The 107,874-nt window shown below is 49.8% G+C and overlaps 25 protein-coding genes across 25 annotated transcripts; 13 read left to right on the top strand and 12 right to left on the bottom strand.

Annotated features, from left to right (window-relative positions):
* Positions 1 to 12,931: 12,931 nt before the first annotated feature.
* LY79DRAFT_671281 (uncharacterized protein) lies at positions 12,932 to 13,416 on the top strand (the record flags this gene model as incomplete). Its single annotated transcript, XM_060563893.1, has 3 exons — positions 12,932 to 12,967; positions 13,077 to 13,217; positions 13,279 to 13,416. The coding sequence occupies 3 exons, from the start codon at positions 12,932 to 12,934 to the stop codon at positions 13,414 to 13,416; spliced, it is 315 nt and encodes a 104-aa protein (XP_060412235.1).
* A 1,336-nt stretch (positions 13,417 to 14,752) lies between these two features.
* Positions 14,753 to 16,018, bottom strand: LY79DRAFT_519318 (uncharacterized protein; the record flags this gene model as incomplete). Its single annotated transcript, XM_060555124.1, has 1 exon — positions 14,753 to 16,018. One exon carries the CDS (start codon positions 16,016 to 16,018, stop codon positions 14,753 to 14,755), a length of 1,266 nt encoding a protein of 421 aa, XP_060412234.1.
* Positions 16,019 to 17,586: 1,568 nt separating this feature from the next.
* On the bottom strand, positions 17,587 to 19,555 carry LY79DRAFT_519391 (major facilitator superfamily transporter; the record flags this gene model as incomplete). The annotated part of the gene is made up of 3 exons (XM_060555134.1): positions 17,587 to 18,370; positions 18,423 to 18,836; positions 18,894 to 19,555. The coding sequence occupies 3 exons, from the start codon at positions 19,553 to 19,555 to the stop codon at positions 17,587 to 17,589; spliced, it is 1,860 nt and encodes a 619-aa protein (XP_060412233.1).
* A 3,053-nt stretch (positions 19,556 to 22,608) lies between these two features.
* Positions 22,609 to 25,404, top strand: LY79DRAFT_277025 (uncharacterized protein). The gene is made up of 2 exons (XM_060552080.1): positions 22,609 to 23,019; positions 23,068 to 25,404. Exons 1-2 carry the CDS (start codon positions 22,729 to 22,731, stop codon positions 25,291 to 25,293), a joined length of 2,517 nt encoding a protein of 838 aa, XP_060412232.1. The 5' UTR covers positions 22,609 to 22,728; the 3' UTR covers positions 25,294 to 25,404.
* Positions 25,405 to 26,810, top strand: LY79DRAFT_277026 (uncharacterized protein). Its single transcript, XM_060552081.1, has 5 exons — positions 25,405 to 25,917; positions 25,973 to 26,147; positions 26,206 to 26,331; positions 26,389 to 26,475; positions 26,533 to 26,810. Exons 1-5 carry the CDS (start codon positions 25,516 to 25,518, stop codon positions 26,670 to 26,672), a joined length of 930 nt encoding a protein of 309 aa, XP_060412231.1. The 5' UTR covers positions 25,405 to 25,515; the 3' UTR covers positions 26,673 to 26,810.
* A 204-nt stretch (positions 26,811 to 27,014) lies between these two features.
* On the top strand, positions 27,015 to 28,428 carry LY79DRAFT_591707 (uncharacterized protein; the record flags this gene model as incomplete). Its single annotated transcript, XM_060561314.1, has 4 exons — positions 27,015 to 27,399; positions 27,472 to 27,572; positions 27,645 to 27,759; positions 27,806 to 28,428. 4 exons carry the CDS (start codon positions 27,015 to 27,017, stop codon positions 28,426 to 28,428), a joined length of 1,224 nt encoding a protein of 407 aa, XP_060412230.1.
* Positions 28,429 to 30,687: 2,259 nt separating this feature from the next.
* Positions 30,688 to 31,614, top strand: LY79DRAFT_519324 (uncharacterized protein; the record flags this gene model as incomplete). The annotated part of the gene is made up of 1 exon (XM_060555127.1): positions 30,688 to 31,614. The coding sequence occupies one exon, from the start codon at positions 30,688 to 30,690 to the stop codon at positions 31,612 to 31,614; it is 927 nt and encodes a 308-aa protein (XP_060412229.1).
* Positions 31,615 to 39,286: 7,672 nt separating this feature from the next.
* On the bottom strand, positions 39,287 to 42,051 carry LY79DRAFT_581291 (CP2 transcription factor; the record flags this gene model as incomplete). Its single annotated transcript, XM_060560178.1, has 3 exons — positions 39,287 to 41,513; positions 41,736 to 41,888; positions 42,038 to 42,051. The coding sequence occupies 3 exons, from the start codon at positions 42,049 to 42,051 to the stop codon at positions 39,287 to 39,289; spliced, it is 2,394 nt and encodes a 797-aa protein (XP_060412228.1).
* A 7,016-nt stretch (positions 42,052 to 49,067) lies between these two features.
* Positions 49,068 to 50,410, bottom strand: LY79DRAFT_559460 (uncharacterized protein). Its single transcript, XM_060558257.1, has 2 exons — positions 49,263 to 50,410; positions 49,068 to 49,213 (listed from the first exon to the last, which is right to left on the bottom strand). The coding sequence occupies exon 1, from the start codon at positions 49,997 to 49,999 to the stop codon at positions 49,457 to 49,459; it is 543 nt and encodes a 180-aa protein (XP_060412227.1). The 5' UTR covers positions 50,000 to 50,410; the 3' UTR covers positions 49,068 to 49,213; positions 49,263 to 49,456.
* LY79DRAFT_660713 (uncharacterized protein) lies at positions 50,244 to 51,467 on the bottom strand (the record flags this gene model as incomplete). The annotated part of the gene is made up of 4 exons (XM_060562776.1): positions 51,316 to 51,467; positions 51,169 to 51,250; positions 50,812 to 50,968; positions 50,244 to 50,454 (listed from the first exon to the last, which is right to left on the bottom strand). The coding sequence occupies exons 1-4, from the start codon at positions 51,364 to 51,366 to the stop codon at positions 50,244 to 50,246; spliced, it is 501 nt and encodes a 166-aa protein (XP_060412226.1). The 5' UTR covers positions 51,367 to 51,467.
* A 2,441-nt stretch (positions 51,468 to 53,908) lies between these two features.
* Positions 53,909 to 54,823, top strand: LY79DRAFT_276801 (uncharacterized protein). The gene has a single exon (XM_060552079.1). It carries the CDS (start codon positions 54,191 to 54,193, stop codon positions 54,773 to 54,775), a length of 585 nt encoding a protein of 194 aa, XP_060412225.1. The 5' UTR covers positions 53,909 to 54,190; the 3' UTR covers positions 54,776 to 54,823.
* Positions 54,824 to 58,737: 3,914 nt separating this feature from the next.
* Positions 58,738 to 60,716, top strand: LY79DRAFT_276724 (oxysterol-binding family protein). The gene is made up of 4 exons (XM_060552078.1): positions 58,738 to 58,970; positions 59,235 to 59,481; positions 59,555 to 60,232; positions 60,296 to 60,716. Exons 1-4 carry the CDS (start codon positions 58,885 to 58,887, stop codon positions 60,650 to 60,652), a joined length of 1,368 nt encoding a protein of 455 aa, XP_060412224.1. The 5' UTR covers positions 58,738 to 58,884; the 3' UTR covers positions 60,653 to 60,716.
* A 2,014-nt stretch (positions 60,717 to 62,730) lies between these two features.
* LY79DRAFT_519353 (uncharacterized protein) lies at positions 62,731 to 63,645 on the bottom strand (the record flags this gene model as incomplete). Its single annotated transcript, XM_060555130.1, has 1 exon — positions 62,731 to 63,645. One exon carries the CDS (start codon positions 63,643 to 63,645, stop codon positions 62,731 to 62,733), a length of 915 nt encoding a protein of 304 aa, XP_060412223.1.
* Positions 63,646 to 67,270: 3,625 nt separating this feature from the next.
* On the top strand, positions 67,271 to 68,639 carry LY79DRAFT_610746 (CAP domain-containing protein). Its single transcript, XM_060561941.1, has 2 exons — positions 67,271 to 68,189; positions 68,246 to 68,639. Exons 1-2 carry the CDS (start codon positions 67,528 to 67,530, stop codon positions 68,265 to 68,267), a joined length of 684 nt encoding a protein of 227 aa, XP_060412222.1. The 5' UTR covers positions 67,271 to 67,527; the 3' UTR covers positions 68,268 to 68,639.
* Positions 68,640 to 70,598: 1,959 nt separating this feature from the next.
* LY79DRAFT_276673 (mitochondrial glycoprotein) lies at positions 70,599 to 71,753 on the bottom strand. Its single transcript, XM_060552077.1, has 2 exons — positions 71,226 to 71,753; positions 70,599 to 71,163 (listed from the first exon to the last, which is right to left on the bottom strand). Exons 1-2 carry the CDS (start codon positions 71,579 to 71,581, stop codon positions 70,605 to 70,607), a joined length of 915 nt encoding a protein of 304 aa, XP_060412221.1. The 5' UTR covers positions 71,582 to 71,753; the 3' UTR covers positions 70,599 to 70,604.
* A 418-nt stretch (positions 71,754 to 72,171) lies between these two features.
* On the bottom strand, positions 72,172 to 72,638 carry LY79DRAFT_276667 (uncharacterized protein). Its single transcript, XM_060552076.1, has 2 exons — positions 72,513 to 72,638; positions 72,172 to 72,459 (listed from the first exon to the last, which is right to left on the bottom strand). The coding sequence occupies exon 2, from the start codon at positions 72,453 to 72,455 to the stop codon at positions 72,222 to 72,224; it is 234 nt and encodes a 77-aa protein (XP_060412220.1). The 5' UTR covers positions 72,456 to 72,459; positions 72,513 to 72,638; the 3' UTR covers positions 72,172 to 72,221.
* A 916-nt stretch (positions 72,639 to 73,554) lies between these two features.
* Positions 73,555 to 74,654, bottom strand: LY79DRAFT_276663 (translation machinery-associated protein 16). Its single transcript, XM_060552075.1, has 4 exons — positions 74,323 to 74,654; positions 74,173 to 74,260; positions 73,981 to 74,114; positions 73,555 to 73,914 (listed from the first exon to the last, which is right to left on the bottom strand). The coding sequence occupies exons 1-4, from the start codon at positions 74,492 to 74,494 to the stop codon at positions 73,766 to 73,768; spliced, it is 543 nt and encodes a 180-aa protein (XP_060412219.1). The 5' UTR covers positions 74,495 to 74,654; the 3' UTR covers positions 73,555 to 73,765.
* Positions 74,655 to 75,035: 381 nt separating this feature from the next.
* LY79DRAFT_276631 (uncharacterized protein) lies at positions 75,036 to 78,134 on the top strand. Its single transcript, XM_060552074.1, has 3 exons — positions 75,036 to 75,457; positions 75,522 to 75,669; positions 75,760 to 78,134. The coding sequence occupies exons 1-3, from the start codon at positions 75,445 to 75,447 to the stop codon at positions 78,029 to 78,031; spliced, it is 2,433 nt and encodes an 810-aa protein (XP_060412218.1). The 5' UTR covers positions 75,036 to 75,444; the 3' UTR covers positions 78,032 to 78,134.
* A 1,265-nt stretch (positions 78,135 to 79,399) lies between these two features.
* Positions 79,400 to 81,142, bottom strand: LY79DRAFT_519349 (IBR domain-containing protein; the record flags this gene model as incomplete). The annotated part of the gene is made up of 3 exons (XM_060555129.1): positions 79,400 to 79,467; positions 79,533 to 80,969; positions 81,052 to 81,142. 3 exons carry the CDS (start codon positions 81,140 to 81,142, stop codon positions 79,400 to 79,402), a joined length of 1,596 nt encoding a protein of 531 aa, XP_060412217.1.
* A 3,512-nt stretch (positions 81,143 to 84,654) lies between these two features.
* On the top strand, positions 84,655 to 85,041 carry LY79DRAFT_484476 (uncharacterized protein; the record flags this gene model as incomplete). The annotated part of the gene is made up of 1 exon (XM_060553288.1): positions 84,655 to 85,041. A coding segment is annotated over one exon (387 nt), but the record flags the coding sequence as incomplete, so codon positions are not given.
* A 15-nt stretch (positions 85,042 to 85,056) lies between these two features.
* Positions 85,057 to 85,459, top strand: LY79DRAFT_486182 (uncharacterized protein; the record flags this gene model as incomplete). Its single annotated transcript, XM_060553293.1, has 2 exons — positions 85,057 to 85,298; positions 85,378 to 85,459. Coding segments are annotated over 2 exons (324 nt in total), but the record flags the coding sequence as incomplete, so codon positions are not given.
* A 1,123-nt stretch (positions 85,460 to 86,582) lies between these two features.
* On the top strand, positions 86,583 to 87,308 carry LY79DRAFT_559427 (uncharacterized protein). The gene has a single exon (XM_060558256.1). The coding sequence runs from the start codon at positions 86,644 to 86,646 to the stop codon at positions 87,259 to 87,261; it is 618 nt and encodes a 205-aa protein (XP_060412214.1). The 5' UTR covers positions 86,583 to 86,643; the 3' UTR covers positions 87,262 to 87,308.
* Positions 87,309 to 87,898: 590 nt separating this feature from the next.
* Positions 87,899 to 88,633, bottom strand: LY79DRAFT_671268 (redoxin; the record flags this gene model as incomplete). The annotated part of the gene is made up of 4 exons (XM_060563892.1): positions 87,899 to 87,927; positions 87,983 to 88,148; positions 88,212 to 88,257; positions 88,317 to 88,633. The coding sequence occupies 4 exons, from the start codon at positions 88,631 to 88,633 to the stop codon at positions 87,899 to 87,901; spliced, it is 558 nt and encodes a 185-aa protein (XP_060412213.1).
* Positions 88,634 to 89,323: 690 nt separating this feature from the next.
* LY79DRAFT_519374 (isoprenoid synthase domain-containing protein) lies at positions 89,324 to 90,787 on the bottom strand (the record flags this gene model as incomplete). Its single annotated transcript, XM_060555132.1, has 8 exons — positions 89,324 to 89,376; positions 89,456 to 89,657; positions 89,709 to 89,742; positions 89,801 to 89,890; positions 89,943 to 90,099; positions 90,161 to 90,414; positions 90,510 to 90,572; positions 90,627 to 90,787. The coding sequence occupies 8 exons, from the start codon at positions 90,785 to 90,787 to the stop codon at positions 89,324 to 89,326; spliced, it is 1,014 nt and encodes a 337-aa protein (XP_060412212.1).
* Positions 90,788 to 103,131: 12,344 nt separating this feature from the next.
* On the top strand, positions 103,132 to 105,637 carry LY79DRAFT_519302 (GTPase-activator protein for ras-like GTPase; the record flags this gene model as incomplete). The annotated part of the gene is made up of 4 exons (XM_060555121.1): positions 103,132 to 103,333; positions 103,392 to 103,774; positions 103,830 to 105,423; positions 105,477 to 105,637. 4 exons carry the CDS (start codon positions 103,132 to 103,134, stop codon positions 105,635 to 105,637), a joined length of 2,340 nt encoding a protein of 779 aa, XP_060412211.1.
* Positions 105,638 to 107,874: the final 2,237 nt, after the last annotated feature.

Here is a 107,874-nt window from a genome sequence, read left to right as displayed (position 1 = left end):
AAGTAAAGCTTTATATACTATAGGAACTAATCTTTGCGTATAGTTAAAAGGCTATAAAGGCAAGTGTTAGTTAGTAGGCTTACTGTTGCTTCTAAAGGTATTATAGGCGTAAGATAAAGTTAAGAAAAAGTATTAGTTTTTAAGAAAGGTATTTCTAAGTGTGTACTACTTTATAATAGTAGGGGTTATTATTACTTATAAATTAAGTTAAAGCTAGGCTTATAACTATTATTAAGTAGTACGTTTAGGGGGTAATTTATATAGTTAAAAGTGGCTTATTTCTTTTATCTATAGTGCTATAATCTATGTTCCTTAAATATTGCCTTGCTTAGTAGATTCTGCCGCAAGTATCTATATTTAGGAGTAAGGGTTAGATTAATAAGCGACGTCGTTCTAGAAGGCGGTGTTAGTTAGCAATATCCTATATAACAAAATATAAAAAGGTCCTTACTATTAGTAATTAAGCTTCTTAATAGTAGACTTATTAATAAATCCTTTAATATTAAATACTAAAACTATATTACTAACTTCTAATTAGCTATTACACTATATTCTCTTATATTAGTTATTATAATATTTAGCTACCTTTTTATACTATACTATAATAACTTTCTAGGCCTTCTTATAGTCTTTATCTAGTTATAGAAATACCCTTAGTTATATCTATATCTCTTAGTCCTTATTTATAATAAATAACTAATCTAAAACCCTCTATATTAGGTTAATATCTTAATTAGTATAATAGGTTTATATTATATATTAAGTAAAAAGACTAAAGCTAGTTAATATATAAACACTAGTTTAATTTATAAATAAGGTAGTAGTAAGTAAAGGAAAGATTAAGTTATATACTTTTATAAAAGTTAATAGTATATAGGTAATTAGTTAGTAGCTAGTCTTAATAGCTTTATTTACCCTTAGGTTATATAAAGATACTAACCTCTTTTATACTATATTTCTTATTAAAGGTAATAATATACTCCTTATTCTTAGGCTACTATTAATAATAAGTTACTATAAGACTATAATAGTAAATAATCTTTCTATATAAACTTAGTAACCTCTTAGATATTACTCTCTTTAACTATTAGGCTTTAGGCTATCCTAAGAATAGATCTTTACTTTTAATAAGGTAATACTAGTTAACCCTCTATATATTAAGTAATATCCTTATAAAAGTAAACCCTTTAGCTTTATATATATCTACTAGTTATTAATTTATCTTACTTACTATAATTAGTAGTCTAGTAGCTCTAGATAGCTTTAGTAACCTTATTATATAAGTTATCTAGATATATTAATTAGTAGCCTTTAGGCTATAGATTCTTGTCCCTATAACTACTTTCTTAATATACTACTTTAATTAGGGATTACTCTGCTTTAGGTTATCTACTACTTATTATAGTTAGTTTAAATAGATAGGCCTTATAAATAATAGTTAGTTATATAGATAAATATAAGAGCCTTAATCTTAAAAGCCTTATATTATATAAGTTAAATTCCTAGAGGTTATTACTATATTAATAGATAGTATATAATCTATTTAGACTTTATTAAATAGATCTAAGAATTATCTAAAATAGAGGTTAAAATAGAAAAGTAACTAATCTATTAATTTATTATTAGTATTATAAACCTCCTCTAGTTACTTAGTGTTACTAATTAATTACGCCTTATTAAAGAAAGTAATAGCTTTAGTGTTAGTAAAGAAGATTTATAAATTAATCTAGTTGTTTATTTCTCTTTAGTAGCCTTGTTAATAGTGTCTAAAGGTCCTTATAGTTTTTATAATAATCTATTAGTAGTAGTGTTCTATAATCCCTAATATAGTAGACTTTAAAGTTAAATATATAGATCTAAGTAATCTATTAGATTACTAGGGCTCTAGGTATATTACTAGTAGTATATTAAGTTAGGCTAAAAGGTTTAGGCATTTATTTTTAATAAGAAGTGTTATCTATATAGGTAATTATAGACTCTCTTTAAGGCTTTAAGAACCCTATAGAGCTCTTTTTACTAGTATTATAGGTTAGCTTTACACTAGCCTATATACTACTCTTAAACCTTATAACTACCTTTTATTACTTATAAATTAGCTAAAGACTCTCTTTATCCTTTAGTACTAGTATTTACTATAAAGTATACTTATTACCTTCTTTACTATAGTTAATTAAGATAAGGACTAAGGCTATTATTAACTTTTCTTAAGAGTATTTATTACTTACTACTAGTTAAGTCCTTAGTTAAAGTATATATTCTTTAGAGTATTATTATAAAAGGCTTTACTATTATTAAAAAGTTATAGACCTAAATCTAGTAAAAGAATATAATACTTAAAAAGGACCTAATTAGTAGTACTTAAACAAGTAAGCTATTTATAGATCTTAATAATCTTCTTCTAGTCTAGGCAGTAACTAGAAGTACTATAAATATAACCTATAATTACTACTATAGTTTAAGCCTACTTAGACTTAACTACTATAACTATATAACCTATAAGCTTAAGGTTAACTAAACCTTATTAATATTAACTAAATACTTAAAAATAAATCTATAAATACCTAGTAAGTTAAAGCTCTTATTATTATACCTAGAAGTTAGTCCTTAAATAGTAATATTATCTAAGAAGGCTTTATATATATTAGGATAAGGTTATAAGAATCTATATTATAATATATATAAATTAGGTAACTAAGTTTATAGCTCTTATTAGTAGAGTATAATACCTTAAGAGGCTAAGAGAGGTTATAAATATAGTAAGATCCTTCATTTTAATAGCTAAAGGGACTTAGTTATATCTAGAGAAAATATTAATAAGTAAAAGTAACTAGTATATAGTAAAGTCTTCTAAAAAATTATCTATAGTTAAAGAAGCCTTTATTATATATGTTATACTATTAACCTTAGTTACTAAATTAATTAATTATATTTCTTATTTTTCTTATAACTAAAAAGAAAAGGTTATAATATATAGTGTAGCTTTACTTAAGTGTTCTCTCTTAAGGTAATCCTTTAGGATCTTAATAACCTTTTCCTCTAAGGCTTATAGGATAAAAATACTTTTTTCTTACTAGGCCTTATAAGGTACTGTCTTAATAACTTGTAGAGAGGTAACTAAGGGATAAATAGACCTATAGTGCTTAAAATCCTGTGAAGGAACAGGCCCCACTAGTGTAGGCGTAGTTCGGCTGCCAGCGAATCTCAGCCTTCAGTGTCCCATTATGTGGGGCCTGCCTGCCCATCAGGCAGGCGGACATAATGGCAAGCACTACCAATTAAGCCATCTGGCCAGATAGTCAAAAGGTACGTAACAACAAGTCCCTCACTTGTTGTCTAGCAGCACTTATGAAGGCAAGCGATGGGCACCCAGCCCATGCCAATTGACCGGGCATAGCCCGTAACATATGCCCCCCTCCCGGCCCCCTCTGGGGCCCCTGGGTTCATAAGCCACATACCCCTAGGCAGCCGCTGCTGCCTATAAGCCAGAAAGCCTCCGCCTTGATGTAGACTTGAACTCTCTAGACCGGTGGTATTGACTTGTTGTATGTGAAGGAACAGGCCCCACTAGTGTGGGCGTAGTTCGGCTGCCAGCGAATCTCAGCCTTCAGTGTCCCATTATGTGGGGCCTGCCTGCCCATCAGGCAGGCGGACATAATGGCGAGCACTACCAATTGAGCCATCCGGCCAGATAGTCAAAAGGTACGTAACAACAAGTCCCTTACTTGTTGTCTGGCAGCACTTATGATTCATGAAGGCAAGCGATGGGCACCCAGCCCATGCCAATTGACTGGGCATAGCCTGTAACAAATCCTATGCAAAAGCTTTCTCTTTAGCTATTAAGATCTTAGCTAGTAAGGTCTTCTCCTTAGGAGTAAGTAGTTAACTATTACTAGTATTACTTTAAGTCTTTTCTTTATTAACTAAGAACCTTTCTTAATATTTAAAAACTTTAGTGTAATTAGGTCTATAAATAGGCTATTAAAGTTAGGCTAAAGGTTTATTTTTACTTTTTCCTAGGCCTTAAGTTTCTATTTAGGGTTACCTTTAGGTATTAATCTATCTAATAGTATATTATCTATTAGGTTAATTTCTTATCCTTTGTCTTATATATTATCTAACTTCTTCTAAGGGTCTTTAAGGTACTAAAGTTACCTTAGCTATATATATAGTTAGTCTTATAAGCTAGGCGTTATATTATTAAAGGTAGTGATATATTTTAGTATATACCTCTAGTTCTTTTTTATATAATGTTTTTTTAGTTTTAATTAGTTTTTCTAGTGTTTTTTTCTTATTAGGTCTATAAATATAAAATTAAGAATCTAGAGAGCAACTATTATATATTTCTATATATTAGATAATTTTAAAATTATATATATTACTTAATATAGTTATTACTAAAGTAGTACTCTAATTATTACTTTTAAAATATTATTAAAGGTTAAATTATCCCCTCTATTACTATAATAATTTCTTTATTATCCTTAAGCTATACCTTAATATTATTTAGGTAAGTATAGTAGTTTCTTTATATTTACTTTATATATCTTTAACTTATTATAAAGCTTAATACTAGGCAGTATTATATTAATTTCTTCTCTTATTACTTTATTTTAACTAAGTAATTAGTTCTTATAAATATATTACTAGTTACTATATTAAGAGGTTTAGTAATAGCTACTATTTTTTTCCTCTACAAGAAGTAATCTTAAGTATTAAATATCTAAGAAGTAATTTATGTCTATAATAAAGTCTAGAAACTAAGTAGTTAATCCTTTAGTATAAAAATAAAGGAATATAAATCTTAGTATTCTTAGACTAAAAGAGACTAATAATCTAGTTTTAGAATACTCTAAGGATATATAAGTCTTAAGAATAAATAAGGCACTAAGGACTAAATCCTTATTATATACGCTGTCTAAAAGACAAAGAATCTATATCCTAGATATAGTAGTCCCTAAGGTAAATATTATCTATAATTATACCTAAGAATTAAATTCTCCTTGTTTATTAGTAATACCTTTAATCCTAGGTTTATCTTAACTATAGTGTCCTATAAGCTAATTCTTATATAAATAATTTACTAATAAAGTTAATTATAGAACTACTATTAAGAATACCTCTAATTAAAGGGTTATTTACTTAGTGTATAGTAACTATAGCTACTAATAAGTAATAATAAAGTTATAGACTATAATTCTCCTTAAGTTAGTAATAATAGATTCTTACTAATATTCTATAGTATTAGTCTTTTTAAAGATAGTATTAATAGAATTAACCCTAAAGTTAATAATATAGGTCTAAGAATCCTTTAAGGTAGCTATAGTAGTAGTTTATAAAGTTATATTATTAAGGAAAATCCTATTACTTTATTTTATCTATATATTTACTTCTAGATAAGGCTATCTTAGTTTTAACTTTATTAAAGTATTATAAAAGGTGTTTATCTATAGCTAGAAAGACACTATATAACTCCTTAGTAAAATAGGCCTTATAGTTATTAACTATTACTTTAGCTTATTAATAGACTATATTATTATACTTTAGCTATACCTATTAAAAAAGGTCTCTAGGACTAATATCTTATTATTAGTCTACTTATAAAGGAGCTCTTGTGCAAGATTTTAACTACCCTATAATATAAATTTATCTACTAGTGTATTATTAGTTAGATAAAGGTCTTTAGCTACTAGCAGAGAAAGGTCTTAAACCTCTTTATTATTATTAAGTTTAATAACCTAATTAGTAACTAAGGGATTAGAAAACTAGACGTTAGGTAAGTTAATAGGTTAAGGCTTATATTACTATTATATATTATAAGGCTTCTACTTATAGCTAGGGTTTTTATTTCTTAGTAGTATATATATTCTTAGCCTAGGCTATAATAGTAGAGGATAAAAGGACTTTAAATAGTTATCTATAAAGGTAATATCCTCTATAGGGTTAGGATTTATAGACCTATTTAACAAAGGTTATACTATAAAGTAGGCTTTATAGGCTTAACTTCTTTTCTAATTCTAGGAAATATTATATACTATATAGTAAACTATATTAATAAGGTATTTAAAGGCCTTAGAGTACATTAGGATATAATAAAAAATAGTCTTATTATCTAGCTACCTCTTGTTATATCCTTTATTAATAATACTAAGCTCTATAAGGGCCTTAGGATTATTTATCTCTCTAAAATACTAATAGGGAGTCTTATAGTAATAGATACTATAAGTAATATAGTAATAGGTATACTTATAGTTAGTAATAATATAATTTATTACTTTATAAAACTAATAGGTATCCTTAGTGTAAAAGTAATTATAGTACTAATATTAAAAGCCTTAGTAGCTTAGTAAAAACTATAGTTATAGCTATTACCTTACCTTAACTATACCTATATTCTCTTCTATAACTATAACCTTTTAACTATAGTTATAACTACTAACGTAGGTCTAAAAATAAGGCTAAGGTTAGTATCCTAGTGCTATAAGATTAAGATTTCTAATGTTAATAGTTATAAAGTTATTAGGCTAAAGAGCCTACTAAATTACTGCCTATATCTTTGCCTATACTTTAGCCTTATTAATTAAAAGGTCTTAAAAGTCTTTAGTAAAGGCTTTAACTATAGATATAACTTCTTAGCTTATAGCGCTAGTAGGCCTTCCTTATAAAGTCTTAACTATTAGGACTTTACTATTAGACCTTAATTATAGTATAGTAATATTAGTCTTTAAGTTACCTAATAGCTATTATAGAGCTAATTACCCTTTTAACTAAATAACTAAAGTATTTTTAATATTAACCTATAGCTTAGATAGTATATTTATAACTTTATAGCTTAAGTATTTAGCTATAGCCTTTATTACTCTCTATAAGAAATAATAAAAGATAATATATATAAGCTTTATATTAGTAAGCTTTATATTTCTATAGGCCTTAGCTTTATACTATAGTGTTTAAATAGTTAAAATAAGAGTTATTATCCTACTAGGATTACTATTTATAATATAAGGACTATTTACAAGGTTTTATAACTCCTTATTAAGGTTCTAAAGGATCTTTAGGTCTACTAATCTAAAAACCTTTATTAATTTTTTTTTATAGTTATCTAAGAGGTCTAATCCTAAGTAATTAACTATACTACCTTTAAGTAGTTAAGGATAAAGTATATATAGACCTCTTAAATCCTCTTAAATAACTTCTTGTGCACAAGGGCTAAAAGGTTATTAAATTCTTCTAGGAAGTCTAAAATATTATTACCTTTAAACTTAGGTACTCTAGCTAAAAAAAAGGTTATCTAAATAATTATTAGTTACTTACTAAGGAGTTAAGTTATCTATAGATAGTTTTATATAGTTATAGGTTACTTTAGAAAGTCTATTAAGGTTATAAAAAAAGGTCCTTATAATAGTAGTATATTTATTATTCTTCTTATGTTATTATCTTTTTTAAGGAAAGCTTATAGTTATATATTACTAAAGCTAGCCTTACTAAAGATATTTATATTTTTGCCTTTAGATAATAAAGATCCTTTACTCTTATCTAGAGGGATTAAGGGGTTAGCTATAGTAAATTAGGTCTATAAATTAACTATTATAAATAATTTAATAAGTGTTATAGTCCTCTATAGACTTTTTTAAAAGAATAAAAAAGTTAATGTCTTAATAATAAAAGTGTATACTAATATAAACTAGTAAATTAGGTAACTTTTAGCCCTCTATTTAGTGTACACTATAGCTATAAGACGTTGTCTATATATAGCTACTATTATTATACTATATAACCTTCTATAGGTTTATTCTTAAAAATACTATTTCTTTTTATTAATATCTTAGGTAGAATATTTATTAGCTTTATTTAACTAGTGCTTTTACTTTACTTATTAGCTTAGTAAGACTACTATTAATTATCTATATTAGTATATTTTAGATCTATAAATTATCTTATAAGTTAAATAATCTATTTTATATTCTTATAATTAGAAAAGGGAAATATAAAACAGAAAGGGAGGTTAAAAATAGAAAAGAAATATATATATACTTAATAAATCTTAGTAGATTCCTATTACTTTAAGAGAGGCTTTTAAGGTCTATTTTATCCTTATAAATTAGTCTATAAGAGTATATAGCTACTATATCTTTTACTAGTTCTACTATTAATTAAGTAGAAGTATTACTAAATATTAATAATATATTATATTTATATTTTTATTAACTATAAATTTATTATAACTACATAGGAGAGCCTATCTATAGTCTAGTATAAAATACTTATACTAAAGAAGTAGATCTACCTCTAGGCACTATTAAGAAAGGGCAAGGCATCTAGGCTACCTAATAAAAAAAAAAGAGAAATAGTAAAATATAAGAAAACTACCTATACTATAATAATGTCTAATAATAATAATATATATATTAACTAATAGGTCTTATAATTCTTAGACCTAATCTATAAAGATACTAAAATAAAAGTATAAATTAATAAAGTAATTATAAAAAGAGTAAATTTCCCTAAATAAATAAAAGTGTAGTAATAATTAGTAGTGTATTTTTGTATAGAGTATTAAGGCTAGTGATAACGACTATGTATAAATTATTATGTCTCCCTTAATCCTTTCTTAGGTCTATAAATCCCTTTTTTAATAGGTAGGTAGCCTTCCTATTATTCTATCCCTTGTATTAACTACTATATAACTCTTAGGACTATACTACTTAACCTTATTATAATACTTACTTATAAGAACTTACTAAAGAAGCTATTACCTAGTAAGACTATAAAAACTAATAAGATATTTATACTTAATAAGCACTATTTAGTAGTAACTTTATATAGTATTATACTTAATACTAGTGTAGCTAAGAAATTAACTACTAGCTATAAGTAATACTTTACCCTTTAGTGTTACTTAGGTAAAAAGATACCTATAAATACTACCTAAGTAAGTAAAGTAAGTATTTACTTTAGTAGTAGTAATTACTTTAAATCCTTAGGGGTAATTAATATACTTATACTACTTAGTAACCTTATTTTTTATATAATAACTACTAATGCTTTATTTCTTTTTTACTTAAAGAATATAGACTATTATAGTATAAAATTTAATAACTTTACTAACTAGCTAATCTAGGGTAATAACGTTATACTTATTATTTACTAATTTAGCTACCTATAAATACTTTTATAACTACTAGAGAAAAGTATTACTAGGTAATACTTAATAAATAGTAAATTATACTAAATTTACTAGTAATTTAGCTACCTATTTACTTAATAACTTTATAAGTTACTTAAATATACTAAAGAAAACACCTCTCTCTTGTTAATTAAAGCTATTAATAAGTACTACTACTATTACTAATTATACTCTAAAGCTTCTAGTTACTTTAAGTTTATACTATATAATAATAATAAGTTTAACTATAAGATTTTTATTAATATAATATATTTTAATAGTAATAAACTAGTACTTTATATAGTTAATATAGTAATAGTGTTTAATATAGTAAGATTCTTATAATCTATTACTATAGAGTATATATAGGAGGCACTATAGATATACTAGATTAATATATATCTTAGCCTACTTAATTAAATAATAACTAACACTAGCCTAAATTTTTACTTTAGTAAGTTTAAATATACTACTTATAGGTTATTTATTAAAGTAAAAGAAGTACTTATTAAAGCTTATTATAATATTAGTAAAGTTAAGTACTATTATATACCTTTTTACTATACCTATAAGATTATTTATAAAGAAACTAGTACTAAACCTAAAGTTACCCTTTAACTTACTATTAAAGTAATTAATAATACTACTAGCCTAGATAGCCTTATCTTAACTCTCCTTGTTTTTAGTATATACCCTTAAATAACTAATAAGTTACTACCTACTATAACTACTATATAGTATACTAAAGTAATTAAGAAAGTAATAGCTATAGTATACTAAATCTATATAAAGTAATAGCTTTATAAAGTACTAACTATATATAATAGCCTAGATTTAACTAATACTATTACTTTACCTCTTTAATCCTTTATCTATATATAGTATAAAAAAAGTAGCTAGTAAGGCCTATTTTACCTTATTACTAATAATAGTACTACTTATACTATTAATTTACCTTATAGCCTATATAACTTTAGGATTACTATAGTAAAACCTTACTATATAAAGAAAGGTTAACTAGACCTTTCTATACTAAATAAACCTACTAGTTACTCTATATAAGCAGAAGATAATCCTATATATACTATATAAGTATAAGAAGGCCTTATAAAGATACTTAACACTAAAAAAAAGTATATAATACTATTATTATTAATAATAAACTACTATAATAACACTATAGTTACCTATAAAAGAACCTAATACTTATATTTTTTATAGAGATATACTTTACTATAACTATAGTATTCTTAACTATAAAAGAAAAAGTAGACTATACACTTACTATTAAGCTATATAAGAAAAGGATTATTACTACACCTAGTAAACCTTTTAAAGAATTTAATAAGGTAAAAGTAAAAGCCTTTATTAACTATAGTGTATTTTATATTATTACCTATAATAAGAAATCCTATAGTAACACCTATATATTTAAATTATATATAGTCTATAAAGTAAAAGATAAAAATAAATAGCTTTATAAAAAATTATAGCTTATTATTTAAGGCTATATAGATAATAGTAAAAAATAATTCTTATATAGTTGCCTACTATTTAGTAAATAGCCTAGTAATTAATCTTTACTTTTGCCTTTTTACTATTTTAATATAGATTTCTTTTTTAGCTATATAATATTATATAAGTATATACTTAATTAGTAATACTACTAAATTATATTATTTTTACTTATTTACCTATATAAATTTATTATTTTTACCTAGTAAATATAATAATAATAGTAACTAAGCTATTATATAGTATTATAGAGGTAGAAACTTACTAGTAAGTAACTTATAACTACTATTATAAAGAGAATCTCTAGATAAATTTATTAACCTTTAACCTTTACTTATTAATATTATTACCTACTAATAGTAACTTTAGATTAATTAGTATATAAATAAATAATATAATTAGCCTTATAGATAGTAAATTTTCTACTTATAAAGAGAAGAAGCTTAAGAAGGCTACTTTTATAGTAAAACTAAAGTAGTTACTTATAACTAATAACTTTATTACCTTTAATAGTAGTATATTATTTATTAATACTAATAGTAAGCTTACTTTTTACTAAAAAGGCTAAGGTAAAAAGCTTTAACTTATTAATAAGAAATTATATACTACTTAGTAAGATTATATTTAGTAATACACTTATAATATATATATTACTTTTATTTATTAACCTAAAGCTTACTTTAACTATTTAGTTACTACTTAACACTAATTACTAATAGTAGAAGAGATTAAAGCTTTAAACTACTAAATTAAATAGTAAATTAATAACCTTAACTATAGCCTATAATTTTTACTAATTAACCTTATAACTACTAAGCTTTTTATATTTATTAATAGCTTATTTATAAATAACTATAACTTTACTTTTTAACTTAGCTTTATTATAGTTCTTATTAATAAATAAATTATTAAGTAACCTACTACTAATAGTAAAAGCTTTAAGTTAACTAGTAATATTATTTACTTTAGTTTAATAAAGTATAAAAGAGTTATATATAGTATACTTACCTCTAAGGTCTATAAGATAATTACTAGTACTAATATTACCTATATAATTAGTACTACTTTTATAATAATTACTAACTACCTTAAACTACTATAAATACTTATAATACTTTATACTAACTTATACTTACTTTATAAGTGCCTTATAAAGCTTAGTACTATAAAAGAAAAGTAACTTATAATAAATATTATAGCCTTTTACTAGTTATATAAACACTATAAGATTTTTAAAATATAGTAAATTTATAGTAATAATAACCTAGTAAATAGATTTATAAAGTTATTACTAAATAATATATTAGAAAAGCTAGTTAGTAATAGGTAGTTAAAGATATAGATAAATAAATAGGTTTTTTATATATAATAGACTATATAAGTAAAAAGTATTAAATACTTTTTAGCTTTTTATTTTTATTATATTTTTTAGCTATTCTTTTAAATATAAATAATAGGGGATTTCTAGTACTATAGAAAGTTACTAGTGTTATAATATTAACTATTATAGATAAATATTAGAGTTATTAGGTTAACCTTAATAACTTATTACTAGTAAATCCTTAGATATTTAGCTATAGAATTCTCTAGGGATTTATAGGCAATAAGTTAGTTATTTAACTAACTAACCTATAATAATTATCCTTTTTTTTTTACGTATAATAAAGAACTATAGTTACCCCCTATTATTTATTAATTACCACTAATACATATAGTTAACTGTATTAACCTATCCCTTGGTGTTACCAACAAAAACAGATAAGATGCATGAAGCCGATATCTCTATTAGTTCAAGGCTTAGATTCTAAGAAAGCAAATCATCTATTCTTCTTTCAAGTTAGCATCTACTTGGTATAGTACTGAAATGTGATTTGCAGCCGTCGGCCTGGCAAACCGCCCTCATGCAACGGTATAACATTGCCCAAAAAGGCAGGTCATTACACCCATGCTCTAATAAAATAACCCTATGCTGTGTAATGATAAGGACAGTGAAGGAGATTCAGCGATAGCAGACAACTCAGTATTACCTCTCCACTCGTCAAATGCCAGGAGATTGATTGACAACAACCACCTTTCCGGCTGCCCTCCTTGAACTCGGCGCCGGGCTGGACTGAGCAGCTGAACTCATGCTCGATAAGCGGTATCTGAGACTAACGAAGGTCATCTAGAAGCGCCATGCGTTGAAGTTCCTTTGCCACTTATCAGCATGCTGTTCCAAGACTGTATGGTATTGTGTAGGTCAGAGCTCCAAACATGAACCACGAGAAGTACGAAGAACGGCTCGTTCTGGTAAGGAATAACTCTCAAGGCTTCACTATAGAGGCCAGTCTAATCAATCGCAAGTCAATTGTATGAAGGCTTATTTTTCCTGGATAACTCACTACCCTATGGGCTCTAGCTGTCAGATGTATCGCCTGTGGACTACGATGAGAACTTGCCCTTCCCCTACAACAATTTCATCTACGGGATTTCGCTCCCAGGGCCGGCTACGCAAGATGCGTTTACCAACGCGATACCATACTCAGAAATCCGCCCCATGGTGTGTCAGATTAACCATCAGACTGAGTGACCTTGAAGCAGAATGCCTGAACCACGACAAGAACGAGGTTACCGCTACGTATCTCGCGCGTGAAGGTTTGGCAAGATCCAAACCAGAGATGGTCTCCATGGTCCCCGCCATATACACATGGCAGCCTGCCCAACCGTCATCTGCTATCAGGGATAGTATTCTTGGCTAGATTATCATTGATTTCAAGCAAGGTGTGTCTTTCGGAAAAAACTTTCAGGCTGTCTCAGAAAACCGATTTTCTGGGACAATTGGCGGACATCTTCTCCCGCATCCGGCGCGCTGCTCTACCCGAGTCACTTGATTCGTATAGTGGTATCACTGTTGATAATAGTATGTTAATAAATGGGAATATGACAACTCTATATGGCGGTCTATGGAATGGCCACGGCAAATTTTGGTCTACCTGACTTTCCTCTCAACTTGAACACTCCGGGGGTAGTTCAGTTTTTCAGGGCTGGAAACCTAATGGTATCAAGGAAAGAATTGACAAGTTCCTTGCTGCGGGTGTAGATAACATCCTGAATGATGCAGATGTCAATGTCACGTGTGGTACTTCATGCATGAAAATCTGAGTAAGTCTAGCCATATGTATATCTTAGGGTCCTTCGGATCATGTGGTCTGTCTAAAGTCTCAACTTTCTCAATGGCCATGAAGAATGTCTTGTTTGACAGCGCGATTGAAGAGTTACGGGCAATTATTGTAAAATTTATCTTTTCTCATATCTCTCACCCCTGCCAGGAGTCCTCCACAACTTTTCGCACGTAGGGGGAAACATCAACGGAGGTCATGGTCCAGACGTCACAGAAAGCCGCCTTGAAAACGCTCTTCTCACGAACTCACTCAAGGCCACCGATCTTTCAGCCGAATCCCATGACGTCTAGACAGTTGCCGAAGCCTGGGACGTCGCCCTAACCACGAAATCCGGTGAAGCCCAGCACGATCACCGGCATGGCGGTTTTGGCTTAGCTGGCCAAGTTTGAGGGACTTTTTGCCTGCTGGTATCACAGGATCCGATTGGATGGGGTTATTAAGAGAAGTTGAATTGTTGCTGCTGATGTTGAAGTGAAGAGAAACTATCACTAATATCTGCTGCGAGCGCCGTTTCATATATCGCCTGAGGTGACATGATCTCTGTTACGCTATATCCTGACAGTCCTCGTTCAGATTAGCTCACTCTTTGTTCCTGAAGAAGTTGACACCGAAGCAAGCTGCTGATCAGCGGACCTCGGCAGAAGAAGCTTTAATCAAATTGCCCCAGCTTTTTTTGGGATTCCAACCCGATAGCTAATATGTGCATTCGACTTAGTCGTTATTGACAATCTGTAATACGGCAGTTCACCATGAAATACGATCGAATTTCTTCCGTGATCTCAAAGATTCGTGTCTACATACAAAAGCAGGAACAGCAGACAAACCGTTCCGACACACCGCTGCCGTCGACGAATCAGCAAAGAATACTCATAATTGAAAGCTGGTACCATTTGGGGTTGACCATGTGGTCTTGTCACTTGTGTGAATCTGTCACGCCAAAGTTGTGCTTGTATTTGCGCAGCTGGACTTGCAAATTTGAGTCGGCGTATTGATTCGCAACCTGGATTTCGTGCTCCGGGTTTTTGTCAGTCAACTTACCCATCAGCTCCACCAGTTTCTTTTGATCGTGAGAAAACGCCTTTCCGTCAAGCATGGAAGGATCGGCCCCCCTCTCCAACAGCCACTCCGCGTACCCCCAGTCCCTCATGGAACAGGCGTATGTTAAAGCTGTCTGCTGTTCTCCTCGCTCCATGACTCGAACTCTGTTGATATCCACATCATCAAAATTCAACATGTGCTCAGCTATGGCACGCCTTCCATCGAACGGCAGCAACTTATACGAGACTTTCTCACTGTTTTTATTCTCTTGGGGATCTTTTTCTGCGGGCAGTGCGAGGATGAACAGCGGGTTCAACCCGGTGATGTTGACGGTCAAGCTACTACTCGCGCGTAGCATCTCAAACGACGCGGGGTCACAACCTTCTATTGCAAGCTCCAAAGTCGAAGTGCTCTGACGATGTAGCGGAATTTCTGTCGAGTAGTCAAGCCTTTCATGGAGCCCGTGAGTAGCTCGGAGGTCAGGCCAGCAAGATCCGATGTCAGGGTCCGCACCATGCGAAACGAGAAACCTTACCAGGGGCGGGTTCCAGACACAGCAAAGATCGTAGAATGGCCAAACGGGCCAAGTGTCTTGCGTGGGCTCCCAAGCTTGGTTTGGATGCCAGCCAAAGTCGATAAAAGTCTGGAACAGTGGTATCAAATTGTCTCCTTTGGGATATGTTTCAAAAATGGAGGCGCCTCTTGGGGTCTGTTTTCGTTTCGAGCCCGGCTCTGTGCCTTCAAACACATAACCATGCAGAGTTGTACCGATTAGCAGCAAGTACCGGGCAATATGAGGTTGGTTGCCGAAGGAAGCCATTTGGAGGCCGAATTGGCGGACAGCATGACTTGGTATGAACCCCCGGACATAAGCTTCGACGTCATCCTGGTAACCCATCCTGCATGCACAGTAGAAATCCAGTTCTGCAGTATTCTCCGGATGCAACAGACCATCCTGGATAGCGTATTCTGGTCGAGGAAGCCTTGGGGGTAAGGGAGGAAAGTCGGCGAAACGAGCTTTGAGATCGCCAATTTCTTTGGATAGTGCTTCGGGCATCAGGGTTATATCGCGCTTCTTGGCTCTTCTCTCCTCGTTAGTTGCTTGGATATGACGAAAATGCCATGCTAACCGCTGGTGCATGCGATCGCGAGTTTCTGGTCGTATGCTTTCCATCTTGAGTTCTTGAACGAAACTGCTTGCATGGGTTTTGGCGGGTTTGGAAAGCGGGTATCATATAACAATCAGCGACAATCAGAGTAAACTACTCTGACCTCTATGTAAAAGCGCTTGTATTCATTTGGAGTTCATGAACAGTCAGTTGAACTTGACGTCTAGGTTTGCTTTTAGGCCAACAGTGGAGCAAAGACTCGAGCTGCAGGGTTGCAGCCAACATGGAATTCTGTCGAAAAACAAAACGCACATTCTATTCAAAATGCTGGCTTTAATTCATCCCTCAGGTTTCTGTCTTTCAATGTGTCTCTTTTTTGCTCTTTTCCTTTCTTTCTACCCTCAGTGCTAGTTGTTCATTACTTGAAGGAAGCTTGTCATTTGTATGTTCTGCTCGATGTTTACATGTGCTTGCCTTTTTAATTTCCTTCTGGATGTAGCAGACATCAACAGAGACATACGAGTCCAGTCGTCCTTTACTTTTCAGACCCAATGGTTTCGAAGACAGAATTCAACGGAATCCTTTTTGGACAGTTTGTGCGGAGCAGGCTCAGAACTTGTATCTTTCACACGAGGTAAGACAAGTTGTTATTGTTTGCACTAGTGCCGATGCTGTGTAATCCCATGAGATCAAAGGACAATCATTTGTTATATTGATCCCGAACACCAAAATCTTCTGAAGTACTGCTTTCGGCAAAGCTATAGCCCGCAATTTGGGACATCAAGAGCGACATTACACGTCAGTGAGGCCATTGAAACATGCAGGCGAGAGATTTGTACCAACGATTTGCGAATGAAAGGCTTGGCAAAAAGAAATCGCATTCGACTTCTATTAGTCTCGACTTCTATGAGTCAATCAATCTGTTGGGGCTCTATTAGTACCATCTCTGATAGCAACGTTCCTTCAATACAGAAAGCCGATCGACACCAGAATTTCCATCAGTACCCAGAGCTCCGCTGATACCGAAAAGAATACCTTTGCCAATGCGCCGGCTTCTACATATCCCATCAGGCCATGAACCAGATGGTCAAGTCGGAAAAAAGTGTTCTTGTATCATGATATATGAAGAAGAGGTGGCCGATTGCAACGAATGCTGGGGTGACACCTGCGACAGTGGGGAGTCACAGAAGGGGCTGATGTGTCATACGAGAAGTGCAGCTATATTATTACATCATCTCGAAACGGACTTCAAGTCATGTATTGAGGGTATATATACCTTCCTACTCTCCCCTGAAAAGCCCTTTTCTAAATACCTCTCAACCGAATCATGGGAGTCCAATTTTCAATACGGGGTCGCTTTTGATTTCGAATCTAAGTGTACAGCTACCTGACTGTTTCTCTTTCATCTGCATATGCATTCTAAGTAGTCTTCCAGTTCTCGGCGTAATATTAACCGACTCAGTATGTACTGTAGCAGATCGTTTTGCAAGGACAAGCGGGGCATCCGATATTCCTCCCGCATTGGGGGCAAGAGCACCACCACATCTATTTATACATTACCCGGTTTTCGATTTTAGGGTAGGTCGCACAATGTGCAAGCTCAGACACTCTTCTCGGGGTCTCTTGGCTCAGCCTGCTCAGAATTCGCCAGTACACCAGTCGACTTCTCACCGGTACCGGCAGCGGCAGCGGCAGCGGCTTCTTTGTCCTTCTTCCTCGCCATACGCGCCTGGTGCTTGGCACGCTTGCTCTCGTTCTTCTCCTGGTCTTCCCTCATCTGCCGGATGACGGGGCTCTTAGCACGAATCCTCTCACCGTATCTCCAGAAGATGAGAGGGATGGGAATGAGAGCGACTTCGAGCAGCCCGCACAGCGTGCCGGCCCACTGGGGCGTCAGGGCTTTGTACATGGCCGGGCCCGCAAGAGGTAGTGTGCCTCCGAACATGGACCGCATGACAGCGTTTCCTGCCAGAGCGGAGGCCGCGTAGATGCCGTATGCTCCTGCGAGGTAGTTGGAGCCATAGATGAAGGAGATGGTGTTGCCGGCGCCAAAAGGAATGCCGAACGCGATGGGGATCGCCCAGTGGATGGTCGCCGGCAGGCATGTCCAGGAGAAGACCAGCTGGCCGATGGGGGTAAGGACGGCGCCAATAGTCATGACGCGGGCTGTGGCCTCAGGCGGGACACGGCCAGTCACAGGGTCCTTGGGGTGAGCGTTGATGATGCGGCGGAAGAGGGGCTCGCAGCAGATGGCCAGGATGGTGCCGATGCCGATGCCGATGAAGGCAAGTCCGGAGATGCCAGGTCCCCAGCCACGGTACTGAGAGAAGACAATCGGGTACGCGACGAAGCACAGATAGAGGATGCCGTAGATAAGTGAGATCCTGGCTGCAGTCAGTTTCGGATTACATGCATGGCGTATGCCGGGTTTCTTACCAGAGGTTGAAGAACCACAAGATGGGTTCCGTGAAGCTTAGTATGAAGGGCCGGCTCAGGTTCAGCTTGATGAGATGGAGTTTGGAGACCTTTTCGTCGTAACGGCACCACCAACGCGGGTCGTCCATCTCCTTGCGTATTCTTGCTGCCTTGCGCTGAAGAATGATGGGTGCGTACGTCTCGCGGATGGTGAGCATCAGGCAGATACCGACACCAGCAATGATAAGGACGATCCAGTTGGTCCATCTCCAGCCCATGTACTGGAAAACGAAGCCACCGATGAGAGGTCCCGTCACGGGCCCGTTCAGGGGTGCAATACTGTAGAAGGACATGGCGAGTGCGCGGTATTCCTCGTTGGATATGTCGACTATAGTTCCTGGGCTGTTGGCAATCAAGGCGGCTCCAAACATTGCGCTAGGACACGGAGGTCAGGTCGTAACACGGGACGAGTGAGTCAAGAAAGAGGCTTACCCGAAGAAACGGACAACGATTAGGGTAGTCAGGGACTTGGCAAGACCACAAGGGATAATCAGGAGTGATGAGATGGTGAAGCAGCCAATGTAAACATATTGCCTGCCGTACAGCTCACTCATCGGCGCCATGAGCAGACTGCCAACCGCAAGGCCGAGGAGGTATGTGGTGACACCAAGCGTTGCGATGACCTGCGTCGAATGAAACTCTTCAACGAGACCCGGGATGGAGGCAGTGTAGCTTGTACTGTACAGCACGATGACCCAGGTAGACAGAGACACGACAAAGATGGTCCAGGAGCGGTACCACAACGGCCAGTTCTTGGGGTTCTCGGGGTCGTCCGGCTCAAAGACGACTTCGAAATCCGGGGGCCGCGACGCGGTGCTGCCGATACTCGTGCCGGTGCGCGTGTAGGTGATGGGCTCTCTGGCGGCGTGCTCGGCCTCCGTCTCGAGGTCGACCGTCAAGGCGTGCTCGAGGGGGTCCAGCGGGTCGGTGTTGGTGGACGAGTGGGACGAGGCCCGGCTCCGGTGGCTATGCCGAGACTCGGCCCCGTTTGACGGACGCAGTGGCGGCGAGTCTTGTCCAGAACTGGTCGAGGCTGCCATGGCGTCCTTGGCGGCCACGTGGGACCCTTTTTCCGGATCCAGCGCGGCGCTCATGGTCAATGGACGCGCAGTGAGGAAACTCTAGACGCTACGTGCCGCGCCGCCTTTCCGCGCAAGATTTGGTTGTCGATCAAGGTTGGAAAGGGAGTGATGAAGTTCCGCGGGAATGAGATGGCAGCAGGCCAGAAGCAGCACGACGAGCCACGGGGCAAGAGCTTTTTAGACGTCGCGGTTTCTTACTGCATTAAACCCAGTGCGGGACGGGACGCTTTTCCCATCTGTCACCAAAAGGCGCGGATTGATGAGCGGTTGTGGATGAAGAAACGGGTGTGTCAGAGATTTACAGATTAACCAGTATCCGCCCCCTTCCTCTAGCAACGCGGTCTGTTTTCTTGAACGGGGGGGAGGGGGGGGGGGGGGGGGGCTAAGGGGAAGGGAATAGTACCCGAAATGGATGTATGGAAGGCAACCCGCATTCGATCTTACCGACACAAAAGGGTGTTGGTGGGTGCGATGTGGGTATTCAAGCACGTAATCGGCGTAAGAGAGACGGGAAAACCCTGGGCAATCATCCCTCCCTCCCCTCCCCCCCCGGGGATAACGGCGGAACTAAGGTCACATCGCATTGCTTCGGGCTAAGATAGTCGCTTTTTCTTGACCGATAGGAAGGGTCGTTGTGGGAGATACAAATGATGACTCTTTGACTCATTAATGCGAGTGAACGAAGAATCGCCCTGAGACTGAGACACAGGCCACTCGAAACCGAGGTCTGGAATTCGGGCAAAGTAGCCGTATCCCGCGGGCGAGGATACGCTGCCGCCAGCCGTATCACAAAAGGGGCCAGACAGGGCTCCATACGGTGAAACGGGCGAGCGAGCCGAGGTTCTTTTCCGGGATGCCCCACACCCTCAAATCAACGAAAATCAGCACTTGGAGCAATGTGCTGTGTTGCCGTGTAAAACGTGCCGTGTGTAAAGCGTGACAATAGCGACTTCGCACACCATGCAGCCCGCTATTTCCGGCGCCTGTCCCTTGTAGGCTGGTCACCCTCGAGACGTCGGCGGGGCGCTGGCCGCAAACCGTAATTCGACTGGGGGCGGCGTTGGCAAACCCATGGTCTTAGCGTAGCGAACCAGGTTTGGCTAAAGTCGGCGGGTGGTCTGCTGCACTCACGAGATTCTTTGCGTGGTGTGATTGCTGACTGCTTGGTCTGACAACGGGCATTTGCTGCGTTTAGTATTACTACTAGGAGACGGGCCGAGATGAAGGCCCCTACGGACAAAATCTATAAGCCAAATCGGCACCGAAGAGTGGGGCGGAGTGCAGAAGTCTCGTCTCACAGGAGTTGGGCTACGAATGTGCAAGCTCCACTTCGGCTCCGATCTACGGAGAAAAGGAACAACACGATTGGCCATCCGATGTCCCGTTGTGAGTCCGGGGAACCGAAACTCAAAAAGAGCATTCGGTAAGAGCTATGTGACTTCACTTCACCAAACGCGGAAATGTGGCGTTATTTATCACGAGATATATAGGCGCTAGTTACTGCCCCCGTAACTAACAGCGTCGTTTTTGATTACCGGTACGTGACATTATACTCCGTAGATAGGTTGAATCCCCAGGCGGTAAGTACCATCGCCTTCCCGCTGCAGCCGATGTGACTAATACTGACAACAGGCCCCTAATGCCTAGACATTCGAGTATAGCTTAAACAAAAGCTACAAGGTTACGCTTGTCGGTACGTTCGACGCGGAAATAATAATTTTCGTCTCATTTTCTACTGCGAGGAAGCATTGCCGGGGGTTACTTCATCAGATCTCAGCCAAGAGTAAGACTTTGTTCACGAGAGGGGGAAAAAAACGGTAGCAATACTAAGAAATACATGGCATTTTGAGAAACGTCACTGAGTTAATACCTAAACTTATGTTACAAGAATCGCCACTTCCATGTCGAGATACAATGAGACCGTTATTTTTGGTCCATGCACCTTGTGATTATGTCAGCCCGAGCGTAGGGCCATGCCAACCAACCATGAGGCGCTCAATAGTGGAGACAATGCTATAAATCTCATGGCTTATGTGAGAGTCGCTTCCTGGAGTTGTGATTCAATATGCTCAAGGACTGAAGCTCTACATCAGTACAAACGTCTCAACCCTACGCGAGCACGTTTATCTCTTGCAGTCATCTGCATGGTGCGGGGTATTATCCTCTGTCCAAGGGCTTCTCTGGAGCGTAACTTTTAAATGATTAAACCTGTTGCTGAGCAGCCAAATCTTCAAGATATTTATATTGACTTCATGTCCCTATGAGACATCCGAGAGTTCTAACAACCCTGACAGATCTTGGCCAGACGATAAGAGGCCAGGCCAACCAGCCGTTTCTGGGGTTGCTTTGAGACGAGACGAGAGGAGGGTCGCGCACGGTATTCCAAGGGGAAGCCGCACAAGGCAGGAGCAAACAAAAACATCCCAATAGTGAAGTTGCCGGGGTCTCCTGCCCCAAAAACACTGTCCCCAAGTCCTTTTTTCCAATCATCAGACCACCATTAGGACATGTCGGCAAGAACGAATCTCCCACCATTCGAATGTACATATATGTTCAGACACAGAATGATCGTGATGCATAGGTAAGAGAGCGGAAGAAGAGGAGGCCCCTATCCTCAGCACAACAAAGATGCATACTCTTTCAATGGTAATCTTTGAGAAAGCGCAAGGTGAGAAACCGCGGGACAAAGCTATTTCCTAGGCTTTGGGGCCGAAGGTAGTGTAAGTGATGACACCAAACTGCCCAGGAATGATCACGGTTAAGCAGCTTCGCTTGATTGGAAACGGAGACGAGTGGTTGGTTCCCTTGCATGACTGTGTTGTGGGTCTATAAATCTTGATCACCAGTCAACAAATCAACCCGTCTGTTCAAGTGCATCCTACATCAATCAGAAGATTGACAGGGTTTTTTGCAGTGTAGTAGTAGGCAGTAGTATTTAACGCCGGGGGATGCAAAACTAGTGGCAAAGGGCGCGGTTTCTTGCAGTGGCGCAGCCGCCGTGGCTGCGCCTAGCCACCAGGCAACAAGATTCAGTTCAATGGTCAAAAGAAGAGACGCGCCCACACGCGCGGCCCTCTCTATCTTACCTCTGGCTATCGTGATTCCCGTCCATTTCCATGTTTGCTCTCAACTCACAGGCTTTTGCTCTGCGAGTGGAATGAGGACGAGACGAACTTTGCTTGAAGATGCAGCCCGAGTTCACAGGCCCAAGCCATGACTGGTGGCAGCGTCCATCTGACGGCAGTTTGGTTCCGTTGGTGCTCCAGACCGGCGGTAACCCACAGCTTCTGCCCGAAACGTCGAGATGGAGTCGTCTAGGATCACCAATCTCCCGGGTTTCGCCTCTTGTTCGCGTTTCGTATTGGATTGGCTCCTCGTTGTTCATACGCGGCACACGCAAATATGACCTCTGCATTAGGTCAATTGCCTTCACAGCACTGAAGCTGGTCCTCGCATTGCCTGTCATTTGCGTCCTTGTATGCGGCCTTCCCTCACCCGTCGATTTGTGCTGACAGATTACATAGGTGTTCTGGGCAGGAAACCTAGAAAACTCATTGCCACAACTTGATGATGCTCCGCATTTTATCGTCGACTTGCGTTATGACACTGTTCACGTCCCTCGGTCAACGGATGATGGTTCATCGTCGCATCCATACCAACCCGCTCCAGCACATATAAACGATGGAAGTACTGAGGACCATACAGGATCATCTGAACAGCCATACACAGATAACATCGGATTGGGTCGGGCTCTCCCTCCCTCGGACCGGAGACGAATTGTTAGTTCGCCAACCTTACTCCGACCGAGGTACCTTTGCTTCGTCAAGGATTTCGACAAAGGCATCTACGAAACAGTTAAAGTCTCCGAATATCTGGAAAATCATGGAGACGATATTGACCTGGAGTTCGTGTTTGTCTCATATACGCGCATGCAGTTCAGAGTTGCCACCGAGGTGGAGATCGACAAGCACGAATACCCCGATGAGGCCACCAGAGAGGCCAACAGGGAGATTGCACGACGAGACAGACGAACGCTGGCCCAATGGGGCATCGACGCAGCCAAACGTGTGGGGAAGAGGGCATTCTGGTTGGACTTCGAATGCGTCCGCAATGACGACGGGGTCGCAAGATCCACGAGCAGCAGCGAGGATGTCTACCGCATTTGCGACATTGTCAGAGCCGCGCACTCCATGATCATTGCAATTGGGCCATCCGCTTCCGACAAGGTTGCGGCACACATCGACGGCCGCGAGACTCCGGGGTACAGACGGGAGGAAGTGACACCCTGGCTACGACAATGGGGTTCACGTCTGTGGACGCTTCCCGAGCTACTACTCTGCCCCGCCGAGTACCGTATCAAACTCTACGTTCTCGGCGATGCCGCAGAGCCAAAGGCAATAGCCAAACGCAACTTTGCCGAGCGGGCCTGGGACGACGCGGAAGCCGTGAAAGAACTGGTCGACCACTTTGAAGGCTCTGCGATCCTCGCCGAGCTACGTCTCATAGAGGCGGCTTTCTCCTGTTTCTCGAGGCGTCAGACAGACCAGTTCAGCCAGGGAGACATCGCCTACGCCACCATGGGGCTCTTCCCTAGCCGCCATAGGCCACCAGTCAACAAAGAAGACTCCGGGTTCCAGGCCTTCGTCAAGCTCTCTCTCGCCAACAACAGCGGTGCTTTCTTGAGCCGGTTGCTTTGCTTGGCCCCTGGACAGGGTGCTCCGTGGCACCGGGTCGAAGACCGCTGGGGCGTCGCACTCAGCGACATATACCCAATCAGTAAAGTCTCTGGCCCAACCGACTCCGAGGCCATCATCTTGGATGGCGTCTACGGTGCGACTATTCACTGGGATAAGATTGACGCCGAGCCCTGGTTTGGACGGAACGCCAAGTTCATCACCCCTTGGTTAGCGGTTGTCCAGATTAACGTATTCATCGTATCTGTGACGTTTCTTGTATCTGTATACACGGTGGTGAATATTAGTGAATGGATGAGATCACACGATTCGTGGCAGATGGAGAAGGTTTTTTTCAGACTCTACTCGTGGATTCTTCCTGGGGTCGGTCTGATTGCCGGAACATTGTGCATAGTGGTTATCGCTTCGCGGTGTCAGCCCCAACCACCACATAAGTGCCGCCTTTTCGGGATGGAAGGAATTGTGGCTGCGAGCAAAGTGGCAGAATATCTCTGGGGCTTCGACCACGGTGAACTGACGACAGTCACATCTCTGTCATACAGCGATACTAGGGATTCCCGACAGCCTCTCATGCCATCTCAGTGCTTTCCCAGACAAGAAGAAAATGCCTTCACTCTGGTAGACACCAAGATGATGACGGTCACGCATCTCCATTGCAGCCACCCCCCAGTCGCCATGCTTGTCTGCGGCTCAGAGAGGGGAGTGCAGAGGTCGTTACTCTGCTCATACAACTGGAGCACACAAACCTTCCATCGGCAGGCTGTTCTCAGAGTGGCGCGTCAGGGCCTTGACCAACTGCATTTGATTGATGGAGTTCGATTTTCGCTGGCGCCTCACCCGGATGCCAACACCAGCCTGCCCGAAGACGCGAGCAACTCGACCCTGCGGAGCCCAAGGCCACAGTTCGATAATGACTTGGAAGTTGGAGCTGGGAAACACGATTGGAAACTCCAATCTTCTCAGAGACTCTGCCGCACTTGGAAGACAGAACTGTTGTTTCTGGCCCTGTGCTTCGTGAGTTTGCCGCCCATCCAAGGGATAATAGCTAAGCTCTAGCAGGCTAGTATCAACACCATTGGGTCCTATCATGAGGTCAGCCGCATTGGGCTGCTCTCCTACAGCCTTTCCTTCATCGGAGGTCTGCTGTCAGCCCTCGTACTACTGTGCTACCTGCCACTTACCATCATCGCTATGTGTACATTCGCCGCGAGTGGTGAGTTAAAACCCCTTCATACTTGAACCCCTAACTTATTAGTGCTCGCAGTTGTCTTTGGAATAATGAGCATGGATGCAACACTTGGTCGCAGCGCCATTAACACCCCTCTCGCCCTGGCTTGTGAGTTTGCCAAAGGGAACCTTGCCTTGACACTGATAAAGTACATGCTATCATGGTATCCGACCAACGAACTTCCGCTGCGGTTTTTACTTTGGAGCGTCTTCAGAGCAATGTTTCTCAATAACAAGGGCTCATCTGGCATTGGTATCTATATCAATGTGCTGACTTTTGTGTTAAACATTATGGCTCTCATTGTTCTCTTCTCGACAGATTTCATGAACCTGATCGGCGGCCCAAGAGACATCACTTGGCTTTCTCCACATCAGAAGTTGTACTATTCGACTAGGTCGGCTGCATCTGAACTCCAACCTGTCACATGGAAGCGTGTGTGGCGCGATCGACAGGCAAGTTGTACTAGGACTCTCCGACACTTTGCTTACACTAACACTCTTCTGATAGCAACTGGTTATCAAGTTGATACAACCGTTTTCTGTATTTGTCATATCTCTTTTGAGATCTCTCAGTCTCACAGTTCCATATAAGAATGCATATATTCCATATGCATCGGAAGCTGGAGCTGTCGTCTTCATCGTTCTCGCCGGGCTTGCCGTCTACAAATTCCCGTCAAAGCTTTGTAAGTGAAATACTAAGTGAAAATAGTAACAATACAACTTCTAACTCCGCTGTTGTAGTTCGTACGGTGGCTATGTGCTCCATACTTTCAGGTGCTGCTACTGTGATCGGCACATCGAGTCTGGGAAGCCACTTACCGTTTCCCCTCCATCTCATTGGGCAGCTGCACCATGTCGTACCACCCCGTAAGTCAAATTAGGGACAATAAATGTATCATTGTCTTGAAATAACACCAATTGCAGTGCTTTGGGCGATGGCAGTCCGCGAGACGCCGGCCTGGGCCGAAGCCTTGGGTACAGTCTCTCTGTCATTGATCGGGACGGTCATCGGTCAGACAATATTCTTCTTTACATTTCAAAAGTTGAATACCAACCCGGTGCAACTAGCCCTTTTCCTAAGCCAGGTCACCGTCTGGGCTGTACTTTGGGCACGTCAGCAAAAGCTCGGTGGGGTAAGGTTGCCTGAAGACACACAGGACAGTCGAACACCTTTAGAGGTGAACCACAGCGAAAGCGGGATAGAATAGCAGTGAATAGTCATTTTGTGTTCTCGAACTTTGAATGATAAGGGAAAGTATTCTTCTCCACAGAAGCTTTGTTGAATTAAAGCCCCGAGTTTTGAAATGTCACATGTCCTTGACCATTAGGTGTCCTCGTCTCGGAAGGCTAGGCAAGGGCGAGGTAAGACATTCAAAGGCGTGTGCTCAACTTGTCGGGCGGGTTGCGGAACGCCACACTAGCCAAATTGATTCCAAGGGAAGCAGCAAGCCCCTTAATTCTAATTCGAGTTTCTTAATACTTGAATGGACTCGTCTATAGAAGTTGGTTCCAAACGCACTCTCCATCCGTTATATTCTCACCGAACGAAAATGGGCGTCCCGGCATGTTACTCTACAAGGCGTCCCGGTAGTCATCATGCCACTGCTGCCGCTATACTACTCTTCATCATACGGGCCTTCTGGATCAGAGCCGAGAATCTTGATCCCAGTTTGCAAGTACAAGTCACTCTCTGGGTGCCAAATTCGCGCGGGGACGACTATTTCGACCACCCGCCTCTTGATTCCTCGGAGGTAAGATCGGTCTGCAACGGCCAAAAATGGGACTCCAATACAAACACAGAGGTCGTATTCACCTGCGACAACTCGGTTGGTGAAATTGTAGACACACGGAACTCGATTCTTAACTGCGTACGGTATGCAATACCGGCAGGAGGATCCCTGGTTATGCCCAGGATCATTGTTCGCAAAGGTTCAGGTACCAAAGCCGATATATAGACGGGTGAGCGAACAGGCGCCTGATCACGGTAACCCAAACTTAAGCCTACAGGTAAAGGGAAGCATGTGGGATATACGTTCGATGCGGACCACTTCATTAAGTCCCTTCGTCTCTCATGTCCACTATTACGCTTGTACGATGACGTGGAAGAAGTTTACAAAGCGCTCGGGCCGCCCCTAACATGATCTCTGGGCCTCTTCCCAGAATCACTGATAGACGAAGAGAAGATACCAAGCACAGGGATTCAGCATCCTAATAGATGGAGGGGCCAGCTGTACGACTGGCTTGGGCAAGTACAAACTGATGTCTCTCCTACTGGAAGACCTAACTATGGCGGGCGTTCGTATCTGACTTTTCCGATATACAACGACGGCGAGCTTTGGAGACATTCTGAAGTTTAGGCCTGACGCTCGAGAGCTTGCAACAAAAGCGTTGCTTCAGATGGCAAAGATCTCCGGCTCCAAGCTCACGCAACCTGAGGGCGATGCAGCACCTAGCAAGCCAGGTACATATGCGGGCACCATCCCTGAGAACGCCTATCTTGGCATATACCTGCAAGAGGGGAAAGACTCTGAAGAAACGCGGACTCTGTTCGCTGAGACTAAGCAGACCGCTGACTACCTCGAACAAGCCGTTGATGCGGGTCTTTCTCTCGTCTACATAGCAAATGGCGACGCCACACAAGTCAAAAGCCTCAAAAGTGAGGCCAAAGCCAAGAGCATCACCGTCGTTACGAAACAGGATTTTCTTGGGAACAAGAATGGTTTGGAGAATCTCCAAAGGGATCAGCAGGCTCTGGTGGACTTCCTGGTTCTGTTGAGCGCATCGCATTTTAGCGGTGCCGCGTGCTCGAGCTTTTCATGGAACGTGGCACTAAAGCGGCATTTACTAGTTCAGAGTCCAAGGAGGAAACACTGGGATGGACCGCAAACTTTCAAAAATCGACCGAACCACCTTCATGGGGAGCCTGAGAGTTGCCCTGAGTTCTTCGCATGCCTCTGGCCATAGAGCAACAATCACAATCACATCACTACTCAGTTTGGTCATATTTGAAGAGAATTGCTTGGTTAAGGAGTTTGATGGACCTGAAATTTTACATACATCTTGGTCAACAAAGGAACTTGGAACGCTTTCTGTGCTGGAAATGGCCATAGTGCGGCATCACCATCACTTCGCAGTTCATGAGATGCTAGAGATATTGAAAAGGTGCAGGACCGTCAACTCATGAAACGAGCAATCTTTCCAATCACACTGTAACCTAGGGGTGACTTTTTCTACCTTTCGTCTCTTTCGTCTACTCCAAACTGGTTTTCCCAGCAGGAAATTTGAAATATTCAGGATATCGCACGACTTTTTACGGCCTTCCTCCCCCCTCAGCCTGACTTTTGGGCGTAGAAGCTCTCAAAGAGCCTCTCCCGTTCGACGCAGCCGATTTTCTTGATGTTTTTGGCGACTCTCTGCTACTCAAGTCTGTCATCGCCAGCTGAGAGCCTCTGGCTGCTGCTGATTTTGCTATATCCATCAACGATTTGACCGTCATCACTGGCTGTAACGAAGGCATTCCCTGTCCCTGGGGGGTCTTCCAAGAAATATAGGATCATGTTTACCATCTAACCAATTGAAGACGTCGAAATAGAGGGTGTGAAAGACTCCCTAGGTGCTAGTGTGAAGGATCTAGATGGACACATTGTAGCCCTCGATCTTGGCAGTGTTCTTGGCTCAAGATTGTACCAGATACGTGCGGTGACGCTCCATCCCAGTGAGATCGACCATATCGTCAGAGTTTCCCGACTTTGTTGTCGTGGAAGACCCTGAATTGGAATCCTGACAAGCGTCTCTGGTTAATTTGACGGTGACGAAGTGGCCTGGAAGCTTCTAATCATCAGGCAACGCGGTTCATCCCTTAATCTTGAAAGGGCTAAGTGGCCAGTTCTCGTGAGATTTGTAGCCGCAAATATTGTCATTGTAGAGGGAAAACATATCTATGTACTTTGGCGTTAGGCAAAAGATTATAAATAACATAGGCTTTGTTAACTAAGCCGTCTTTACATGTCTTAAAGCGGCAAGCTAGGTTCTAGGGTATCCTGCTTGCTATAAGAGAAGATAACAGAAAGGGTAGAGGTCTGTAACAAAGCATAAGAAGAATAAACAGATATAATTCTATTTAAAACTATTTCAAGGAAGAGATTTACTAGCTTACAAGCTTGTAAGGGATGACGTTAGTTAAATAGGCTTAGCTGTCTATTACAATTCTCTGAAGCTAGATGTTCCTAAGACCTAATTATAATCTAAGGACTACTGCTTGTTCTACGTTATCTCTTTTACTAATAAACATTATTACTATTAACCTCCTTATCCCTAGACCTTTAACTTATGTAATTTAACGAACTATAATATCTCCTTAGTATATACTCTAAACATAGAGGCGCTTTAATACAATCCATTCAGCTTAGAATAGTTATTGCCTACCCTTGTCTTCTAGTAAACTTAATAGAATATTATGTCTCTTGCTATTAATATTAATGTTAACACAAGTAGGATCAAGGCTATCAATACAACCTATTGAGACTAATTTACTTACCTATTCCTATATCTTTTACTTAGTGTAGTAGGGTGTCCCAGTGGTCATATGCTAACCTAATATCATTCAGATAAAGTTCTATTAATGAGCTGTTTGCTAGAGCTTTTAATGATTTCGAGACGTACGTACACAGCCTGCGTAGATGTAGCTTGCTCAGAGACTCCAGACGAATCTCGCCCACTGGTATGTGGACGTCTGTAAAAAAGAAAAAGAAAATAAAAAAAGCCGAGCGAAGGCTGTTTCAAGTATGGAAATGCGTGCAACATCGCCAACAGGTTCTCCTTCTTTGATACAGGTGAACGGCTTTGAGCTCAGGTATGGTTATATGCATCATAGGCGTTCTCTTATCAAGAGACGAAGGGCTAAGCCGGACTTCAACGGTAAGCTGGCGAACTGAGGGAGTCGAAGGAAGCAGACAGAGAAAACTCTGCGCTGCAGGCACCCAGTTGTCATCTCCTCTGCCCGTCTTCCTGGTTTACCAACGGTTCCGGCAAAACTGATGTGTAATAGCATTTCTTCTCTTTTCGTCTGAAATTTCTTTCCAGCCCATGGCTGCACCTGCCTTCTTTCTTGCGTACCTCCCAAAATGCAAAACCCCACCAACAAACTCACCTTCACCATCTTCTTACCAAAACTTCACCTCACACAAGACCTGCCTCAAACACAACAATCGAACCACCGCAGTGATGGCCTCAAACAATCTCAAAGGCCTCACCAAGGCCATGAAGGATCTTCAGCTGCCAAAGGTCGCCAAGAAGAGTCTCCCTGCTATCCCGTATGAGATAACTCTCCATATCCTTGAGGCCCTCATCAACCTGGCCGACGACCCAGCCGTCACCCTCACGTGGTGGCTGACCTACGAACGTACAGCCGATACCAAGCTAGTCGTCATCGACATGCAGCCCTGCCCGAATTGCAAGACGCCTCCTGTGAAGAATCGCTTTGCTAAGCTCCGCTTGCCCTCCCAAGTCAACAGACAGGGTCGCGCTCTTGTGCACCGCCGGTTCCCTCGCCTCTACATGATTGACGACGCCAGCGGCATGGGGAAGCAGTATGCACCGGTCCTGGCCTGGGTCCAACCCGAGACAGACAGTTTTGTTCCCTTCTTTGGTTCCTACCAACTCGAGTACGCCATGGCTGAGCACTGGTACAAGCAAGCCGTCGTGCTGCCCACCCCTGCGGGCTTCGAGATGCTTCAACACATACACCACCTTTGGCTTCCCAGCCTTGACTTTCTTTCAGGACTGAACCGACCCGGCCTCCGAGCACTCTTCCGCATGCCTAACCTGAAGGACATCACCGTCGACACTAGAGACATTGTGGCAAAGAGCAAGATCATGCACCCCGGACGGCTTCCCATTGACGAGGACTTGTTCCCTTGGCTCCATGTCTGGTACCGCCATTCAGCCGCCTTCAACCGCCTCTGGGCCGAGTTCAACACCCGAGATGTCCGCCTCTACGCCGTCGCTGGAGGTGTCAAGAAGAAGGGTGTTATTATCGAGCTCTTCCCCACTGATTCCGGCATCCGCATGCGATACCTACACCCAAACTGCACTTGCTGCGACCACAATGCCCCCAAGTACAGCACAATCTATCACAGCAAAAATAAGTGATGGGTGTCCTGAAAGGCCATATGTGGCAATCGAGCCTGAGAAGAGGAACTTTACGTTCACAAACAATGTCGACCTCGCCTTACGCCACACTTTCGGTTGTCGTGAATAATACCGTCTCTTTGCTATGGAAGATGGTCTTTCCCCCCCCCCTTTATCTTGGCCAGTTTTGGCTTGTTCACTGGGAGGATTTGTTTGGTAGATACAAAGGCTTGCTTGGTCTTGATATGTTGCTTGGTGCAACACAGTTGTCGTCTTTCCCAAGCATTGTAACAGAGTCCGAATCACTCTCAGAATAACGGACTCATTGGGGCGAGGCAAGGCTTAATGGATTGGTAGTTAGATGAGAATACAACAGGCTTCGCATTAATTCAAGTTCTTTCTTTCCTCTCCTATTTTGTGCTGGAAAAAAAAAAAAGAAAGAAGAAAAAGTGCCATTTTGTCTAGTTTCTCTTTCCATAATCAACCTTTTGTCTGCTCTTTGACACCAAGTTAAAGAGAAAAACAGCAAAACAGTCGCGATATCTATTCTCAGCCACGTTGCCTCTCCTTGTATGACTTTAAAGAACCCACATCTTGGGATTCTTTAACCCCGGATACATGCCATGGCTACAGTCCAGTCTGACAGCTACCGCACTACTCTCCATGACGACGTGCCAAGGTTGACCCTGCACACTCCCCTCCCCCCGCCAGCTCCTGCTGACCAGTGGCATCTCCATCGCAGGACTGCAAAAGACGACGCGCTATACACCCTTCATTCGGGGTCCTCAACCACACCCATGAATCCCCGACAATTCTCAGTCTTCTCGCGGGACATTGTCTCGTTTCCAACCTTCTGCGATGGGCACACGAGGAGCGTGCTTCAAGGCCGACCGGACCCTTTCCCCAACTCGACCACAGTCCCAAACTGTCGACGCTTCCGTCTTTTCCCAAGAGAGCAAAGCCTGAAGAAGATGTTTGCGACACTCCTGTCGAACATCTCCTGCGTAACGGCATAGTACCTGGGAGGCTCCTGCTCGAGACTCGAGAACCAGAGCGCGCACAGGTGAGCCGATGTCGCTGTGGCTGGAGTGTACAGAGCCACCCCGGCACTTTCCAGCGCGCTAGGCATACGCAGCGTGGCGTGGGAGGCGTTTACAAATGGGAGTCAGGGTGGCGACGATGCTACCGCGGCGAGGGGGGATTTTGTCAATTTTGACATAACGAGGAGCAGTAAATGCGAGGGACGAGTTGTCCCGTGGTTCTGTTCCAGGATAAGGAGAACGGCCTCGTAGTCCTTTTGGATTCAGTATGGCAATGAGCAGAGAGGTACACGGCGAGACGCAGGGTCAAGTTTCCGCCGGCATACGCATTTTTGATGGCAAACCCTCGCGCCAGGTCGCGACGCCGGCCCCGACATGCCAGGCTTCTGGGTCTGAGACATGGCATCCGCTGTCTGTATGAAGGGAATATGGAATCGAGCTGCGTGAAGAAAAAGCCAATCATGTTGTATGTTGAGCAGAAACGACGGCCTTGACAGACATTGCCAAAATTCAAGGGGGCCATGGTTTCCGCTTGGTCCTTGCCCTTCCCGAAGCCAGAAGAACGACAACACCACGAGCTAGGCGAATATCAATCTTTTCACAAGTCTTGAAGAAGAGCAGTATATGTGCCCTGAAATCCTGCACACGGCCCTTGACGCGAGCGTAATGTCATGAGATAGGAGGGCGGTCGCCAGACGGTGTGGGAGAGGGAGGTCACTTACCTCCCCGCGGCCTCCCGGCCCCTTCAACTTCCCCTCTTACCATTCATGCCGCCGTAGTAGATTCCGGGAAGCTCTTCCATCGGCTTATCTCTTCCAAAGTCATCCGACAATGGGGACCACCGTCTCCCGTGACAGACAACTGCGCCCCGAATAGAATCTCCTGGCCATTGGCGTTCTCGCACCACGGCACCCGACAATAATCATTCATCGACCCGTTTATTGTTCCTTTTCCGCCAAGAGTTCGTAGTCTTCGGTTCTCCCGAGTCGTCGTCCGACATCGCAGTCGTTCCAGGATGTGGAAAAATAAAAAGCCTCCCACTCGGAGCGTCGTGCATCGTTCCGGGTTTCCGAGCGATCAAGTCGTGGAGGCGCACCAATCACCTTCGAGTCCACTCTTACGCCGTCGTCGTCGTCGTCGGGTTGGAAATCTTGGTTGTGCCGCACATCGTCCAAGTTTTTGGTTTTCTTCTCTTCTTCGGCCTTGGGCCCTGAATCCGTCTTATCCACCTCTTCAGCAGCGCGAGTTAGGCAAAACAATCCAGTCATCGGCCGGCCAATTCCCGTCAATCATCTCGTTTCCTCTCTCTTCGAACCATGCCGGCTTTGGTTTCGAATCGTCGTTTCCGGGTTCGATAACAGTTGTTCTCGTCGCTTATCCCCACCTCCGCGTCCGCCAGGCGTCGTCAAGCATGGCTTACCAAAACCAAAACACACAACAAACACAGGATTTCACGGCGGGCAATCAGCGAGGATGAAGTTATATCAGAAACCCGGGGGTAAGGGCATTCGTTAGGGTTTAAAAAGGCACGTTAACAACGGGGCGCTGGTCCTCGTGGCAAAAACCGGTGTGGGCAGCAGAAACAGGCAATGCCGCACAGCCGATCCCGCCGATCACCATCGCCTCCTCTCCCCTGAAAGGTAACCCTCCCCAAATTCATCCGTTTCCTCCCAGTCTAGGTAGTCAATCTTCTTGCAACGATCAGAAAAATGAGATATAACGGCCCATAGGAAACAAAGACACTCAGTGCACTTGTTCAGGCAGATTGCGGTTCGGATGATGGAATGCCAAGAATGTTCTCCTGCAACGGGTTGTATCCATCACCTAAACTTACGGCCGAAGAAGGGAAAGAGATTAAAAAATAAAAACAAAAAGAGGCAAAACGTCCCCCGCTTTCGTTTCATGGCTGAAAAGGCGATCCGCAGATCTCATGCTCCGTCCGCCACAACCTTTGCCGTCATCATCAACCACATTTCTCGCTCTGCTCAGCGCATCTTTACCTTTCCCGTAAGCCCGGAGAAGCTCTGGAACATCGAACCCCCCATTTCACACAAGTCTTCGTGCTTCCCCCACGCCGATCGTCGAGAGTTTGGCCTCAATGCTATCAACGTGATCCCCACCCACCTGGACATCAACAGTTATTTTCGTCTGTCTATCATCCCAAGTCTCTGCCGGTAAGGTGTAAAGCAAAACGTAGCAATAGAATCTCCCAAGAGATGGAAAGAGAAAAGCCATCCCAGGACCCCACCCCTGGGTTCTTCCCCTCCCCAAAGAGACAATGGTTTCTTGGCGATCACTTCCCCTGTGCTGCTCCCGCCACTGTATCACCGTCTCAATCTCGGCGAACGTGCTCGCAGATCGGAATGCCATCCCCCCCTTCAGTAGCTCCAGGTAGCCTCCTGTGAGTGGTTTGTCCCGCTGGAAAGATAATACGCCACTATGTCTGTAGATCGAGGAGATAATCTTCCCCCGCGTGGCGGTGACTTGCCGCCTCGCCCCCTCTGCATTGGCCAGTCAAAAACACTTGTTTCTTCTGTCTTCTGTTGTCCTCCAGTGGTCTCCATCTCGGAAGGGGGGAGAGTAAAGCTGAAGAGGCTTGTAGCGCTGAGAAATCAGGGTGTTGTCACGCTGAATGGCTCGTAGATTAGCAAAGATCGGCCCTTCTTAGCGGTCGGTCGGCAGGGAGGGGGGGATCCTGTCGTCCACTGGCATATACCCATGTGAGAGAGTGATGATGAGAAATGTGAATCGCAGATTCGTGCAGCCCTAGCCCCTCCTTCATGGCCCCCGTGCTCGCCCACGGATTTCACGCCGTTCGTTCGCCCACCCCCACAACCGGAGACAGAAAGGGAACACCGCCACGGCTTGTGCTCTCGAGCTTACCTTGCTGTGAGAACCCTCGAGTGTGGCCAGCGCCTCAAGACTACCGCATCAGGCAATCGACAGGGCCGTGTGTGCCATCGCCATTGGCTCACCGTCAACGTTCCAGCGGGAGGGCAAGCGTCCCTCCCGCTACCGAGCAAAGCATCCCAGTTCCCTGATCGTGGCTAGAGAGGGGGGAGTGGCCACAAGGATAACGAGGAAACAAGAAAGAAAGAAAGCTTCCTCGTCGAAGCTGTAGAATCCTGCTCGTTCGGTGTCGAAGAAATACAAGTGAGAGATCAGAAGGAAGTGAAGAGGCTTTCAAGCATGCCCATCACCACCAGTTCATCAGAAACATCAGCAAACGGCTTGACGTATCTTGGGGCACCGGCGCTTCTTATCCTCGTCGCCTCAGCGAGGCGGCCCACCCCCTCTGTGGCTGGCCAGAGGGCGTCTCCTTTCTGATGGAACCCCTCCACCATGGTACCCATGCCGCCCGAAGCCTCGTGGGCGATCCCAAGAGTCTGGAATCATGTAGGGGTGCCGCAGCCCAATGAGCTGTCCCATTGATGGCCTGATAGAAAGTGACTTCCTCCTAACGAGACCCCAAAGACACCTACCCCTGGGGGCCCGATGCCTAGCAGCTGCAAGAGCGGCACCCTGCACAAAACAATCTTCGTTCCTCTCTGTGGCGGGTGCAGGAGAAACACGCCCCTTGACAATGGCCTGCTCAGCCACTTCAGCCACGCAAGTTGCCACTCACAATCTGTCTGAGACTCCGGATCACGCGGGTGTGGCCCGCCCTGGTTTCCGCATGGAGCAAGTGATCAACCTCTTCTCTGAACTTGTGGCGCTTGACATGGGAGCCGAGCTTTTCCTGAGCCCGCTCCGCTAAACTTCATTGTTCTAGCGAAGGGTGGCTGAACCCTTGGCCAGCTGAGGTCTTGACGTGCGGACTATTCTGACTGGTTATTTCCCCTGGAGAATGGTGCGAGCTTTGGGAGTTAGCGCGCAGCGATCGTCTCGTGGAGGGTGTGTAAGTGCTGGATTATCAAGCTGTGGCACCAGTTCTGGATAGCAGCCTCACAAATCGCGACACATCTTCTTGCCTAGACGTACACTAGAAGCGCAGAGGTCAGTTTCCAAGCAACAGACCCTGCCTTTCTCTGCGTTGTGCTTTCTCCGGAGCACGGCTGCTTGCATCAACACACACCTCACAAGGGCTATCCCGTGGTTTCTCCGCCGTCTCTCTTATTGCTTCTTGGGTCCAGGCTGCTTCCTGTCCTGCGGATGATCGGCGCCTGTATATCCGTATCGGGGGCACCAGTTGAGCCACCGGCGAAAGACAAACGGCTCCCGTCCCGTCGTATCTTGAGCCATTCACACTCTTGGTCGAACAGACTGGACACGGCAATGTGGCGAGTGCCACCCTTTTTAGGACACGGCTGGAACCTCGATCATTTGATGTACCAGTACCTGCAAATCCTGTGGCTTGCCTTCACCCCACCCTGGTGACCACTGATGATGTTCTCGTGCTGCTGTGCATGATGCAAGACGACTGTATGCGCTGTAGGTGCGCCGAGGCGCAGGGCCCTGAGGCCCTGAGATTGGAATATGCGATGCGATGCGCCGTCACTCTGATCCTCGCATGTACTCTTCTCGTACAGTTTGACGCAGTGCTGGCTGGTTGCGATATCAAGAGAGCGCTGATGATGCCCATTTCCGAGTAAACACGATTCCTCCGCGTAATTGCCAGATTACTGCACACTCTCCCATGTAGCCCGCCCCAACAGACCCAGAATTGCATCCGATGAAGTTGGAGGAGAGCCGCCCTTAGCCTCGGAAGGTCACCACCGTGAAGGCTATTGGCGTTGTTTTCCGACCCCAAATTCCCCGCACGCGACCCCTCACACCATGGGGCGTCTGTCAGAAGGTGGTTCATGTGTCCGACATGAAATGGGGGTTATTGTTCCGATGCGCACTTTCGAGTACTGGGATGGGCGCCGGGCACATGCACTGAAGTCGCATTGCCGTACTAAAAATGCCAGCATCAGTCGGCACACGCGGCAATGTTTCGGTATCCGTAGTCGAGGCCAGAACAATTGGCTGCGGGAGAAAGCATTGATCGAGAAGCCCTGGTCACCTCAATCAAAGTGACAACATATATCAAACCATCATCTCTCGGAGTACTGCTTGCGCTAGACACGCAGCGCCGATCGAAAACTCAGTGTCAAGACACAGCCTCTAATGTGCTGCCTGTGGCTTCATCGCCTGCCAGTAGCTGGACCATCCGTCAGCATCAGAGAAGACTTCCAGAGATCGACAGATCGACGGAGGAATTGATGGAGCGTCCAGACCAGACCCCGGAGACACGCAAGCACTCGCCACATTGCTAGTGGTGGCTTGCCCGACTGTGGCTTTATGCACAGCATCATAATAGCAATTGGGCGGCCTCGCCAAGTATGTTGTACTATGCCGATCTTCAAATGGAAACAAAGCTTCAAGAGTAGTTGGCAAACCAGACGAAGGCCTGGCAACGGTACATCAGTCGTCTCTACGGTGGAGGGGGGATAGGCCCTATGGAGTCCCTTCCGTCGTCGCGCGAAGAAGCGTTGAAACGTTTCCGACAGAGATCGATCGGATAGACAAGTTTGTATGGCGGGGGTGAGGGATGGCCATCATCCGTTGATGTTGTCAGCCCATCTTCCAGGATGCCCCAGGATGCCCCAGGCTGCGGCCGTCCGAAAGTTTGGATCCGGCCTCATTACGACAGGGATATAGCCGTGTTTCTTTAAATATCGTTTGATAATGATCGGAGTCTGGATGGCAGTGGTCTAGACCGTCACAGTGCATGTCGCCAATGGTTTCAATGCTGACCCAATGGCTCCCGTCATCGAAATGAACCATCTCGACGCGAGATTGGCAATGAGAAGAGGAAACCCCCCCCCCTCCATCGCGCCCAACGCGGCTAACGGCACCTTTGAGCATATGCCCGATGAATAACTGCGGCATATGCTTTGTGCTTAGTCAATACGACCGTACGGATTAGCATCCTATTCTTACGGTGCAGTGGTCAATCCTGACGTTGTCATTGAACCCGCAGTGAGGTTCTACGAATGGTGGAAATCTGCTAGTTCTTGGATAGTCCAAGAAAATCAATGAGTATGTTGCGTCTTCCAATGCTCACATTGCATATTCAACTAAACTCGTTGGCTTCGGTCCATGGACAGAAAGCCGATGTACAGGTTTATTTGTCGTTGAAAGAAAAGAAAGACAAAGGGTCAACCACCAAAAATAGTATGGGAAAATTGAAGCGATGCGGGAAGTGAAAGAAAAATAAGTCGCATCGTCGACTGTTGACAGGCTTGGTGAGTCACAGAAATCCAACTTCGAGCCGCACGTCGTGTCTGCAATTCGTTTCTCCAACAAGCCTCCCGAATACTGCCGAGTGTCCCTTTTGAAACGGCGGGATATCTTGTGTTTTACTGCCATGATTGCCCGTAGAGACCCAGATCTAATTGCCCAAATCATAAATCCGCCCACGTGGAATGTGGCCAAAAGCGTTGAAAAGAAGAAGCGGCCCATCCAGGGACTTGGTATCTCAAAATCAACAACGCCAACGGAGCGGTAGCCAACCATGCGTGTGCGTGTACGTGTGTATCTTGTGTGGTTTGTCGCCCATGCCGCCCGTATCCCAAAGGCCTACCTGGCGGCAGGTATCAAAATTCCGTCTAAAATCCGAATCCAATCGATTTTGTTGCTGAAGTAGAGATGGATCCAATTATATGGTATTAAAATTTGAGGCGCAATTCGTAGCCACTTTGGCTGGGCGAGTGGTCCATAGCGTCGCCCTCATTGGGATCGACAGCCATATCCCATTCACGTTTGAGCTGTACGGAATCGTCGTGCGTGATTTCCTTGACTTCGAGCATCATGTCCTGACCTTCTCTCAGCTCTTGGATGACATCATCATCCATTGCAACCTCGAGCCCGCGGTCGAGCACATGAACAGTCCGCAAGACTTTGGAGGGATCGAGGTTCCATTTGGCAGCCACACGGTAGTTGAACTCCTTCATGTTCCTCTGGGCCAAGTAAATGGCCCGATAGTAGTCTCGCTTCTCTGGGTCTGATGGGTTGGGCCGCATGACGTAAAAGCAGGCGACTGGCTTCACGACACGCTCGGGAGGCGGGCGGTAAGACGGATCCACGCCCAGGGCTTCGATCCAGCCGCTCAGGTTACCAGCATCATCTGTTTTGGTGACCTTGGCTGGCTGATCCGAACCCTGTCGAGAAGGTGGCTCGCCCGACCCTTCGCCGTCAAAGCCAGACCACTGTCGGTTGGGCACCACGGAAGCCTGAGAAGCCAGAGACAGAGAGCTCGGCGATGGCGAGACCAGGGAGGAGCCTGCGACGGAGCTGCGACCACTTCGAGCTTGCCAAGCAGGCCCTTCGCGGGATTCGACTTTGGTGAGATCGCCTTGCTCGCCGGGAAGCGAAACAGGATGCAGGTCGGGATCATCGAGATCTTCGCCGCGTAAGTAGAGTATGCTGACAGGCCGGGTGCTAGTGAACATGTCTTGTAGGGTCTGGAGCTTGAAATGCAAGTCTTCTTCGAGGGGAGGCCGAGCCCCACCACCAGCTGAGCTGGCTGAAGACATGGACCATGTTCTCTTGTGTTTCTGCACCTTACCGGGCCGCTGGTCGGCACCCTTAACTTGTGCCGTGGCACTCGACCTCTTACGCTTCCCAAAATCCTTCATGCCGCTTTCCGCTTGTGCAATCTGTTGCTTCAGCTTGTCGATTGTCTTCTTGACATGAGCCACGTCATTGGAGAGTTTTCGTTCGGCGCCGTGGTCACGGAACAGCTTGACCTTGCAGAAGCAAATCTCGGGATTGGCGTCTGCGGCTGGCTGCGTAGGGTCAGACGGAAAGGTGCTGGTCTTGGCACAAAGCCTGACAGGAATGCCCTTGACGCCCTTGGAGTGGCTAAAGTCAGTGGACAAGAAGTTGAAGCGAACGGCGATGTTGCACTCGGGGGCGCCGTTGATGCCGGGGGTCCAGACGACCGAAAAGCCGTCGAAGGATGCTGACTCAAGCTCAACGCGGGTTCTCTTGTCGTCACCATCAGTTGGCTGTCCCGCCTCGACATACTCGACGGCTTGTAGCTTCCCGCCTCTTTGGTGGGCCTCATTCGTGCCCCTTCCCTCCTTCCACAAGGCCCAACAAACCCCGGGCTTCTGTCGTTGCTGCTCATCCTCGAAGGAGATTCGAACGAAGGTGCGGAATCTGGTCCCTGGCGCCACGGGAATCGTTGCGTTGGTGTCGATGATGGAAAGAGAGTACGCCTGGCCTTTGTTGAGGTATGTAACGGGGATCTCGTCCGCGTGTTTGATCATGGCAGTGGGGGCGTTGAGGGTGGCATGGAAACGGAACTTCTCAGCCGATGGCGGCAAGGCCGCGGCCATGGGCATTCCCCCGAATTGACGCCCCTGGAAACCAATCATGGGCGAGTTGTGGAACGCGCTGTCAATGGAAGTCATTCGTTCTTCAGACGGGTCGGAGTTCATCGGTGATCCGTCTTGCTCCATGGTCTCATAGCCAGTATCTTGATGCACAAATGTCGAGGGCGCAAATGATTGCTGAGGAGCAGTAGGCTGAATGAAGGGGTTGAAGGGTTGGTGGAACTGCTGGGGGTGCATCCCTTGGTGGTGGAAACTGGAAAGGTCCATCATGGGTTGCCCAGAGTTCATTGCGCCCTCCGACGTAGGCATCGACAACGGGGTTCCAAGACCCATACCGAGGCCCAGGGTGGGTGTGTGCAGGTCACCGGCCTGCGGGTGATAAATGGTGTTAGTGCCTCCCGGCGTGGGAGTGTAATAACCGGGCGGCGCATTGGCAAAGTTTGTAAAGGAAAATGAGTTTGGGTCCAGCAGTGACGGCGTGAACCTCCAGGGCTCGTTCGTGGCTCTGGGAGTCGGATCTTGGTCCCTGAAAGCTTCTTGACTGAGGCTGTGGTTTCTGCGGGAAGTTTAAAGTTAGCGAGTCGAATTGGGCAAGTGAAGGGAAAAAAGAAGACCAAGAAAACCGCCTCGCATGATCCGTGAGCAGGTACCCCCGCGTATCTGCCTGCTGCATCCTGGCGGGTGCGACCGGGTGCCGCAACGGCCACAGCATAACATGACTCAACGATAGCCGCGTCTACGCATTGCGAACACTTCATGATGGGGGGCCACTACTGACCTTTCTTGGACGCCCGGAAGCGGTGGGACCATGGTGGTATTGTCAACGGCAGCGCTTTGAGCGTCGGCCGGTCCCGTGGTCGTAACAGCTACCTCGGGGAACTGCCTTCGGAAGGTGGCCAGCAGCTCATCGCCGGGCTTTTGGGCGCTTGTTCTATAGACCGGGGTACGAGTCAGCGCGAGTCCAAGGCAGGCGCAAAACGCTTTCTATATGGCGTAACCACGCGGATCCCGTGCAGGGAGCCGGGTCGCACCAGCGTTCTTGGCTGGCGCATTGAGCAGAGAGGGTTGGCAAAGACTTACCGTTGGCGAAACATTTGGACGACGGCAAATTATACGTGCTGCCCAGCGACAGCGATTACGCGATGCTATTCAGCAGTGGTGCGTAGTCCTTCGAATTTTGGACAGTCTCTTTCTGGCGAGCGATCGAAAAATTCCGAATCCTCGCCCTCGTGTTGCGAGCTTGCGGTACCTCTAGTCGTTTTCCTGTCGGACTTGCAGCTAGTCGGGTCTCGGCGTTGTTAACGAGCGTAGGTCAGGTGGGGGAAGGCCGAGCTTTGGCGCCTCATAGAGCGGCGGAGAAAAGAACGAGTGAATGGGTCGGTGATGGTGTCGCACGCGGTCGCAGCGCAAAGTGAAATTTCGTGCGAGATCGGGTTTTCAAATGGGTGATGAGCAGTGATAGCCGCTAGTGAAGTCGAAATATTGCAGGTTGAAGAAATGGTAGGCGCTCCGGTATGACGTCCGTGGGGAGGGAGCGATATATTAGAGGGCGCGGTGGGTACCTGGCATGCACACTACTACGTGTGTGAAGCAAGGCGGGCAGACCAGGGTGCAGCGGAGCAGCGATGGCCTAGATGCGCCGTAGGCTTTAATCTCGATGTCGGATCTGTTCTACTTGGGCGAGGCGACAAGGAAAGCGGATGTGACGGCTTGGCCAAGAAAACCGAGTGAGAAGACGAAGACGATGGCCGACCAAAGCCATATACGCACGACAAAAGGTAGTCACGCAGCGAGAGCGCGTTTGTTCGCCTGTCTCAGCGACTTGTCTCTTGTGCGGTCCGAGTGCGCGCGCAGTGCTGTTGACCGACTGTCTCTGCCTGGTGATGAAAGTGAGTTGAGCTGTCAACGGCTGAAGGCGGCGCGTAGGATTGTTGTGGAAAGCGCAAAGAGCTGAGAGGGTTCGTATGCGCAACGGCGACCAAGGACGCAGAAAACAAGACGGTTGAAGTTCGAGACAAGTGTTCAGGCAAGACGAGCTGAGGATTCCGAGGGAAGGGGGGATGATGGATGGGATGAGCGGTATCTAAAGTATGGACGTGTGTGTATGCACGCTTGTAGAGCCCAGGTGAGGTAAGGATGGGGTGTGTGCGCGCGGGTTCGAAGTGCAGTGCCCTTTGGGCTGGGTCGTGGGTCGTGGGTCGTGGGATGTGGGTATGGGTACAGATAGGTATGGATATGGGTCGTGGTATTGAGCCTAGGACCTCCTTGGAGAGCAGGATGGGGCCTTGGGTTGCGCTGGTAAGGGCAAGGGTGTGTGGGATATGGCTATGGGTGTTGGGGGTTGTTGGAGATGAGTAAAACGGGTCGTGGTGTATTTGTATCCGTAAGGATGCTCGGGGTCTGGGTACCTGACGATGTGCTTCGGTAAGGTATCGAAGCCAGGTAGTCAAGGTACGTACTCTTTCTCTCTCTCTTTTTTTCTTCTTTTCTTTTTTCCCTTTCCCTTCTTTCTGCTTCCGATGGTGGAAGCGAGGCAGCGTGAAGCAAGGTGCGGTGTGTGAGCAAAGGATCCTGGGCCGACACCCGTGACGGAGAGGGATCGATGGGTGGATGAAGTTGGAGAAGATGAGGAGCAAGCAGTAGCGGAGGTTGGCAGAAGGAAGAGGAGGAACGTGTCGACGATATAAGAGAACGAGAATTCGCAGCGGAGGTTTGACGTAGAATTTTAAAAAAAAAAGTAGTTGAAGAAATGAGAGAAAGAGCCGAGCAGTAATACAATGCAGAGAGAGCAGAGCAGAGCAGAGCAGAGCAGCGCCGTACGGGTAGTGAGAGCCGAGATGTGATGGTGTGATGCAAGAACGGCCAAGTCGAGTCGAGTCGAATAGTGAGGACTGACAGTTACCGGCTCTCCTCTCTTAGGCAGCGGGTATATCGATCTATCAATACTTACTTACCGAGAGGTCAAGGAAGGCAGACGGTGAGAAAAGAGAAGGTCCATGTGTGAGGTCGGTCATTTGGTGCTTCTGCTGGTACTCATACTGCTGCTGCTGCTGCTGCTGCTGCTGCTGCCGCTGCGCATTACAGACAGGCGAGGGTACCTAGGTAGGTAGACCGATGGTTGTGGAGGACGTTTTAGATACATCGCTGACAATGCAGCCGTCTGCCATCCAGAAGTACAGAAACGTACCGCCTCCCCTCGACTGCGTGTACATGGGGCCTGCTGCTCTCTCCCTCTCTCAACTCTGGTTCGCGCCTTCTCTCTGCGGTGGTCTGTACCCCGAACTGCGACTGTCGTTGTGTGTGTGTGTGCGTGTGAGTGTGTGTGGCTGACAGGGGCATGGATCGTTCTTCGGCGGCCTTCGTTCTCTACGTGTACACATACTCGCTCTTTCCATCCACGCCGTCTCCTTCCCTTGCTCAACCTACCTACCTTCCACCTCGGAAATAATTGTTAGTGCGCGACAATGGATCTCGTCACTTCCACCACCCCTCCCCCTCCTCCCCCTCTTCCCCCGGCATGAGATGTGTCGAGAGGGCCGTTTTATGCAGACACCCTCCGTCAATGTCTGACACACCACCACCACAATCAGCAACTGTCTACACCCCTTCGATGACTGCACCAAGCGACAAAAGTATGAAATCGGTACGTACCCAGCATCTTTCACTCATGTCCAGACGTGAGAGGACGTGAGGTCTAGTGTAAGTGAGATGAGTGAGGTAAGGCAGGCAAGGTGACGCCAGCCGCCCGACATTCTGTCCCCACGACTCGCGGACCATTGGCTGCATCACACACAGTCTGTCGGTGAAGTGAGGTGAGGTTGGGTGGGGGGTTGTGGCTTGCAAGCTCTGTGTTGTCGATTCCTCTGTCTCGATCTCGAATGGACGGGTGGGCTGCGCATCGAGCCGCTGATGTGTAGTGAACCTAGGTAGGTACGCAGAGTATCTGTATGTGTATCTGTACACGTAGCGTGCTGGAGAGGTGGGCGGCGCATTCACCACCGCGCGTCAAGCCCAGCCCGGCCGAGCCCGGTGGAAAGTCAATTGTGGCAACCTCCATTGTGGCTCGTCTTCTGCCTGCACTTCCTCCAAAGCCTTTCTTTTCTGTCGAAATAAGGGTACGTACTTTACTTCGTGCCTGATCTACTGTGGCCGGCCGGGCCTTCCTTCCCCCCTTCAACTGTCAGCCGACACGACACCTTACTTTCTCTAACTTCAGTAGACTCGGAGCAGAGAGATTTGGAGAGTGGGGTACGTACAGGGGGGAGGTAAGGCAGGCAAGTCACGCTACCTGCGGGCGACGTTACCCTTCTGACGTAGTTGCTCCCCATTGTGTTTTTTTTTTTTTTTTTTTTTTTTTTTTTTTTTGCTGACCACGTTCTGACAGAGAAAGAGACAAGAGGACGCGGCAGAAGGTCGGATAATGGCTGCGTTAATCGCAAACCTACCGCGTGGGTGCCTTATGTGCCCTAGGTGCCTTATAGCACCTCCGCCTCTGTCCATTCGTCAACTGCATGTCTTCTCCCTGCTTGCAGACAGGATGGGAGGTAAAAGGTGAGCTCATCCGAGTCTGCTCAGATGGCAGGGCCCCTCCGCGCTGCATCAGGTCTGGTGTGGTGTGGTCTGTTCTGATCTCGTTCACTAACCGCTGGTCCCCTTTCCCTTTGTCTCTTCCTCGCGCGTCTAGCTCCGCACGACAACACTACTAAGTATGTCTGGACAAGAACTCGACGTTGCTGCCGTGCCCCATCTTGGCAGGGCACAAGGAAGGGCGGGGATCGAGGACGTGTCGGGCGGTGGCCGAAGGGGATTGTAAACACCCATGCCTGCTCATGTGCCTCCTGCCTTGCCTCACCTTAGAGGAGTCATGTTATGACGCTTGTGCCAAAACAACGAGGTTTGAGCTTCGCATCCCACCTCTCGCCCCATCTCATCGCCGATGGCATCTCTTTCGTCAGGTAAGGCGGATGGATACACATACCTTTCTGCCCAGGAAGTCGAACTTTGCCTCGCTCGGCCTTGCCGTCTGTGTTTGATGCGAACAGACCGGGAGAAGGTGCCACTGACTGTCGTTTTTGTCGTTGCCTCCTGCCAAGTTGGTCCAGAGAGCGAGCGCTGGCTGAAAAGGGAAGCCTCGCACATGGCAAGTGCGCGAAGGAGGACATACTACCGAAACTCTAAATCATCATTCACCCAGCAGCACTTGCCCCGACGTCGTCGTTCCTTCACCTTTTAGCTCCTCTCCTATCCTTCCTTTCCCTTCCCTTCGCTCATTTCACCGCCCAAACCACTACCTAGGCATAGGTAGGTGTGCATGCATGCATGCATGCACCTTTTGGTTTTCCCCATCCTCTCTTTGGCATTTCTGTGTACCGTGCGCCCTTCGCTTCCATCATTCCCATCTCTCTCCCGTTCCCCGCCCCCCCTCAACCCTCGTCCCCCGTCCCCCGTCCTCCGTCCCTTGCCCTTAACTGCCTTTGCTTTTGTTTTTATTTGGTCCTACTGTAACCTGTAACCCCCCTTCGACAGGCTACATCCTTCTCTCCCTAGTTCCCCGTTGCTCCTACCGTCACAGTGCGATGTGGGCTGGAGTGGATATAGTCTGATTAAGGCGTTGCGTCCTGGATCGGTCATTTCTTTGTATCATCGTGCTTCTGACAGCTCGATGCTCTATACCCCAGCACCACCGACCCCAGAAAACACCCAACGCTGATCGCTAGCCACTGGAGCATTGAGCGGCTTCGTCTCGCATGCCGTTTTTATTCATTTACCTACGGGCATGGCGTACGGACTATGTTTTGCATCACCATCTTCGCTGGGGGCCTCAACTATCGACTGGGTTACGCCTGGCAGAAGGCTTTCCGTTGCCCGTCCTCTTCTGGGCAATCGCACTTGTTATCCTGTTTGGTTATTTGTTTGTTTTTCTTTCGGTTTTCTTTCCTTTTTTCCCCCTCCTGATTCATTGTGTCCAAGCCGGCCACTCAAGATAATATGGCAACCGCCCCCCCCCCCCCCCCCCCCCCCCCTTCTCGCTCAATGCGTCGGACGCATTCCATTAGGAGGAGGCTTCATCCGCTTGTTCGCCGCCACTCCGTCTAGCCATTCCTGACCGGAGGCGCCTCAACGAGGCGTTACGTTTATCCCTCTGATTTATTAGCACGCGGGTTGGCTCAACAAACTGCTAGGAGAGCGACGACGGCCAACAAGATGCCGGTCTTTGTCATGGCTTGTCACATCCCTAATGTCTCGGCTCGTATCACTGAGAGCACGCCAATGGCTGTATACAGTACAGTCTCTGATACTGCTCACTCGCAGCATACCTTTGCAGAGCAGCTTTCCTTTCCTGCGTCGAATAGGGCTGGAGCACGGCAAAGAACCGTTTGTCCTACGGTTGGACGGAAGCCCATATCCTCTCGTCTTTTCTAGTGTAGTACCACTACGTATAGCTCTACTGCACACAGCCCCAACTATACGTTGGAATTGGTCTGCACGAAGACCCCTGGACCCTTAGACCGTGTGGCTGTGCAATCTCCGTTTTGCCCCCTTCCTAGGCCAAGCGAAGCTGCCGAGTCCCAATCGAGCTACGCCAGAAGGGCCGAGGGGCGGAACCTTCAGGCTCATTTGACAGACTCTAGTGCGCACGCACCGAAACGGTCATGCCCGACGACGCTCATAGGTAGAGCTGCTACGCTCCAACCGCCCTGACGTTACGCTAGGGATAGCCGACATGCTCGCTGAATTACGCTCCCGAGAAACCGGACTTGCCCTGACGGGAGGTGGCGACAACGGGAATCGTCATGCTCATCACCCAGCAGATCTTTGCATCTACGGCTAGGGTAGCCGGCACTGAAAGTTAGACTTCACTATCGGCATCAGCTCGGCTGGGTATCGTCGGCGACTTATTCGATGGCGACGACAGTCCAGCATTGACTGGGTATCTCCGCAACCAAGCTCTTGGGATGCGCCGTTTTCTTGACCACCGAGGGCAAGTCACTGCGCTATGCGCCGTGTTTGCTGTCTCGGTTCGGCAGCGCACTCAACATTCCATCCCTCTCTGATGTGCAGGTGCTCCTGTTACCAGCAATCCGCCCACCCCTGGCCGACGATGTATTAAGGGTGTTTGCTTAATCAGTCTCGATCCCTAGCGTATTTGCCACGGGGACGGGTCCGAGCAGCAAAGCGCACGCTCATACGCATCTTTTCCATTGTAAAAAAAAGCAAGCTGGATACCTATAGGGGGTGCAGCCTCTCTGATCCCAAGGCCGCCATCGTCCCAGTATGTCTACGCTAACACTCCGCTTCTTGCTGATGTGTCTGACTCGACATCCTTGGTTGTTCTCGACGGTGGCTTTCGGCCAGTCTGTCCTGTTCCAGACAACTGGCCAGGCAGGCCGGCCGTTTCACGCCATCTCACAAACTCTTCAGTAGCGCCGTCAGAAACGTCGCCAACGTTCGTTTAATCCGAATAGCGCGCCGTTGTCGCCCTTGGTACTCTTATTCGTTCCCGCCGGCACCAGGCACGTGGCGTGATTCCCGTCCCGCTCAGATGATTACTGATTGGTCTTGTGCTGTTTAGGCGTCACCGGCTGGCACACGGCATGAAGGAGCCAGCAAATCAACAATGCAAGTTGCCAGTTCGGTTACGACGCCACACCGAGATATGTATTGTATTATAGGTACTCCTCCACTTATTCGCCGGAGACGATTGCCATCGGCGGCGTTGAAATGGGAATGTCTCACAATCGCCATGGCCGTCCTAGTTCTCGGCGTGCTCGTAGCATCGACCACGGAGACCAAGTGTCGGCTTCTCTGAATCTCGCACACAATGGGAATGGGAGGCCATGCGAGGGTAACGCAATGCCTGGTCTTCGGCTGGCAGTTGCTCGAAGGGGGTGCAATTTCCGTAACATCGATTTTCGGGGGCGCTTGCATAAGGCCTAGATGCATAGTAGAACACGCTCATGCACCCACTATCTACTTGCTCGGCTGTTTGCGACGATTTTGCGAGAGAACACGACTACGACGCTCCATTGTCTTTTCGGTGGCACCCCATTTTTTCAGGCGTCTGGTTCATCATCATCCACATGTGAAGAGATGATGATGATGAAGAAGAAGAAGAAGAAGAAGAAGAAGAAGTAGAAAACAAGAATGAAAAAAGAAAGAAAGAAAAAAAGGGCCCGAGAATGGGGCTGTGTTGCCTTCATATCCGCGATACGACTCTACTGCAGCGTTCGAGCTTAGTGCATCGACTCAACCAAAGTATGGGCCCCGATATAACTGCAGCTCCCGTCATCTAACGTTCATTTGGACTTTGTAAGGGTATTCCGAAGGGTCCTAGCGGCATGTACTATGCTTGGCACTTGGGTATACTGACGCGACGACAATACCGGACGAAGAACGACGCTGCATTCCATTTTGCTTCTAAGCTTATCTCTTGCAGACTCCAACCGGGTCCGTATGCTAGGGTACAAGGCGTGTCTTGTCACTATTCACCTCTCACTTTCAACCAAACAAGAGCTTCACATTAATCGTGGTCGGGTGCCTGATGGCGGGGGAGAGGGTCAATGGGAGATTACCGGACCCAGTGGGTTCACACTCTGGCCATTGAAGAAAGCTCAAGAGTTCAATTGAGCCTGCTTGCGTGCTCATCAACAGAAGATCGACTGTCGATGAAGACTCGAGTGATGGCCAGACCGAAAGAATCCTTGAAATGGGCCAGCCGCCGGCCACAGCATTCTCCAGCACGTCCCAAGAGTTCGGTGGAGGCACTGGGTCCTGTTCGAGTGTCGACAACTGCCCCTGCAAAACACAAGCACCGGGTCTGTGTACAGTTCGTTCTAAGCGCCGGCGAACGTCAAGTCTTAACGACGTCTCCAAAGCGTTGGAATCACGCGAAGAGCCAGCACCAACGCACACGCACGCATACATGTATACACAGAATAGGGCGATATCACCCAACGGCTTTGTCGCATCAATGGCTCGAGAAACGTCAATGATAGCCTCACGGCGGGTCTGAAGTCGATATGAGGGTCCAAACCGTCTCATGTCAAGTCTAACCCCAGGGCCGGTATGCGTTTCGCATAACTGGGGTTGTCCCTAAATAACTCAGGATGAGGCCGGGGGTAACCGGAGAAGAACTGATGTCATAGTACAACCTCCTTACCCACATTTCAATTTATAGAGTTCGAAACGTCGACAACGGGTCGCGACAACCTCACGACTTGGTTCGGTTATCATGCAAGGAGATGCTATGCTTTTGCTCTGCTCGAGCCCTGCAGGAGCTGGCAGACTAGGTACCCCAAAAGTGCATGACAGGATGACGCCAGCATCCCAAGAGACATCTGTATGTCACTCTGGGGGTCGAGAACAAGGCTTCGCTTGTCTGTTCCTGATTGTCGATCATGTTTTCCACACCCTTGGTATCGACCCTGGGCATGGTTCGGTAGTTCGTTCCGGAGCACAGGTTTGACGGGAGAAACCACATGCCGCCGAGCTGGTATCTATGAACAACAACAACAACAACAACAGGTGCAAGCAGCCAGTATTTGTCAAGTATGACGAAGACCTTTTACAGTATAAGTTTGCAGCACAGAAGTCAAATGCCGGCACTATAGTCAAGAAAACGTAACCGGATCTCAGGGTTTGGCATCGGAACCGTATAGGGGCCGCCTCCCATCGCAGGGGTAGACCTGACAATACTGTCGTTTTGGGGCAGATTCCTGTCGGCCTCAGTATGGTGGTGCTACGCCTGTGCACAAGAGCACCCAAACCCCAAACAAATTCACCAAGCGTCAATAGTTGGTGTCCATTACTCTCTCTCTCTCTCTTCCTTCGAAAATGCGGCTCACGCCACATACACACCTCCCGTGTACAAGCCAGCCATCGTTGTCGTCATGGGCATGCACGGGATGAAGCCCTCGTGGGGTCGGCCTTGTGACCATTTGAAGAAAACATGGTGAGCATGGGACAAGGGTTGACAGAACTCAAGCTGAATATCGCCTCCCCAAAGTCGCACTGTTGCCATCGCCAAAAAGTCAAATGCCTCACTGACGACACCGGTGACCAGCCGGAATGGAACTCGCAACATGGGCTCTGATCTTGATGGGGGAGTTTTTTTTTTTTTTTTTTTTTTTTTTTTTTTTTTTTTTTTTTTTTGCTTGCTTGCTTGTTGCCACATGGATGGAGACCAACACCAAAATTTTCTTCACTCTTACACTCTGAAGTGGATGTTGACGAGAATGGAGAGGACGATCTGGTGCCCTGCTTTCCCGCATTAGGCACTGAGGAGAAAGTAAGCTACATAGTACAAGTACGGGAGTATGGACTATGTAGCTTATACGTTATACAGGGAGTTTATGTACAGTACAGGACGCAGGGGGACCCAGCCTGAGCAGGCTCCATCTCATCTCCATTTTTTATCTTCGACAAGGACCGGGGATAGATGTTGACGTTGGAGAGAGAAGGCACCGCCACGGATGAATGATGTCATAAGGTGTCCGGCAAAACGCAGTTCTCCCCCCCCCCCCCCCCCTCTCCCTCTCCCAAAGGGCGGGTCTCTTTCACGGAAATGTCTTCTCGTCTCCACCGGGCTCATATCTTTCGATGCCTCTGGCTCCATCTCTCTCCAATGAGCTGACGAGTCGCCCCTATAGCCTTCCTCCTCTTACTCAGTGCTGCTGCACCGAACCTGCATGTTTTCGTTTGCAAAACAAAACTCTACGCGGCACGCTCGATTCGTGGCAGTGGTCGACGACAGAGAGGCGACGGGAGATGCAGCATCAACCGTCGCGAAGAGATGAAACCGGCGACGACTACCTACAGGCACGCGATGGTTACCCTAGAACCAATTACGAAGTTGCGCGGAACAGATTTCGAAACCGGAACCCTGCCATCTGATCATGCCCTTTACTCACGGAGTCGTCCCAGCTTGGCGGCTCTTCTTCGCGCTCCTCGATGCCTGCAGGGCACATCCCATGCCGTCCGAATCGGGATGTTGTGATAGCCGGAGCAACGCCATACCACCTACAGAAGGCCCCCCCCCTCGTCTGGGCTCTCTTTACGGCTCCACGAGAACATTGGAATACGGGATCCAGTTTTGGCGTCTCGCGCCGCTCGGAGTGCGGCACATTGATGATGTGGCTGCGGTGCGCCAGATGGACCTCGTTACCGAGTCTACTTGAGCGCATGTTCAAAGGCGCCCCTCCCAAGCCGCTACAGCGACATTATGCTCAACTGAATTGCTTGGCCGGATAATCCGCCGGGTGGGTACGGAAATGGGTGCTGTCATGGCGAGATTGTAGAGTACTTTGCCAACGGGTCACTGCTCCCAGAGCTTACCCCGGGATCTCATGGTCTCTCTTCCCAGGATACCATGTCCAATTCAGTTTGTGCCGCCACCCAACAGGAAGCCACGATACCAACGTGACCAGTGACGATGTTGCCCTCCCACGAGGACAACGCTGTGGCAACATCGTGATTGAGGAACTAGGTATCAAAAGCCTATGCCACGGTACACACGAATATCAAGCCATGCTGTTGACGAAGCCCCTGGAATCGGCAACGCACCTTGGAAAACGTGCCTCGGTCATTTTACATAGTAGTTTAGTACAGGCCCAGATCGAAGCTATCTGTCTTGCACTACGGTGTCTAGGGCCGCAGGTTTCGCCAAGCTTTGCGAGTGCAACGTTTTATTTTTTATTTTTTGCTGGTCTGTGTGGGTAAGCAGCCCTGACGGAGCCTGGGTTCAAGGTGTCATGCATGTTGATGGGGCCGGAGGGCGTGTGGCATCGGAGCACACGCTCATGGGGGAATAGGCTTGCTTGCCAGCAGACCCCCATGTCGTTCCGCCGGTTTTTTCCTCACGCAAGCTCAATATCCGCTCGAGTTTGCGACCACTGTCGATGGTGGGCAACCCCGATCCGTGGGCTCGTCTGTATTTTGGAAGCCCGTATCGGGGCCATCCCGCGCCTGCGGCACGACTAATGAAGGATGAGCACTGCCAGTAGGGTTTTGGTCCCCTCAAGGGTCCTGCCACCCGTCTACCGTAGGGGACTGCTCGAGTCTTTCTTGGGCATGATCGCCGGTGAAGCCAAAGTTAGTCCGACAGTCCGACATCATGACATCCAGTAGCTACGCCTGCCACGCACATGGCAGTCATATCATGATTAGTAGTACAGCGCATACGGGCGGGCGATGGGTCATGTCAGACGGGTCGGATTCACCTCAGCATTATACGCAAGGCCCCTCGGACAGCTTCCCCCCCGTCGGAGCTGCATGGCGCGCCTCACGACCATGCCGCGGTTGGAACTGGCAAAACCCTACGACGTCTCGTGTGTGTTGAACCACCAGGGGGGGCGGCGGTCGGTGGCTACCGTCCGAAAACGTCGATTGGAAATGACGCAAGTTGGACAATATCACGCCCCGTTATGTGCCAACAAACCTGACAAAATGCAGCTCATCCGTCGCACGCGAGTCAGTTCAAATGTCTGTACCAAAAGATGCATTTGGATGGAATCCCAAATCACCAAACAGAGGGAGGGGGCGGGAGGCGGTAGAGACCCCCCCTGGTCTCTCATCCTGGGGGGCTTAATTGCAATCTTAGCGAGCTGCGAGCGCAGTAGTCGCACACACGCACAAGGCCACATAGGCCGCAGCGCAGTCAGAGGAGGCATAGTCAACAGAGAGTCAACGAGGGAGCGCCGCCTTTGGGCTGTGGGGACGCGCGAAGTCGCCCGTCCGGCGCGTCGGTGATGAGGAGCTTTCGTCAATATGCGTCAGCGCGGCCTCTCTCTCGTTAGCGGGCGGTTGAGTTCACCTGCTTGGGTCAAGGTCCCCACCTCACGTCGCAGTGGGAGTCCCGGGGCACAACGTGCACTTTGCCGGAACTGGAAAAAGACGGCCCCCATCCAGGGACCGTTGTCGTCGTCCTTCCCCTTCCCCCTCCCGGAACGTGCCCTTCCTCTCGGGACTAAGAGATGACGATGCCTTAGAGTCAATCTTGTAAGCGCCGGGGGACGAGGGTGGCCGGGCAGAGGTTGCAGCACTAACGGCGGCAAAGGGAAAAAAGCAAAGGTGTATCGGTGGCAGATGCGCAGGTACGACGATGTCGTTTACTTGGATGCGCAAGCGTCATCCCTATACGGTGGCCATTCGGCGTCCATACGGCGATATACGATGGACGTCTATAAACTAGTGTAGGTAGTTGAGCAGAGACAGGAAGCGTGAGCGCCGCCGCACATGCATCACGTCAGAGCCATCCGCTCGCCCACGATAATTCCATCCAATGTGCAAGTTGGGGCGGGACGTTTGGTCCAATCTCGTCGAGTTTTGATTTCCGGAGAAGAAGAAGAAGAGGAAAGAGAAGAAGAAGAAAAAGGAACCAACAAGAGTCAGTTGCTGGTTCGTGTGCTCGTGCCGTGCAGTGGCTGTCGAAGGTCGCTCGGCAATCCAAGACCTCTCACTGGTGGTCGGAGAGAGTTCCGCGCGCGCGTGCGACAGCGCCCCTGTGGCGAGCTGGGCTGGGATCAGGGTTGGGTTCCGCGGATTTGCCCTAGGAACACCTTAACAACCGTAAGGGGTCCCCCAGGGACGCCGCCGGGATGCATCGATTATTGGCGGCCGCGGTTGCCGAAGACGGGCTGTTTCCCGCCGATCATGAGGTCATTGTCGAGTGGAAAACTGTTCGCGAGACCTTTCCATTGCGTGGGTTTTGCGGGGGCACCGGCGCCCTTGGGCCGGGCTTACGCAACACTTGCGAAGGGAAAAGGGAGGAGGGGTGGGGGAAGGGGGAGGGGGCGGCATGAATGCATATGCGGCAGATGATGGCACTCGATGAAGCTCGGCTCCAGTCATCAACAATTGATGAGCGGAACAAAGTTTGCATTGGGCTTGGGAACGAGGGACTCGGAAAAAGAATGTTCAACCCGCGATGATCATTCCTCGACGAGGTATGCTTCTCGACGGCCAGGAGATCATCCTCAATGGAACCCTTGATCGCAGGGCCCCTGGGGAAATCATTGGAAATGGGATATATTTATAGAGGGCTGAGCCACGACGGTGATGGTGGGGGGGAGCCCATAAACCACCACTTGGGGACGTATTGGGGGAGGAGGCACTGACGTTATTTGCGTACGATTTCTGTAAGCGGCAGACATGGGGGGATGTTTGGGTATTGCATTGGACCGGGAAGGGGGCTCGGTGGTTGTAAAGCACCCCCGGTCCCCCGAGACGCATATCCGACGTCGAGGATCTCAAGAGGGGGGGAGACGGCGGCGCATTGGCGCGAGCAGGGCCGTGATGCCCGGGCCCTGGGCTCCGGTCAACCACGGGACTTTGCCACACGCTGATCTCTCGTGTTCGGCCGGATCCCCGAGGGGGGGGGGGGGGTGATCACAGAGACGCCGGGAGGGTGGAAATTTTGAGGGTGCATTGCGGCGAAGCAAGGAGAATGAAGGGGGGGCAAACCCGTTGGACGGTATGGATCATTGTCGGTCGGTGCTTATTGGGCGGGGTTTTGTTATTGAAGCTTGATTCCTGGTCGATTTAGTCTTTCCACCGATGCGATGCAACGCTTCAGGCGAACCCGGCGGTTGGTATGCTGGAAGAACGGTAAGAACAACGCAGATCTTCCAAGATTCCCGTTACGTCAGGAGACCCTGAAGTTGGCAGTTGGAAGGGGGGGGGCAAGAAAATCTCGAGGGTCTATACGAAGAGGCAAGCCTGGTTGGCACGCAGGTTGGCTGGCTTATTCCTCCGTTGGCACGAGCCGAGCGCAGCATGCAGGTACAAACGTACATTGCCCTGCCCCCCCTAAGGGTGGGACATTGTTGCATTCTCCGGCAAGTTTGATTCAAGCCATCTCGAGAGGGCCGTTCACTGTCGAGGGGGGGAGGGGGGTTTCTGACAGCAACATTGGGGGGCTCATTCATTGAAAAGGGAGAACTTCCGGAACGACGATCCCGGGATGTAAGGCGATGCAGGAAGGGTTGCACGGTGGATGGAGAGAGGTGCATTGTAACCCTTTTTTAGTTCTCGCCTCCGTACTGCTGTGGGCGCGATGAGGGTCTAATATCAAGATACTCGCGGTACGAAGCCGACAATGTATCTTTTCTCGTCTCTGGCCGGCCGATGGTGAAGGGAGGGGGGGATGAGATTTGATGCAACAGAGAAATGCCGCGAACCCGCTTTCAAACACACAACCTTGGATGGCATGCTCTTGCCACCCCTCGTCAAGACCCTGAGGTGGCATGACAAGAGGGCTTCAACCAGGGGATCTGCAGCAGCAATAGTTGCAGCCGCAGCAGCATTCCGGTGAACCGTAGAAAGCTCAATGACATGGTTAGATAGTGCATGCCCTCTCAGGGGTGGGAGAGAGATGAAGGATGGTGTAACTGTAGGTGTACGGTGGCAGGGTGTGTGTTGTTGTCTCGTGATGGCTTCATGTGATGAGGTCACGAGATACACGAAAGGGGTGGCGGTGGCGGCGGCGGCGTCGTTGTCGTCGGCGGGGACTCTTGAATGCGGCTCTAGGGCGAATTGCCCTCGTGATCAGTGGTGAGTGGATGAGTAGGGCCGTTGGTCGCCCATTGCACATGGGAACGTTATATATGAGCACCGAGGTTGACTCTGAGGATTTGATTCGGCCTTTGATCCGGAGTGCGAGCGTGGGGATTGGGGGCGCAGATGTGGTCGTGCATGCTGGCTGGCATCCCAGACAAGCCCACGGCACAGCTATCTAAGACATGCGGGCTTGGCCTTAGTCTGGCACGAAAGAACACGTGCGGCCGGTTTGGGTGAGATTGCCATCAATGGTGATTCTACCGCACGTGCTCAGGGGCGGCAGCTTCGCGGGCCGGCTGGCTAGTTTGGCTGGCTGGATGAGGCCCGGCTTGCTTAGGGGTTGGCCGTGACGGGCTTTCGGTAGGCGGTCGGGGGTGTCGTAGAGTCGAAGGAGCGTGTGGCGTTTTGGCGGTCAACACAAACTGTGAAATCCCCAGAATCGTGGCTTTCATGAGCTTCGTCGCATCAAGTCGAACCGGGCCTTTTGTCTCTCCCTACACCTCTGGTCTGCCCACGGTGCTCCTGCTCTACGGAGAGGGAGAGGGTTTGCAACCTTCAGAAGCCTTCAACGAGTTCATCTCATGTGCGTATCACAACGTCCCAAGCGTTGTCTTGAATGTAGTTCATGTCGGTGTCTCGGGAAAATAAGGTTAAAACAACGGGCCACGGGACGAGAGAATTCTGCAGGGGGGGGAGGAACAAACCCCCAACGCCGGGCCGGGTGCGATCCCTTCCCTTACCTACCTATTTACCACGCAAACGGTTCACCCCTTTCGAGCAGATAGATGGCGGCAGCGGAGCATTCGGGGCCTTGTGACGGGATGGGCGAGCAAGGTGCGTGCCGCCGCAGCCTCTCGTTCCTGCCATGTGCTTTGCGGGTTGAAGGCTGAAGGATATTCGCGATATCGAGATGGGGAGGGGCTTGTGACAGCGGTCGGATTGGCCATGTGCGCGGATGATTGGCCGATGTCCGGCCCGGGGGCGGACGAGGCCGCCCTACGTGCTTGCGGTCGCTGGCACATGACTAGATGGCGGTCCGGACCCAGCCTTTGTTTCCTTCGGGTGAGGGGGATGGGGATGGATGGCTCTCAATGGCGGTGGCAGCGGCGGCTGGATAATTCGCACGGGATTCGGTTTCGACGATGTATAGTGGGAAACTGCAAAGGAAAGAAGCCACGTTGAGATTTCTCGGTTGACTTGTACACTGGTCGAAGCCGACCCGTTGCCAAAAGTCAGAGGTGCAAGGCCCTCGTTTCTGATGTAGCTTTTTGGAACGTGCGGGACCTTATCGCAGCTCTTATCGGACTAGGTACGGAGTACTCCGTAGGTGCTGGGTGAATTCAGTAGGCTCCGGCGGCATCTGAAACCGTGTGCCCTAGGATCTGGGACCTGGGTATACAGTGCCGGCTCTTATCAGACTGCGGTATCAACACCAGCGATATCACCATGCTTCGTACTGTGCTTGGCCATAAACAGCACAGTATTTGGAAGTACCCGTCTCCGCTGAGCCGCGGCGTCACCACTTGCCTTCCCGCGCCGATGCATGGAGCTTCCTCTCTCCCGTGCGGTATCCGTACCTTCTTATGTATGTGTCTGCTTTCGCCATTTCATGTCCACTCGGGTGCCGTGCATGACATTTTTTTACGTATCTCCCGGGCCTAGGTTTGCGTTCGATTCTCGCTTCTTAATCCCAACAGCCCCTTTTCTTACACCCATTGTTTGGGACATGCTGTACAAACATTCAAGCATCTTCTTCACTTGACCACCTCGCGACGTGTCTCGAAACTTGCCCACGTATCCGATAGGACGAACGTCTTTGACCGACAAGGAAAGGCAGAGAAAGATACAGAGGTCTTGTTCCTCTGTGTGTTTTCACCCCTTTCTCCGCTGCCGCGCTCACGAGTCGCGACGACTGAAACGAAACGGACACACGCTCTCTCAACGCACACACACACACACACACACACACACACACGCCCAACACTCCCCCCGAACATATTCCGCTCACCGCACCACATCTTTGACCGGGAGTTGAGATCAATCCCCTCCCCCCTCCCTTGGCCCCCCTCTGGCCCCATCCTCTTTTATTTTCCTTCTGCCTCTGATCTCTGTTGCGAACCTTCTTCCAACGACGAGCACTGTTACCGCCAACGCTCTACGCTACCTTTGTGGCCTGTAGCTCGGCATCTCGACCCCGCAAGCCGGTCTCGGCACCCCACCTTATCGCAGCAAGCCGCTTTTCTGTGCCTGGGCATTTCTTGGAGTAACCAAACAAAGAGACCGTCGTCGTCATCGCCTACCCAAATCTCGACCGTCCGACCGACTCTTCGAACCATTTACCCCCTCCCCTTTTCACAGTAACGATTCCAACCATGGCTGCCGCGGCTACGCACGACGCACCCGAGGAGCCTCAGAGCGATGGCTCCAAGCTCAAGACCTTTATCGGTATCCTGAAGAAGTGAGTTTGCCACCCTACCGGCTGGATTCCCTTCGCCGTTTCGTCCTGCATGCGCCGCACACTGCGAGGAGCGGGAGCAATACAGCAACACCACATGGTTGCGGCGGCGAGCAGTGGTTACCTAGGGGCGAAACCGCATCCATCGCCAGCGAACATCGGCATCGTCAGCAAGCAGGTGCAGGCAGACAGGCGAGCGCTCTTCTTGGGGGTCATTTTTTCCTAAATAGATGGTCACCCGGCTAACCTGCTTCGTCTTCCGTCCAGGTTCATCGGCGTCGCCGACCTCGCCGCTGTGCGCTTCTCTCTTCCTTCTCAGCTCCTTGAGCCGACGCCGAACCTCGAATACTGGAACTACCTGGACGCGCCCAACGCCTTCGCCGCCATCGGCACTTCGGATGAGCCTCTGGATCGCATGCTCGAGGTCTGTCGCTTCTGGTTCACAAAGGACCTCAAGTATGTCAAGGGCAGGCCCTGCAAGCCCTACAACTCGTGCCTGGGAGAGTTCTTCAGGGTGAATCCCCTTGGCTTGCGCAACATCTGGCCTCCACCATGACTAGTGATGCTGACGCTCGACGACGTGACAGTGCAACTGGGAAATCGAGGACAATGCACCCAAGATCGACACCGCAGCCCTTCAGAGCGCCGGAAGCGGCACCACCAGCAGCTCGTCCAGCTTCAAGTCGGCCAAGGTCGACAAGAACGCATCGGCCGTCTCGCTGTCTGTTCCGCAGCACGGCACTTCGACCCCCGAGAGCAAACCTCTCCGCATCTCCTACCTCACCGAGCAGACCTCCCACCACCCGCCAGTGAGTGCCTTCCACGTCAGCTGCCCCGATAAGGGCCTCTCCGCCCGCGGGTATGACCAGATCACGGCCAAGTTCACTGGCACCAGCGTCCGCGTTCTGCCCGGCGAGCACAACCTCGGCATCTTCATCACGCTCGACAAGCGCGGAGGCGAGACGTATCGCCTGACGCATCCCGCCGCCCACCTCGGCGGTATTCTCAGAGGAAGTCTAAGCGTCAGCGTCAGCGAGATGGCGTACATTACGTGCCCGGAGACCAAGCTCAAGACGATCCTTCATTACGTCGAGGCTGGCTGGCTCGGCCGCTCCACGAACCGCGTCGAGGGTATCATCTTCAAGTACGACCCCGAGAACGACGACAAGATGAACATCAAGGACGTGCCTGAGGCCGACATTGTTGCCCGCCTCAGCGGCCCGTGGCGCGAAAAGATCGAGTTTACTCTCGGTCCCAAGCCAGTCGTATGTGCCCCTTCCCCCTTCTCTCTCTTCCTCTCTCCCCTCTTAGGTGCTGACCAGAAGCAGAACTCGCACCCCCCTGAAGCGAGGTACACCATCATCGACCTCGCTCCCCTCAACGTCGCGCCCAAGGTTGTGCCACCGAAGGAGAAGCAGCTCGAGAACGAGTCCCTGACGATGTGGGGCGGCGTCACCGAGGCCATTCACGCAAAGCAGTTCTCCAAGGCCACACAGGTCAAGATCGATCTCGAGGAGAAGCAGCGTGAGCTGGCGCGCGAGCGCGAGCGCACTGGCGAGGCCTTCAAGCCCGTGTTCTTCGTGCAGGTGACGGACCAGGGCGGCAAACCCGTGCTGACGGAGAAGGGCCGCGAGGTGCTCGCGCGCGCGCAGAGGAACGAGTGGGACATGAGCGGCATCGTATGATAACAGTCCATCTCACCGCAAGTATTTCATCCTTGGATTGTCAAGTCCGTGGAACTGGACGTTGCATATGATGTGCTGGATCAGGAGAGCCACACTCACAGCACTGGAGCTGCTGCGTCAGGCTTCTATTATCCTATCCTCCCCCCCCCCCCCTTTTTTTTTTCCTTTCCGTATTGGTTACCCTCGGGTTTTTGATGCTTGGCTACTATTGTTCTCATTTTGCCTTCTTGATTTGACGGCCGACGGCATGACACAAGAATGGGTTCCAGGACTTGAAGAGGACTTGGTGCATTGCCTTTTTGTTTTACTTGTCCCTCCCTTCTCTCGTTGACGAACCCCGCTCCGGCGCATACATATCGGAGCGGGAGGATATTCACGGCGATGTGGGGGCTGCTGCATCGCATTGCACTGCTGGTAGATTGGAATCGGGTCGGTGGAGAAAGACTTTGGGAGTTACTGAGAGAGGAAGCATCGTTCGCTTGAGTGTACCCTCGGTGGTGACGAAGCGGAGAATGATGGGGGGGGGGCACACTACACAGATCAGATCATACATACACAAACACGCCTTTCGCGAGAGGCTGGGCGCTGGTATCTTTTAGAGGGTTCATTTTGAGTTTATTAATACAATCTATCCGCATTGATTGTCTCGTCCGAGGTCGCGATCAAAGGCAAATGATGCATGCGGCTCTGCTGGGCTTCGACGCGAACAGGAGGGGCGTGCCAAGGTTCGATGAGATGGGCATGATTTGCGGATGAGATGAGGGTTCGGGGGATCCAACGACGAAGCATTATTGGTAAGCTTCTCTTCCTTTTGGGGGTTTGGGGGTCCGAAAGGAGGTAGCCAGTCTGCTGGTCTATTGCTGGGTTGGTCGTTGGTCTCAACTTTCCGGGGGCATGAAGGATGACGGGTATTACCAGGCGTTTCCTGTCTTGTGCTTTGCGGATGGGAAACTCTCCGTAGTGTTGGGACCGCGGCGGGGGGGGGGGGGTTCGGATCTGGGCTGTGTTGTTCCATGGTCCGGCCCCTCCCGGCTCCGGTGGGGTCCCCCGCGCTGTCCCAGGTTTCTTTGATTGTCGGTGCGGTGGACTGGAACGATGGACGACACAGTATGCCGCAACGGTCAGCTGCGTTTACTTTCCGTCCCCGTCCCCGTCCCTCCCGATTGGTCTTCTTTGCAGGGTTTTATTTCTCTCTCTCTTTTTCTTTCCAGTTTCTTCTAGAAGGGTGTCCTGTGATGGATGGTCGATAGGAATTGAAGCTCTGTGTGGCTTCGGCAAGAATGAACAGGGGCTTTTCTGCCGGCAGACGCCTTAATAACTTTCTGTCAAAGGTAGTCTACCGAAGGTATATTGCAAGGACTACCAGGCTTAGGCATTGTTGAGACGGGAACAGAACTCTGCGAGGGTATTAAGTAGCTCGGAAAGCTGATTTGCTTTTCTTCGATCCCGCGACATCTTCTTCGACTACTTTCACTGGCTCTCTATGGAGCCTTTGTCTTCGGCGTTGGCTGTGGCTAAGGCTCCAATGGAGGAGGTACCAGCTACGATTGCCTTATAGCCTCTGAAACTCTGCGCACAATCAGCAAGAGGTGAATTGAAGAGGATGGGAGAAGCAGCAAAACCTGTTTGATACACCACACGCACCATGTAAACAATCGAGTTGAGCTTGGCAAGCAATGTGTTTTTTAAAATGCATTATTAGTGACGTTTTGAGCAACCAAGCTCGTCTATAAGAGGGGAGGCTCTAGAGCATTAATTAAGGAGACCAGCATTCATCTCTCAAATGTGGACGAGCTGCCTAGCAAGGTTTGTTGAGGCACGCGCTGTACCTTGGACTATTTGCAATTGCATTTGGTGTCGCACTTTCCGTTCCGTTCTCCAATGCCTCAAACCCAGTCCAATTCATCACACCTCGTTTCTATGCATGGTCTGTCATCATCAAGTGTCAGTTGTGTGACCGTGAAGTTGGGTGGCAGTGATGGCAGAGATCTTACCAACAGCAAAAAACACCGAAAGGAAACCCGCTCCTCCTTCTTTCTCCCTGTCCCTCTTCTGCCTCGATGCCCTTTTGAACATTCCTACTGCTTCCCAGCCCACTCGCCATCGCTCTGAGCAGGCTCGTAGCACTTGCACACCTCCTGTAGGAACCGAAGGCGCAGCCCCTCGTCCGTGCGGACAATCTCCACGCTCTCCTCGTTCACCCAGTACTGGCCGCAGGTGATGCGGACTCCGGCATCCCACAGCGGCTCCCACAGCGAAAGGAGCCGCGTCGGGTCCTCGCTGACCTGCTCCGCCAGCTGGGGGTAGATGTCAGGGTCGACGGGCTGCAGCTCGCCGTGGAGGTGCGGCTCCGCGGGGCGCCCGGGGCGGGCCATGGGGCAGGGCCACAGGGCGATGGACTTGAGATTCGGCAGCGACGCGATCGCCTGGATCTCGGTCTTCCTGGCGTCTACGAGCAGGCCGTCCGAGTACCGGGCCTTCTGGATGTGCTTCATGTCCTCGAGGCTCTTGCCCGTGGCGTTCAGGATCGCGTTCTCCAGGGTGTTCTTGTTGTCTCCGTCGTCGTTGTACCGGCGGGTGAAGGTCTCGAGGTGGAAGCGGTCGTGCTCGGGACAGACCCAGGTGTAGCGGAGCGGCGCGGCCTTGGGCTTCGTGTTCCCGAAGCTGAAGAGGTTGGTGGATCGGTGGTAGCTTGGGAAACGGGGCAGCCGACGGTCGACAAGGGCGCGTGTTGTGCTGTTGATCTGGGATGCGAGGCGTATAAGCTGAAAGCGCCGGAGGTGAGTCATGTGGCTTTGGTTGTAGTCGTCAATGATGTAGATCTGGTCGATTGCGTCTTCGCATCCGTCAACAATCCACGTCTCAGGGCTAGCAGCAATCTCGGCGTACGCCTTATCGACGAGTTTCTCAAAGATGTTGAGTTTGATCTCCATCGAAAGCTCTCTGAACAGGCTGCTGATAGCCACGTCCTGCTGATGGGTTTGAATTGCCATGTTTGCGGATGCCAATGCGTCGCCTGTGAGTCTTGGGTTCTGCGACGAAGAGGAATACTGGGTCGCTTCACTCTTCTAAAGGAGAGAAAAAAGGATTTGGAAGAAGGGGAACTTTCTGCAGTGTTGTGAAAAGACTGAAGTATACGGCTGAGCGAGATTATGTGAGTTGGGTGTGAGAGCAGATTGCAATTCACTGCTTCCAGAGATAAGAATTCGGAAGGAACGAGTCGGGGACTGCCAATGAGATGTTGACAGGATCAAGAAATAAAGCGGCAGGCTTTTTTTTTTGCGCAGTGTGGTGAATGCGGTTTGGACGTGAGTTACCAGCGGTCTTTAACAACAATCTTTACTTACACCACCTAATGGATCTGCTTGTGCTTTGACAGCTCTCCAGTTCGGTCATGTTCTCTGCTTCTTTTGAAAGCCCACCTCTGTTCTTTCACCAACCAACCATTGTCTGTCCACCTGGGTTGTAGACCAGATACTCCAGCATTGGTTTTCTTAGTACAGTGAATGATATTTCCAAAGCACTTGTCTCTCTACGACTAGCTGACCTGTTCTTCTTTGATTGAGATTCCCGCTGTTGATCGATACATTCAGTGAGGGGGTGGAAAACTCACCATCGAGCGAACAAAGCCCTGAACTATGACCAGGATCTTATATGCTAGGACACGCCTAGTAATAATATACTCTCTTCAAGAAAGTGTTTGGATGAAATGTGTTAGGCCACCCTCTGTCCTGCTATAATGGCTATCCTTAAGGTTATGGGGCGTCGATGCCACTACTCGCTCTACCTAAACGATGTCGGTTCAACGTCTTTGAAACGTCATGTTAAGTTTCTGGCAACAATGTGAAGTATGTTATCTGGTGGGACGTGTAGAAAGTATTCGCTGTCCTCTTCTGGCCTCTACCCATGTCCTTTTACTCTCTTTGTCGTAACACTGGGGATTATCACCTTCTTCCCTAACCCTCAATGAGTATACCGGACCCAGTTGCTACCATTCTCCTAATATAGACTTGTCTCAAGTGTTCCGAGGTCTCATCACGCTAACTTATCGACTTTGTTAGATGTCTGGCTGTTTCAAGAGCCAGCTGTTACTCGAAGATGATGGCCTTCCTCCCACGCCATCATCCGACAGCAACTGGTCGGCATTTCAAATGAACGGTTAACATCGTTGGTGGATCTTAGGCTCCCGCCGTTGCCGTAGCTTCGACTAGTCAAAAGCATTTGCCTTCAGTTTCCAACCGCCACTGTATAATCTGCTATCATCATGTTGGCTCATGATGCCGTCGTTTCTTCTAGACACCCATTGGTATTTCTTGATATGAAAATCGCAGTTATTGTGACTGTCACACTGTTCTTGTGTGTGTGTGTGTGTGTGTGTGTGGGTGGGTGGGAGGGTGGGTTTTTTTTTTTTTTTTTTTTTTCAACTGTCCTTGGTCGCCCCTAACGAATCGCCTCAAGGTCTCAGTGATAGTCAGCATACGTGTCAATATAGCCGTTATAGCCACGGTCGATGATGCTGTTATACTCATTTACACTACCTCAATCTCCAGGAAGAAGAGGCGGAGTGTAATGCAATTGTATGTAGAGCACAAAAGATTTCGGTATTGACAGCAGCCCAAAGATGGGAACGCCATGCTTATCCACATCAACTTTCGGTCGGCATAACGAACGTTATCATTCACAGCGGCTGATTGACTCAGGTTGTGTTGCTGGATGACGGCGCTACACTTATAATACTCACGAAGACCAAATGATAAGAAGCGAAGAGAACTCAACAACAGGAACATACGCGAGCAGCAACGTCTCGTCCCCATTCTGGGAAACCACGACACCATGGCTGGGAACTCCCATGCTTTTATGAGGCTCGCCAAAGTAGCATGCCAAAACTCCGATGCAAAATCCGCATGGCCGAAACCTACATGTTGGCCAACACAGCTGAACTGGGGAAAAGAGGGAAAAGAGACGAAATTGTGTGGGCGCGCAATGTAAATCCAAGCCAGTGTAGCAGATATATAGATGTCTCAAATTGCAATGAGGGGCACAAGGAAGTGCAGCCGGCGGGATGTAACCAAGCTGAGGCTAGACATGCCGGCTTTGTGGTGTAATCTCGGGGCTCCACCACCGCAGGTCCATAAAACACAGCATATACACCACGATAAACGTGGTATAAGTCGACGACAAGAGACTTTGCTAGGCTAAACTCAGCAACAAAAGCGTTTTTTCTTTTCTTTTTCAAAGTCTATATATCCTGAACTTTCTAACAGGAAATCAAATGAGTTGTTCCTTTTTTATGTTCTGTTTTGTTTCGTTTGGACATGTTCTTCAGGGTAGAGTGGGAGAAAGCAAAGATCAGACGGGCTGTACAAAGATGCTGGCCTGTTGTCTACATAAGACGAACTGTTCTTCAACCATGCCGACAAGTCGGGTTCGACGGCGTGGGAACGTGGGACCCCACGCCAGCCCGTGCGACATTGCCATTAATCTTGGCCGCTAGTGAGCCGCGGCGTCTGTCAACGTCACCCAAGATAAGCCCGGTTCGAACCGAGGGATTGGAGGGGAAAGGGCGGCAGGGAGCTTGAAGCCAAGATGGCCTCGACCGCAATAGACTCGGATGGCGAAGAACGTAGTGTCATACTTGTCTTTGCCCCTGAACCAGCCAACTCGAGCTAGGGTTTGATGCTGTCTATCTAATAAAGAACAAAGAAGCAATGGTGCACACCTTGATTGGCCGCACCCCGCACTCACAGGGGACTCCACGCCGGGAGGGGCAAATGAAGTTGCTCCACGACGGCCCTTGGGTTTCTTGTTCCGTTTAACTGGGATCTGCAATGCATAGCTGGATAATGTCCGGCGGCTGCAACTGAGAGAATTAGACGAGAGCGAGGGTGTCAGAGAAGAAATGACAGGTGGGGCATCCCGGCTTGGGCGAACAAAACCCCAACAGGATTGCGGAGCGTAATACTTCTCAGCCATCTAAGCAGGGTCGAAAAGTTAGGAAGCCTCAAGGGAGTTGTGAGAAGTCATCCCTTGTTTATGGGCCGTTGGCTCGATCAAAAGCTCGACTCCACAAGTGGTCCCTTACATTTACCGGCAACAACTAATCCGCAGACATGACATAATCTGGTAGGGCTACGTCCCAGATAATTTCTTGGAAGCATCGAGAGATGCTTGGTTGTCATGACAGGGGGTTATGAGCGCTCTGTCGAGTTTCGATAACGAATGCGGTCCACAGCACCGAGTCCGTGGTTCCAAGTCGTTCTCCAACCTCCGCGCGTCCGTGGTACTGGGCCAACCTGCACACGCAATACCGTCACATCAAAGCTGAAAACCTGACCAAGCGTCGTTGACGTTTGGGCGACGCGCGTGCCAAGGGGGTGGGAGTCCGTCCCTTCCGGGCTGGGCTTCCCCGGGCCAACCCCCCGGTCCTGTTAGATTTCGAGGAGGACGAGACTACTGTGCAGTAGTCTTCCGCAAGGCCGAAAGGGCGACGAAATGGTGAGACGACAGTCTTTCCGTTCAATAGCGTTGATGTGGAGACCTGCATGCGGGAGATCATCGCTCGTGTCATGTTTAGTACCGCACCGGTAGAGTCTCCCGACTTCAGGAGGACTGTGGAGGCAAGCAGATAAACAGGAAATGTGGAATATATAACTTGCCAACGTGGTTGCTCTCCTTTCACTCGCCTATCCTCTCTCTTCATCCAAGGCACACACTCTCATTCCACCGATCTTGAGCGCCAGTCACTCCTTTTTACACCCTCGACGGTTTACTCTATCGACGCCTTGGCAGGTTCCATCCCCGGCTCTCTCGTTCTTTGCAAAACCCAACATTCCAGGTGATTTCTGCCCTCCTTCATCAATCTTCAACCCATCAAAATGCGTTTCTCCGCTGTTGCTGTTGCCGCTCTTGCAACTCAGGCTGCCGCCTGGAGACCCGGCCGTCCCTCCGGATCCTGGGGTTGGGGTAGCTACCCGGGCAACGGGGGCGCCGTAACCACCATCATCGTTCCCGCTCCCACTCCCACCGGCAACCCCTCCGCCCCGGCCGTCACACCGGCTCCCGTCGAGGAGGCTCCCGCTCCCCCTTCCGCCCCTGCCCCCACGACCACCGCCTCCAGCGGCTCCCCCGGCTCCTCCGGCCTGACCGCCGACCAGAAGGCCGCCCTCGACGCCCACAACGCCGCCCGCAGCGATGTCGGCGTCTCCCCTCTCGAGTGGGATGACTCCCTCGCCGCCGACGCCCTGGAGTGGGCCAACCACCTGCTCTCCGTCGGCTCCCTGACGCACTCTCAGACCGCCAACCAGGGCGAGAACCTGTACATGCAGTCGAACAAGGACAGCCCGAACGTCAACGCCGCCGACGCCTGGATCAAGGAGAAGGACGATTACAACGGCGAGACCATCAGCGAGACCAACTACATGGGCTTCGGCCACTACACCCAGATCGTCTGGAAGAGCACCACCAAGGTCGGCCTGGCTGTCGCCTCCAACTCCCAGGGCACCTATGTCGTCGCGCGCTACTCGCCCCCTGGCAACTTGTAAGTCTCGGACTCGTAAATCCGCTCTTGTTACAGAAAGCTAATCAGCCCTGCAGCATCGGCCAGAAGCCTTATTAGACATCGCCACGTCAGCACGGTGTTTGTAGATGAAGAAGATCATTCAGTCACAACATGGCATAGGTCCTGTTCTGGCTGGTAGCTTGGCTGGGCCGAACACACAAACTTCTTTTTTTTTTTTTTTCCTCTTCTTTTTTCACATTCTTGCACAGCATTTTACACCCAGATGAGATTCCCCATTTCCGCAACTCGACTTCAGAAGGCTTGGATCAGCAGGTTGGGAATGGGAAAGGGGGTAGGTCACGGGTCTTCTTCCTCTGCCGCGACTTTGAGCGGATTTCCATGATGACCACATAACGAGACATAGCGAACTAGCTCATGATACCATATTTTCTGTTTCCGGTGATGTTTTCTATAAAAAAAAAAGCAAGGTTTATTTCAAGTGTACTCTCGGAGAACAAAGCTGTGATGCCACATGATTGCCGACACTTTTGAGCCTTTGGACTGCGCCTTGTCATATCTGTTATATTGATTAGATTGTCTTGGTTGTCGTGGCAGTTTGTATAAGAATGTTTGTTGAGCTTAACCCAGTTATACTGAGAAGCTGGTCGGCTCTATTGGTCCAATGCAGCTACAACATGGTTTTTGTCACTTATCATCAACGCTGTCACTGTCACTGCCAGTATAAGTATCGTGTCGGGTTCGAGTTCAATATTTTGTCTAAAGTTGACTCCTCATTCTACGGCTTCATAGTTACGGCTGCCCTGCTGCTTCGCGGCCAAACTGCACTCACTGACTTGACGTTCATCTAGCCATACAACACGGTACTTCTAGAAACCCGGCTTGCCGACTCTGCACCTTCATCTCTTGTCAATACCCAAAAGCAAGGACATCGGCCCTCTTCATCTCCGAACAAGATGCCGATTTCCCCTCCCCCGTACAGGCAATTCGCGTTCCGACCACCCTCGTTTCACACCTGGTGTCAACCTCCTTTTTGGGTCGTGGACAGAGCCATTGAGAATGCAGAGCATGATTCCCGCGTGAACCGCGAGATACGGACGATCTAACCGTTCAGCACGGTGAATGACACTGGGCGGTTAGGTCTTCGCCCTCTAGGGCTCGAGAGTGAGACTCCCTCTCCAGGCGATGCTAGGCGTCTCAGATGCTTCAGCCTCTCATGCTCAGTCTTTGGATACAATACCAAGATTCACGCGCCTAGAAGTCCAACCATCAATATCCAACAGGGTCGAAGACCTTTTCCTCCTCCGCGGCGTCGAGATTGCCGCGATCTCTGGTCTTTTATTGCTACATGTGAGTCCCCGGCAGATTCGGCTCATTTGAGCTTTCCCAAATCTCAAAGTCATGACCTCGTTGGCCGTCGGCGCTAGGCCTGCCACTTCCGCATCGCCAGCTACGGGGCGGATCGTGCCTGTCGGCGTTCGCATCTTCACCGTGCTCGGGATTTGGCTAGTAAAAGAGCATACATTGAACGAGTTGGGTGAGCTTTGGCAGACGCTTCGGGGCAGGGGAGTTGGGATCATGGTCAACGATAGAACCCGACCCGGCGGAAAACATTCTGCTGTCGAGTTCTTGAAGCACGTTTCAATAAACTGTTGATCCATCTGGAGTTGCGCCATCTTGTGACGGATAAGATGCCTCTCATTTGCATCATCACAAAGCGAGCCGCTCCTTTCTGACGCCTTGATTCTGAATACTTCTCAAGCACAACTTGCTTGCCGTTCATCGCATCCATTCTTTTTCCTTTTGTTGTGTAATGAGCTGGTTGTCGCTGTCAAATAACCCAAGTTCTATGACAACCACGACGGTGCTTCTCTGCAGAGATTTGCAACTTAATTGCGATAAAAGCACAACCTAGTTGTTGTAGAAGTTCCGCAGGAGGTGGGTATGTAGGCCATCCCTATTGAACCCTTACTTACAGCCTGGATCACCCAAGTATCAGGAGGTCCAACGTGCGGGAATTCGAGCAGTCTGGTCGCCCGCCATTCGTCGAAGCAGAATCACGAAAGCCAAAGCCAATAATGGTACCCTCCTGCCACGATAAGAGAGATTTCATAGTGCTTTTGGGCAGTAACTGACACCATGCTCCACTCGGTAAAGGTTCCAGGACAATGAACGTATGTGCATGGAAATTTTTTGATATTACAGTTTGTTATGTCGGCAACCGGCAAGCCAGCCAGGCCATGGTATGGTACATCGTAGAGTGGAAACAGGTATAAGACAAGCCAAGAAGGTTCCGTTTCCACAGGAATTTCGTATCATCTTACACTTCTCGCGCCCTCGCGCGCACGTCCGCCATCATACATCGTTCAAGCCTTTCCTCCCGGATTTTGATCCTTATCTTCGCTCATATGTGATTGGGTCCTGATCGTTGTGAATTTAGGCGCTGACGAAGCCCTTGACGTTGTTCAACCACCGGACGTACTCGCGCTGCTCCTTGACGTCAATGTAATCGGGCGCGAAGACGGCCAGGGCCTGGGTGATGCCGCGCTCCTCAAGGTAGCGCTCCATCAGGATCTGGAGGTCCTCGTCGAGGCTGCCGAAGGGGGGTCCAGGGTAGATGTCGCTGCGGGCGTGGGCGACCTCGGCGTTGGCAGCGTGGGCGAGCTTGCCGTCCTCGTAGTAGAACATGTTGTCGACGACAATGGCGCCGTCCTGAGCAGTGGCGTCGATGTTGAGCGCGCCGGGGGTCTTGCCGGGCTTCTCAACGATGATGCTCAGGCGGCAAGGGGGAGCGGCCTCGTCGAGGTCGCCCTCCTCCTCCTCCAGCTGCTCCTCGGCATTGGCGGAGCGAGCGCCACCGGAGGCCTGGACGCCGCCCTGCTTGTTGGAGTTCTGCATGTCGGAGTCGAACTCCTCATCCTCGAGAGCACGATCATTATCGTACATCTCAGGATCGTAGTTGGCGAGGTCGGCGATGGAGAAGGTAATGGTGATCCTAGATTGTGTTTTGTTAGCCAACTGTCCTCAGAGCGGCCCACTCAAGTAAGCAAGACATACTTCTCCTCTCCAAAGCTGCGGGTCAGCTTGACCTCCTCCTTGCCGGGGATGTCGTGGATCTCGAAGGGGCTGTTGTCGATGAAGTCCTTGACGCTTGCGGGGAGCTGCTCATTCTGCTTGACCTCCTCCTCGAACTGCAGCTCGCTGTCGATCTTGGAGACGAGCTCGGCATCAGTCTCGCTGGCATCCGCTTTCCTGAAAGCGGAGCTGGAGAAAGCAGATGCGCGCTGGGTCTGGACAGCAGGGCTCCACGAAGAGGCCTTGACGAAGGCACTCGGGCGCGCCACTGACTGTCTGAGGGAGAGGCGGGTGAGGGTTCTGGGCGCAGAGCGCGCAATGGATCTGATGGAAAGCATTATGGCGGATTTCTGAGGTGACTATTGAGATGCTAGAGAGTGTTCGACAAGGAGAGGTGGAAAAGCTTGTTGAAAAAAAGGTGGTGGAGAATTGGATCGAAGGCAGTAGCAATAGCTTTGCGAACACAACCTGGGAGCTCCCAAATTTTTTGGCATCAGACCAGAATCCCGGCATAACCTTTTTCCGACGTGCGCTTCACCGCCCAGCCGCAAAGTGCACTTTGAACCTCTAGGAACGGGATGGGTGTGGGGTTCTATGCAAACACTTATCCGTACTGGAGTATGGAATCCAGGTACAACAGAGGATGTCAACTCCACAGGGTCCAGCTACCTATCTGGTCGTTTGAATCCAAGGGCTAGTCTCGATCGGGTAGTAGAAGGGTCCACCGGATTATCATTTGGAGTGACATTACTCTGTACTGCGACGAATCTATGTTCCTGCTGGCCGTCCCTCGACGGCCTGGAGGTGAATGCCGCGATGGCCAGACCAGCAGTACAAAATCATCATCACACTTTACCGACGTTCGAGGCTTTTCAATGACACTGCCAAGACATGAATGGCTAACCCGCAGCCCTGATTCAATTGACCAACTTGAATGTGTCCCTCGTCTCCCACTCTATCCCATCATCGACGCCGTTTTCAAGGAAGACTAACGTGCCGTAATGCCGGTGACGCACAAGGGATGCGTCGGGTTCTCTCTCTGCATTTCCAACAACGGTTGCTTGTGCTGTTGTTGTCACTACTTATTCCAGTATCACAACTCCCAAAGCCTCCGCTCTGCTTTGCTAGTACGCAGAGCCTCTCCGATATAAGAACCGTGTCATGGTGATTGCACAGGTTGCAGACGCGGATGTGACTGACGTATTTACACATATTTCTGTTTATATCGTCAGTACTACGCTCAAGAACACCCACTCAAGTTGGACTTACTCGGGGAGGATCAAGGAATAGCAGGGTAAGAGGACGATACTTGTATATCAGCGAGAGGTTTGTTGGATACACCCGCACGACAGCAGGCTTTTTGGGAACAATGGTGTCGTCTGGCATCACGGGAACTGTTCGCCGGCAATCCCGGTAGATGATATACTCGAGAAGCCAGCAGAACGTCACGTCCCTAAGGGGCTTCCAACCATACTGACCATGATGGGCCCAGCCCATATTGTGATACCATCGTCACGAGAGGATCATTTCATTAGGCGCTCGGTATCCTAAATCTTCAGGCTGCGACATTCTACAACACCGCCTGCCACATCCCTCGCATTAGGGGCTCATAAGAATGATGAGTGGAATGGATGTCGGCCGTGCAATGTAGCACCCAGACCCGCCGGGATCTAGATCTCGTCATCGAGGGGAAAGTGATGGAAACGGCACATGTTCCGCTTAACGAACAACGTGGTTCCATTCATCTGGGTCAGAAGGCTTGGGGCAGGTCGATGCATACTGATCACTCAAAACACGGAGAGTTATAAGTTGGCATGGGGTTAGAGACTGAGCCGGGGGTTCGAAAACCCGGCTTTCGGCATCATTGTCACTTGAGTTGTGCAACATCGAACCTCGATCGCTGACGATCGGGAGCCAAGACACGATTTTTTACTGCCCTTCCGGTTTTTACGCAGTGTGCTCGAGGCTCGTCGACAACACGTGTCGGGAGTGTTTCAAGCAGGCCACTACGTTGACTTGTACATGATGCGGTCCAATCCCTGACATTACATGCTTCCCATAAGGCTATTGATGCGGCACCATCTCCATTGACGCCACACATGCTCGTCAGGTCTGACGCTTCCTCGACCCCTTTTGTGTGACGGCGTGGGACGTAGGTTATGATACAGCCGAACAACCAGTGGTTTTATCGGGCGTGTTCGATGTGGGCAGAGCAATCGCCGGTCTTCGTCTCTCGGCCTGCACGGCTGCTGTGTGTAACCGGAGTAGATTGGCTATTGGCCAAACGAGTCTCCGGATACAGCGCATGCTTGTCTGAGACACCTTCTGCGGGCATCCCCCGTCTCCTACAGCTTGCGCCGTCCTGGAACTTGCACAGGGAAAACAGAGACGATGCGAACCCCTCTTTGTTGCCTCAATCAAATCGCTGGGGGTTTCTCCCCCTCGCCCCAGAGCCAGACCTATTCACGGCCCAATACGACCTCCTCCGAACGCCAAAAACACCCCGGCAAAAACGGTTGTTCTCAAGAGCTGCCGGTGGGCGGGAAGCTGGACTTCTTGATGTTGCCATCGCTTGTGATCTTGACCCAGGCGACCGAGGTCAGGTAAGACCATGAACCCTCCCAGCGATCGAGCAGGAGTGTGTTGGACGCATCCAAGAGGTCGGGAAGGTCTGCAAATCATGTTAGAAGATAGAAGCTAGAAAGAGGTTAGGGGGCGCTATTTGATGGCCACTGACAGAACCCGATCCTGTACTCCTCTTCAAGGGTTGCAATCTTCTGCTTCAGCAAGTCCTCCTTGGGACTCGCAGGACGTCCTGGCCGACGTGTCTTCTTGACCTCGGCGTACTCCTCATCATACTGATGCACAAACCTGCGTGCATGTCAGTGTTGGTTCGTATAGACCATGAGCTGTGAGTTCAGGGACAGACTTGTGAATTAGCTCCTGGATGGCGGCCAACTCGAGGGGCTCGGACCCGTTTTCCTGGACAGCCTTTTGAAAATAACGAGCACGGTCAACTACCAGATGTCAGTCTTGATCAGTAGCGTCATGGTAACTTGACGCAATCATTTCATCTTACGCAGCGGCTGCTCCTTCCTGTTCCTTGAAGCATGAAGCTTCTCCAGCTTCTGATCTCTTATGGACGCCTTGTGAAGGCGCTTTGAGTCTCTGGAGTACTCATGTAGGGCTAGGTCATGGCCGTTCCGCTTCTTCGCAATGTGCTTACGGGCCTTTTGTAATGTTGAGGGCATCTTGACGGAGAGAACACTTGCGATAGGTTTGAAGTGAGGTATACAGGGTACGGGATAGTCAAGGTTGTTGAGAGGTAGATGAAAATAGCTCTGCTCTATGAGTGTCGGTCTGTGCCCCCACTAGATGAAAATCCCATCCAGTTCTTCTGTGCTGTGAACGACACACGGACGACATGACCAAAAAAAAAGAAAAAAGAAAAAAAGAAGAGTGCCCCACTTGGCGGAGCGAGGGTCCAATGGTCTTCAGCCAGGAAGGAATGCAGTGACGTTGGATACTTAGGTACTTAATTAGGTACATGGCCCACCACTCAGGAATACAGTGGATGGATCTTAGACGCTAAGCCTCTTTAGGGAAGTTCGAGCCCAGCCCAGGCCTTGCGCAAGCGGATGAGACAAAAAGAAAATAAAAATAATAATAATAAGAGAGAGTCGCGATATGGGGCCTGACGCGAGTGCGGTGTGGCCACTACCCGCGTTCCAATTCCAATATAGCAAGGTCAGGTCCCCTCTTCCCACCCCTGGCGATACACCGTCCCTTTCCCGTGCAGGAAGCCGTAATTCACTCCACCTGCACACCTTCACTCCTCCGACCTCAGCATTGCGGTGAATCTCTGCCGACTTCAATCCCCTCACTTCCCAGCCCTTCGTCGCGTGGCAAAGTCCAATCAGTCGCCCTTGCACACCCGTCCACTGTCGCCCCCGTTAGCTTTGTTTACATTTGCCTCCCTGATCACCTGACTTGGCGTTCCGACTCCCCCATCCTCCAACGCGGTCACTCTCTTCACGCGTACTGCCTCTCGACGGATGGACTGAACATTGGTCGCACATTGTTTGCCCGGCTGCTTGGCCTGTGAATCGGATCCGAGAGAGAGCGAAACCCCAACTCCTCGAGATCTCGGAACGCTTCTGCACTCTGTGAGGACTTGCGAGTCGTTTCCTTGAGGTCAATAATGGGCGTCTCAGGTACTTTGCCCATCCCTTGATTCCGGTCAAGCCAACGTTTTTTTACTCATTGTCGCCACCACAGGCCTTCTCCCGCTTCTCAAGTCCATCCACAGGCCAACCGAGCTGAAGAAGTTTGCCGGCGAGACGCTCGGCGTTGACGCCTACGGATGGCTTCATCGCGGTGCCATTGCCTGTGCCGTTGACTTGGCCAAAGGCAACCCCACCCGCAAGTGAGTGTGGCTCTAGCCTAGCGCTCTATCCGGCCCTTTGGAGTTATGCACCCGCTGGTTCATTTGCGCCGTACCTGACACTGCACCCAGATATGTCGACTTCGCCATGCACCGGGTGAGAATGCTCAAGCATTTTGGTGTCACACCTTACCTGGTCTTTGACGGCGACTTCCTTCCCAGCAAAGCTGCCACCGAAGGATCTCGCGCCAAACGCCGCGAGGATAGCAAGAAGTCGGCCATGGAGCTCCTCAGGGCCGGCAAGTCGTCGCAAGCAGCCCTCGAGTTTCAGAAGGCCATCGACGTCACACCAGAGATGGCTCGCAATCTCATTGACGAGTTGAAGAAGATGGACCTCCCATACGTCGTTGCACCGTACGAAGCTGACGCTCAGCTCGTCTACCTCGAACGACAAGGCCTCATTGCCGGCATTCTCTCGGAGGACTCCGATCTCTTGGTCTTCGGATGCAAGCGCCTTTTGACCAAGCTTGATCAGTACGGAAACTGCATCGAGATCAACCGGAGGGACTTTTGTGCGGTTCGGGAAGTTTCCCTGACGGGATGGACCGACACCGACTTCCGCCGCATGGCCATATTCAGCGGCTGCGACTACCTTGAGGGCATCAACAACATGGGCCTCAAGACGGCGTACCGGATGATGCGCAAGTACAAAACGCCTGAACGTTTGGTCCGGATGATCCAATTCGAGGGGAAGCATCGCGTTTCGGAGAACTACATGTCGAGGTTTGCCCAGGCGGAGCTTACCTTCCTCCACCAGAGAGTCTACTGTCCGAAGAAGAAGCAGTTGGTCTGCTTGACGGAACCTGAAGAGGGCAAAGGTGTCGAGGACATGCCGTTCATTGGCGGTTATGTCGAGCCTGACTTGGCCACTGCCATTGCAGTTGGAGACGTCAACCCCATCACTAAGGAGACCATTATCCCTGCACCTATGCCTGGCTCAAAGACGGATGCCAAAAGGAGACACTCCCAGTCCGCAGAGGCTATTGCGGCTGCCTCTTCAGCCTCAACTCGCACGAGAGCCCCAATAAAGCCGATCGACTCGTACTTCAAGGGTCATCAGCGCATCCCGATGGGCGAAATGGATCGCAACTGCTTCTCAGTCGACCCGGAAAGAGTTGCTGCCCTCACCCACAACGGCCTTGTCCCTCGCGTCTTCCCTTTGCCCAGACCTTATCTCGAGAGCACGTCATCATCACAACCGGCAGCCAGCTCCCGCCCAACACGAACCGCCCGCTCTACTACTTCTCCTCGCCTAACACGACGACGGACTGAACCCATCCAGAATCTCCTGGAACAGAATCTCCTGGAACAGAATGCCCTTGGAAGCTCTGGCGAGTCTCGCCGAGTCACGATTGGCGACGCAGCAAATACCCTAGACGATATCGATACCCTAATGAGAAGCAGCTCCCAACGACCGCCCAAGAAGGTTCGTCTCTGCGCGGACACCGATACTATTGAAACCAAGCCTGAGGAATCCCAAAAGAGCAAGTTCTTCCCCCGAAGCGGAAGCGACACCAACAAGAGCAAAAAGGACAGCTTCTTGTTCTCAGATGACTCTGTTGACGAGGCACTACTTAATCTGCCAGACATTGACGGATGGCATGCCCCGAAGCCGAAGTCGATCGCGGTCTTTGAAGAGAGCCAGAGCACAGATACGGGCACGGAGGCGACTGCAGGCACGGACAGCCAATTCAGCAAAGACGAGGAAATAGCAACAACGCCGCACACTGATCTATCCGAGACCGAGGACACCGAGCCAAAGAAGCCTGCCTCCTCGTTGCCCGAGAAGACGTCCAGACGCACGTCTTTGCAGCGATTCGCTTTCAACTCTCAGCCAAGTCCTGCCTCTTCCAGTGAGCCTGATACGCCGTCCACCACCGTCTCCCAGCACTCATCTATCTTCACGCCTTCAAGCGGCGCCCCCTCCACTGCACCGTCGTCGATCACATGCTCCGCTGGCTCGTTCGCAGCTGGCACTTCTTCTAAGGCCACCCCGCTCCTCACCCCGCTCCAGCGCATGGGATGCCGTGCCCTTCAACGCAAGAACGCGTCTACTCGCCGGCCCCTGTCCCCTACTAAGGGATCGATCCAGCGGAGTCCGAAGCGCAGTCCCCGGAAAAGCCGGCTCCTCAAGTCGATGCCCGTCAACCCCTCATTCGTACCCCTGCCCAAGGTCAATCTGGCCGAGGTTGAGGCGCTGAACGCACCATGCGGAAGCGAAGATCAGATCATCCCCGATAGCGACGGCGAGAATGAAGATGATGTCTTCTCAGGGGGGCTCGGCGCCATGGACGAAGACTCGCGACCAAAAGCTTTGAACCTATCCCGGTTCGTGTATAACTGAATGATTATCAACAACTACAATGTTCGATGCGATACCCATACACATTGCGTCATTATTCTGTTCTATTCATTGCGGAAGCAGGCGTTTCAGCAGTTAGGCACCATTCAAGGTGCATGCCCATGGCGCTAGCCAGCAGGCGACAATACACCACGGTATACGACTGTGAGGCGTTTTAGGTGTCCCAGGTAGATGGGGCATGTCTACCGATGTTGGGCGTTGAGGCCGACAACCATACACAACGGCCACAAGGTCATTATGGGCCATCAAAGTTGCTACTGACCAGAGAGCATGTGTCACTTGAAAGCAGGAAGCTGCATCACGGGGCCAACGAAACGAGGTTTATTAAGGGGAATAAAGGGACGGGACAGCCGGTTTCTTGTATGAATTTCAATAGCCCATGGCGTAGGGAGTCTTACGTAGTGATGATAGGAATATGTCGTCGTCGAGAAGCATTTTATTCACCGAAGGAGTTTCTCATCCCGCCTCTTGGTCGTCTATCAACGATGTGTGCTGGCCAGCGAGCCGGCCCACCTGCCTCCTTGTTTTCCAGCCCAGCACGTACTTTTCAAGGTTGTGACTGTGAAGAGGAATGGATCGAGACCGGCACCCAGACAGACCTCAAATGGGTTGGGTAGAGAGATGGGTTAATGACCACGGGGCTGCCGGAAGCAAGGCGGCCGTCTGAACGCATTCCCACACGCCCCCCCCCCCTTTTTTTTTCGCTCTATTAACAAAAAGTGGGAAGGGAAAGGGAAAGGGAAAAAAACTGAAACTTTCGTCAGACGTCGTCATAAAGCTCGGTACAAGTTAAGTGCAAACCGCAGTTTCGCAAGTCAGGCACGGTTCATCGGCAGGCCCGGTGAAGAGCAAAACGCCAGGACCCAAGATCGGTTCGTACACACACGCAGCATGCAGGCAAAAAAGGTGATTGAAAACCGAGACATGGTCTCGCCAACAAAAAAAAAGGCACGATGCATAAAAACCCGTCGCCGCTGTGCCTGGGACACTGGGCGTGTAAGCTGAAGACCTATAACATACACAATGCTCATGATGCGCTGTTGTTTCTCGCCCTCCCATAATGCCGTCCCCGGCAGCCCTATGATAAGTCACGCACCCTCAAGTTAGATGCAACGCTTCGTCGTCTTTTGCGTGGACAAACAAACTATTTGCCATATCCCACCTGTGTGTTCTGGCTATTCTTTTTCCGAAACCCCAGTTTCGTTAACAGGTACGGAGATCGTTATGGTGACTATCCCTGGTACATGTAGGCAGGACAACGTGAGAGAAGAAAAGCTAGGCCGATTGACATCCTCGTTGCCCAATGCCGTATTGAAGCCTCCAAACGCCCTCATCGCACGCAGGATTCTCTCAGCGGCGGCTGCTGGTGGCGGCTGCTGGCGAGGGGCCGTGTAAGTCGACGTTAAAAGTCCATCGTCCTAGGAACATTAGCTAAGAAAGTCCCGATAGAGCGAGGAGGGTCACGAGGGCTAAGATGGCATACCGTTGGCGAGGTTATCGGCGGTGTCTTCGAGCAGGATGATGCGGCGCTTCTTGCAGTACGACGTCTTGTCCATAATGTCCACCTTTAGCTTCTTGTCACAGAGCTCTGCAACAGGCTTCTCAAACATCTCCGACAAAGCCTCTACGGCCATCTCAAGATCCTTCTGGTTGTCTTCGAAGATCTCGGTCAAGTTGTTCCGCGCCAGGTAGAAGGCAAAGGCGTATGTCCACTTAAGAGTTTGCCGACAAGTCTGAAGGGTCTGTGAAGCTTGGTTGAGGTACTGCACCTCGATCCACGACATGCCAGAGGCGGTCTGAAGCTGCACCATCTTCTTTTCCGTCTTGTGATATATGTCCTTGTCCAGTTTGGCAGACTGTTCATGGTTGGCGTAGCGATTGTAGTAGTGCAGATACCGCTCCAGTGAGATGCGCGACTTGGCTTGCGCATCGCGAGCCTCGGTGCCGCTCTTCTCCTCGAAACGGTTGCAGTTGTACCAACTGGTTCCGTGCTCTGACCAGAGTCCCATACACATCCAGCAGAATTCGTGCTTGCACTTGCGGCACGTCATGTGGTTGCAGCCACCATTCTTCTCGATTGTTGAGTTGCATTTCGGGCACTCTTTGGTGTTGGCCGAGATCCAGTTAGCAGTCTCGGAGTCATCAGCGCACTTCTTGAGCCATCTTTTGACGAGCTCGCACGGCGCCGGTTGGTGATCGTTGAGGATGCAACCGAAGCAAAAGCGATGGCCGCAGCCACAAGCAACTGTGGGGACGATCCTGTCCAGCTCCTTCTTCTTGATGCCGCACTCGATGGCGTTGGGGCAGTCTGGTGCCGGGCACCATTTGAGTGTGTCCCTGTCCTCCACGTATGTCCGGTTGAGCAGCTCGTTGTACCGTGAGTTGAGGTCTGAGGCAACGAGCAGATCCAGGGACTTTGAGTCGATGATGCGGCCGCATCCCTCAGCCGGACACTGAATACGGGCAGCCTCGCCCTCTTCGCGGATCTTCTGGGTGAGGTAGTGACGGTAGCAGTCAACGCAGTATCGGTGGCCACACTTGAGGGAGAAGGTCTGGAGGCCGTCCTCATCCTCGCAGCAGATATCGCACATGAAGCCTGGAATGGCCTCGAGTTTGGGCGGACCGGTGACGTTGGAGCCAAGGCCGGCTGCCTCGAGGACTTTGTTGGAACCGTCCATGTAATCTTCGATAAGACGCTCTTTGTTCCATCTAAAGTGCCGCAACAATATCGCGACGTCTTCCTTTCGGATATTGAGAATCATGTTGACCTCGTCGATCATGTCATCCTGCTGACGTTGAATGTCCTTGGGTTCGTATACTTTGAAAGAGATGTCGTAGGCAACCTTCTTCTTTGTGTCCGAGTCTTTGATCATGCCCAGGTCCGCGTCGGGCTCATCATCGAAGTCGTCCTCGTCAAAGTCTGTAGAGGAAGTAGAGAAGTCAGCTTGTGGTAGGAGAGCAGGGAGGGTTGTCTCGTAGCAGGGGAGGGGAAGTAAGTATACCATCAGGACCAGACATGTCTTCACCGCTGTCATCCTGCATGATCTCGTCCTCGCTCGAGAGAGCTGACATGAAGTCTTCCTCGGAATCCATGCCGTTGCTCGCGGTGGTGAGAGGGGTTGGAGGAGCGTCCTGTTTGGCAGCTGAGGCTATCCTCTTTTTGGGCAAGATGTCTTGGGTATCGGAGGATATCGTCGCCTCAGCGGCCTTTCGCTTCCGCGTGGTGGGAGGAATGGTGCCGACTGCAGATGGAGGTGAGGGAAGCGTTTCCTTTGATGGAAACGACGAGGATTAAAGAGGAGAGCGGGAGATTCGGTGGCGGGAATGAAGATCAAGTCCTGGCACTGGAAAGGGAGGGGGTTTCGTTGCGTCGGTCGTGGGGTGGGAGTCACTCTGGAGAGGATGGAGGGGAGGGGCTTGATTAAGTTGCAGGCTGCGATGGTCCAAGGCTGAGGCCACAATCAGGTACAAGGAATGGATGGGGCGGGTAGTGAGCAAGTAGCAGATAAAAAAAGGTAGTAGTGTAGTTGGTCTCGAGATTAGTCAGGGAATGAAGGGGAAGGACCTCGGTCTGATGCCTGCGGTGTAGAACGAAGGCGACGGCGCGGTGGCGGCGGCGGTTTTTCGGGGGAGGGGTGGTTGTGGTAGTGTGATTCGAATGTCGCTGGCTGGCAGACTGGAATGCGAAGGGTGAGCGACGAGTGGGCTGCGGGATGTGGGATGTGTGGGATAACGAATGGATAGGTAGGGTATCCGTAGACTGAATTGAGCGGGCGGGAGGAGGAGGAGGAGGACGGGTTGGCAGTAATTAATGATGGATGCGTTGTTGGTTGCGCTGAGTGCCTGGGAAAAGATGGAAGTGCGGCTAGTGACTCGGTGCTCGGTGGGCATGCATGCGAAACCACATGTACCTCGACTGGGGGGGGGGGGGGGGGGGGGCCCTCTCTCGCCCGCTGATGTCCGGCGGGGGTCACCAACAGGCTGCATAGGCACAGGGCGGAGTCGCTGACTGGAAGGGGCTCTTCCGCAAAACACACTACCGATGCTACGTGCCAACGGTATTATTATGTATACACTGAAGACATCTACCCAGTTCTCCTGGCCTCTCAAGACGTAACCTAGAGCCGGGGTCGATGACAGCAAACTTCCGGGGCGAACAGGATTGAGATCAGGTCACTGGGCCGCATAGGATTATGATTTGCGCTTTTTACGCTTTCTCTACCATGCCTAAGGGGTTAACCACGCCGGACAGAAATTAAGGAGATGGACGAGAGCCCAAGACGGTGGCTCATTGCGAGGCTCTGCTCCGCACTAGGCTTGCTGTGCTGTGCCGTGCCGTGCCAGCGTCATTGCAAAGTGCTGGACCAGTGACCGTGTCTTACAACGAGCGGGTGACTGGCCACCTCTCCACGGTCCTTGCGGCCTGGTTCCATACCCTTGCTCCGGGCCCTGGCTGGCCGTGTTTGTCTTCCTGTCTGTTTGTCTGTTTGTCTGTTTGCTTACCCGGACTTGAGCGAAGGGTGGGTTTGGTGTCGTGAGTTGGTCGATAAGCAGGGGGCCGTCGGGAATTTCTCGGTCTAGGTGGCGTAGCCTGTCCTTACCTAAGTACGGATTAGTCGTACGCGAAACTCAACGTACCTGCTAGGTTAGTCAGCATCGCCGCTCTCGCTCAGTGCTGCTCCGGATACAAATCACCTCAATCACCCCCTCCTCAAGGTCACATAGGTAGATGACCAGTCTTTTTGATCATCAATCTAACAGAATCGGCGTGCTAAGAGTCAAAAGGACCATCAATTCTGCACTTGACCAGTCTTTGCAAAACCTTGCCCCTCTAGTTACCAGCCACCAGAAATCAGGTGCCTATTGGTTACTGGTCATCAGAAACCAGCGTTATCAGTATCAGGGGCTCTCCTGTCAGCTGAGATACATAGCAGGACGTGTGTTAAGCCAGGCTACTGGTCTCTTCCCTTACCCATACTGAGGATTGTGCAGTAGCACATGCTGGGGATGGGCAGCCGAAGTAATATGGAGGTCATGCTTTTCTAAATGAGCTGAAGGCCTTTAGTTTTAAAGCCACGATATGAAGAATTAGTTGCTTAGTGGGACTAGTAAAAACAGAATATCTGGTTTTGTACACCGGTATCAATGTGGCCTTCGAATGGCCGGGACTAGTGATATCGCATGGGAGGGGACCTGAAAACCAGTCCCAGGTCATTTAGGAAGCCTGTACATATGGCAAAAGCACTGCTGCGGCTCGCTCCCAGGCTTCCCATTCAGCCTACAGAGCAACGATACTATCTACAGCACTAAGAAGTACACACTCAAGACCAGCTGCAACGAAGACAGTTTTTCCATCGCGCAGATTGCTGCTTTGGCTGAAATTGGAGCTGGCACTAAGACGACGTGGAAGAATGTCTGTGGAGGATTGACTGGGGAGAAAGGTGTGGGTAGTTATTACAAGGTCAAGTTTAATAGCAGCTAAGATATAATTAGAATATACCCTAGGATGAATCCCACGCTCTTACCTAGCACCTAATGTCACCTTAGACTTTACGCAAATTATAGTCAAGCTGAAGAACCAAGGGGATTGTGGGTTGTTTAGAAGAGATTTAACAAGGTTTGACTAGAAGCCCTCTTTCCTTTACTATTCGAGGCTAATCTTAGTAGGCACAGTAATCTACCAGACATAACACACTATAACACGCTGTAACGATATCAAGGAGTACTAAGACTAAACAAGGGCAGTTAATGTCTATAATAGCACTAACTAAAGAGAGAAGTAGAATAATTAAGAGCAACTTCATTTAGAACAGAGTTAACAATATGTTATTAAAACATAAAAGAAAAACATCTCAACGTTGAGAAGTATTCTTGCCTTTCTTATAAAAAGTAACAGCAGCCTTATACTCAAGCAGTAATACAGTTTTGCGTTCCTTCTGATTAACGAATATGGTTTCTAGGTGAGTTTCTGCCCTATAAACAGCTCCGTTCTATAACTGATATATGTTTTAGTTTCTCATTTAGGGCTACTCTATTCTTACAGGAAGCCGAGAAAGTCTTGCTTCTGCTGCCTGGGTGAGGAGCAGTTGATCGAGTCCTCGCAACTGCAAACCACAAACCTGCCCATCTCCTTCTTCCTCCTTCCTTCCTGCGAAAACTTTTCACCTATCTCTTTCTCAAACGCTCTCAGCCAATCCTTTCTTTCTCTTTCCCTCCGCTCTTTCCACGAAGAGCCTCTTTCCTTCCAAATAAGCAAAAGGTCACCTGCCCACCTTCTCACCTTTCCTTCTCCCCGATCCGCCACAAAACTTCTTCCTTCAACTCGTCAAGTTCTTCATCATTCCCATGTTGACACACTTTCTCCCTCTCACTATCACGTCCAACAACTTCATCCCACGCTATTCATTTCCATGTCTACTTCCTCCTTGCACTCCCTTCATTCCCTACTTCATCGCGATACATCTATCACGATGGAGAAGCTCTCACTTGGTCAACAGGAATTCGTATCTCATACCAGACCTTCGAGACTTGAATCCCACAAGATGCCTTGTGTTATCAACGTGAACGATCAAGTCGCTGGCTATCCGCAAAATACCCTCACTACAATGAGCGGTCACTTCGATCCTTTCGTTACGACCTACATCTCCATCGTCGAATACAGCACCCTTCTAATATCTATTCGCATTAGGCACGTCTTCAAATACAAGACTTCTACCGATGTGGCGTACCTGATCACCATTGCGATCACTGCGTTCGTCGAGAGTCCCCGTATCGAGGACCACGCTTTCAACACCGACGAGCAGAGAGCCCGTTTGTTCCCCGGTGTGCAGGACGTCTCTTTCTGTAGCTCGATACGTCTCGTTGTCAACGTCAAAATGGCCGATGTCTGGATGCGATGCCTTGGCACGCCCCCGACGGGAAAGAACACAGCCGGTCTCAAGACTCTTCTCGATGCCTGGCGCAAGAACATCGAACAAGGTACCGCTCACGTCCAGTTTGGCTTCTCTATGCCACCGGGCCAGATCATGCTCACTAATTACGTACTTCCTGCTATCGACGAGTATGACAGCATTCATGAGAACCCTAAGCGCGCCTGGGCAGCTGCACGTGAGTTCTTCCGTGATCCCAAGAACATCAAGCAGCTAGGATGGAAGACTCTCCACGTCAACACCCCCCGACTGGACACGCCGAACGCTCCACAGGTCGTGTTTACCACAGAGATTGCTCGAATCCTCACTATGCAGATATTGTCACGATATATAAGCCACTATTACTGCCCACGTAGCTAACGGTATCGTTTTCTTACGTGACAGATGTCGTCGTACGAGGAACTATAGATCGACTTTAGAAGCGCGCCTGAGCTGGAGAGCCGGGTTTTTCAAATCGCTATTCCTGCCAGATGTCACCTCTGGACTGTCCCCTGAGGACGGCAATAGTTTCGGCATCGAGTCGGACGGAACAATTCAGTCTTACATGGTCGTTATCCCAAATATCGAAGAGGAAGATCGCAAGTTTATCCCTAAAGTCGGACAACCCCTCAAGCTTTCAGTCGGCATTGCTATTTCTGCTCCCCGAATCCATCCCAAGAGTGAATCTCAGCCTCGCTTGCCGACTCTTCTGGCGTTGCGCCGCCTTATGACCGAATCTCACGAACTCAATCTTGTCGCAAGCTGCAAGATATCCAAGACCACGGATGAAGATGTCAAGCAGCAGGCTATCCAGGACCGCGACTATTCTCTGGCTTTCCGACTGGCGTCTTTTTTGCCGAAGCCAATCTCGGCCGAACTCCGCACCAACCAAGGCCTGCCAGACTCTATCAATGACGAGCAAGCCCGTGTCATCTGCGCGACTGCATTTCTTGACAAATTTTTCTCCGTCCGCGGTGAAGATGGAATCTGGGAGAATGAGCTGATGGATACATTCACGTTCGACTTGTCGATGCCATCGCTGGGCCTCGAGCCGCCTCAGTGGTCTGGTGTTCGCATCAAGCCTCCCATGCACGCTCAAGCAGCGCAGTATACATCCTTGTCAAGACCCCCCGCGAAGTAGGATGGCCGCAACAGCTCATCCCTCCGCCGATGCTCTACAAGCTACCTAAAGTGGACTTGTCTAGTTCTTGGGAGAAAGTCATTGACGACATCAGTGAGGATACTCAGATCACCGTCTCTATGTCTACAGATCCCAATGATACGACAACCCAGGCTGAGATGGCAGCTACCTTGGCCATGGCACAGGCTAAGCCCGACACCTTCCGTGGCAAGCTCTGGGATTACGCAGCTACTTTTAGCACTGAGACCAGAATAGACATCACCACCTCGCTTCCTCTGTAAGACTTCCGCCCTGATGTCGAAAATTCGCCGAACCAGCCTCCGTACGATGCGCTGAAAGAGCTCCCGGCTGGCATGCTCGCATACACTGGAGGTCTTGCATCTGGCAAGACCACCTTCGGTCTTCAACTTGTTCGTCACCTCACTAACGCGAAGCCGAGCGCTCACGTCATTTGGACCGTACACAGCAACGAGTTGTGTGACGACGCTGCTTCTAAGCTCGGACAAGTGAAAGGCAACTCGGTCAAGGTCACTCGCATTTACCCTATGCGTCGCATGATTCAATCTCTTGCGGGAAGGCACGGATCCATGATCAAGTCGACAAAGCCTACCGCCAAGACACCCGCCCTACCCCAGACTGCCGCTGGAATCGTGTCATCCATCGACAATCATGTGCGACAAGTCGCTCGCGATGACCCCATGAGTCGAACCGATTCCTTGGTCTCTCGAGCACTTCTGACTGCAGAGGTTGATCCAGGCTTTCATACTCTCATTCAACTCCGAGGCAAAGCAATTCTCACCGAGGAAGAATGGAAACTCCTGACCGTCGAAATCCACCGCTTGATCGCCTCCGTTTTAGCCACGGTCAACATCATTGTCGGCACCCCAGTTGCGCTCGGTCAGTTGGGTAACTGCTCCAAGCTGGTCACTGAAGAGGTAAAGAAGTGGGATGCGGATGTCATCGTCATCGATGAGGCAGCGCGTATGCCGGAGGCTCAAGCTTGGATCCCGATTGCAACCTTTGACACCAAGCTTGTCATCATGATGGGAGACACCCGCCAGTTCAAGCCCATGTCCAAGAGCCTCGACAATCAGGGACAGGGGGCTGACGATGCCAAGTGGCATTCTACCTTCGGGCCACAGCGCGTCATGTCCTTGCTCTGAGCTACTTCGCGTTCGGGGGAAGGGTCGTGCGGAGCGTATTCCCGCTGATGGGTGGGTGAGTGGTGTTGCCTAGATAGTTACCTAAGCTTACCTAGGCATCGATAAGCAGCCATCTCCCATCCAGTGCTATTTCGCCCCTTTGCATTTGTCAGGAGCGGCCGGGTACCAAGTAGCTCCGATGTCGCCGGTCGAACGAGCTTGTTGGGTGCCCACGAATATTCCGGGTCGGCCAGCTGCACCGGTAAGCTTCCGTCCCGTCCGAACCATGAGGCCCGTTCCATACTTTCTCTGAAGCTGATGTGTGCAGACGTTATACCCAGCCATGCGATAAACAAGTGTTCCGGCTCTCCTTGCAAGTGCCAATGTCTCTGCGTGTGGCTTCTTATTCTTCTTGTTTTTCATCCTATATCCCTTTCATGCGTTCGTCCGAACTCAAACGTCTGCCTAGCTATACAGCTCTGCCGTCTTCCGTTTTGCGCCAAATAGTTATGGTATATTTGATGTTTGCCTATATATATCTCTGCATGTGGCTTCTTATTCATCTTGTTTTTAATCCTACATCCTTCTGATACGTTCGTCCGAACTCAAATGTCTGCCTAGCCATTCATCCAACCTGCTCCAATGTGACATCACCCGCTCAACCCAGGACCGTGTCGGCCAAGGAAACTGGCGAAACTTGTTAGCCCCATCCTCTCATCAAATGCAGTGGAAGAGATCTCACCCTTGGTGCCAATGTTGTCGGGCTCGACGTGGGCCTCCTTGACCTTGCCGTTCTCGATAACAAGAGTGTAACGCTTGCTGCGGTCGTTGCCGAAGATGGCTTTGCTATCGAAGTCGACCTCGAGCGCCCTGGTGAACTCGCCGGAGGGGTCACCCAGGAATCGGATCTGTCGCCGCGTCAGCTACCCACTGTGCACTCAATCATATTCATCAACAATGGCTCAACCTACGCCAGTCTCGCCAGCGGGGTCCAATTGATCACCCCAAGCCTTCATCCTGTCGACTCGTCAGCATCATGAATTTCCCTCTCGTGCAATCCATCGAGAGCGACCTACACAAAGGGGTCGTTGACGGAGACGACAAACACGGCGCCCTGCTCCTTGAGCTTGGGGTGTTTGATGTACGAGGGGATGTGGCTCGCCGAGCACGCGGGCGAGAAGGCAGCGGGGACACCGATGATGAGGCCATTGCTGACCTTGGCGAACTCGTCGGCGAGGTTGACCTTGTTGCCGGGCGAATTCTCCACGAGCACGTCGAGGCTGGGCACGGCGTCGCCCGTCTTCACCAAGGCGCGGGGCGTCGAGTGGAAAGCCCTAGCAGGGACAGCGGGACGCGCGAGGGCGACTCTTCTTGCTGCGAATCGAAAAGCCATTGTTGTCGGTCGTGATGAGTATCGAGGAAAGAGGTGGTTGTGCGAATCAATTGGCGTCGTCGAGAGGCCGCGATGGTGATGGGAGACGGAGTAGGATGTCGGATGCAAAGTTGTTATTTTGGGGATAGCAGACGGTTGGGGGCGGAGGAGGCCTGGGGGAGCTCCCTCGAGCTGAAAGCTTTAGGAGGGGCGCGCGCGCGCGCACGCCCACTCACTCACCAGTTGAGGTTGAGACATTCGCTTAGCTGATCTCGCAATTAATTATGACATCAGACTAGCGTTTCTAGGCGCAGCCGAGACTACCCAAACAACAACCCCCACTGGGACCAATAGGTACAACAATCTCCGTGTTTCCACGCCCGTAGCATTTTGAAGCAAACATGCAGTAGGTACATGGCACTACATAATACTAGGTAGGTAGCTTACGCATACCACACCAATAGGAGCAAGCCTCCCCTTTCTTTTTCAAACCTCTGAATCACCGTTTGCTCAAAGTCCTCGTCCTCCTATTCACCGCATCACGGTCGAGATGCACGCTTCAATTAGACATTTTATCGTACTGTAAGTACTGGGTATCATTGATTAACGAGGGCAGATCAAGCGTTGCGCCCTCGTGTCGCTATATCTTCATCACCATTTATTTCCGCCATCCGTCCCCGTGAGGATGTTCGCCAACCCTCAATTCCTGCCTCAAACTCCCATCAGCAGCTGGTTCGCCGACACTGTACCTACTGGATGCGAGACTGCCCATTGTTAGCATCTACACCTGGTGCGGGAAGCGTGTCTACCAGGAAACAAACCTCCAAGTCAAATTCCCGGTACAAATCGTCTTGAGCGTTGCAGCGATCTGCCGTGTTGCGTCGCTGTCTGCTTGGCTCTGGTTGATGAGCCTGCGTTCGCAGATGTCGAATTGCCTGACCGCCTTCTCGATGTCATCGACAACCTCTCCGACGACTGCCTCCAGATCCCCGTCCGGGTTGTTCCAGAGGCGGACCGGCACCACGCTGAGAGTTCGCCCTTTGCGCTGCAAAAGTGTCAGTCGTCGCCAACATACGCAAGACATGGGAGTCCTTACCAACTCTTTTCGCAACGAGAGCAGATCATTCGTCCTATCATGCAGCCGTCAGCTTCTTGTTCATTCCAATCCGAGATTTCTGGGCGACAAACAGGCCAACGACGATGGCCACCGACTGCAGCATCATCTTGAACGGGTGAGAGTTAAAGACGGTTGACGGCCATTCCAGGCCTGAGGCGAACCTTCTCCCGTCAGCACAGCCTCATCTCATCCTAACATCCTCTCAACACTCACTCTGCTAACGCGCAAAGAGGGCCTGTGCCCGCCGTCTTCTTACGAAGCATGTCGTATTTGAGGTCCGTCGGCACCTCACCACTGTCGATATAGCGCATCTCCTGGACCGTTGAATCAATGTACTCAAAGAGGCTGGCCTTCAACTTCCGTCGCTGATCTGGAATAGTGTGTCAGTTCGCAGTCGCCGCGCTGACGATCCCGCTCGCGCGGCCACTCACCTTCGTCGTACTGCTGGCATACCATCTTCGCAACCGGTTGGAAATCCGAGATGATGGGTGTCATCGCCGGCTCCGTTGGCCCCTCTGAGAGTTGGAGGTAATGCGCAATGTATCCTTTGGCGTTGCTGCGAAATTCCTTCGCCTTGGCTTGGCTTTTATACTCCAGGGCCTCAATGTAGTCATCGAGTCTACCCTGCCAGAGGACCATCAACGTCAATGTGCCGAGCTTTCCTTTTGATACGTTTGGCCAGAGGCTGTTTGCGCCGCCGTCAGAACGAGCTGTTCAAGCGGTCTTTTTCTTCTTCAATTTTTTTTTTAATTTTTTTTACTTTGCGAAAGCGAAACTTACCTGGACGCAAGCAACGTCGGGTTGGCCTCCCTGACGTTCGCTATATCTTGTGCAGGAGCATTACTGCACGACGGTATCAGTACATCGAAAACCTCGCAAAGAGCCAACACAACTCACTCCTTGTCCAGAAGGCCGTTGATCAACACCTCAATGTCGGGGGCGTGGACGTTCCTGCCGGACGGCCAGTGGCTGAGCATCCGGCGCAGGTCAGGGATGATAATCACCCGGCCGTCGAGCTGGCTCGCCAGCTGGGCGCTCTCGGTTTGCGTCACCGCCATCTCTCACATTCAGTCACCTTTCTACGAACCGGAAGAAAGTTGTCGGAAATCAAGTTGTTATTTCTCACAGATGCCGAATCTGGTGTTTTGGTTGAAGACGTGTTTGCGTTTCGTTTTGAAAAGGGCGTGTGCGTGTGGTCCAGTGTGGAGACGCTGCGAGATTGTGTCAATGCTACATACCCAACAACGGGTGGGTAGCTTGGTATAGTAAACCCCCAGAGAGTGTGCCTTAATCACACTTACCCATCCGATTTATGCAAGTGAATCCATGTCAGGCCCGAGAGCAGCCCCTCCTAAATCCATCTTAGAGGCTAGATAAGGCTTCTTTAGCTGGGGCGCGGGGTCACCCGCGCGTGGCTGGAATCCACATGTGTTTGGGAGTTGTCAATCACTCAATGAAGGTTTGAAACGAGCTTACTAGCCCCGGCAATCGTTGGTGGATAACGGGGGATGCCACTACGATAACTTGGTTGGCAAACACATTCGTACTCGGCATCGGGCGATACGGGGTATCAGGCATCGCAAGAGAAGCGGTGATGCAACACAACAGTAACATATATATAACCGGGCCCCCAAGAAACCAATTGCGACTATCAAAAGCAGGTCAAGGTTTAATTAAGCCAAGTCCACCATCCACTTACCCGCAGCAACTCGACGTCATCTCGACATGATTCCATCCTCATCGCGCATCTGTTTCCGTAGTGTTTGAGGTGATGCTTTTTTGGCATGTTTGAGACCTGCGCGAAAGGCCTAGGAGACAGGCTTCAAAGTTGCGTATGGCTAAGTAGCAGGAGAGGGCAGCAGCCTCGGCATCCGTGCTGCCGCGGTTTCTGTAATGGCCTGCAAGGGGGCTGACTCATTGGCGGAGGCTTGTTGATATGTATTTATATACATACGCTGGACGATTCGATAAGAGCCGTTATTCACTCATTGTATGGAAATGCGTGGATCCAAGAAGTTTGGCGCTGATCCCTAGCACAAACCAACCTGAATGGCTCTGTTGCGCTGCGTCTTCCGCTGCCATGATGTGTTCAACAGTGTATACACTTTGCACAGCCAACCAGCTAGTAGGGCACCCTCGTTGTCCTTGCGCCTGTTTGTGTTCTGAGGCAGAGACGAAACCTGTCTGTAGGTTACTGGTAGCAGCAGATGGTAGCAGCAGATGGTGCATCCAGGCCCGGACACTTCCTATTAAGCTTTGATGCTAGTGCAGGTGAATTACTACTTCAGTCGGCTATCGCCAGTCGGAATAGAGTGATTAGGTGCATTTACTGCCCACGTTTCCCAGCTTCGTAAAGTGGTGAAAGTCATCGACGAACTAACAACCCCAGCGCTCTCACGGACCACATCGTTCGATCAAAACCTACAAGCCAGATGTCTAACTCGGGGTGTATTTCCAAGCAGGCATTGCGTACAGCCTCATACTGTCGCTCGATTTCAGTAGCTGGAGTGCATAGAACCGTGCTCGGCAAGCTGTTAACCGTATTTCAACCGAATTTCAATAGGTATCTGCCGACATTCCGTTTGGAAATCGCCTCTTCTCCTCGGCCCAGGAAGCCTCACGTCCGCAGATCGCCTCGGACCACCGCCAATACAAGCACAATCCGTCATGCCCTGGCAACCTAAGAGACTCCAACACCATGTCCTTATTTGTGGTTAATGCTACTATTAGTGCTAGAAGGTATGCAGAACCATCGATGTTCGAACTAAGGACCCATCCCCTGCCGAACCCGAATCCCACGACCTATATCCGTAGTCCAGAATCGCTCGCAGAGAGAGCTGAGTCATCAAGCCCACGTTACATTCTGTGTCACAAAACTCTTTAAACCAGGCTGCATATCTCCAATCGTGGGCACACAATCATACCTCTCGTCGGGGCATCTAAAGCCCCTTGATGAGGGCCGCCGCTCTCTTAAAGGTTCTGGCGGCTCGCAGACGGCATGGAGGATTTGCTGCCCTCGTCTCCTGCTCCATCTCCTTCACTCTCGCCTAACTGGCACTTTAGTTTCTGCACCAACGACCTCGTCATCTCTTTTACAGCGAGCAAGGTAACGAACAGGACCGAGCCTATCCCACATACGACGGAAGAGCCTCGGGTCTTGATAAATTCGTCATCGCGTCGCGGACCGCAGAATAGATGAGTCCTCTTGTCTCGAAACGCGCGGAATGCTTGAGGCCCACAGAGGAAGGAATACAGTTGCTGCGTCTGCATTACATCTATCACGACACGATTGACATAAGAATCTTTGGCATGGCGTCGAACGAAGCATACCAATAATCCTTCAAGTCGGAACACACACTATCAGCGCCAGATTGCCCACGTTTCCGCCGATCACCAGGTCCCCGTCACCCTCCCGGTGCGGACTTGAGTCTCCTGGACATCATCGCTTCATCTTCTCACAGGCAACAAGAGCTTTGATATGTTACGATGAATATCTCCATACTGGTGTAGCACTAGTAGCTTGGCAATTGCAAATCTAGAAACGAGACAACGTCCTGTCGGTCCAGGTCTCTGCCACTGGCCAGGATCCGCTTCGAGTGCCAGGCACAACACAGAATGGTAAAGCCCTCGACAACTACTGCAGCAGAGTTCCCGTCCCGGCAAAGAGGGTTGCGTGACGGCTCAGCCTGACCCTCCTTGCATGTCTTGGGACGACCAAGCGCGGTCCTCTCATGTACATGGCAAAGGACGGTCAAACAATCTACTCTGCTCGGAAGCAAGCGAGCCGTGGATGGACGAGAGAAGCAACGGGGCAGCGCAAACCTAGGGCCTAGTCCCACCTCGCCCTGACTGCCGGCTTTGGCGATACTCGAGGCTCCCGCAACTATTGACGTGTGACTCTCAACTCAACAAAGCAGTCATAACCTAGAAACACAACTTTCATCCGCGGAAGGAAAGACAGCTCTATCTAGACGTTCGAGACGACAAGAGTAAGAGAAATTGTGGCTGACGCTAGCATTGCATTAAGGCTAAACAAGAGAAGAAGAAAAAAGAAAAGAAAATACACACATCCCAAGATTTGGCAGTGAACCACGTTCAACTAACTTTACCCTTACGAGTGACCGCGTTGGTAACGTATTTCAGCTTAGCTGAGATACGTCTTCCAAGGCCGTCCCTCTCGAAGTCGCACAGGCACACAATGGTAGTCTAACACAGTCGGATAAACACAGTATAAGCATCATGCCCGATACTCAACACCGTAGTATCTCAGCTCAACTCACTCTAGACGAACATACTGAAACACACAGACAGGCGAGACGGCCCGCGCATAGGAGACGCGGACGACCAGGCCCCCTCCACTGCGTGTCTCAACAACGAACGGTTATCACGAGAGCAACTGGGTTCGACAGAAGCAGAGCTCGAGGACTCGCATGACGCTTGGCTATTTACACCAGACCACAACGCCAACGCCCCTCCTTTCTTCTTGGCCTCGCGAATCCGTCGAACTAGGTCACTCCATAGCCAACCAAGCCTTCGTCTACCTCCCGTCGCTCCAGACCGCCCCATTCGAAAGGGGGCAGGGGAAAACAGCCCCCTTCCCCCCACCCGAAGACTGATATAGACAAAACGCACACAAAGACCTCATACCTTAGACCTCCTGTTTCGAAAACCGACGTGTACCGAGACCACCCACGCTCTCGGCCGACACCAGGTCTAAAGGCCTCAAGCCCCCGTCTTTCGGATCGACTTTGGCGAGCCGACTCGAACTTCGGTCGGACCAGAGGACCCGCAGTTTCCCTTGCCCGGTGCCTGTGAACCGGCCCTCAGGTCGCAGACATCGGTTTGGATCTGGTTCATTTCAGCAGCCGCACGGATCTTGCTCTCGCAACAGCGATACCCGTCGAGAAAGCCCCCTCCCCCGGCCCTGTCTCGGTATGTCTTTGCTCCTGTGGAACAAGTATCAGTTCGCTGGTGCTTCCATGGAGAACCCCCGCTGTACCCTTTTTTTCCTCAGAAACGCTAGAAGTAGGAGGAAGTGTGCTTTTGACTGGGCAGTGATGGCGGTGAGCACTCGCTTGCCAATCGTTTTGCGCGGAGTGGTCCATGACGAGCCACTAGAGATACGAAGAAGGAAAGAAAAGAAAAAAGGCCAAGTGACGCGAGCCTAGCATGAAGGAAAAGAAGCAAAAACTGCACAAGCTTTACAAGCCAAAGCAACGAATGTCCTCCTTTACTCTATCTCGATGTTGGGCCGTCACTTCGACTGGACCAGCCTTGTCGATCAGCCCGGGATCCTGGCACACGTAACAAAATCGCGATCATCGTCATTTCAACATCGTTATCGTTGACGAGCTGCTCGGGGCAGACCGCCAAGTCGGCCCTCCACCGGTTCTTCGACGCCCGCAGCCCGCAGTCGCCGGGGTCTGGGAGGAGCTAGCGATGACCTCTCTCCACTGCGTTAGCCAGTGACCAGTCAGGAAGATGCAGCGGTGCGGGTGAGATCTACCGGTACAACAACGCCTTGAACTCCCGTTCTCCACCAGCAGCATATGACGTGCGGTTTTCCTTCTCAGTTGAGGCACCGACCGAAAGGGTTGCAGAACCTCGGGTTTGCCTCAGTGAGGTGGAGGAGCCGGCCCCTAGCCACCTCGTGTTAATCATCACGGGTCGCATTGATTGCGCGTCAAAGCGCAAGACGCAGCTCTCTCTCTCTCTTTCTCTCTCTCTCTCTTTCTCTCTTCCCATAACCTGATGAGATACAGGCGACAATGCCTTGTTCTTCAGGGTAAGGCGCAACCTGGCCAACAGCAGGCGCAAGATCGGCCGCGGAGATTAAGGGAGGCCCCCTTCTGCAGGGTCCACGGGACGCGGACAGTGACAGCTGTCGGCGAGAGCTTTGACGTCGGACACCTGCAGGATATATGGTATGCTACCTGGACGTGGCGTTTTCTGTGTTCTGTGTCTCAAAAGAGGGAAATGTTCGTGTAGCTCTGGCAAGCAGGCCTGAAACATACTGATGACCTCGTCCGACATCGTTTAGAGTTCGTTTCGTTCCGTGTGCGCGCGGAAACGGCGTGATACCTAGCACAAGCTGGGAACGCGAGGCTGCTAGGGTAAAGACGATGGATGTTTGTTGCAAACTACCACATTGAGAAAGAACTCATCCGGCACCTTCAACATCGTCGGTTCGCACCGTGAGACCTGATATCGCGTAAGCTCCACTCAGGCTTGTGTGGCTTTCGATAGCTATGTTGTTGACATGGACCCCCAAAGGTATCCGTTGGAGATATGTGCGCCATTCGGGCGATAAGGTGTCTTGGACAGCATCGCGATGGTCTGACCTGGAAGGGTACGCGCGACGCTCTTCCCAAACCACTTGGATGGGAGATTATTCGTTTCACTCCGTGTGGTAATCATTGATTGGCTACAAGCGGCTGCGGCCACCTCTAGCATCGGGTGCAGAGTCTCGATTCGGTACTGTGATTCCGGTGTATGGGCAGATGTTCTGCGCATCTCCTCGATTCGCACAGACTGCACCGCAGCAGTAGAAGATCATCGGCAAGGGCACAGCTGAATTCACTTTAATTGGCTTATCACCGACGACATATTCACCAGCTTAGGCTTTCTGTGAGGGCTAAAGTCGGAATCGGGTGCCATGGGTCCAAGAAGCTAGAGAACAGGGGTGCGGAATCTCGCGGCATCCTAAAGAGAACGGAGGCCGTTGACGATGGGCGGAGCTGAAGTCGAGAGAGAACGGACCGGATCAGGCGGTCAAGTCGCTATTAAGAATAGCAGCAACGGCGGCGGCGACGACGACGACGACGAAGACAAGCCCATGGGCATGTTGCAGGCCCAGCCGATCCCACAGCTTAATTCCTTTAGATGGGCCTACCGCTTTAGGTCACGGAGAGAAGGTTGCATCGAAGTGTTGCGCGACGCGTACTCTAGTGTGTTTCTTGCACAGAACACGCGCAGGCGGAGCAGACAAAAAAGGCTGTTGACCTTTGGCGGTGCGGTTTTGAATCCGTCTACCGCGGCGTGACTAGTCTCCAAATCTCTTGGTGACGAGACTAAGTACTCTTTGGACAAGGCCAGGAACAACACGAGCTTGAGGCTAGGGGCTACCGCAACTGCTACGGTGGGCGATCCTTATGAAATCGCATCCTGTCCTTCCACGTGTCGCGGGTATGTGGAAATGAAACAGCATGGACCAGCTAAGGGTAGTGCAAGGAGGGGAGGCGTTATTGCCTTTTGTTCCCTTCCGGGCTTCTTTGGGAGCGCGGGTTGGTACGGCAAGCCCCAAGAGAAAGCCACGTTGTAATGGCCTTGTCATCAGCCCCAAAGTTACTTAGCAGAAGTATCGTCTCGTTGGTGGCTGTGAGAGCCCCCTTTTGCCAACAGCGCGCGGGCAGGCCGCGAGGGTGACCCCCGGATCGAGAAGATATTACCTGTCACTATCATAACCTGGGTCCTGAGGTTGGCTGTTAGCTACCAGTATATGGCCTGTCTGTACGGAGTACTCCGTAATGTGATACCGAAAGACAAACAGCATGCCAGACTAACGCGTTCCCTGGCATCTATTTCCCAGTTTCAGTGAGACACAGGGGACCGATGGGCGTCACCAGGTCAACATTACCAAGACGTGGGATGCTTGACGAAGGTGCATATCAGTTCAGCCTGGCGACAGGTAGCAGGTCCAGAAGTGTGGCTACTTGGCCACCGGCTCCGAGGCGAGATCCGGACGTAGGCAAACCTCCGATAACGCGGACGGGCCGCTGCGAGGACGGCCGGGATGCTCTGTCCACAATTTTCGGCACGCCTTGCTTCGGGGGGTGAAATAGCTGGATTTGTTCTCGTTGGGCGTGCCAGGGCTCTCTCAAGTGGTGATGTGTTTTCTCATGGAGCAGAGGCTTCGATCCGTGTTCGACGTTTGAAACCCGGCAGCTCACCAAAATGGTCGGATGTGACGGACGAATTCCACTGTCAGTAAAGGAGGATGACGAGTTGCTGGGTGGCTTGGAACTTTGCAGGGGTCGAAGGACCACCACGCTGTATTGTCCGCGCCTGAAGCCGAAAGGTAGCGATCATCTTGGAGCATCGGCAGTACTGGTTGGAGGGACCTGCCCGGTAGTTCCTCGGCGAGCGGGGGCGCCCGCTCCTCCGACAATAAAATTCTTGGGTTATTCCATAAGCTTCCTCCTTTCCACTTCCCGCTCAACCGCTCTCTCAAAGACATGGAGACCTACCCGATCTGGCCAAGTGTGGCCGACTCCCGTTTTGGTCTCTGCCACGACCGGTTTGACTTTGACAATTTCAGTCTAGTACAGAGGGCATGGGGAAATGGGAAGAAGGGCGGCGCTTTCTGACATGCCACTGTTTGTCGTTAACGGAGGCACAAAACATCTATGAACCCACGGGCCGCCGGCCGGCCCATCTACGGCTCGGCCGGTCAGCCGGTCAAATCTGATTCGCATGAACCGTGTCGATTCATCGTGTTACAGATCCTCCAAAAGGTGAATTGGGTCGGTCCAAGGACGGCGTCACCGTTCGTATTCTGCAGTGAAGAACGCATGTGAGACTAAGAGGGCATGGTTAGTGCCTGGCGGCAGCATGTCTGCTGCATGTTTGACCGTCGGGGCTAATTTCCTTTTTCTTGTTCGGGGAGTTTTATTCTCTTTCTTCTCTTCAGCAGTTGGTGTGACGGACACTAGCTCGAGATACCTACCCAGCTGAAAAGCAGCCGTTTCAAGGCTCCCTGCGCCTGCTAGATGCATGAAGAACGGGGGCGCCATGCTGGTTTCTTCTCCTGTCTGGCTGGTACTTTTTGCGACCAAGGATCCAAGCAGCGACGGCAGCAGAGATCAACTTTCGAACTGGGTGTCTGACGCCGGCTCATAGCCCCGTGGTTGCATGTTTGGCGGCTCGTCCATCCGTTCTTTAAAAAAAAAGAGGTTAGAGGTCCGGTCCCGAACCCGTGGGCAGCGGTTCCTTGAAACTTCTACAGTTTGCTGCCAGAGAACTACTTTGATCTGCCGTCCACTCTTGGCAATTGCACATCGCTGGAAGGTCGCGCCAGAAAGGTAGATGCCTGCCTCGACTAGAGCGAGAGGTCGAATGTCGTTGAGTTGTGTTGTTGACCTATTCCCCTTCTCTGCCAGGATTACTTGGTGGCGCATTGGTGCAGGTGTCGCCACCGACAATGCGTCATGTTAGAAGAAGCCGCATGACACGGTCATCGGCGATGATGATCTTTCCCGGGAGATTGTTAGTGTGACGCTCGAGTCCTGGAAAGTGGGTTCTTTGCCCGTTGTTAGTCGTTCTCTTAACCCGCCGTCTCAACGGTTAGGTGAGCTGGTACGTAAGGCAAGGTGTGCAGAGTACAAGACGATCCGGTGTGCTGGGAGTCGGGATGTTAAGACGCCATCCGTTGATGTTGCTGGCCAGCGAATGAGTGAGGCTGTTCAACTAGGAATGATAAGGCCAACGCACTAATGGAAGAGACGAGTAACGGTTCGAGAGCAAGTGTCTTGAATGACTGGCAAGGGAAATTCCTAGCCAAGCCGAGATGGGGGGGACCGAAACCAGGCGAATGGGATTGCATCTTCCTCCTCGAGCGGCTAGCGGGTGGGATTAGTGCCACGTTGCCGATAGGTAGATGCACATACGTATCTCCACCAGGCGGTGTTTGTGTGCCGCTACGGGAGACTCGGTGTGTAGCAGCTAGAGGCGAACATAGGTGGTTGAACGTTGTGAGGAAAATCGTGGCCTGATGCCCTGAACGGCGGCGGCGGCGGCGGTGGTGGTGGTGGTGGTGGTGGTCAGAAAAGTGAGGTGTGAACGAATGCCCTACTGCAACGGAGACAAGCGGTACGTTGTGCCGATTGCTGTGCTGTTCATGGCCAGAGCTGGGAGCTGATGGTGGCTGAGAAGCAGAGCAGAGCGTGTCATGACTCTGAATTTCGACATCATCAGCATCAACATCAACAACAACATTGAAATGCTGTCGCTCTTGCCCCCTTCTTGTCTCCCCTGGCGGTCGTTCGGTTCCTGTTCTCGGTTTGGCTTTCCCTGCCGGCGGCGATGGGCCGTGATGACCTACCTACACTAGGTAGGTGCCAACCTTTCTATGTACGCAGTGTTGTACCTGGCGCCAAACTAAGCAGGTAGGTAGGTAGGTAGGTAGGCAGGCACTACTTAGCTCAAGATACGTACCTCAGGTCAAGGTGGGGAAGAAGGTGCGACCGTGGGATGGGTGGATGATCCCGTCACTGAAGCGGGGATAGGCAGGTAAGTGCAGTAGCGGAGCAGATGCGTGACGACCCTCTTTCTTTTTTTCTCTCTGCAGTAGCGCAGTATTATCGCTAGCGCGGTCGCAGCAGTTGGCACGCATTATGAGCAGGAGAGATGGAACCCCTGCAGCAGTCTCAAACACATTTGTGGCATTGTAGCAGGGCAGGACCAGTCATCGTCGTCCCATCTCACGCACTTGCATCCCGTCGGCTTCTCTCGAATTTCTTTCTGGTTGGATGCACGCAGCTACTGGTACAGGCGTCATTCTGGAATTCTGGTCCAGAAGTGCGTGCACATGGACGACCGTGCATGAAGCGAATCTGTGAGCCAATCCTACCTACCCAGGTAGATATGATTGATTACCTACAGTGAGCGAGAAGTCCGTCACCGTACATATATAATTATTACACGGCCGAGGCATCCATCCTCTCTTGGTACGCAAGATTTGGTTCCGACTCGACGTCCAGGATGGATGGATGGATGGATGGATGGATGGATGACCAGCTCGGACGGACGTTACACTGCCTACTATCCACCGCCTACTAGCACATGCTCATTTCCAAGACACCGCAAGAGACATTTTCGGTTGGAAGACATGTCTGTAGCCCCGAGTTCGCATTCTCGCGCCACTTGGATGAAGCTGTCAAACTTTGCGTATCTTCCAACCAAAGACTGGGTTGCTAAAGGAACTGCTCTGTCGCCCTTGCGGGCTTGGGTATTTGCACCCGTCTTCTCCTGTCTTGACCAGATGCAGCATTTTACAGTACAGAGAGAGACAGAGAGGGCCCCATGATGCTTCTCCACCAGAGCTTCTTTCGCCAGCTTATCTACCTATCCAGCTTTGTACCCCGGGCACCTTGAATTATAGGCACCTATCCACCTACTTACCTGTAGGTAGGCGTCTACGAGTACAGAGATGTACGATGTACTCCGTACACCGTACGTTACTCCAGTACGTACCTGGCCGACATGATCGCTTCTGCCCCCATCGCCTGAAGCCAGGAACCGCTCCGCATCGCACGCACGAGGCAAGGGGCTCGCTCTCCACCCTCCTTTCCATCCCTGCCTGGCATGCCCATCCACGGTATCCTTGCCACACCCTCCACCACTCCATTCCAGGTACACTGCCATTTACACCACCACCACCTACCTACTACTATTCAATCATCATCAGTCGCTCACTCAATCACTCACTCACTTGTACTTGTACCGTCACATTGTGTACGCTTATACTCACTCTGCTTCGTTTCTTTGACGCCTCTCGACCTGATGCTCCCGCATTTAACGCGCTTTCGCGTCTGGTTGGAGTCGGTCTTTGGAAACAAACATAGCCCGGATTTTGCGACATGTACCTAAACAACTACGGTAAACCCTCAACCAGACACCCCGGCCAGGGATTCCCGTCCTCCTCGTCCTGGAATCTTCACACCCCATCCATCGTCCATCCATCCACCTACACTACCCAACTAATTCTCACCCTCCAGGTCTCGTACGCCCAAATACTGCATGGAAAACAAGGTACATGAGGGAACCCTCTCGCCATGCCTTGAAAATGGATGATTGATCGCTGATGGGCGATTTGTGCTGGTCCTAATCGACCCACCCCCTTTATTCTCCCGACTCAAACTACCTACAGCAAGCATTATTCGTCCGTACCTTAATTTTCTCTGCATCTGCCTCGCTATGGCACCGACCTAAACTGTCTACCCACCATCACCTGCCTGCTCTGTCCGTTCGTACAAAGTACGTACCCACCCTACCTATACCGCACTAAGGTAGGTACACCACACAACACACACGCCCCCCCATCCCTTCCTCTTGTCCATCCTTTTCGCCCGTTCTGAACCGCCGCCTTACGCAGTCCGACCCCTCTCCTTTCCTTTCGAGGCGGCTTCCTATCTCTCTGCTGCACTACTACTTGGGTCTACCTCATTCCACTCAGAGCCAGCACACATTCAACACTCCTCACGCACACACACACACACACTCTCTCTCTCTCTCTCTCTCTCTCACACACATTCACTCACTCCGGATTCTCTCTTCCTCACCTGATAGTCGGCTCGTATCTGCTCTGTTTTAAATCCTCTCCTCTCCCTTGTTTTGGCTTCCTGCAATCGCCAATAGACTCATCTAGTCACAGTCGCCGGCTTTGCGCCCCAAAATACTCAAGGGACTTCATCTCAACCCGACCCAGAAAAGAGGGCTCTCACCACCACTACTATCACCCGTCAACGCCCCCCCGAAGCAGCACGAGTCCCCGGTTATCTGACTGGATCTGGAACCTCGCCGCGCTGCTAGGCTTGATTAATTTAATCACCAGCGCCCACATTTGCGACCGCGCCTGGCAAAGCTAAAACAGCTCCCTGCTTTCTCTCCGCGCCCTATCAAGTCCATCAAAGACGATATCCTTCGGCCTGACTCCCCTAACGAAGCTTCCGCTCGAAACACCACAAAAAACCAACATCACATTCTCGAAGTCTGCCATCTTTGGCTCCTGCTATTCTCTCTCTCTGTCCCCTCTTTCCGAGACCGACTCATCCACATCTACAGGCTCCTTTCTCGTCCTGGGTGGTTCGCACATCAATCAGTGTTTCGTGGCGTTCGCTGGACGACTACCAATTCTGCCTGTACACATACAACACAAACACCCACCCACCCACACACGCCCGCACACACGCACACACAAACACACACACATACGCACACACATTCGTAGCAGCTGTTCACACTCTTACCAAACGAGAGTTCCCGCACGACACCCACGACTCGCTTCCACTCGGCTCTCTCGTTCGTCGCAGACCTTCCCCTCATTCTGCCGCACCCCTCCATCTCCGCCTTGCAACCACGTCGTCGTGCGAACCGCTCTCCTTTTTTCTCAATCGCGTCGCTGCGGTCCTGCAACGAGAATTTCGGATTTGGACTCCGATCGGAACCTTCCCAATATTTCATGCTGGATCCCCTCGTGTCGGCCCGCCTTCCGCCTCAACCACAGCTGCGCCGCATCTTTATCATCCAGCCGCAGACCGATTCATCACCAGCGGCCGTCGTAACCTCATCGTAGACGGCGTCGAGACCCTATCAATCACAGGGGCTCGCTTAGGCGACCCTCAACATGTCCGTTATGTTACAAACACCTTCTCGAGCCTCGACCGCTTCCTCCTCGTCCTTCCAACCCCTTTCCCGCCAAAACACCATGTCCTCTTACGATGGATCGCGGTCCGCCCGCCAATCGAAGCGGTACTCCATGTCCGCCCTGTACATGTCCATGTCAGCGAACGAGACTGACCTGGAGATTGAGGATGAACTGGCCAAAGGTATGCAGACCCGCCCTCTCAGCGACATGGCTGTCGCCCGCTAACCCTTATCTCACAGCCCAGAAAATCCTTCGCGAATTGAAATCCAAGATCTCCTCGCAATCAAAGAAGAATTTCGTCCTCGAAAAAGACGTGCGATACCTTGATTCTCGAATCGCTCTTCTTATCCAGAACCGCATGGCGTTGGAAGAACAGAACGAGGTTGCTAGCCACCTTGAAGACGCTACCGATATGCAAGAGGGCGCGTTTCCCAACGACGACAAGACGCAGAAGTACGGCAATCTGATGTTCCTGCTTCAGTCCGAGCCAAGACACATTGCGCACTTGTGCCGATTGGTATCCATGTCAGAGATCGACTCTTTGCTGCAAACCGTCATGTTCACCATCTACGGAAACCAATACGAGAGTCGCGAAGAGCATCTGCTCTTGACCATGTTTCAGGTTAGTCGTACGGAAAGACCGTTAAACAAGACGCCTCGCTAATCTGGACCATCAGTCTGTTCTGACGTACCAATTCGACAATACCCCCGAGTACTCGTCCCTTCTGCGCGCCAACACTCCAGTTTCGCGAATGATGACGACGTACACGCGCAGAGGACCGGGTCAGAGTTTCCTCAAGTCGGTCCTGGCTGATAGAATCAACAGTCTGATCGAGCTGAAGGACCTCGACCTAGAGATCAACCCACTCAAAGTTTACGAACGCATGATTGAGCAGATCGAGGAGGATACCGGCACGCTCCCCCCTTCGCTTCCTAAGGGTATCACGGCCGAGCAGGCCGCCGAGAATCCGCAGGTCCAGGCCATTATCGAGCCGCGTCTGACAATGCTCACCGAGATCGCTAATGGCTTCCTGACGACCATCATTGACGGCCTCGAGGAGGCTCCCTACGGCATTCGGTGGATCTGCAAACAGATCCGAAGCCTGACAAAGCGCAAGTACCCCGATGCTAACGACCAGGTTATTTGCACCCTGATCGGCGGCTTTTTCTTCTTGCGATTCATCAATCCCGCCATCGTTACACCAAAGTCGTACATGCTTATCGACGGTCAGCCGGCCGAGCGGCCGAGAAGGACACTGACGTTGATTGCAAAAATGCTGCAGAACTTGGCCAACAAACCCTCGTACGCCAAGGAGCCGTACATGGCTAAGCTGCAGCCGTTCATTCAACAAAACAAAGAGCGTATCAACAAGTTCATGCTCGACCTGTGCGAAGTCGGAGATTTCTATGAGAGCCTGGAGATGGACAACTACGTCGCCCTCTCGAAGAAGGACCTGGAGCTCTCGATCACATTGAACGAAATCTATGCCATGCATGCTCTGATTGAGAAGCACAACAAAGAACTCTGCAAGGACGACAACTCGCACCTGGGCATTATCATGTCGGAGCTTGGAGGCGCGCCCCCGCAGGTTCCTCGCAAGGAGAACCGCGTCATCAACCTTCCTCTCTTTAGTAGGTGGGAGACGGCAATTGACGACCTGACTGCGGCGCTCGACATCACGCAAGAGGAAGTGTACTTTATGGAAGCCAAGTCCATCTTTGTGCAGATCATGCGGTCGATTCCGTCCAATAGCAGTGTCGCGCGGCGGCCCTTGCGACTGGAAAGAGTCGCTGACGCCGCGGCTACGAGCCGAAACGACGCGGTCATGGTTCGCAAGGGTATCAGGGCCATGGAGTTGCTTTCCCAACTGCAGGAACTAAAGGTTATCGACAAGAACGATCAGTTTGGGCTGCTGCGTGACGAGGTTGAGCAGGAGCTGCAGCATCTCGGGTCCCTCAAGGACGGTGTCATCCAGGAGACGAGCAAGTTGGAGGAGGTTTACAAGACTATTCGCGACCACAACACGTACCTCGTGGGCCAACTGGAAACGTACAAGAGCTACCTTCACAATGTGCGGTCGCAGAGCGAGGGAACGAAGCGAAAGCAGCAGAAGCAGCAGGTCCTCGGCCCTTACAAGTTCACCCACCAGCAACTGGAGAAGGAGGGTGTCATCCAGAAGAGCAACGTCCCGGATAACCGGAGGGCCAACATCTACTTCAACTTCACGAGCCCCCTGCCGGGAACGTTTGTTATTTCTCTCCACTACAAGGGTAAGTCGACGCGATTACTTGCGGCCATACACACTTGGCTGACTATGAGACAGGACGGAACCGTGGTCTACTCGAATTGGACCTTAAGCTTGACGACTTGCTTGAGATGCAGAAGGACGGCCAGGACGACTTGGACCTTGAATACGTCCAGTTCAATGTGACCAAGGTCCTAACTCTATTGAACAAGCGATTCGCGAGAAAGAAGGGGTGGTAAACGCCAGCACACGGGTCTCCCAACTTTTGACTGTACAACTTTCCTTCCCGGAGATACCCTTAACTGGCTTTTCATGGAATTAGGCGTTCTCGGCATTTCTTCGAAACCTGATACCACGACGTTTTCGTCTCCGTCGTCGCATCGCCCTCGACTTTCCGTACTAGCATTTGTATCCACCAATGCTTCTTTACTCACTCTCCGAACCCGGTGTTATAAATGTCCTCCCGCCACGGCTGTCTAATTCATTGCGTTACGATGTTATTCGGTATCCCTACGCACATTGGCGTTCTGCACCTGCTTCTTTTGCATTCGTCCGAGTGCGATTACGTTTCAAAACGACAAAATCTGGACCAGGTCGCGTATAAGACTACAACCGTGGATATGGGAGCTTGGTTTTTCCTTTCGGCTTTTCGTCTTGCACTGTACAGCCGAAGCGACGGTCCGGCTTGGAGGCTTTCTCTCGAGATACCTGCTACGTTATTTTAATTGCCCTCGTGTGGCCGAAGCCGGGAGATTCACATGATTTATGTCTATTGTTGCGGGTTTTGGTCTGTGTTACTCTCTCGTTCTCTCTGTTTTCTAGTCCATGTCATGGTGCGCGATTGACGGCGCAGGTGTGTTCGGCTGGTCCGGCTGCTCTATTGCATGGCCACTTTTTGTTTTCCTTCCAGTTTACTTCATGTCTGAACGATACGCTAGAGAAGATGGACGACGCGAAATGGTATGAAGTGGATGATTGTCAACTTTCGATGCTCAGCTCTCGTTCCCGCCCTGTGATGACACTATCGTATACTTGGGTCTTCGTGCTGAGACCATTTGCTCATCAGCGCGACAGACCGGCAGGAGCTACTCACATCTGATGCCTGTCTTTTGCCTCATTGCTGAAACCGGCTATTAGGCTTTATCCAATGGCGTGATGATGGACATGCCGTGTCTTAAGACGCACATACTAGTAAGAAAGAGTCCGGACTGTTCGGGAAGCTTTTGCCTCATCCGATGTTCGGCAGTGGGAGGAATATCTGGCATGACACCGTTACATTGCTGCCCCCCCCCCCCCCCCCCCCCCTCACCACCACCACCAGCGCGCTTTTTTTGTGTTTCGGCGGCAGAGATTACAAGTCGACGGCGACAGCCAGTTGGTTGGGGTTTGGGTTTGGGGCTAGTGTGAACGGGTGGGTAGGCCGAGTGATATGTGTGTGTGTGTGTCAGTGAGGCCGGCGATTTGATCTGATTATCGTTGGTGGTACTCATTTTTCGGTGGTGTCTGGCAGTCGGCAGATGTAGAGTTTCTGCGGTTGAGTTTGGGTTTGGATTTGGCTTGCGTGTTCCGCCCGCGTTCCTCGTCTTATCATCCTTGTGCGCTCTCCCTGCCCCCCACAAACGCTGGGGTTTGTTTCGTCTGCCGGTGAGGCAAAGGTACGTAGCTATGGACGTTGTGGACGTTGTGCGACTGGCGACAGTGAAGCTTGGAACGTCTACGACTAGATACCAGAGGCTGTAGGCTGGGTTGGGGGAGAGGGCAGAGATGTGATGAGGTGCTCTGCCGGCCCTGAGTGTTTCTAGAGGACGAGAGCCGCTTTCCCCTTTCCCCTTGCGAGGCTCTCCCGAACAGGGGGGTTGGCTGTATCAGATGGCGGATATGACGGTGTCGTTGGCGGCTGTGGGCTGATTTCCAGGCCGCCTCAGTGCCGAGCCTGGGAGGATGAGGAGCGGCGGGGATCGACGGCGTCGGGTTGGGAGCGGCACAGATTCTCCTTGGCCCCCCGGTTCCAGTCTGCCGGGCCCGGGGGTCGACACTGGACTAGTCAGCCTGGATGAGGGAAGACGAGGGTTCCGGCGGCCCTTTTTTTCCGGGGCAACCCCCGTCAAGTACGTGTGAAGTTGACGAACCTCAAAAGGAATAGTTGGTGGCATGGAGTGGTGGAACCTATATCGAATAGTCCGTAAGATGCCGCTTAAATAGGACGTCTCGAGAAACGAATTTCCGACTGCGGACGGTAACGTTCGTGCTATGAACTCTCTTACGTGGGACCGTAGGGTGTGATTTGCCACATCTGCGGATGTGTGTGCAGGCAGGCCGAACTCTGTAGGGTAATAAGAGCCGGGGGGGCAAGTAAACCTTCTCCGTGGGTAAGGAGTATACTGGTAGGTAGTTCATCCATCGGTTGGCATTTTTGGACCTTCCAGCAAACCCATCCGGGCCAACCAGAAGGGCTTCTTGTTGAGGCTGGGAAATA

Source organism: Colletotrichum navitas (assembly GCF_030913465.1).
Source record: "Colletotrichum navitas strain CBS 125086 chromosome Unknown LY79scaffold_47, whole genome shotgun sequence".
Taxonomy (NCBI): Eukaryota; Fungi; Ascomycota; class Sordariomycetes; order Glomerellales; family Glomerellaceae; genus Colletotrichum; species Colletotrichum navitas.
The sequence above is the reverse complement of the archived record's forward strand: the minus strand, read 5'-3'. Positions and strand labels throughout refer to the sequence as shown.

What these genes read in the sequence shown, in the direction of transcription:
- LY79DRAFT_277025 (XM_060552080.1), top strand. Translation starts at nt 22,729, where the DNA reads ATGCAGCCCGAGTTCACAGGCCCAAGCCATGACTGGTGGCAGCGTCCA. An exon ending in TGCCTGTCATTTGCGTCCTT is followed by an intron (nt 23,020 to 23,067) that starts GTATGCGGCCTT and finishes CAGATTACATAG; the next exon opens with GTGTTCTGGGCAGGAAACCT.
- LY79DRAFT_277026 (XM_060552081.1), top strand. Translation starts at nt 25,516, where the DNA reads ATGAGCATGGATGCAACACTTGGTCGCAGCGCCATTAACACCCCTCTC. An exon ending in GCACCATGTCGTACCACCCC is followed by an intron (nt 26,332 to 26,388) that starts GTAAGTCAAATT and finishes CACCAATTGCAG; the next exon opens with TGCTTTGGGCGATGGCAGTC. An exon ending in ATTGATCGGGACGGTCATCG is followed by an intron (nt 26,476 to 26,532) that starts GTCAGACAATAT and finishes CGGTGCAACTAG; the next exon opens with CCCTTTTCCTAAGCCAGGTC.
- LY79DRAFT_559460 (XM_060558257.1), bottom strand. Translation starts at nt 49,999, where the DNA reads ATGAGACGGTTTGGACCCTCATATCGACTTCAGACCCGCCGTGAGGCT.
- LY79DRAFT_276801 (XM_060552079.1), top strand. Translation starts at nt 54,191, where the DNA reads ATGCATCACGTCAGAGCCATCCGCTCGCCCACGATAATTCCATCCAAT.
- LY79DRAFT_276724 (XM_060552078.1), top strand. Translation starts at nt 58,885, where the DNA reads ATGGCTGCCGCGGCTACGCACGACGCACCCGAGGAGCCTCAGAGCGAT. An exon ending in TTTATCGGTATCCTGAAGAA is followed by an intron (nt 58,971 to 59,234) that starts GTGAGTTTGCCA and finishes TCTTCCGTCCAG; the next exon opens with GTTCATCGGCGTCGCCGACC. An exon ending in CTCTCGGTCCCAAGCCAGTC is followed by an intron (nt 60,233 to 60,295) that starts GTATGTGCCCCT and finishes GACCAGAAGCAG; the next exon opens with AACTCGCACCCCCCTGAAGC.
- LY79DRAFT_610746 (XM_060561941.1), top strand. Translation starts at nt 67,528, where the DNA reads ATGCGTTTCTCCGCTGTTGCTGTTGCCGCTCTTGCAACTCAGGCTGCC. An exon ending in TACTCGCCCCCTGGCAACTT is followed by an intron (nt 68,190 to 68,245) that starts GTAAGTCTCGGA and finishes TCAGCCCTGCAG; the next exon opens with CATCGGCCAGAAGCCTTATT.
- LY79DRAFT_276673 (XM_060552077.1), bottom strand. Translation starts at nt 71,581, where the DNA reads ATGCTTTCCATCAGATCCATTGCGCGCTCTGCGCCCAGAACCCTCACC. An exon ending in CGCAGCTTTGGAGAGGAGAA is followed by an intron (nt 71,164 to 71,225) that starts GTATGTCTTGCT and finishes AACACAATCTAG; the next exon opens with GATCACCATTACCTTCTCCA.
- LY79DRAFT_276667 (XM_060552076.1), bottom strand. Translation starts at nt 72,455, where the DNA reads ATGTGTAAATACGTCAGTCACATCCGCGTCTGCAACCTGTGCAATCAC.
- LY79DRAFT_276663 (XM_060552075.1), bottom strand. Translation starts at nt 74,494, where the DNA reads ATGCCCTCAACATTACAAAAGGCCCGTAAGCACATTGCGAAGAAGCGG. An exon ending in CAGGAAGGAGCAGCCGCTGC is followed by an intron (nt 74,261 to 74,322) that starts GTAAGATGAAAT and finishes GACATCTGGTAG; the next exon opens with TTGACCGTGCTCGTTATTTT. An exon ending in ATCCAGGAGCTAATTCACAA is followed by an intron (nt 74,115 to 74,172) that starts GTCTGTCCCTGA and finishes ACATGCACGCAG; the next exon opens with GTTTGTGCATCAGTATGATG.
- LY79DRAFT_276631 (XM_060552074.1), top strand. An exon ending in AAAGGCAACCCCACCCGCAA is followed by an intron (nt 75,670 to 75,759) that starts GTGAGTGTGGCT and finishes CACTGCACCCAG; the next exon opens with ATATGTCGACTTCGCCATGC.
- LY79DRAFT_559427 (XM_060558256.1), top strand. Translation starts at nt 86,644, where the DNA reads ATGCGTCGCATGATTCAATCTCTTGCGGGAAGGCACGGATCCATGATC.